Source organism: Oryctolagus cuniculus, chromosome 1, assembly GCF_964237555.1.
Source record: "Oryctolagus cuniculus chromosome 1, mOryCun1.1, whole genome shotgun sequence".
NCBI lineage: Eukaryota > Metazoa > Chordata > Mammalia > Lagomorpha > Leporidae > Oryctolagus > Oryctolagus cuniculus.
The window spans coordinates 7,921,974-8,050,872 of NC_091432.1; the positions used below are offsets into that span (position 1 = coordinate 7,921,974).

General features: G+C 40.4%; 1 protein-coding gene across 3 annotated transcripts; it reads left to right on the plus strand.

The window, feature by feature from the left end:
- Positions 1–15,455: 15,455 nt before the first annotated feature.
- On the plus strand, positions 15,456–77,294 carry LOC100344770 (steroid transmembrane transporter SLC22A24-like). 3 transcript variants are annotated; one of them, XM_008274346.4, is made up of 11 exons: positions 15,457–16,576; positions 17,350–18,194; positions 20,673–20,776; positions 25,671–25,825; positions 25,921–26,089; positions 43,456–43,579; positions 48,493–48,608; positions 70,090–70,304; positions 72,402–72,510; positions 72,967–73,170; positions 74,757–77,294. In XM_008274346.4, exons 2-11 carry the CDS (start codon positions 17,793–17,795, stop codon positions 74,815–74,817), a joined length of 1,659 nt encoding a protein of 552 aa, XP_008272568.2. In that variant the 5' UTR covers positions 15,457–16,576; positions 17,350–17,792; the 3' UTR covers positions 74,818–77,294. The 3 variants fall into 3 exon arrangements, with proteins under 3 accessions (XP_008272569.2, XP_008272568.2, XP_002721035.2); XM_002720989.5 differs by having other exon boundaries at positions 17,654–18,194; XM_008274347.4 differs by lacking the exons at positions 25,671–25,825; positions 25,921–26,089 and having other exon boundaries at positions 15,456–16,576.
- Positions 77,295–128,899: the final 51,605 nt, after the last annotated feature.

A 128,899-nucleotide genomic window follows, 5' to 3' on the forward strand; every position in this document is an offset into this window, starting at 1 on the left:
TTGAGTACTAGTTATAGCATTAAATCTCAATGTACAGCACAGTAAGGACAGAGATGCTACATGAGGAGTAAGTGCACAGTGACTCCTGTTGTTGACTTAACAAATTGACACTCTTGTTTATGGCATCAGTAATCACCCTAGGCTCTTGTGATGAGCTGCCATTTTGGGACATGCTCAAGCTGACTTACCTCAAACAGTAGAGTTAGAAACATACCAGGGGATTCCAATTCAACCCCATCAAGGTGGCATGTACCAATGCCATCTCACTAGCCCCAGTGATCAATTTCAGTTCATAATTGATCATAATGATAGGACTAAGAACCAAATGGAGCACATAAACAAGACTAGTGTCTGCAAATACTAGCTGATAGAATCAAAAAGGGACAGAACAATTCAACATGGGAAGCGAGATACACAGCAGACGCATAGAATGGCAGATGTCCTAAACAGCACTCTGGCCTCAGAATCAGCCCTTAAGGCACGCGGATCTGGCTGAAAAGCCCATGAGAGTATTTTAGGCATGGAAAGCCAAGACACTCTGGCAAAAAAAAAAGACCTAAATGAAAGATTTCCGTGGTTGAGATCCCAGTGGAAAGAACAGGTCATCAAAGAAAGAGGTACTTTTCTCTGAAGGGAGGAGAGAACTTCCACTTTGACTATGACTTTGTCTAAATATGATCAGAGTTGGTGAATCATGTTTTAAGATGCACATTCATACTTCACAGTCAGCTGAGAGAACATAACATTATGATTCTATATGGTAAGTGGTGCCTTGGGAGACCCACATGTGTTGTGGTGATGCTCGTCTGCCTGCCCACTTCAAGATGAGCACTTCCAGACATGGAATACCCAAAACTGCTTGCTTGGCAAATTCATGACAGGTTAATTACTTTTAAGGTTGCAAAAATCACCGTTAGCCTTTTATTAATAATACAAGCACCCAGTAATACAGCACCAGTATCCCCTCACTGTGCACCCAACATGTTTTAAGGAAATGCCTATTCATTTCAGTGGGGCAACTGCGACATCATAACCAATTTGTGAACCTAGAATTATTAAGCTTGCTGTCTAGGAGTGACTTAACACACAACCCCCCTGACTAAGGCCTTCATGCTAATCTTCATTTCTGTGTCTTCGAACAGGCTGAATCCCTATATTGGAACATCTTTCCCCTTTCCCCTGTGGTTAAGTTCTCACCTTTCTCAATCAACGTGTCACCTCTAATTCCTACTTTGAAATGTCCCCACTCTGATGGAGCTGTCATTTCAAAATCCAGCACAAAGATACTATACAGAGAGTTCTATGACAACAAAGTAGCACTGACCACATGGACTTGAATTCATATCTGTATCTAGATCTCTGAGGTTCAAGGCAGCCCCAGTGGTGTAAATTGAATGCTGGAACATAATAACATCAAAACATCACAGACTGCGGGTAGTCCTGAACTAGAGACACTCAGCTGTCTGAGTGATCACACATATGAGGCTTCCCACCAGCATTCCAGTCATGCAGAGGAATAGAACCACTGATTTCAGTGACAGATGATCACATACCTGGTCCACTGGAAGAGACAGAAATCAGGCAATAGAGCCCAACAGCAGCTTATGACCTGCCCATGTTCACCAGCAGGAACACTGTCCAGCCTTTCTCAGTTACATTTAATGACCTGTGTCATTGAACTCCCAGTTTGAATACAGCTTTCTCCAAAAATTCTCATTCTAAACTGTTTAGTTTATATTTGTCTGTTTTTATATTCACTTAAGACTCTGTACCTTGGTGGTTCTCAATCTTTGCCACACATTGTAAACATGGAGGAGGAAGTTTTTTATATTGCAACCCTGCTTTGTTTCCCTGACATATAGCCAAAACATGGAGATGTTTTAGGATTAACACAGATATGTCTGATTTGCAGCCTGAGCTAAGAACAAGTGACCCAGAAGATGTTTTCACACTTTGAGGATATGTAAAAGGGTTCATGGAAAAAAATGAATCAAAAACTACACTTATTTTTGTGTAAAAATGTTTTGACAACCGTGCATGTTTTATTCAAAAACACATTTTCCATGAACTTGCTGAAGACTGCTTGTATATCAACTGTTTGTCTAATCATCCACCTCCACAATAATTTTATCTCTGTGATATAGGGTTCATGTTTAGTTGTTCAAATTCATCACCTTGGGTTCTATGCAATTTCCTAGCAATTAAAGTATAAACAATCACCATTTGCTGAAAGAATGAAGGAGAGCAGTCTACAGAATCTACACTGGGACTGGAGAATTGAATCATGTTTGTTGCCTTCAACACATCCACGTCATGTACTCAGGAGGACCAAGCGAGGTCTCTTACCTCAATCACAATAGCTGAGGCGAAGTAGCTTCCTGCCACTGTGGATGAGTGAAGTGATGGCACTTCTCTGGCCTCAGGTTTGAGTCTAGTGGGATGCAGAATGTCAGGAGGGCATTGTGGCTGAGGACCCCAGTGGCATTGACAGACACCATGTGATTATCCAGGATGTGGGTCCCGCAGTGATGACTAGGGATGGCTGCAGTGAAGTTATTCAGTAGGATATTGGAGATTATTACCAGGGAAGAATGAAAGCCATCAGAAGGGAATGCAGCCTCCTAGGCATCCTACTTGATTTAAGAGCTCCTCAAAAGCCATTGAATGTGAAAGGTGATGCTTTCTCCCAAGGGAGGCACAATCATTTTACAGAGATAAGCTCCAAAGGAGAAAACTTCCCCTTTCATGAAATCACTGTAAGTCTGAGTTGACCCTAACGTCAGTGTCTCATCTATGGGCCCACCACAGCACTGCAGCAGAGCAATGGCAGCATTTTTTTAGTCCTTTTGGGATCAGGAGATAGAATAGCTTTTAGTAAAGGCAGAGAGAGAATTATTTAGCAGAGTTGCTTTCAGCTGTTGAAATTTAATCCATTTAAAGATTTACCCTCCTGTGTGCTTGCCCTCAGCACACTGTGGAAATTAGCATTGGACTTTGGCATGTACAGTGTCCTTCAATGAACTGAAATAAATCTAGTGAACAGTTCAATTATTTCCTAGAAGTAGAATTGGAGAGACACCGACATGAACTGCTTTCTGATTTTTCTGTGGAAGAACAGAAACTCAGGGCTTTTCTTACTTAGTATGAAATTTAGATTAAATAATTAATACGTGCAAAATTAATACAATCATTTGCTTTCAATTAAGTAAAGTGGAATGTGATGACATCACTAATTTTGGTAACTGATCATATGCTTTAATTTAAACCACAGTAAGGATTCCTAGTAATTTTAAACTACATGAAGTGTGGTTAGATAAGGAAGGCAGAGGTAAATTCTTATGAGGACTTATTTCCTTGTTTTTACTTATTCATTAATTTGATGCCTTTAAGGTTCTTTTCTAGTTTTCAATTTAACATATTGTCATGATGAACTCTATCTGCTTACTTCTGGTAATGCTCCTCAATTTGAAGTAAATGTTTTATTTCTAATTGAAACATCATAATTATACATATTTGTAAGATATAAAGTTAAGTTTCTAAACATGTATCGTGTCATGATCGAATTGGGTAATTAGACTATCTATCACTTTGAACACCTATCATTTCCTTATGATGAAAACTTTCAAAATTCTCTCCTCTACCTTTTTTTAAATATGCAGTTTACATTATTGGTAACTGTAGTCACCCCATTGTGCCACAGAATACCCAAGCTTTCTCCTCTAAACTGGAGCACTGCATTGTATCTCTCTCTCAGACTCTCCTCTCCCAGACTCTTCCCCAGCCTCTGAAACCACTGTTCTACATTTGACTTCTATGAGATAATTTTTTTTAGATTTCACAAAGAGTGAGATCATGTGGTGTGGTGCAATGAGAAGGCCATGCCAAGATGGCTGCTGAGAAGCTAGCATCAATTACTCAAAAATGTCTTCAGACACTACCTGGCAACGGAGCCTGCCTGGCAACAGGCAGTGTTTGGTTAGGGCATAAACTACCCCATGACTGGATTGGCTGCCTCGGCTATATAAGCTGCAGTACCAACTGAAATAAGTGAGTCGGTGGGCTGCTTGCCTCTGGCCCACTTTCACCTGACTCTCAGGGTCTGTGTGGTGACACTGTACCTCTTGCCCCCACCATGCTCCTCCTCTCAGAATGAATCCACAGCAACATCTGGCACCTAATGTGACACAGAGAGACAGGGTGTTGGACTTGGTGAGATCTCCCTTTGATTTCGGCAAGTGGGCCCCTCGGTGTTTTGTGTGCTGTTCGGTTCTGTGAGGGTGAGCACAGAACCCCCTCCTATGCCCTTTCCTTGTCCTTGTCCTCGGTTGAAGTGACCCCAGCTTAGGCACACACAGCCCAGAAGCATAATGCCGCTTCTTGGCTCCTGCTTTTACATTCGGTTCTCCCAGCAAATTCACATAAAGGACTGAGCATCCCAGAATTCGGAACCAAGTCATCTTCCCTCACTTGAGAGAAGTGACACTCCGGAGACACCGTGTGGCCATATGGCCTTGACCTAATGAATCAAGGAAGTCCCCCACTAAGCACAGGACATTGCCAAGGCCAAGGCAACTTCAGCTGGCTGACAAGGTCACAGCAGAAGGTCTGTCTCAGCAAGGTGTGAGAAGGACGGCTGTGGTCCTCTTGGTGGTATTAGGTTTGTTGGGAACTATACTCTGCATAAGAAAGCCAAAGCTTCCTGGTGGTCCCACTAATGATTGCTGTATTCCTAATTTTAGGGAAAATGCTTAGTCTCATTACCCACAAAATGTCCATTGCTTTGTAATATTTTAATCAAGCAGAATATTAGTGTAGGAGAAAGTGTTAATGATTTACACAAGGTTGAGCTGTTTGTGGAAAAGAATTAAAAGGCAACAGGCTCCCTGGTATATACTTCCCACTAAAACACAGATAAATGTTATTAAAGCTTTAATTCAATATATGCTACAAATACAATAATGGTTAGGATATCAAATCTGTAGAATAAATCTAAATGAACTTTAAATAAGTACAATAAAGAAATTAGAGTTATAGAAAGAACTGAAAAGAGGGGTTACTTTTTTTTAAAGGCCTGCTTTGAACTTGGGGCTTCTAGTAGAGATTAGATTAGGAAGGTACTGTTCTATCTTGTGTAGCCAATTTCTGCATAGCTGGACAGTGCTCCAGGCCTTGGCTTGTGTGGGCAGCCTGTTATCTTGCACCTGTCTGTGATTGTAACCTATGCTCTGAATATGTCCTTGAAAATCAAAGAAATTTGCAGGCACTAGTCTTGTTTATGTGCTCCCTTTGGCTCTTAGTCCTATCATTATGATCACTTGTGAACAGAAATTGATCACCGGGACTAGTGAGATGGCATTGGTACATGCCACCTTGATGGGGTTGAATTGGAATCCCTGGCATGTTTCTAACTCTACCATTTGAGGGAGCACATAAACAAGACTAGTTTCTGCAAATACTAACTGATAGAATCGAAAAGGGAGAGAAAGATCCAACATGGGAAGCGAGATAAACAGCAGACACATAGAATGGCAGATGTCCTAAACAGCACTCTGGCCTCAGAATCAGCCCTTAAGGCATGCGGATCTGGCTGAAAAGCCCATGAGAGTATTACAGGCATGGAAAGCCAAAACACTCTGGCAAAACAAAGAAACAAAAAAACAAAAACAAAACCTAAATGAAAGATCTCCGCGAGTGAGATCCCAGTGAAAAGAGCAGGTCATCAAAGAAGGAGGTACCTTTCTCTGAAGGGAGGAGAGAACTTCCACTTTGACTACGACCTTGTCTAAATATGATCAGAGTTGGTGAACTCAAAAGACTTCCATAGCCTTGGCAGCTCATGACAAGAGCCTAGGGTGATTACTGAGGCCATAAACAAGAGTGTCAATTTGTTAAGTCAACAACAGGAGTCACTGTGCACTTACTCCTCATGTAGGATCTCTGTCCTTAATGTGCTGTGCATTGAGATTTAATGCTATAACTAGTACTCAAACAGTATTGTCCACTTTGTGTTTCTATGTGGGTGCAAACCGTTGAAATCATTACTTAATATATGCTAAACTGATCTTCTGTATATAAAGAGAATTGAAAATGAATCTTGATGTGAATGGAAGGGGGGAGGGAGAGGGAAAGGAGAGGGTTGCGGGTGGGAGGTAAGTTATGGGGGGAAGCCATTGTAATCCATAAGCTGTACTTTGGAAATTTATATTCATTAAATAAAAGTTAAAAAAAACAAAACAAAACAAAACAACAAAAAAAGAAAATCAAAGAAATTGTAATTAGAAAAAAATGAACAGACTTGTTATTGTGAGAAAAAAATCATTATGTGACTTATGATATAAAAATAAAGTCTGATGCTCGCGATCCAGAGCCATGCCATCAGCCTTGCTGTGAGTTTGTCTCTCATTTCTTCAAGCGCTGACACCTCTCACACCTTTGGGCCCTTGGACTTGCAGGAGCTGGTCTCTGGAAGGACATACTTAAGATCTGATACACCACTGTTCATCTAATGTAGGGAACTGCCTGCATAATGCCATCAGCCGCTGAGGTGCTAGGAATTTGTTTTGTTATGGCAGCAGTACTGTGGGTATCTTTCCTTTGGCTAGAGTTGGCATGGCATACTGCTCTTAAGCGCTCCAACTTGGGAAAGATAACCCCTCTCAGAAACCCACACAGATTACCAACCATAATGAATCTGTGAGTGATAAGAGCCTGTCACTCCAGGCCGCTGCCTTTCAATTCCTAGGTTATGAAATCTCTTCCCATATATCTCCAATGGGCCCAAACCTAAAAGTCCAGCATAAATACTCACTTAATGAACTTCAGCAACTATGTGGCCAAATCAATTGGCTGAAGCCCTTCCTTCCCCAAACACCTGCAGAGCTTACACTGCTATTTGATTTACTAAGGGGAACACCCCTTCCTCAAAAATCACATTGACATCAGCAGCCAAATCTACTATAGAAAAGATCAACACCCAGTTGTCAAATTTAAAAACATTTAGATATGACCCTTGAGTGCCTCTATTTTCCATAACCCTATCTACCCTCAAGGTCCCCTTAGGTAGGAATTATTTAGCAACAACACAGACCACTTTTTTGGGCGCACATAGTCTGGAGCGAGTGTCATAAATAATTAACAAAGTAGATGCCCTCCTTATGATGGGACTTAAATTAAGATATTATGCCAATAAGATATTTAACACAGAGGCAGACATAGTGGTCCTACCCCTATCACAATTAGAACTGACCACACTGATGCAGAATAGCACATTCTTTCAAACTTTAATGATAAATTTCCCAGGACAGGTTGAGAATCATCTGCCTGTGGACAGCTTACTCCAGATGTTACAAACCTTAGAAATAGACTATACAAAACATGCTTTCCCTGCTAATCAACCTATACCCATGGCACCGTGTGTGTTTATGGATGCCAACAAGTCACTGTTTGGAATAGTGATCAAGTCAAATAGTCAACAGAAAAAGATAAGATCCCTGTAGATCCCCACAGGGGATCAGTACAGTTGGGAGAAATAAGGGCAATAGTCAAGGTACTACTCATTAGCCAGGATAGGCTTATAAATATATTTCCGGACAGCAAATACTCAGTACAGGTAGCAAAGATGGTCCCTTTTGCAGTCTTGAACCTGACTTATAAGCCAATTGAGCAGATGTTCACAACAATTAAAGAGCTAACTGAGAATAGAAAACATCCATGGTATATCTCACATGTAAGATCACATACTGGGTTACCTGGCTTTATTTTCCAAGCCAATGAACAGGTTGATCGTCTTATTTCCTGCAACACAACTTCCATTGGACACCTAGAACAAGCCTGTATTCTACACCAGGAATTTCATATGCCAGCAAGCAACATAAAATTGCTTTTCCCAAAGTTAACAATGAGCCAATGAGCCAATGTAAACATCTAGTGTGCTCTTGCAAGAATTGTGCCCCCCTCGTCCACTGTAACAAGGAGGAGTGAACCTGCAAGGCCTTGCTCATAATAAACTCTAGCAAGTGGATGTCACCCACATTAACTCCTTTGGTAAACTTAAGTTTGTCCATGTGTTGGTAGATACTTATTCAAAGGCTGTATTCACAACAGCCCAATCTGGCAAAAAGGCTAGTAATGTGATAAAGGCAGTCAAGTCAGCTGTGCTGGTCTTCAGTGTCCCCTGGACCATAAAGACTGATAATGGGCCAGCATATACATCACAGGAATTTGATTCCTTCCTGAGATCCTGGGACATACAATCTGCCACAGGTACCCCATATAACCCATAGGGACAGGCAATCATTGAAAGAACTCATAGGATGATTATAGATCTCTTAGACAGAAAAACAATCATATGCCCCCAGAACCACAGCTTGCTTTTAAAGAGGTCTTTTTCTTTATCAATTTTCTTACTTTTGATTCTCAAGGGGTCAGCCCAGCTTATAAACACTGGCGATCCTTTCCATCACAGACCCCAGCCCCTATGGTTGGGTGGAAAGACCCCCTGACAGGAGAATGGAAGGGACCACACCCTCTGCTAACCAAGGGCCAAGGATATGCTTGTGTCTTTCTAGAAAATGCAGGACAGCCCATTTGAGTACCAGCCAGATACGTCAAGCCTGCAACTGACAGCCAACCAGAGCCAGCAAATAAGACAGAATCTGCCTTGTTAGCAGTTGCACTTGCTACCGATTGTCAAGCTGCTGCCTTATCATTCTGCCCCGAGGAACTGCCCATAGCCACATCTGTTACTGCTTTATACCCAAGTTAGCTCTGGTAACACACTCAAATGACCCACAGCCTGTGTGTGGTCACACCATTCCTGATTACCATTGTTTCTCATTCCTACCCACATCAGAGCAAGCACTCCTGTGGTCTCAAGCTTTGAGGGCTGGTTAGTCAACAACAGGTAAGATCCCCTGGGAGACAACCTAAGACAGGCACAGCTGTATACAGAGACCACATGGAAATGGGGTCAACAATGGTATGGCCAAGAATCATGCCTCACATTGCTCAAAAATAAACGAAAGGGGGGAAATGTGGTGGAATGAGAAGTCCATGCCAAGATGGCCACTGGCAAGCAATCATCACTTACTCAGGAATGACTTCAGAACCCAACTGGCAATGGAGCCTGCCTGGCAACAGGCAGTGACTGGTTAGGGCATAAACTGCCCCTTGACTGGATTGGCTGCCTCGGCTATAGAAGCTGCTGTACCAACTGAAATAAATGAGTCTGCGGGCCTCTCACCTCTGGCCTGCTTTCACCTGACTCCTGGTGTCTGTGTGGTGAATCCACACCTCTTGCCCCTACCATGCTCCTCCTCTCAGAACGAATCCACAGCAACAATGTGGAACTTGTTTTTCTGTGCCTGGCTTATGAAATTGAACAAAATGTCTTTCAAATTAATTCATGTTGTAACAAATGACATGATTTGATTTTTTACAGCTTAATAGTATTCCATTGTTTATGTATAACACATTTTTTTTTTTTTTATCAGTCCACCCACTGACGGACACATAGGTTGATTCCATGTCTGGGGTATGGTGAATAGTGTTGCAATATACATAAGAGTGCAGATGTTTCTTTAACATACTGAATTCATTTCCTTTAGATATATTAGTAGTGGGATTGCTGGATCATATTATAGTTCTAATTTTAGTTTTTTCAGGAAACTTCATATTGTTTTCCATAATGACTGTACTAATTTACATTCTTACCAACAGTGTGCAAGGGATCCCTTTTTTTTCAACTTTTATTTAATACATATAAATTTCCAAAGTACAACTTCTGGAGTATAGTGGCTTTTCCCCTATAGCCTTCCTCCCACCAACAACCATCCCATCTCCCACTCCCTCTCCCCATCCCATTCTTCATCTAGATTCATTTAAAATTATCTTTATATACAAAAGATCAACTTAGGATATACTAAATAAAGATTTCAACAGTTTGCACCCACACAGATACACAAAGTATAAAGTACTGTTTGAGTATTAGTTTTACCATTGATTTGCATGGTACAACACATTAGGGACAGAGACCCTACATGGGGAGTTGGTGTACAGTGACTCCCATTGTTGATTTAACAGTTGAAAGTCTTATTTATGATGTCAGTAATCACCCAAGGCTCTTGTCATGAGCTGCCAAGGCTACGGGAGGCTCTTAAGTTCACAAACTCTGATCTTATTTAGACAAGGACATAGTCAAAGTGGAACTTCTTCTGGGTCTCCTATATTGGTGTAGGAGCCCAAGGACTTGGACCATCCTCCACTGTTTTCCCAGAAGTGGAGCAGCTGAGACTCGAACTGGTGCCCATATTGGATGTTAGCACTGTAGGCTGGGGCTTTAACCTGTTGCTCCACAGTGCTGCCCTCATCTCTGTGTATTTTCAAAAAGCCTGTCTTTAGTTCCATAGATTCTTCTTGATCAGTTCTGCTGTTGATAGTCTCTATTGTATTTTGTTATTTTTTTCAACTCCAGAATATCTGTGTTGCTATTATTATTATTTCAGTTTGTCTGATGAATTTCTGAATCATTTCCCTGTGTTTTCTTTAAGTTTATTGTTTCCTTAAAACAGCTACTTTGAATTCTTTGTATGACATTCACACATCTGCATTCTCTTAGGCATAGTCACTGGCAATTTGTCCCTTTACTGACTTTATATTTCTCTTTTCTTGATGTTTGCAGGTATGTATTTGTGTCTGCTCATTGAAGAATTCGTTAGGGACTTGTTCCTGATTCTCAGACTGGCACTTTCTGGGTACTCATCCTTCTTTAAAACTTTTCAGAAACTCTTGGCAACTTGACTTATGTTCCATAAACTTGTGACTGCTACAGCTGTTTCTGTATTAGATGGTACCCTAAGTCATGTTATCTACAAACATTACAGGATTTAAAAAGTTTGTGTGGATCCCAACATAGGTGAACCTGTGGGATACCAAAGGAAGGTATCTGGACTTGTGGGAAAACTGGCTAGGGACCCAATCCTAGAAGCCGATCCTGGTGGCATAGACAGGTGCAACCTCCAGAACCTCCTCTTACAAGTGCAAGTTTCCCAATTGCAGTGAGAGAAGCTGGAGCTGGGACCAGGCCCCCTCAGGGTCTGCTGTGAGATGGAGGCTGGTAGCCCATCACAGGGTCTCATGCAAATAGGTAACTTCTAGCCTGTAAGGTATAACCAAGTCTCCTTCCAAGATACAAACAAGTCCTTGTGTGGACAGTGCCAAGCAGGGCCCATGACTAGACAGGACTGGAGCTGAGTCACAGAGCAACTTCAAGGTCCACGGCCAAGACCGATGTTGGCAGGCAGACAGGTCAAGCATTTGTATGCTTGATTTGCCCTGGACCCTTTCACAACTGGCTTTAACTTCAGGCACAGGACCAGATGGAGACATATGTCCATGCTCTGGTGGAGAACCCAGGAGCGTGATCTGCAGGTCAGCCACCTGCATGCAGGTCTGTACTCTCAAATAATCCTCCTAGGTCTTGGTCTCTGCCAAGGTTCCACAGCCTCCTACCCAAATATCTAGGCTCCTACAAAGTGACAGACTATGGATGGGTGCATATTTCTTGTTGTGATGGGATATAAGCTACTTACCTCCTATTCCACCACCTTACTTTGTCACTCTCCCTTGCTTCTTTGTGACAGGCCTCTAATATTTAAACACCAGTCCTTTTGTACTTTCAGGAATTCTTGTGAGGAATTGTGAACAGTTACACATCTAATAGTGTCTACATAATCATCAACATGATGGCTAGTACCAGGAAACTGGTTTAAGGGACAAAAGAGTGGAATGCAAATGCAGGTTTCCTCTCCTCTTTCTTTGTGTTTGTAATTGAGATGCTTATTGGGATTATTATAGATTCACATACAGTTGTAAGAAGTCACACAGGGGCTGGCACCGAGGCTCACTAGGCTAATATAGACAAGACCAGCCAATTCGGTTAAGGGGCAGTCTATGCCCCAACCAATCACAGCCTGTTGACAGGCAGTTTCCAAAGCCATCCAATCACAGCCTGTTGCCAGTCAGGCTCTTTTTGCCAGGCAGTTTCTGAAACCATCCAATCACGGCCTACTGTCAGTCAGTCTCTGTTGTCATGTGGTTTCCTCTGTCGTCATGTGGTTTCCAAAGCCATCCAATCATGGCCTGTTGCCAGGCAATTTCTATTGTCAGCGGCCATCTTGGCATGACCTTTCACCTCTGTGGCCATCTTGGCATGAACTTTTCACCTCTGTGGCCATCTTGGCATGAACTTTTCACCTCAGCAGCCATCTTGATATGACCTTTTCACCTCATTCCACCACATTTAATGCCTTAAAAATTATGATTAACTTAATACATTATTCCTCTTAGTAGTTTTTTTGTCTGTTCTACTTAATATGACTGGTTTAATTCTGTAATTAATACACAGTTATTCTTAAGTGTTAAAAATTAACTGAAATGTGATCCCTGTTAAACATAAGAGTGGGAATAAGAGAGGGAAGAGATGTATAATTTGGGACATTCTCAAGCTGACTTGCCCCAAATGGTAGAGTTAAAAACATAACAGGGGATTCCAATTCAATCCCATCAGGGTGGCATGTACCAATGCCATCTCACTATTCCAAGTGATCAATTTCAGTTCGCAATTGATCATAATGAAAGGACTAAGAGTCAAAGGGAGCACATAAACAAGTCTAGTACCTGCTAACACTAACCGATGGAATAAATAAAGGGGGGAGTGATCCAACATGGGAAGTGAGATACTCAGCAGACTCATAGAATGGCAAATGTCCTAAATAGCACTCTGGCCTCAGAATCAGCCCTAAAGGCATTCCAATCTGGCTGAAAAGCCCATGAGAGTATTTCAGGCATGGAAAGCCAAGACACTCTGGCAAAAGATCTCTGTGAGTGAGATCCCAGTGGAAAGAACAGGTCTTCAAAGAAGGAGGTACCTTTCTCTGAAGGGAGGAGAGAACCTCCACTTTGACTATGACCTTGTCTAAACAAGATAAGAATCAGAGAACTCAGAGGGCTTCCATAGCCTTGGAAACTCATGACTGGAGCATAGGGAGACTACTGATGCCATAGACAGGAGTGTCAATTGGTAAAGTCAACAACAGGAGTCACTGTGCACTTACTCCTCATGTAGGATCTCTGTCCTTAATGTGCTGTGTATTGAGATTTAATGCTATAACGAGTACTCAAACAATATATTTCACTTTGTGTTTCTATGGGGGTGCAAACTGTTGAAATCTTTACTTAATGTATACTAAACTGATCCTCTGTAAAAAAAAAAAAAAGAAATTATCAACTCCCAACTTGACTCTCACTGGGATTAAACATGACAATAGGTCTGCTCTGATTTCATCATCATTTAAAAAAAATCATCTATTATTTTTCACTTTATGTTTCTGTGTGGGAGCAAACTGTTGAAATCTTTACTTAATGTATACTATGCTGATCTTCTGTATATTAAGATAATCGAAAATGAATCTTGATGTGAATGGAAGGGGAGAGGGAGTGGGAAAGGGGAGGGTAGTGGGTGGGAGGGACGGTATGTGGGGGAAGCCATTGTAATCCATAAATCGTACTTTGGAAATTTATATTCATTAAATAAAAGTTAAAAAAAAGAAGTACAAAGAAAATAAAATTATGACTTTTGGGGGCTGGCATTGTGGCACAGCAGGTTAAGCTGCCACTTAAGATGCTCACATGCTGTGCAGGTGCTAGTTTGAGTCCCAGCTACTCTACTTCCTATTCAGTTCCCTTCTAATGTGCCTAGGAACCCAGCAGAAGATGGCCCAAGTGCTTGGTTTGCTGCCACCCACAAGGGGCCCAGATGGAGTTTCAGGCTTCTGGCTTTGGCCTGACCTAGCCCCAGCTCTTGCAGCTACTTGTTGGAGTGAACTCCACTTGCTCTCTCTCTCTCTCTCTCTCTCTCTGTCTTTCTCTCTGTAACTCTGCCTTTCAAATATATAAAAAATAAATCTAAAAAATGGTGACTTCCATTTGGAATATTGAGTCCATTAAATTACATCTGATATAATTTTCCATATTCTTTTTTTGATATACATTTGCTGCTTGCTCTTATTTTATAGTTGTCTAATTTTATATTTTTCCTTTTTTGCCTTCTTTTAAAAATATATTTGTTCTCCTTCAATAGTACTGTTGACAATTTAACAATATCTACTAGAATTGCTTTTAGATACTCGTCTAGAGTTGAAAATTTTTTTTAACTTAATTCACTTAGGTGTAATATTTACCACCTCAGATAAATTATTAGTGTCTTTCCGCCAATCCTTAGTTACAATGTTTATTTCTGTGTCACCTTGCCTGGGCTGTGGAATGCCCAATCAGCTGCCTAAATGTTATTTCTGGTTGTGTCTGAGGGCGTTTTCAGATGAGATTTGCATCTGAATTGGTGGGCCAAGTAAAGCAGGTGACCCTCCCCAGTGTGGGTGGGCATCATCCAGTCTACTGAAGGCCTGCCTGGAACAACAAGGCAAAGAGAAGTGAAGTCACTTCCTGCCTGGCTGCTTGAGCTGGGACACCCGTCTTCCCTGGCCTGCATTGCTCCTGCTCCCCAGGCCTCAGATCCACCCTGCAGTCGGCACCATGGACAGTGGCTCTCAGACTTTTCAACTTTGGCAGCAGCTTTCCTGGGTGGCAGCAGGCTGGAGTGCTTCTCAGCCTTCATAATCATGTGATCTGTGGGATGTTTATTCTTATTCTTCTTTATATGTTCACCTGAATACTGTGGTACTTTCTAATTTCCTCAGTTAATTTTTCTTTCTTTCCTGGGAGACGTTGAAGATGGGACACTATGATTTCTGTTTATTTGCTGTCAGACACCTTGACTCTAGATATACAATCATTATTTATCAGCATCAACATAAAATTATTAAGAATAAAGTTCATTAATTGAAGTGAACAAAAAATTTGTCCATGGAGTTCAACTACTTTGGTCTATATTTTGTCTCCACCACTTACATTTGGTATATCCATTCTTTGGCAAATTACTTAATGTTCCTGGACATCTGCCTACTTGGTGATAAAGTGGAGTAGATAAGGGTAAGAACTAAAGGAAAGAAAACAGGGGCAGCGCCTTGGCCTAGTAGGCTAAGCTTCCGCCTATGACACCAGAACCCCATATGGGCGCTGGTTCCTGTCCCAGCTGCTCCTCTTCTGATCCAGCTCTTTGCTATGGCCTGGCAAAGCAATCAAAAATGGCCCAAGTACTTGGGACCCTGCAGCTGGGTGGGAGACTGGGAGGAAGCCTCTGGCTCCTGGCTTTGGATTGGCTCAGCTCAGGCTGTTGCAGCCATTTGAGAAGTAAACCAGAGGATTGGAGACATTTCTCTCTGTCTCTCCCTCTCACTGTTTGTAACTACTTCTCAAATAAATAAAATAAAAATTTTATTTTAAAATAAAATTTAAAAAAAGAAAGGAAGAAAACATTAAAGTGCTTATAACAAAACTGACGCATGTGAATATTCAGTGAATTGTCAACTTTAATTGTCATGATTTATATCAGTTTATTCACAGAGTTGTAAATGATTTGCCTTGTTTGATTCACATCTCACTATTTTTACATACTATTAGTGACTGTGGGGAGCAACTCGGACTAGACTAAGCTACTGGAATTAAGACTTATTCTATGCATCTGCTCTCCCACAATATGGCGCTGAGAAGGGAGAAACAGCCTCTACACAGCTGCCTCCAGTTCAACCAATAAACTGTAGGACCTACTCCTGATTGGAGGAGAGCAGCGTACTCGGCGTGTGGGTAGCAGAGTTGGGATTGGTGGAAGAGGACTATAAAGGAGGAGAGAGACAACATGCACCAGGAACATCTAAGGGGAACATCCAAGAGGAACATCTGAGCAGCCCCCGAGAGAGCCGGCCGGCGGTGTGCTGCTCCCCTGCGGAAGTGGGGAAAGTGGCCAGGGGGAACCGCCCTTCCACGGAGGTGGAAGGGACGGCAGCCAACCCGGGAAGAACCAGCAGCAAACCCGGGAAGGGCCGAGCAGACAGAAGAACAGCGCAGGGTCCTGTGTCATTCCTCCACGAAGACGGGGAGCGACAGTGACTTTAGTAAAATGTTCCATTTGAATAACCCCATTAGCAGCTGAATTGTGTCACCCCAAAATTCACATGTTGAAATCACAACCTCCAGCAACTCAAGATATACCTGTATTTGGAGAAAAGTGAAGATGAGGTGGATAGGAAGGCATCCTGATCCAATGGTGTCCTTGTAAGAAAAGGAAGAGCCATCAGGAATGTGCCTGCAAAATAAGAAAGACCCGATGAGAACACAGCAGGAGCCAGCTATCTATAAGCCAAGGAGAGAGACCTCAAAAGTAACCTACCGTGTTGACACCCTGATCTTGGACTTCGAACCTGCAGAACTGTGAGGAAATACATTTCAGCCATCACAGAGTGTGCTATTTTGTGATTGCAATCCTGGCAAACAAATCTGCTTTCTAGCATTTTGTAACACTTCCCAGTGATTTCTGAGGTTTTCAGCTTTGGAGTTGCTCCATCAAAGTCGAGGTGGACAGGAGTCTGCGTTTTAAACTGCTCCAAGGATAATGAATTAAAAGGTAGAGGACAAGAGCCACCAGCCTGCAGAGTCAGTTCTAGAGGCTTTGTTGGTTTGCTTGGTTTGGTTTTTATAATCAGCCTATTTTATTATGCCCTGCATGTTTCTTAGCTCTGGCTTTGGAATATCTTGTAGGTGAGCAGTTATTTTCTGCCCTGTTACCTTAATTATGTACTTGTTATTTTCATCTGTAAACAGGCTTTTTTCCATTCTGTCACCTACTACTTCATTGTCTCATTAATATCTCTTCCATTGTCAGTACAAGTTCATTTAAATAGGGATAACTCCCCAGCTCTGTGGCATCTACCTGGGAATCATTAAATGGTTTCTATTTATTTCTTTCAGAGGAGATTGTCTAACTTCCTTGTGGTTCTCTTATCACCTTGCAATGAAATTATTTATGTATCTATCTCTTATGAATTGAAAGATGAGACCTTGTAACAGGTTTATAATTCATAATTTATTTATAAATTTATACATATATGTAAGTATATATTAGCAAAATAACTCTATAGCAATAATAGCAGAAAGTTAGTATAAGTGCTATTAGTATCACTCAGTAAATCTGTTAAAATAAATGGCATAAAAGTACAATTTCCAACTTCCTTGCCCCATGTCCTTATTTCAGCATTGCAAAATTCTTAAAATCAGTGTCACTGGTATCATTTAACTCAAGCAGGAGTTTGCCTACCAAAGGTTAGGCTTACCAGTGAACATTCCACTTTGCTTTATTTTAACTAAGGATCCTTTCATTAACTTTTATTTGAACTTCAGTTCCTAGAAAAATCCCTGGTCTGTTCTTGGCAGAGGAACATCATCAGGCACCCCCTTGTGGGTCTCCAACTCCCCTTTCTGAAAACAAAGACAAACCACTGAGCGTGATTATTTTAGGTCATATGGAGATTACATCCCTGTGAAGCCCACCCAACTCTCCTGAAGCTCAGGGGTCAGCGTCATGCAGAGAAGTGTCTTGTGCAGAAAGTCGTATTGCCAAATAATTGCATCTGTGACATTTTTTAACCTGTTGGCTGCCAACATCAAAGAATTTGTGGAAACTCCTGTCTCTGCTCCTCTGCAGTGCTGAGACTGGGCCTATTGAGAAAGTGGGACCAAGACAACACAGCATTAGAGGACGTGGTGAAAGGAAGAATTCTCTTCCTCTGAACCTATCTCCATAGTCACTGTGCTTCACCTTGGAGACAACCTGCTCAGCCTCAATGGGCTTCGATGTGCTCCTGGATCAAGCTGGAAGTCTGGGGAGATTTCAGATCCTTCAGATTGCCTTCTTATTTGTCACCAGTATGATAACATACCCTCAAGCTCTGTTGGAGAACTTCACTGCAGCCATCCCTGGGCATCGCTGCTGGGTCCCCCTCCTGGACAACCACACCACCTCTGGCAATGACTCTGACATCCTCAGCCAAGACGCCCTCCTGAGAGTCTCCATCCCGCTGGATGCAAACCTGAGGCCAGAGAAGTGCCGTCGCTTCACCCATCCCCAGTGGCAGCTCCTTCATCTGAACAGGACCTTCCCCAATGTAAGTGAGTCAGACACAGAGCCCTGTGTGGATGGCTGGGTGTACGACCAGAGCTCCTTCTCCTCCACCATTGTGACTAAGGTAAGAGTCCTCATTAAACCTCTTTATAGAGAAGTGATGTGAACTGAAGGTGTTTGGAGTTAACACAAAGAATGGACTGAGAATTCTCTACCAACTTATTTTATCAAATGAAGAAAGTCTTCATTCCTTCAGCAATTAGCAATTGCTTATCTGTACCACAATATCAAGGGTGCTAGTATGGAGGTTAATGAATTGAACAAACTATACCTCAACCTACTACTATATCATTTTATCTGGAGATGATAATCAATTGAAGTGCTACTAGGCTTATGATATGCAAAGTCAGTGCTACTCAGTACTTACTGCAAAACTGATGCACAAAGCAAGTAAAGTAGAACCTGTATACATAGGATCCAGGCATCAGTCCTGTTGAAGCTCTCTAGCTGATTTGATGAGTGGCCAACACAAAAACAGATACATGGAGACAAACGGTCAATAGTACTAGTTAGCACAAAAATAAAAATGAAAATCAAAACCACAGGGAGAAATCATCTACCCCGGTTAGAATGGCTATCATCAAAAAGACAAAAAATAACTCATGCTGGCCTGTATGTGGAGGGCGGGGAACTCTTATACACTGCTGATGGAAATGTAAATTAGTACAGCCATTATGGAGAACAGTATAAGACTTCTTGAAAAACTAGAAAGAGAACTGCCATATGACCTAGCAAACTCACCACTGGGTATATATTCAAAAAACATGAAATCATTATTTGTTCCACCACGGTTATTGCTCTTCACTGTAGCCTGGATTTGGAATTGACCAGGTTTCCATCATCACATGAATTAATAAAGAATATATGGGAGACCACATTGTGGTAGAGTGGGTTAAGATGCTACCTGCAATGCTGGCATCCCATGTAAGCACTGATTTCACTCCCATCTGCTCCATTTCTCTGCTAATGCCACTGGGAAAGCAGCAGAAGATGTCCCAAGGGCTTTGGCCCCTGCCACTCATGTGGGAGCCTCTGATGGGGTTCCAGATCCTGGCTTTGACCTGTCCTGTCCTTGAGTATTATATCCATGTGTGGAGTGAACCAGTAGATGAAAGATCTTTCTCCGTGTGTGTCCCTCCCCAAATCTCTGTAACTCTGATTTTCAAGTGTGTAATTAATTTTTTTCAAATGAAATATATATTCACAATGGAATCCCATTCAGTTATTTAAAAAGAATGAAATCTTGTTATTGGCATCAAACTGGATGGAACTTAAAGACATATATTAAATGAAATAAGTCAGTCACAGGGAGACAAATATTACATGTTCTTTCACATATGTGGGAGTTAAAATAAGCCTCAATATGAACATAGAATGTTGATCACTAGAAGCTGAGAGGAATGTGAGGGACAGATTGGACTTTGGATTTTAAAACACAGTGTCGCTCCCCCATTTGCGGAGGAACGACACAGGACCCTGCGCTGTTCTTTTGTCTGATCAGCCCTTCCTGGGTTTGCTGCTGGTCCTTCCCGGGTTGGCTGCCAACCCCTCCACCTCCGTGGAGGGGCGGTACCCCCTGCCACTTTCCCCGCTTCCGCGGAGAAGCGGCACACTGCCGGCCGGCTCTCTCGGGGGCTGCTCAGATGTTCCTCAGGTGTTCCCTCAGATGTTCCTGGTGCATGTTGTCTCTCTCCTCCTTTATAGTCCTCTTCCACCAATCCCAACTCTGCTACCCACACGCCTAGTACGCTGCTCTCCTCCAATCAGGAGCAGGATCAGCTCCTGCAGGTTATTGGTCAAACTGGAGGCAGCTGTGTAGAAGTTGTTTGGTCTCTCTCAGCGCCATATTGTGGGAGAGCAGATGCATAGAATAAGTCTTAATTCCAGTAACTTAGTCTAGTCTCAGTTGCTCCCCACACAGAGGAAAATAAAGAGTGGCTAATGGAGAGTGGCAAATATGTATGATGTTAAAAATATTGGAAGCTGGGAGAGTGCTACATAGAAACTCACATAGCTCTAAAATTTTAGTTTTTTAATTTTAAAACTTCTAAAATGAAAAGTTTTAAAAGAAAAAACTAAACCATTTTGTAATAATTAGTATAAACACTTGAGTGACATGCTAATGATATGATGAAGGAAAAAAACCTTGTATTTGCCTAAGTATTTAAATTTTGGTAACTTAAGTTACTTAAAATAACATTTTATGTGAATTTAATTTTGGTACCTCACAAATGTGTTGACAGTGATACAGTAAAGGGATTTGGTGCTCTAGGGGAAAAATGACTGAAGTCGTGTACACACATGGTAACAGATTATCAGAAGAGTATGAGGAAAAAGAGGCAGTGGCATTTGAAAGGTTGCTATGAGTTTCAGTATTTCTAGAGTGTGGGCAACCAGAGGGAAGTGACTGTAGATTAAATTGGAGAAGAAGGCAGAACCCCATAGCAGGAGCCCGTGTGTATCACATGGAGGAGTTTGTGGTCAGGCTCCACCAAAGGGCTGAAGCTCTCCTAACACTCTGCTGTGCTGCTTCCTCTTCCAGTGGGACCTCGTCTGTGAATCTCAGTCACAAAAATCAGTGGTTCAAACCGTGTTCCTGAGTGGGTCGCTGCTGGGAAGTCTGATATTTGGCTATCTCTCAGACAGGTAAGTGTCACCTCACTTTATTTGGGGTTGTTGACCACATGATCCACACATTCATTTATTTTAGAAGACTTTGATAAGCTCACACTGTGCCCTTTATGCTGGGTTACATACTCACCTAATTGTCTGATTTCAGGGAGCTACAATAAGCATATTTGCTACCTGACCTGAATATTATAATTGTTATGACGAATCTTTTCATTGTGTGCATAATAGAGGACATAAAAAGGCATTTAAATAAAATTCAAGCAAGTTTTATGAGTGAATCTCAGAGCATATTGAAGGGTGTGAGAATTATGGGTTGGAGTTAATTCAATAAAAGGAGAGATAGAGAATTTGAGGCATGTTCAAAACCACAAAATTGTGAAATAATGTTGTTGGCCTTGGCGATGATATGAAACACCTGGAACCTGCGAGGTCACTGGTGGTGGACACTTGTAGACTGGCATCATTTTGTGTCTGCAGCATAGATGCACAGGTACAGTGGGTCGTCATTGTTGTAAAATCTCTTGTTGTGAAATAACATCGGGTAGATATGGTGGTAAACCTTACAGCAATAACCTGAGAGCTGAACCTTGTGAAATAGGTACAATAGGTAATATTTGCCACCATAAAATGTAAATCATCTTAAGAAATTATGATGGTTTTAGTATAAAAATTGGAGATTTCTGGTGTCTCGGATCAGCTTCTGAAGGAGGCAACCATGCCTGTCACTCAGGATGCCTCTTACTAGAACATTCAGAGAACTACAGACGCTCATTGCCATCCAGTTGTCAAAGTTAAAAGCTATGCCCTTTGAGTTTACACAGTTACATATTACATACATAGAACTAACTTGTCCTAGCTTTCTTTTATATATATATATATATATATATATATATATATATAAAGGGAAAATGTTCATATATTTTATATACACAGTTTTAAAAACATAATGACACCTTCCACATCTTTCTCTCCCTCATGCCCACCCTTCATCCTCCTTAGTTTCTTATTTTTCTTTGAAAATTTTCAATGATATATTTCAATTTCCATGATAATTATAGGATTAATTCTCCACTACATTAAAAAAACTCAATAAGTAGTAAGTAGAAAAACCACTGATTCTCAAATACATAAATAAATCTTTTTAAAAAAGGTCAATTTTGCTCACATACATTGTATTTCTGTACTCTATATAATAGTTACCACAAATCAGAGAAAACATGACACATGTCTTTTTAAGACTGGCTTATTTCACTAAGCATAATGGTCTCCAATTGCATCGATTTTGTTGTGAAAGACAGGATTTCATTCTATTTTATGGCTGGGTAGTATTCCATGGTGTACATTTATCACAATTTCTTTATCCAGTAATCAATTGATGTACATTTGAATTGATTCCATATCTTAGCTACATAAATTGTGCTGTTATAAATGTGGAACATGCAGATTTCATTTCCTTTGGGTAAATTCCAAGGAGTGGGGTGGCTGGGTCATATGGTAGATCTATTTTCAGATTTCTGAAGAATCTCCTACTGTCTTCCATAATGGTTGCATAAGTTTACATTGCCAGCAACAGTGTATTAGGGTACATTTTCCCCCACATCCTCACCAGCACATGTGACTTTTTAATTTTTGGATGATAGATATTCAAACTGGGGTGAGGGGAACCTCATTATAGTTTTTATTTGCCTTTCTCTAATGGCTCATGATGTTGAGCAACTTTTCATGTGTCTGTTGGCCATTTGTATTTTATCCTTTATCATATACCTGGTAATACATTAGACCATTTCTTCAATGGAATATTTGTTTTGTTGCTGAGTTTCTTGAGCCCCTTATATATTCAAGATATTAATCACTTATCAGATGTATAGTTTTCCAATGTTTTCTCCCATACTGTCATTTGAGTATTTCCTTTGTTGGGTGTTTCTTTGTTGATTTTTTTCTACAGAGAAGCTTCTTAGCTTGATGTAATCCCATCTGTCTATTTTTGCTTTTATTGCCTGTGCTTCTGGGATTTTATCCAAAAAGCCCTTGTCTATGCCAAAATCTTGCAGTGTTTCCAATGTTTTCTTCTATTAATTTGACTGTTTCATATCTTAGATCTAGATCCTTGATCCAATGTGTTTTTTTATACGGTGTAAGGTAGAGGTGTTTCATATTTCTGCATAAGGTGGACCAATTCTCCCAACACCATTTGTTGATGAGACTGACTTTTCTGCAGGAATTGAATTTTAGTTTGTCAAAGATTAGTTGATTGTATATGCATGGATTAATTTCTGGTGTCTCTGTTATATTCCATTGTTCCACATATCTATTTTTGCACAAGCACCCAGCTTTTTTGATTGTAACTGTCATGTAATATGTCTTGAAATATGGTACCGTAATGCCTCTGGCTTTGTTTGCTGTTTAAGATTGCTTAGGTATTCAGGATCTCATGTGTTTCTATGTGAATTTTAGGGCCTATTTCCCTAGATCTGAGAAGAAAATCCCTGGTATTTTTATTGGGATCACTTTGAATCTGTAAAATTGCTTTGGGCAGTGAGGACATTTTAACAATATTAATTCTTCCAATCCATGAACATGGAAGGTTTTTCATTTTGTGTGTGTGTGTTTATATTCCTTTCCTTAATGTTTTTAAATTTTCTTTGTAGAACTCTTTCATATCCTTGGCTAAATTTATCACAAGGTCTTTACATTTTTGTAGAAATGATAAATGCGACTAATCTTACAAGTTTCTTCTCAGCCATGGCATTTTTGTGATACAAATGCTGTTGACTGTTGTGTGTTTTTATTTACGCTGAAGCTTTTCCAAACTCTAACAAGTTCCAGTAATCTGTTGGTGGAGCTTTTGATTCCCCTAAGTATAGAATCCTGTCATCAGGAAGCAGGGGTAATTTGTTCCTCCTTTCCCCTATATATCCCTTTGATTTCTTTTTTTTTCCCTAATTACTGTGGCTTTAAATTCCAGAACTGTATGAAATAGTAATGGAGGGAGTGGACATTCTTGTCTGGTTCCACATCCAGTGAAAATGCTTCCAGCTTTTCCTCATTCAACATTCTGGCTGTGGTTTGTCATAGATTGTCTTGATTGTGTTGAGGTTCATCCCTTCTATACCCAATTTCTTAAGATTTTCTAAATTATGAAGACATTGTATTTTATGAAATGATTTTTCTGCATATATTGAGATAATCATATGGTTTATTCTTCAGTTTGTTAATGTGAGGTATCGTGTTTATTGATTTGCATATGTTGAACCATGCCTGCATCCAGGCGTAAATCCCACTTGGTCCACATGGATGATCTTTTTGATGTGTGCTTGGATTCAGATAGCTAGTGTTTTGTTGAAGATTTTTGCATCTATGTTCACGAGGGATATTGGTGTCTAATTTTTCTTTGTTGTATCTTTTTCTGTTTTTGGAATTAAGGTAATGCTGACCTCATAGAAGGAGTTTGGGAGGATTCACTCCTTTCAATTGTTTTGAATGGTTTAAGAAAAATCGGATTAGTTTTTCTTTAAAAATTTGGTAGGATTCAGCAGTGAAGCCATCCAGTCATGGACTTCCCTTTGTTGGTAGGGTCTTTATTACTACTCCTTTTCATCTACTAAAAAAGCTGCGTGATGCAGTGAGAGATCTTCCATTGCTGCTTCATACCCTAAGTACCCTAACATAGCTAGGGATGCACCAGGCTGCAGTCAGGAGCCTAGAACATTGTCTGGGTCTCCCATATGAGGGGCATTCAATTGAATGCCTCCCAAGATGCATTAGGAAAAAGCTGCATCAGGGGCAGAATGGCTGGGACTGAAACTGCCACTCCCGCTTGGAATGCAGGCATCCAAAGCAGCACCACTACATCATAATGCCTACTCCTCATGTAAATTTGTATTCAACAATAAAAAAATGCTATCATCACATGCATCAGTGCAGAAGAAACATTATATAACACACAATCAAATGATATGATTCCAATTTTTTAAAAAAGAAACAAAAATTAATTTTAAAATACAAGCCAAATTAATGCATTGTATTTTAACTTGTGAAATTATATACCTTTGTGGAAGTAGGAGCTAAAAGAATGCACAATTGGGGATTCTTGTGTAAGAACAATGATGCATTTCATCAGGGTCTGGTAGAGTACCTTGATTTTTTTCTGTTTCATTTTTTTAAGATTTACTTATTTATTTGAAAGTCAGAGTTACAGAGAGGCAGAGAGAGGCAGGGAGAGAGAGAGAGAGAGAGAGAGAGAGAAAGTCTTCCATCCACTGTTTCACTCCCCAGTTGGCTTTAATGGCTGAAGCTACTCTGATCTGAAGCCAGAAGCCAGGAGCTTCTGAGTCAACTACGTGGATGCAGGGGCCCAAGGACTTGAGCCAACTTAAACTGCTTTCACAGACCATGGAAGAGAGCTGGATCAGAAGTGGAGCAGCCAGGACTCAAACCTGTGACCATATGGGATGCCGGCACTGCAGATGGTGGCTTTACCTGCTATGCCACAGTGCTGGCTCTGAGTACCTTGTTTTATGAAAAGCTTATTGATAGTTCAGAGGCAAAGTATAGATTGATTTCACTCCTAACTGCTCTAAAGACAAGGCACAAACTCACTATATTCAATGCATACATTTGTATAGCAAACTTTTTTTTTTGGGGTAAATTTTTATATTTCATTTTCTTCTATATGACTTCATATGAAAAGAGACTTCCTGGTGATTGTTGACTAACAGAGAGTTGATAATGGTCTTGTATGTACTAGGAGGATTACATCTGTGATTTCTATTGTTGACAAATATAATTATTCCATTAGCCTCCAATGCAGTGCTACAAATGAGAAACATTTATCCTGACTTCTAAATGTGCCATCTTCTGTTAGGTTTCCTACACATTATGTTTCTCCCTAAATAACCTTATTTCTTAGATATGGTCGGAAGGGGTTTTACACATGGTGTCTCCTGCTGACGGCTATCGTGGACACCTGTGCAACCTTTGCTCCCACCTTCCTCATCTTCTGCATTCTACGCTTCTTGGCTGGATTTTCTGCTATAACTGTTGTAGCAAACGCTTTCCTTCTTGGTAAGTTAACAATTTAAAACTTTTATTGTACCACTGCCTTGAATTGATCTTGAAATTGCCCTTTGTCTGAAATAATTGTGTATATATTTTTTCAGTAACAGAGTGGTCAGTGTCCAAGTCACAACATATAGGAGCAACACTGATGTTATGTTCCTACAGTGTTGGGCAGATACTCTTAGGAGGATTAGCTTTTGCCATTCGAGACTGGCAAACACTGCATCTGATTATGTCTATACCCTTCTTTGTCTTCTTCCTGATTTCCAGGTATGTACAACCACAGGGGAGGCACTGTGGGAATATACAGGAAAATGTTGACATTTAACATGTTTGGTACTGGTCTGACACTGAGCCATGTTCCCTACTGAAATCCATTGAACTACTTGGAATGCAAAGAAGGGGAAAAAAATGATACATGACCACAGATGCTAAGACTTTACAGTCATCATTGTAGTACAGTAAAGAAAGAATTATTTGTTAAAACATTATTAATAAAAAACAGTATACACTTAGTAATGAAGCAAAGATACTATTTATTTAGCTTTGGAAGTCAAAAAGTGATGGAAATTCTTTGGTGGCTCTTGTCCTTCTAAGTGATATTGCATCAAAGACAATGAGCTTATCTCCACAAGTATTTGACATAAGAAGAGTATGCCTTCTCCAGCATTAAAAATTGGCAAGTATTTTAGGCATGGAAAGCCAAGTCATTCTGGGAAAAAAAAGAAGACCTAAATGAAGATCTCTGCGAGTGAGATCCCAGTGGAAAGAACAGGGCCATCAAAGAAGGAGGTACCTTTCTCTGAAGGGAGGAGAGAACTTCCACTTTGACTATGACCCTGTCAGAATAAGATTGAAGTCAGCGAACCCAAAAGGCTTCCATAGCCTTGGCAACTCATGACTAGAGCCTAGGGAGATTACTGACGCCATAAACAAGGGTGTCAAATTGTTAAGTCAACAACAGGAGTCACTGTGTACTTACTTCTCATGTGGGATCTGTCCTTAATGTGTTGTCCACTGTGAAGTAATGCTATAACTAGTACTGAAACAGTATTTTTACACTTTGTGTTTCTGTATGGGTGCAAACTGATGAAATCTTTACTTAATATATACTGAATCGATCTTCTGTATATAAAGATAATTGAAAATGAATCTTGATGTGAATGGAATGGGAGAGGGAACGGGAGATGGGAGGGGTGCAAGTGGGAGGGAAATTCTGGGGGGGGAAAGCCAATGTAATCCATAAACTGTACTTTCGAAATTTATAGTTCCTAAATAAAAAGAAAAAAAAAGAATTGGCATGGAGAAATCAAGGACAATTGAAGAATAAAGCATCCAAACATTGGGTCCTCAATAAAGGCAACAAAAACTGGGAAAAAAATCAGAATTACCTTTTTCAGAAATCTAAACTGATGCCTGCAGTGATTCATTGAATCTTTAATTCAAGAAAAATAGCTGATTTCAGTATGAATAATGAATTTTGCGGTATTTCAAATATATACTAATTTTATTCCTACTCTCCATATATGGTATAGCCTTGAACAAAAAATATAATGGTGTTTATTCTTGGTATTAGCAGAGCAGGGTTTGATTTATTTCTTTTTTTATTTAGTAAATATAAATTTCCAAAGTACAGTTTATGGATTACAATGGCTTCCCCCCCCCTATAATTTCCCTCCCACTCACACCCCTCCCATCTCCCATTCCCTCTCCCATTCCATTCACATCAAGATTCATTATCAATTATCTTTATATACAGAAGATCGATTTAGTATATATTAAGTAAAGATTTCATCAGTTTGCACCCCCATAGAAACACAAAATGTAAAATACTGTTTCAGTACTAGTTATAGCATTACTTCACAGTGGACAACACATTAAGGACAGATCCCATATGAGAAGGAAGGAAGTACACAGTGACTCCTGTTGTTGACTTAACAATTTGACACCCTTGTTTATGGCGTCAGTAATCTCCCTAGGCTCTAGTCATGAGTTGCCAAGGCTATGGAAGCCTTTTGGTTTCTCCGACTTTCATCTTATTCCGACATGGTCATAGTCAAAGTGGAAGTTCTCTCCTCCCTTCAGAGAAAGGTACCTCCTTCTTTGATGGCCCCATTCTTTCCACTGGGATCTCACTCACAGAGATCTTTCATTTAGGTCTTCTTTTTTTTTCCCAGAATGACTTGGCTTTCCATGCCTAAAATACTCTCCTGGGCTCTTCATTCATATCCAAATGCCTTAAGGGCTGATTCTGAGGCCAGAGTGCTATTTAGGACATCTGCCATTCTATGAGTCTGCTGTGAATCCCACTTCCCATGTTGGATTGTTCTCTCTCTTTTTTATTCTATTAGTTAGTATTAGCAGACATTAATCTTGTTTGTGTGATCCCTTTGACTCTTAGACCTATCAGTGTGATCAATTGTGAACTGAAACTGATCACTTGGACTAGTGAGATGGCATTGGTACATGCCACCTTGATGGGATTGTATTGGAATCCCCTGGCACATTTCTAACTCCACCATTTGGAGTATGTCTCAAATTGTACATCTCCTCCCTCTCTTATTCCCACTCTTATATTTAACAGGGATCACTTTTCAGTTAAAATTTAAACACCCAAGAATAATTGTGTGTTAATTACATAGTTCAACCAATAGTACTAGAACATATAACCCTACCATACAACTCAGCCATACCACTCCTTGGAATTTACCCAACAGAAATTAAATTGGCAATCAAAAATATGTCTGCACATTAATGTTTATTGCAGCTCAATTCACAATAACTAAGACCTGTAACCAACCCAAATGCCCATCAAAGTAGACTGGATAAAGAAATTATGGGACATGTACTCTATGGAATACTATACAGCAGTCAAAAACAAACAAACCCCATCATTTGCAATAAGATGGAGGAATCTGGAAAACATTATGCTGAGTGAATTAAGCCAGTCCCAAAGGGGCAAATATCAAATGTTCTCCCTGATCGGTGACAACTAACTGAGCACCAAAGGGGAAAGCTGTTGAAGTGAAATGGACAGTATGAGAAACAGTGACTTGATCAGCCCTTGTCCTGACTGTTGATGTACAATGTAATACTGTATCCCAGGGTTTGAGTTATTTCATAGCCTCACTCACAGTAAGTTGTCATTATTTGATCTGTTTGGTGATTTGCCTAAAATCATTTCAAAGACTATTTGACTTGACTTATGACTTGCCCATGATAGAAAAAAACAACAGGTGTTTCACTGGAGTGTCTGAGCCAGAGTTCTGGAGGGGAGACGGAAGTTAAAGGGATGTTGTAAGCATGGAGATGCACGGGGACCTTCTAAAAGGGAAACAAAGAACACAGAATTCAGAATCCCACAATCAAGATTCACTCTAAAGCGGAAGGGACTCTGTTTGACAGGAAAATGATCATTAGGACTCCTACTCACACCACAGAAAACTGAAGCATGTGCTGCTGGAGATATCTACAGTCCTCACAAACTGAGCCTTTTAGGGGAGCTTCTGTGTTACATTTCCCCCAGAGAAATAGCCCAGCCCATGTTATGCCTTCCTCCACTCTGGCCTTTCATGCACAGTGCCTTCTTGTGTACCTATCCACTCAGGGTCCTTAAAACAGCCAACAACTGCCCCCAGAAGTTCATCACACCAAGTCCCCAAACCAGCTGAGTTAGCACACCTACATTCCTAGAGGCTCAGCAGTATCCAATCAGGTTGCCTGAAGGCAAAGCCCACTGAGCTCCTGCAGAGCCATCAGGCAGCCCTGTCTACCTTCTTTCAGACCCAAGAAGCTGTCAAACCACCAGTTCTCCATCCTTGGCTCATTAATGCCCCGGCCAGCTGCCATGTCTCACAGAATGCATGAGCATAGCTCTGGGGCTAACTCCCACAGTTCCAGGGTGCAGGGGATCTGACCTTAGCCCCACACATTGCACTGACTCTGACCACAATGCTGGTAGGAGCAGAATAGATGTGTGCTGCATAGCTTTTCACTGCTGAAATGACACTCAGTGTGGGTTTGGGAGGGGCAGAAAGGAAAGCAAAGCAGCTTCCCTGCTCCAAGCCAGGCAGTGGCTCACACCACAGTCAGCTCCCCACCCTGAAGTAAAAGTCAGTGGTTGACTGTGAAATTCCCACTCAATGAAAACTGTGAGTCGACACAAACAGACAAGAATACACCTTCTATGATTAAAAAAGAGATTTACCCTGCTAAACCTGGGTGTGTCACCTCAGACACGACCTTCACGCTGGCACACTGAACACAGCACCTTGGACACACCCACCACATGCTTCTAGGTATTTCCAGAAAGCAGACACTCTACTAGTCACTCAGACATAATCCAAAGAATAAAACAGCCACAGTGAAAAAAAAACAAATGAGTATCTCCTTAAATGCCAAATAAGAAACACACAAATTAAAGAAACAAGAGTAAGGAAGAAAACATGATATCCCCAAAGGAACATAACACTTCAGTACTAGCTTGTAAATATGATGAGATTAAAGAAATGCCAGATGGAATTCAAAAAATTGATCATAGGAAAACTTAGAAGTTATCAAAAGCAAGTGCATGAACTAATGAAATCCATACATGACGTGAAAGAAATCTTCTACCACAAAATTTAAATCTTACAGAGAAATCAAAATGAAATCTAGGAAATAAAGAATTCAAGAGAACAAATTAAAAATGCTGTGGAAAGCTTTAAGAAAAGAACATCTGACTTAGAAGATGAGGCAAAGGAATTTATAAAGTCAGACCTAACACAAAAAGAAGAAATTAGGAAACTAAAAACACTGTTAGTAATCTAAAGGACATTATCAAACAACCCAACATATGCAGTCTATGGGTTCTTGAAGGCATGGAAAGAGATAAAAGGTTAGAAGGCCATTTTAGTGAAATAATAACAGAATTTTTTCCCCCAATTTGGAGACAGAAAGGGCATTCAAATACAGGAAGTGTATAGAACTCCTAATGGACATGACCAGAAAGAACTTCACCATAATGCATTGTAATGAAACTCTGCACAGTAAAATAAAGAAAAGATTCTAAAATGTGCATGAGAGAAATGCCAGATAAATTTCAGGGGATCCCTAATTAATCTCACCACAGACTTATCATTAGAAACCTTACAGGCTAGGAGAGAATGGCGAGATATATTCTAAGTCTTAAGAGAAAAGAACTGTCAATCCAGAATACTGTACCCTGCAAAGTTCTCATTTAACAATGAAGGTGAAATAAAGATCTTGCATGACAAACAGAAATTGAAAGAATTTGTCACCACCCATCAGGCCCTAAAAAAAAAATGCTTAAGGATGTGCTGCACACAGAAACACAGAAACATGGTCTTCATTATGGCAGAAGGTAAAGGAAGTAAGTAAATCCCTCAGTAAAAGTAAATCGAAAGTAAAAAAAATAGAAATGTTTATGGAAAAATGGCAGGGCAAAGTCATTACTTATCAATAGTCATCTTGAATGTAAATGGCCTCAACTCCCCACTTAAAAGGCATAGACTGGCTGAAGGGATTAAAAAACAAAACCAATCTATTTGCTGCCTACAAGAAACACATCTAACCAACAAAAACACACACAGACTAAAAGTGAAAGATTCGAAAAAAATATTCCATGTCAACAAAAAGGAAAGAGCTGGTGTAGCCATCTTAATAGCAGAGAAAATAAACTTTAACACAAAATCTGTTAAAAGATACAAGAAGGAAACTATATAATGATAAAAGGATTAATTCAACAGGAAGTTTTAAGTATTATAAAGGTATATGCACCTACAAACAGGGCCACGGGCTATTTAAACAGGATCTAAATGGATTTAAGGAAACTTAGACCCAAATACAGTAGTATTGGGGACTTCAGTACTCCACTTTTATCAGTGGACAGATCAACAAGATAGAAAGTCAACGAGGAAACATCAAATTTAATCGACACTATAGACAAAATGGACCTTACAGATATTGACAGAATTTTTCATCCTACACTTGAAGAATACACATTCTTCTCTGCAGTGCATGGAACTTTCTCTAGGAAGGACCACATATTAGACCATAAAGCCAGTCTCAGAAAATTCAAAAGAATAGAAATCATACCATGCATCTTCTCAGAACACAGTGGAATAAAGCTGGAAATCAGCAACTCAGGAAGCTCTAGAGCATATGCAAACTCATGGAGACTGAACAACATGCTCCAGAATGAGCAGTGGGTCACAGAAGAAATCAAAAGACGAATCAAGTGTTCTAGTGGGAACGAGTCTTGAAGCCCCAAGGGGGAAAGTACACCAGTCTAACTAGAGGAGGGAAAAAATAAAAGGCACAGTTAGGACACAATTCTTTCTCTCAAATCACCTTAAAAAGACATCCAAGCTCATAGAGCAGATGCCATTTTTGACATACATAATAGCTGTGCAAGTTCCCGTCTGTGCCCGATCAGCTGAGCAGATACCTGACTCTGTCAGGGAGTCATAACAGGAGGCTAAGATCCAGTGAATGTGTGGAGCTTCTGAACTGAGAATGAAAAAAATGAGGGTGTGTGAGAGAACTTACATTGTGGCTCAGACTTTGAGTGGTCTTGGTGGGAGACGCTACAAGCTCGGGCAGCCCTGGCTTCCTGGTGAGAAACATTGCAGGAGAATCTGAACTTACACTGAGGACTGCACAGATCCTTTGTGTGGTCCTTGGGACAGAGCAGATGAATATTATAATCACTGGGGCTAGTGCTCAGGCACTTATCACCATCGAGGAGAAGAACTAAGCTGAGTGGAATTACTTCCCTTCTGATAAAAAAAGAGAAGAATTACCATGCCAAAATGGGTGTGTCACCTTAGGAACACCCTTATCACTAAAGAACTGAGCAGAACTCTCTGGCCACACCCACCACTAGCCTCTAGAAAGTCACTGAGTGCACACAGTCCACTTATTTACAGAGTCATAGCACAACATTAAAAGCCATGACAGCAGGAAAAAAAACAACAAGAAACAACCAAGGAGTATCACCACAAATTCCGAACAAGAAATGCAATAATCCAAGAAACAAGAATAAGGATGACAAAATGATGCTCCCATAAGAACATGACACTTCAATATAAAATTATAAAGATGATGAGACAGAATGAATGCAAGAAAGGGAACTAAAAATGGATGATAAGAATACTTAGAAATAATCAAAGGCAAGCTCATGAACCACTGAAATCTATGCAGGACATGAAAGAAAATCTTTCTCATGAAAATAAAATCTTAAGGAGGAATCAAAATGAAATGAAGAATTTAATAGAATATGCAGTTGAGAGTCTACAGAACAGAATCAGTGAGACACAAGAGAGAAAAAAGAGAATATATCAGACTTAGAAGACAGAGCACAGGAAAATATACAGTCAAACCAAAGACAAGCAGAGGAAATAAGAAATCTAAAAAATAGTGTTGGGAATCTACAGGATACTAATAAAAAACCCAACATTTGGGTTCTAGGAGTTCCTGAAGGCATGGATAGAGATAAAGAATTAGAAGGCCTTTTAAGTGAGATACTAGCAGAAAACTTCCTGGGTTTGGAGAACGAAAGAGAGGTCCAAGTACAGGCAGGACACAGAACTCCCAATAGACATGACCAGAAAAGATCCTCACCATGTCCCATTGCAATCAAACTCACCACAGTGAAACATAAAGAGAAGATTCTAAAATTTGCAAGAGAGAAATGCAAGATTACTCTCATAGGATCTCCAATTAGACTCATCAGAAATCCTACAGACTAGGAAGGAATGGCGAGATATAGCCCAAGTACTAAGAGGAAAAAAATTGCCATCCCAGAATATTATATCCTGCACGGCTCTCATTTGTGAATGAAGGTGAAATAAAGACCTTTCATGGCAAACAGAAATTGAAAGAATTTGTCACCACTCGCCCAGCCCTTAAAAGATGTTTAAGATGTGTTACAAGGAGAAACACAGAAACACAGTCATCAATACAATAGAAGGTAAAGGAAGACAATCTCTCAGTAAAAATTCACAGCATGTTCAAAGTTTATTAGAAATATCTTTGGAGAAATGGCAGGTCAAAGTCACTGCTTATCAATAGTGACATTGAATGTAAATGGCCTCAACTCTCCAGTTAAAAACACAGACTGGCTTAATGGATTAAAAGGCAAAACCCCATTTGTTTGCTGCTTACATGAAACATCTTTCCAACAAAGGTGCATGCAGACTGAAAATGAAAGGTTAGAAAAAGATATTTCATGCCAACAAAACCAGAAAAAAGCTGGAAATTCAAAAGACTAGAAATCATACCATTCATCTTATCAGACCACAATGGAATGAAGCTGGAATTTAGCAACTCAGGAATCCCTACAGCTTATGCAAACACATGGAGACTAAACAACATGCCTAGGATGATCAGTGGGTCATAGTAGAAATCAAAAGAGAAATCAAAAACTTTCTGGAAGTAAATGAAGAAAACAACACAACATATCAAAACTTCCTGGATACAGCAAAAGCAGTGTTAAGAGGAAAGTTTGTAGCAAGAGGTGTCTCCATCAAGAAATTGGAAAGGCTGTCAATGCATCTCATGGATCTAGCAAAACTGCAGCAAACCAAACCTAAAACTAATGAGAAAAGAAATAATTAAAATTAGAGAAGAAATAAACAACATTGAATCCAAAAAATTATAAAAGATCAATAAAACAAAGAGCTGGTTTTTTGAAAAAATAAACAAAATTGACACACCATAGGACCAACTAACAAAAAAAGAGAAGACCTAAATCAATAAAATTAGAGATGAAAAAGGGAATGTAACGACAGAAACCATAGACTTAAAGAGTCTTCAGAACTTACTACAAAGAGTTGTATGCCAACAAACTAGGAAATCTATCAGAAATGGATAGATTCCTGGACACATACAACCTACCTAAATTGAACCATTTAGACAGAGAAAAACTAAACAGATCCATAACCAAGATGGAAATTGAATCAGTAGTAAAAGCCCTCCCAACAAAGAAAAACCTAGGACCAGATGGATTCACGCTGAATTCTACCAGACATTGAAGGAAGAACTAACCCCAATTATTCTCAAGTTATTAAATACAATTGAAGAAAGGGAATCCTCCAAATTCTTTCTACTAAGCCAGCAACACCTTAATTCCTAAATGTAAAAAAAAGATGCGGCCAGAGAAAGAGAACTACAGACCAATTTCTCTGATGAACATAGATGCAAAAATCCTCAATAAAATTGTGGCCAATAAAATTCAACAACACATCAGAAAGATCATCCACCTAGACAAGTGGGATTCATCTCAGTTATGCAGGGATGGTTCAACATTTGCAAATTAATCAATGTGAGGCACCACATTAGCAAACTGCAGAAGAAAAACCATAGGATTATCTCAATAGACGCAGGGAAAGCATTTGACAAGATACAATACCCTTTCGTGATAAAAACCCTAAGCAAATTTGGTATAGAAGGAACATTCCTCAACAGTATCAAGGCAATTTATGAAAAACTGATGGCCAGCATCCTACTGAATGGGGGAAAGGTTGGAAGCATTTCCACTGAGATCTGGTACCAGACAGGGATGCCCACTGTCACCACTGCTATTCAATATAGAACTGGAAGTTTTAGCCAAGTTTTAGGCAAGAAAAAGAAATGAAAGGGATACAAATTGGGAAGGAAGAAGTCAAACCATCCCTCTTTGCAGATGATCTGATTCTTTATTTAGGGGATCCAAACAACTCCACTAAGAGACTATTGGGACTCAGAAGAGTTGTTCAAAGTAGCAGGATATAAAGTCATTTCGCAAAAATCAACAGGGATACAAATTGGGAAGCAACGAATCAAACCATCCCTCTTTGAAGATGGAATGATTCTTTATTTAGGGGATCCAAAGAACTCTACTAAGAGACTATTGTAACCCATAGAAGAGTTTGGCAAAGCAGCAGGATATAAAATCAATGCACATGAATCAACAGCCTTTGTATACACAGACAATGCCATGGCTGAGAAAGAACTTCTAAGATCAATCCCATTCACAATAGCCACAAAAACAATCAAATACCTTGGGAATAAACTTAACTAAGGATGTCAAAGAACTCTACAATGAGAATTACACAACTTTTTTAAAAAATAGAAGAGGATATACAAAAAATGGAATAATCTTCCATGTTCATGGATTGAAAGAATCAATACCATCAAAATGTCCATTCTCCCAAAAGCAATTTATAGATTCAATACGATACCAATCAAAATATCCAAGACATTCTTCTCTGATCTGGAAAAAATGATGCTGGAATTCATATGAAGTCACAGGATATTTTGAATAGCTATAGCCATCTAGTACAACAAAAACAGGGCTGAAGGCATTACAATACCAGAATTCAAGACATACTACAGGGTAGTTATATTCTAAAGAGCATGGTACTGGCACAGAAACAGATGGATAGGCCATTTGAATAGAATAGAAACAGCAGAAATCAATCCAAAATGTACAACCAACTTATATTTTATCAAGGAGCTAAATCCAATTCCTGGAGCAAGGATATTCTATTAAACAAATGGTGCTGGGAAAACTGGATTTCCACATGCAGAATCATGAAGTAAGACTCCTACCTTATATTTTACACAAAAATCCCCTCAACATGGATTAAAGATTTAAATCTATGACCCAACACAATCAAATTATTAGAGAACATCGGAGAAACCATGTAAGATATAGGCACAGGCAAAGACTTTTGGAAAAGACCCCAGATAAAAACAGGCCGTCAAAGCCAAAATTAACAATTGGGATTGCATCAAATTGAGAAGTTTCTGTACTGCAAAATAAACAGGAAAGTGTAGAGGCAACCAATGAAATGGGAGAAAATATTTGCAAATTATGCCACTGATAAAGAATTTTTTAAACTTTTATTTAATAAACATAAATTTCCAAAGTACAGCTTTGGGATTACAGTGGCTCCCCTCCATAAGTTCCTTCCCACCCACAACCCTCCCATCTCCCGCTCCCTCTCCCATCCTATTCACATCAAGATTCATTTTCAAGTATCTTTATATATATAGAAGATCGATTTAGTATATATTAAGTAAAGATTTCAACAGTTTGCACTCACAAAGAAACACAAAGTGTGAAGTACTGTTTGAGTGCTAGTAACACCATTGATTCGCATAGTACAACACATTAAGGACAGATCCTACATGGAGAGAAAATGCACAGTGACTCCTGTTGTTGATTTCACAATTGCCACTCTTGTTTATGGTGTCAGTAATCACCCTAGGCTCTTGTCATGAGCTGCCAAAGCTATGGAAACCTCTTGAGTTCGCCAACTCCAATCTTATTTAGACAAGGCCAAGTCAAAGTGGGAGTTCTCTCCTCCCTTCAGAGAAAGGTACCTCCTTCTTTGATGGCCCATTCTTTCCACTGGGATCTCACTTACACAGATCTTTCCTTGAGGTCATTTTTTTTTTCCAGAGTGTCTTGGCTTTCCATGCCTAAAATACTCTCATGAGCTTTTTAGCTGAATTGGAATGCCTTAGGTGCTGATTCTGAGGCCAGAGTGCTCTTTAAGACATCTGCCGTTCTTTGATTCTGTTGTGTATCCCACTTCCCATGTTGGATCATTCTCTTCTTTTTAATTCTATCAGTTAGTATTAGCAGACACTAGTCTTGTTTATGTGATCCCTTTGACTCTTAATCCTAACATTATGATCAATTATGAAGTGAAACTGATCACTCTGACTAGTGAAATGGCATTGGTACATGCCACCTTGATGGGATTGAATTGGCGTCCCCAGGCATGTATCTAACTCTACCATTTGGGGAAAGTCTGATTGAGCATGTGCTACACTGTACATATCCTCCCTCTCTTATTCCCACTCTTATATTTAACAGGAATCACTTTTCAGTTAAATTTAAACACCTAAGAATAATTGTGTGTTAATTAAAGAGTTCAATCAATAGTATTAAGTAGAACAAAAGAATACTAAAAGGGATAATGTAGTAAGTTGTTCATTGATAGTCAGGAAAGGGCTGATCAAGTCATTGTTTCTCATGGTGTCCATTTCACTTCAACAGGTTTCCTTTTTGGTGCTTGGTTAGTTGTCACCGATCATGGAGAACATGATATTTGTCCCTTTGGATTAGCTTATTTCACTCAGCATTATGTTTTCCAGATTCCTCCATTTTGTTGCAAATGACCGGATTTCATTGTTTTTTACTGCTGTATCGTATTCTATAGAGTACATTTCCCATAATTTCTTTATTCAGTCTACTGTTGATGGGCACTCTGACACTATGATAAACAATTATTTGATCAGCCCTTGTCCTGATTGTCGAGGAAGAGCTTACTATTTTATTCTTTTTAGTATTTTCTTTTTCCACTTAAAACCATTGGTTGAAGTCTTTAATTAACACACGATTATTCTTAGGTGTTTAAAGTTAACTGAAAATTGATCCCTGTTAAAAATAAGAGTGGCAATAATAGCCAAATGTGTTCTACAGTTTGGCACATGCTTACTCAGAATTACCCCTAATGGTAGAACTAGAAACGTGCATGGGACTCCAAATCCCATTAAGTTGACAGTTACCAATGCCATTCTATTTGTTAAAATGATCAGTTTAGGTTCACAATTGAACATAAAGATAGGATTAACTGTCAAAGCGATCACATAAATAAGACTGGTGTCCACTAAAACAACCTATAGAATTAAAAAGGAGAGAACAACCCAACCTGGAAAGCAGGATACACTGCAGACTCACAGAATGGCAGATACCTTTAATAGCACTCTGGCCTCAGATTCAGCCCTTAAGGCATTCGGATCTCGCTAAAAAGTCCATGAGAGTTTTGCAGGCATGGAAAGCCAAGACTCACAAAAAATGGCCTAAATGAAAGATCTTTGTGAATGAGATCCCAGTGGAAAGAATGGTCCATCAAAGAAGGAGGTACCTTTCTCTGAAGGGAGGAGAGAACTTCAATTTTGACTAAATAAGATTGGAGTTGGAGAACTCAAGTGGCTTCCATAGCTTTGGCAGCTCATGACAAAGCCTCGGGTGATTAGTGACACCATAAATAAAACTTTCACTTGTTATATCAACAATGGGAGTCACTGTGCACCTGGTCCCCATGTAGGACCTCTGTCCTTAATATGTTGTACTATGCAAATTAACGGTAAAACTACTACTCAAACAGTACTCTATACTTTTTGTGTCTGGGTGCAGTCTGTTGAAATCTTAGTACATACTAAGTTGATCTGTATATAGATAATTAAAAATGAATCTTTATGAATTTGGAATGGGAAAGGGACAAAGAGATGGGATGGTTTGTGGGTGGGAGGGTGATTATGGGGGCAAAAGCTGCTAGAATACCTAAGTTGTAATTTTGAAATTTATATTTATTAAATAAAAGTTTTCTTTAAAAAATTGAAAAAGACCTAAATGCCCAACAGCTGAAAACTGGTTTATAGAGATTTTGGGATATGTACTCCAGGATACTACACATTGTTAAAAAAAGTGAAATCTGGTCATTTGCAACAAAGTGGAGGAATCTGGGAAACTTCATACTGAGTGAAATTTGCCAGTTCCAAAAGGATAAATATCATATGTTCTCCCTTATTTGTTACAACTAACTGATCACCTAAAAAGGAACCTGTAGAAGTGAAATTGACACTATGAGAAGCAGTGACTTGATGAGCCCTTGTACTGACTGTTGAGGAACAGATACCCTTTTATCTTTTTACTTTTTTCTTTTTCTATGTAATACCACTGGTTAAACTCTTTACTTAACATAGAGTTATTCTTAGGTATTTAAATCCATTTTAAAAGTGATCCCTGTTAAAAAATAAGAATGGGAACCAAAGAGAGAGGAGAGGCACCATTTGACACACCTTCCCTCAGACTTACCCCTCAGGGTAAAGATAAAATATTGCCATGGGACTCCAAATCCCATTAAGTTGACAGTTACCAATGCCATATTACTAGTTAAAGTGATAATTTTAAGTGCATAACTGATCATAAAGATAGGATTAAGTGTCAAAGGGATCACATAAATAAGACCAAGTGTCTGCTAATAATAATTTCATAGAACTGAAAAGGAGAGAATGATCCAACATGGGAAGCAGGACACACAGCAGACTCATAGAATGACAAAAGCCCTAAACAGCACTCTGGCCTCAGAATCAGCCCTTAAGGCATTTGTATCTGGCTAAAAGCCAATGAGAGCATTTCAGGCATGGAAAGCCAAGATGCTGTTGAAAAGAATGGCTTCGAGACCTGTTCCTTGAAAATCAAGACAAAGGTTATTTAAGTCATGGCTGCTCAAAGCATCAACTTCATTTCTACGGATTTCCTTTCAGGTGCTCTATTAGTTGTCATAGATCAGGTAGAACATATGGTATTGTCCCTTTAGGACTGGCTTATTTCAGAGTTACAGAGAGAGATAGAGACAGAGAGAGAAGTCTTCCATCAGCTGGTTTACTCCCCATGTGACTGCAATGGCCAGAGCTGCGCCAATCTGAAGCCAGGAGCCAGGAGTTTCCTCCGGGTCTCCCATGCATGTAAGGGGCCCAAGGACTTGGGCACCTTCTACTGCTATCCCAGGCCATAGCATACAGCTGGATCAGAAGAGGAGCAGCCAGGTCTCGAACCGGAGCCCATATGGGATGCCGGTGCTTCAGTACAGGATGTTAACCCACTGTTTCACAGTGCTGGCCCCTGAAATCTATTTTCTTCATATTAATAATTTTTTAAGAAAGAGAGAACTCTAAAATGAACTTCCATTAGGTTGCTTATTATTCATCAGAAATATTGGAGAGACACAGTACAAGACCGGAAGAGAAACTTCCCAATCTATAATACTTTATTCAACAAAGTAATCTTTAATAAATAAAGGATAGTTAAAATATTTCTAAGACAAATCAACACTGAAGAAATTCATTACTAACTGTCCAGCCTTAAAAATAATAATTAAGGATAAATTACATACAGAATAAAGAAAGGTTACATCTGTCCTGACAGTGTTGGATACTATAAAACCTACCAGAAAAAGATCTAAGAATATTTGAAGCAAACAAAAGAAACTTTAAAGGAATAGGGCCAGAAAAAAATCCTTACTTATCAATAATATCCTTAAATGTAAAAGAACTAAATCTTCGATTAAAATATACAGGTTCTCTGAATGAATTTTTGAATGACTTAACAACAAACCTCCCCCAAGAAAGTCTCTTTACAAGTAAATGCACACATACACTGAAAGTAAAGAAAAAGATGTTCCATGCAAACACAAACCAAAAGAAGTAGGAGTAGCTATGCTTGTATGAGGCAAAATAAACTTTAAGACAGAAACTGTAAATGAGAAAAAGAAGGTCACTATATGATGATCAAGGGAACAAGCCAACAAGATGTTGTTGTTGTAAATGTAAATGCAACTATGCCAGAGCACTTAGTTTAATGGAACAAATGTTATTGTTACTAAAGGGAGATGTAAGCTCTAATACATTGATATTGTTGGACTTTAATCCATACTTTGATCAATGGACAGATCATCCAGACAAAAAATCAACACAGAAACCACAGAACTTATACAAACTATTGACCAAATTGACCTAATAATATTTAAAGAATATTCTATTCTACAACTGCAGAACCCACATTCTTTTCATCAGCTTGTGCAACACTCCTTGAATAGACTATGGACTACAAAATGACTCTCAAGAATTTTTAACAAATCAAAATCATATCATGTATATTTTCTGACTGATAACCACTAGAATTGTAAATCAACACAAAAGAAGCTGAAGACACTAGGGCCTCAGAATGAGACCCTAAGGCATTTGGCTCTGACTAAAAAGCCCATGAGAGTTTTGCAGGCATGGAAAGCAAAGACACTGTGGCAAAAGGAAAATGGCCTAAATGAAAGATCTCTGTGAGTGAGATACCAGCAGAAAGAACGGGCCATCAAAGAAGGAGGTACCTTTCTCTGAAGGGAGGAGAGAACTTCAATTTTGACTATGGCTCTGTCTAAATAAGATCGGAGCTGGTGAACTCAAGAGGCTTCCATAGCCTTGGTAGCTCATGACAAGGGCCTCGGGTGATTACTGAAGCCATAAATAAGAGTGTCAATCGTTTTTTTTTCTTTTTTTTAACTTTTATTTAATGAATATAAATTTCCAAAGTACAACTTATGGATTACAATGGCATCCCCCCCATACCGTCCCTCCCACCCACAACCCTCCCCTTTCCCACTCCCTCTCCCCTTCCATTCACATCAAGATTCATTTTCGATTATCTTAATATACAGAAGATCAGCTTAGTATACATTAAATAAGGATTTCAACAGTTTGCTCCCACACAGAAACATAAAGTGAAAAATAATAGATGATTTTTTTAAATGATGATGAAATCAGATCAGACCTATTGTCATGTTTAATCCCAGTGAGAGTCAAGTTGGGAATTGATAATTTCTTTCTTTTTTTTTTTTTTTTTACAGAAGATCAGTTTAGTGTGCATTAAGTAAAGATTTCAACAGTTTGCACCCCCATAGAAACACAAAGTGAAATATACTGTTTGAGTACTCGTTATAGCATTAAATTCTCAATGCACAGCACATTAAGGACAGAGATCCTACATGAGGAGTAAGTGCACAGTGACTCCTGTTGTTGACTTTACCAATTGACACTCCTGTCTATGGCATCAGTAATCTCCCTATGCTCCAGTCATGAGTTTCCAAGGCTATGGAAGCCCTCTGAGTTCTCCAACTCTTATCTTGTTTAGACAAGGTCATAGTCAAAGTGGAGGTTCTCTCCTCCCTTCAGAGAAAGGTACCTCCTTCTTTGAAGACTTGTTCTTTAAGAGTGTCAATTGTTAAATTGACAACGAAGTCACTGTGCACCTCCTCCCCGTGTAGGACCTCTGTCCTTAAGGTGTTGTACTATGCAAATTAATGGTAAAACTATTCCTCAAACAGTACTGTATACTTTGTTTGCCTGTGTGGGTAAAGTCTGTTGAAATCTTTTTAGTATATACTAAATTGTTCTTCTGTATATAAAGATAATTGAAAATAAATCTTGATGAAGAATGGGATGGGAGAGGGAGTGGGAGATGGGATGGTTGCTGGTGGGAGGGAGGTTATGGGAGGAAAAGCCACTATAATTCAAAAGTTTTACTTTGGAAATTTGTATTTATTAAATAAAAGTTTAAAAAAAGAAGCTGAAGAAATTATACAACTAAATGGAATAGAAATGGCATGAATTAACCACGAACAGTTTACTGGAGAAAGGAATAGGAAACTTAAACATTTCCTTGAAATTAATGAAAATAAAGCATATCATATGTTGAAAAGTTGATTCTGTTGCCAGCACTGTTGTGCAGTGGGATGAGCCACTGCCTGCAAAACCAGAAATTCACATGATTATCAGTTCAAGTCCAGGTACTCCACTTCCAATCCAACTCCCTGCTAATGCACTGGGCAAGTAGCAGAACATGTCCCAGTGCTTGGGCCCCTATCCTTAGGAAGACCAGTACAGTGGGGGAGGTACATCAATTAAGGTACACTGCTAGAATTTATGTTAGTACTTTATGGAAAGGAAAAGGAACCTCAAGTTAATGTTAAGTGACAATTAAGCAATTGAGTGCTAACTGATTCTTTGCTGTGTTCTTTCAACAGGAGGCTGGTGGAGTCTGCTCGGTGGCTAATTACCACCAATCATCTAGTTGAGGGCACCAAGGCACTTAGAAGGGTTGCACACATCAGTGGAAAAAAGAGTGCTGGAGAGATCCTGACCCTTGAGGTGACTGGAAAGGGGAGCTAGTCACTGGGATAAAATGCCCTGAACTCACAATCACCCTCATCTGGGTTGTATTTTTTGGAGGACACAAAAGCACTCACTATAGCTTAATGGGCTAGGAAAGGATTATGAGTTAGCTGTTAAAAATGATAAAGAAAGGCATTGCAAACATCACAGGAACTGATTGGTAGCTGTGCAACTGATAAAACCCCATTCAACCACAAAGGAAAACAATGTCTCATAGAATAAAATATTGATCAAAGAAAACACAATGTTTCTGGCCTCTGAGTCTATGACTCCATTTCCCTTATATGATAAATAAATTGCCACTTGCCAAATGTCCAAGAAAAACTAATATCCTTATAGCTTATTTTCTTTTTTTTTTTTCTTTTTTTTTTTTATTTATTTATTTATTTATTTTTTTTATTTTTGACAGGCAGAGTGGACAGTGAGAGAGAGAGAGACAGAGAGAAAGGTCTTCCTTTGCCGTTGGTTCACCCTCCAATGGCCGCCGCTGCAGCCGGCGCACCGCGCTGATCCTGGCAGGAGCCAGGAGCCAGGTGCTTTTCCTGGTCTCCCATGGGGTGCAGGGCCCAAGCACCTGGGCCATCCTCCACTGCACTCCCTGGCCATAGCAGAGAGCTGGCCTGGAAGAGGGGCAACCGGGACAGAATCCGGCGCCCCGACCGGGACTAGAACCCGGTGTGCCGGCGCCGCAAGGTGGAGGATTAGCCTATTGAGCCACGGCGCCGGCTCATAGCTTATTTTCAAAGTCTATAATTATAACATTTAAATAATGCCCAAATGTGGATGAGACTACCTAAGTGTGTAGTTGTGTAACTACAGAATTTTTGTATTTTTATTTGTGTTTTCTCTTACATGTTTATCACTTACTCTATACCTTCAGAAGGAGCTTGCTCAATACACAAATTTCTGCTAGAATCATTCAAGGCAATAGAATGGTTTTCAAAAATTTCATAGATATGCCTACCATAAAAAAACTAAGCATAGATTTCAAACTTCTTGCACCGACACAAATTTATTAATTGCATTTTTTTGACAGGCAGAGTGGACAGTGAGAGAGAGAGAGAGACAGAGAGAAAGGTCTTCCTTTGCCATTGGTTCACCCTCCAATGGCCGCTGCGGCTGGCGCACCACACTGATCTGAAGGCAGGAGCCAGGTGCTTCTGGTCTCCCATGCGGGTGCAGGGCCCAAGGACTTGGGCCATCCTCCACTGTACTCCCTGGCCACAGCAGAGAGCTGTCCTGGAAGAGGGGCAACCGGGACAGAATCCGGAGCCCCGACCAGGACTAGAACCCGGTGTGCCAGGGCCGCAAGGCGGAGGATTAGCCTATTGAGCCACGGTGCCGGCCAATTGCATTTTCCACTTACGTTTTGAAGTTACTTCCTAAATGAATTCTCTATCATAATCCAGAAGAATCCTCCTAGCCTTCATGTATTTTCTAATTCCAAATCCATTTGCAAATTTTTAGCTATTTCTAGTAGCTCTACTCCACTCCCTGTGCCAACACTAGATAGAGTACTCTATTGCATGAATCAAATGACCTCAAAATATAGGGTCTTTAAAGAATCTAGGAAGGGTTTACCTTCGTCCGTTATTAACAGTCTCTCACAGTTTGCAATCAAGACAGCTGTTGCAGCTATGATATTATCCAAGTCTTCACTGGGGAAGGATCTACTTGCTAGTTTACTCACATGGTTGTTGGAAGGGTGAAGTTCCTCTCAGATGGTTGAACTGAGGACTCCTTTATGGTCATATGGATCTCTCCAATATGGCAGTGCTTAGATAAAGTATGTAGCTGGAGAGGGAACCCAGTATGGCAGAAGTCACAGTCTTTTATAATCTACCCATAGATGTAGCAGACCATGATTCTTGCTCTATTCTGTTTATTAGAAGCAAACGTCTCTTGAGAAGAGAGGATTACACAGAAGTATAAATACCAGAAAGTAGTATAGAAGTGGTGATTCAAAGCTGCCCACCCCATTTTCACGTGATAGAAAATCTCCTTGTCTGATTTTACAATATGTAAACCTTGTGATATTTTTCGAGAGAGAGAGAGCGAGTGAGTGAGCGAGAGTGAGCGAGCCAGAAATAGCCCACGGAGAGCTTTTATCTGTTTTTACGTTCTCCAAATGCCTGCAAGAGCCTGGGCTGGGATGACCATGAAACTAGGAGTCCACAAAGCAATCCAGGTCTACTAAGTGTGCTTCAGGAACCCAATTACGTTATCAATCAACACTGACCCTCTGGGATCTGCATTAACAGAAAGCTGAATACAGGAGAATGATCCAGTGCTAGGAATCATACCCAGGTACACTGATGTGGGACACAGGCATCTTAACCATTACTGTAAACATCTATTCCAACCTTGTTATCAGAGTCTACTCTTTTGCATTGATGGTCCCTTGCTATAGCCATCCAGTGCTAACGTCCTATTAGTTATTATTTTTCTTGAAATTTTCAAAAAATCCTAGGTCATACATATGCCAGTATATCTACTGCACCACTAATCCATCCTGTTCATCATAGTGAAATTTTTAATAGTTGAATCACAATAGCATACTCCAGTGAGCACCAGATTTGGAATATTCATTGAACAATCTAGTTCTAAATTCTCATTGTGGTACCTATAATCTAGTATCATTTTACAAGACAATAATTGCATTCTTCTGATTTTATATACCTTTCATGATGGCATATGATTCTTTGGTTAAATTTTAGAAACCCCCATGGAATAGAAGTGCTAATTTCATTTTTTAACCTTATGCATAACCGCGCATATCATTGGGGTACCATAAGAAGTTTACATACATTATACATTATATATTGCTGAAATCACCATAAGCTTATCTATTTCCTCAAATTTTTATCATTAATTTGTAATATGGACATAAAAATTCTTCACCTTTGCCTTTATCTTTTTGGGGGGAATACATGAGGGAACTTCCAAAATTTGATGGAAAATGGAATTTAAGTAAGGTTATTTGAGTACAAAATATTTCAAATTCATTCATATCAAAGGTCTTCAAAAAGCTCATAGAAAAATGTGTATTGTGAAAAAAAACTATGCATGGATTTCCAAATGTTTTTTGCATCAAATAATTTATCTTTACTTTTTCCACAAGGTGTTTGAAGCACCTTTATGTAATGTATTATCGTTATCGATAATCCCAACTGTACAACAGAACAACAAAACTTATTTCTCCTATGTAAGTTTAATTTAGTGCCAGTGGACCCACTTTTTCTGACATAGTAGGTCACATTTTAAGTTCAGGGACAAATTCTAAGCCGATTTTTGAAGCCTTTTGGCATTCATAAAGTTTGCCATGCTTAAGCCCAGTTCACAGTGTATCAACATTTCCCTTGCTTTTTTTTTTTACTGCCTTTAACTCTGCCTTCCATTCATGATGGGAGGCTTCCTGTCTATCATTCTTAGACAAGTATTTCTTGGAACCAAATGATGAAGAGGATATAGTTTTCAGAAAAAGGCCACTCATTGCGTTGCTTTTTGTGTATTTTGCAGAATCAACTTGCTATTAATGCATGCATTCATAATCGTGATCTTGATTCTATTTCATGGCCTATAAGTCCATCTTATGCCATTTTACTTTAGCTTTGTATTATCTCATGAAATCAGAAATTGTGATGCCTTAAGCTTTGTTCTTTGTTTCTCGAAATTGCTTGGCTATTCCAGAACTTTTCTGCTTCCATATGAACTCTAGCATTGTTGTTGTTGTTCTCCAGAGAACACCATGGAATTTTGGTGGGAATTGTTTTAAAGCTGTAATCACATTAGGTATTATGGATTTATTTTTGACAGGCAGAGTTAGGCAGTGAGAGAGAGAGACAGAGAGAAAGGTTTTCCTTCCGGTAGTTCACTCCACAAATGGCCACTATGGCCGGCGCACTGCACCATTCTGAAGCCAGGAGCTGTGTGCTTCCTCCTGGTCTCCCATGCAGGTGCAGGGCCCAAGCACCTGGGCCATCCTCCACAGCAGAGAGCTGGACTGGAAGAGGAGCAACTGGGACAGAACCGGCATCCCAACTGGGACTAGAACCCGGAGTACCGGCACTGCAGGCAGAGGATTAGCCTAGTGAGTTGCGGTGCCGGCCATTATGGATATTTTGATAACAGGAGTATTAATTCTTCACGTCCATGAATATGAGACGTCCCACTTAATTTGTCTTCTTCAATTTCTTTTATCAATGTTTCATCATATTCAATGTGAAAAATCTTTCAAATCCTTGGTTAAATTTCTTTCAGGATACTTTTCATAGTATTACTGAATTGGACTTCTTTTATGATTTTTTTACATCAGCTTTGTAAAATTGCTGTTGATTTATGTTAATTTTATGTCCTATAACTTTATTGTATTTGTGTATCAGTTCTAATAGGATTTTGGTGGACTCTTTAGATTTTAATATACAGAATCATGTCATCAACAAACAGGGAAAACTTAACTCCATTTTTCCTGTTTGTATAGTTTTGTATTTCTTTCAGTTAGCTAGTTGCTCTGGCTAAAGTTCTCTTAATTTGAACAAGGGAAGGACAGGTCCCCATGCTTAATGAAAAGAATAGAAACCTTGAACAATGAAACTATTACTTTTTATGGTATTCCTTTGGTAATATAAATAATTTTTCAATGTTTTTGCACCTCAGGAGTTCAATATTTCACTGGCTTTATTCCTATGAAATTCATCTGAGTTCCATTTCTCACTATACCTTTTGGAACTCTCCACACAAGAGATTGGACACTGAATGCTCTCTCACACACACCCCCTAGATAGAAGAGTCGTGAGTACAGTGAATTCTGGGTTTATCTCATCTTCCAGGACTCACCACTACACTCATTGACATCTCATAAACACTTGTTGTTGTTTTTGTTGTCAAAGTTTGTGAGGTCCACCATGCAGGAGGAGATGGACAAAGCCTCAACCAAACCATCCGTGGTCGAGGTGTTCCAGGCACCCAAACTGCGTATGAGGGTTTTCTACTTGAACTTCCTGAGGTGAGTTACACTGGGTGATGGTCATGAAGAATTCCTTATGTTGTTCTGTGTCCATTTTCATTAGGTTGTCAATTTTTTTGGTTCTTTATTAAAAATATATTCCAAACATAATACTTAGAAATATATTCTAAATGTGTTATATCAGACAGGAAATTCAGGAATGTGTTTTCATTAAATTTTATCTTTTTATCTAATTTTTTTAACTTTTATTTAATAAATATAAATTTCCAAATTACAGCTTTTGGATTACAGTGGCTCCCCCACCATAACTTACCTCCCACCCGCAACCCTCCCATCTCCTTCTCCCTCTCCCCTTCCATTCACATCAAGATTCATTTTAAATTATCTTTATATACAGAAGATCAATTCAGTATATATTAAGTAAAGATTTCAACAGTTTTCACTCACACAGAAACAGAAAGTGTTAAGTACTGTTAGAGTACTAGTTATAGCATTAATTCACATTCTATAACGTATTAAGGACAGAGATCCTAGAGGGGGAGTAAGTGCACAGTGATTCCTGTTGTTAACAATTGACACTCTAAATCTCCCTTTAAGTCCCTTAACATATCTTTTAAATAAACCAGTGCCCTGTAATTAGGTGCATATAGGTTTACAACATTTACATCTTCCTGTTGAATTGACCCCTTAATCTTTATATAGTGCCCCTCTTTGTCTCATTAAAAGTTTTTGTGTTAAAGTTTATTTAGTCTGATATTAATATGGATACACTAGCTTTTTTTTGGTTTCTATTGGAAGGGAATATATTTTTCCAACCTTTCTCTTTCATTCTGCATACATCTGTGTTGGAAAGATGTGTTTCTTGTAAGCAGCAAATAGATGGGTTTTGTTCCTTAATCCATTCAGCCAGTCTGTGTCTTTTAACTGGAGAGTTGAGGCCATTAATGTTCAATGTGACTATGAATTTGTTTTTGATAACTTCTAGATGTTCTTATCATAATTTTTTGAAATCCATATCTTGCATTTCTTCTATCTCATCATCTTCCTAATCTTAAATTGGGGTGTCATGTTCATTTGGGGGTGTCTTAATGTCTTCCTTGTTCTTGTTTCCTCAGTTTCTGCATTTGTTGCTTGGCATTGTGGAGATATTCTTTGGTTTCTTCTTTTATTTTTCCTCGCTGTGGTGGTTTTTCTCAGTAAACTATGACCCTAGATTAAGTGAACTGCCTGCTTTTGATGGATTCTTAGAGGCTTGTGATGGGTGTGGCCAGAGAGCTCTGTTCGGTTTTTCAGGTTTAAGGGTGTGCCAGGCCAGTGCTGTGGCTCAACAGGCTAATCCTCCGCCTGCTGTGCCGGCACCCCGGTTCTAGTCCTGGTCGGGGCTCCAGTTCTGTCCCGGTCGCTCCTTTTCCAGTCCAGCTCTCTTTTGTGGCCTGGGAATGCAGTGGAGGATGGCCCAAGTCCTTAGGCCCTACACACATGTGGGAGACCAGGAGGAAGCACCTGGCTCTTGGCTTCGGATCAGTGCAGTGCACCGGCCACAGCGGCCTATGGGGGGTGAACCAATGGTTAAGGAAGACCTTTTTCTCTGTCTCTCCCCCTTCTCTCTCACTGTCCACTCTTTCTGTCCAAAAAAAAAGAAGAAGAAAAAGGTGTGCTAAAGGTGACATACCCAGGTTAGGCATGGTAAATCTCTCTCTCTCTCTCTCTTTCTCTCTCTCCCCCCTCTCTTTTTTTCAGAAGGGAAGTAATTCTGCACAGCTGAGCAGAATTGAAGGTAGTCAGCGTCTGAGCTCTGGTTCCTGTCGGTATAATATTCGTCTGCTCTGTCCCAAGGACCACACAAAGCATCTGTTCAGTCCTCAGTGTGAGCTCAAATTCCCCTGCAATCTCCCACCAGGTTGCCAAGGATACTGAGATTGTGGCGTCTCTGGAGAGTACTCACATCTCGGGTACTCCGTGAGTCCTCTCACACACTCTATTTTTTTTTTTTCTCACAGTCTTAGTTTATCATCTCCACACATTCACTAGTTCCTAACCTCCTGTTATTTCTCCCCACCAGAGTCAGGTTTTTCTGCTTGGCTGATGGCAGGGGCAGCTTTTATGTATGTCCAAAAAGGTGCTTGCTCTTTGTCCTGCTCACCTTTGTAAGGTGAGTGGAGAGAGAGAATTATGTCTGTACTGGTCCTATTTATTCATTTTTTTTATTTATTTTTGTTTTGACAGGCAGAGTGGACAGTGAGAGAGAGAGACAGAGAGAAAGGTCTTCCTTTGCCGTTGGTTCACCCTCCAATGGCCGCCGCGGCCGGCACACTGCGGCCAGCGCACCGCACTGATCCGATGGCAGGAGCCAGGAGCCTGGTGCTTTTCCTGGTCTCCCAAGGGGTGCAGGGCCCAAGCACCTGGGCCATCCTCCACTGCACTCCCTGGCCACAGCAGAGAGCTGGCCTGGAAGAGGGGAAACTGGGACAGAATCCGGCGCCCCAACTGGGACTAGAACCCGGTGTGCCGGCGCCGCTAGGTGGAGGATTAGCCTAGTGAGCCGCGGCGCCGGCCCTGTACTGGTCCTATTTATTTATTTATTTATTTATTCTCTCCTCTAGTTAGCCTGGTGAATTTTCCCCCACGGGGCTTCAAGCTTCGTTCCCTCTAAGCTCTCCCTTCCGCTTTCTCACCCGTGTCTCAGGCTACTGAGGTTTTGCCTCACGTCCCTTTCCAGCACTGGTGTGTTGATTCAGTGGCTGGGGTCCTGAGCTGTGGGTGCCCGTGCCCTCCACGTAGGTCCACCATGTCCCACTAGTTCTGGAAGTGTTTCCTCTGCTGTTTTTTCCCTAACTCTTCCCTGAACCTACAGTATCTCCCCTTTTATTAAGCTGTCTTTTCCCGGACTATCAGTGTGCTCCCTCCCTATTTCACCATCTTGGACCAAGAACATGAGACCAGCACTGGAAAGGGAGAAGAGGCAAAACTACAGTAGCCTGAGACACTGGCAGAAAAGTGGCAGGAAGAGTATAGAGGGAACGAGGCTTGAAGCTCCATGGGGGAAAGTACACCAGCCTAACCAGAGGAGAGAAAACAAAACGAAAGGGACCAGCATGGACATGATTCTCTCTCTCCACCCACCTTACAAAGGCAGGGAAGACAATAGAGCAGGTGCCGATTTGGACAAACCTAACAGCTGTGCCAGTTCAGGACTGCACCTGCCCTCAGCCAAGCAGAAAAACCTGACTCTGGTGGGGAGAAATAACAGATTAAGACCTAGTGAATCTGTGGAGGTTATGAACTGGGAATGTGGGGAAAAAAACTGAGAGTGTGTGGAAGAACTCACGGTGTGGTTGAGACATGAGTAGTCTTGATGGGAGACCCCACAAATTCGGGCAGCCTTGGCTACCCGATGAGAATATTGCAGGGGAATCTGAGCTTACACTGAGGGCTGCACAGAACCTTTGTGTGGTCCTTGAGACAGAGCAGATGAATATTATACCCACTGGGGCTAGTGATCAGGCACTGCATGCCATCAAGAAGAGCTCAGCTGAGCAGAATTACTTCCCTTGTAAATAAAAAAAAAGAGAGAGAAAAAGAGAGATTTACCACGCCAAACCTGGGGGTGTCACCGTGGGCACACCCTTAACTCTGAGGAACTGAACAGAGCTCTCTGGCCACACCCACCAAAAGCCTCTAGAGATTCACTAAAAACAGACAGTCTACTTAATCTAGAGTCATAGTATAATGAGAAAAGCAACTACAGCAAGAAAAAAGAAGAAACTAAAGAATATCTCCACAATGCCAAACAACAAACGCAGAAACAGAGGAAACAAGAAAAAAGAAGACATTATAATGCCCCCAGATGAATATGACACTCCAATACAAGATTATGAAGATGATGAGATAGAAGAAATGCAAGATATGGATTTCAAAAAATTTATGATCGGAACATTTAGAAGTTCTCTAAAACAAATTCATGAATTACAGAAATCAATACAGGGCAAGACAGAAAATCTCTCTCATGAAAATGAAATCTTAAGGAGGAATGAAAATGAAATGAAGAATTTAGTAGAAGATGAAATTGTGATATTGAAGAGCAATCAAAATGAAATGAAGAATTCAATGGAACAAATGAAAAACACATTTGAGGGCCTTAAAAACAGAATCAGTGAGACAGAAGAGAGAATATCAGACTTAGAAGACAGAGCACAGGAAAGCATACAATCAAACCAAAGACAAGCAGAGGAAATTAGAAATCTAAAAAATATTGTTGGGAATCTACAGGATACTATTAAAAAACCCAACATCCAGGTTCTAAAAGTTCCTGAAGCCATGGAGAGAGAGAAAGGATTAAAAGGCCTTCTTAGTGAAATACTAGCAGAGAACTTCCAGGGTTTGGAAAGGAAAGAGACATCCAAGTACAGGAAGCACATAGAACCCCCAATAAACATGACCAAAAGAGATCCTCACCACGACACATGGTAATCAAACTCACCACAGTGAAACATAAAGAAAATATCCCCAAATGTGTAAGAGAGAAACATCCAGATTCCTCCATTTTGTTGCAAATGACCAGATTTCATTGTTTTTCACTGCTGTATAGTATTCTATAGAGAGCATATCCCATAATTTCTTTATCCAGTCTACTGTTGATGGGCATTTAGATTGATTCCAGGCCTTAGCTATTGTGAATTGAGCTGCAATAAACATTAAGTTGCACACTGCTTTTTTGTTTGCCAATTTAATTTCCTTTGGGTAAATTCCAAGGAGTGGGATGGCTGGTTGTATGGCAGGGTTATGGTAAGGTTTCTGAGGAATCTCCAGACTGACTTCCATAGTGTCTTTACCAGTTTGCATTCCCACCAACCGTGGGTATCGTTCTAAGAAGATAACCATATTCCCTCTCTCCTGAACTCCCTCCATCAATTCCCTTTCTCCTTCCTATTTTTCTTACTTACTGCAAAAACATAATTCAGTCCACTCAATAGTCACAGGCTTAATCCATCACTAATAATATTCAACAAGTAAAGAGTAGGAAGACCACAGTTCCACAGGAGGATAAACAAGGGCTAAAAACAACAAACATACCACAAGATGTCCATTTCATGCCTATACATTTTTGGCATTCAATATTAACTGCCACATATCATAGCAGCATGTGATATTTGCCTTTCTTGACTGGATTATTTCTCTAGGCGTAATGTCTTCTAGTCGAGTGCATTTTGTAGGAAAAGACAGGATGTCATTCAGTTTTTGTGGTTGAGTAATATTCCACAGGGAAGATATATCACATTTTTTTTGTACAGTCATTGCTTGATGGACACCTACATTGATTCCATATTTTAACAATTGTGAATTGAGTTGCAACACAGTTAGGGGTACAGATAAGTCTTATAATGACAGATTTATTTTCAGATTTCTTCCATAATATTTGTAGCAGATTGCATTATTAGAGTACCTAGAGTACTTTTTCCACACAGCCTCACCAACATTTGTAATTTGTTCATTTGGGTTAAGATACCATTCTAATTGGAGTGGGGTGAAACCTCATTGTAGTTTTGATTTGCATTTCCTTGATGCTTAGAGATCCTGAGTATCTTCCACCCATTTGAATGTCATCATTTGAAAAATACCTTTTCATGTTCTTTGTTATTTCTTAACTAGATTGTTAATTTTTAGTTGTTGAATTTCTTGAGCTCTTATAGATTCTCAATATTAATCCTTTATTAATTGCATAGTTTGCAAATATTTTCTCCTGAGTTGCCTCTTCACTCTACTGAGTGTTTCCTTTGCAGGGCAGAACTTCTTAGCTTAATGCAATCAAATTTGTCTACTTCTGTTTTTATTTCCTGTGATTCTGGGTTCCTTTCCAAGAAGTCTTGGCCTATGCCAATGTCTGTAAGAGTTTCCCTGAAAGGGAATTTGATGGTTTGAGGTCATAGATTTAGATCCTTGATTCATTTTGAGTTGATGTTTGTATAAGGTGTAAGGGAGGGGTCTTGTTTCATATGTTTGCATGCAAAGATCCAATTTTAAGAGCACCATTTGTTGAAGAGACTGTCCTTTCTCTAGGGATTGATTTTTAGCTTCTTTGTTAAAGAATACTTGGTTATAGATATAGATATATGTATTAACTTATCGGGTTTATTTTCTGTTCCACTGATTTAATGTCAACTTTTGTGCCAGTACCCAGATGTTTTGATTATAATTGTCCTTGTAGAATGTCTTGAAATCTGGTAGTGAAAGCCTTATGGCTTTTTTAAGTATTTTTCTTTATTATTTGTGGTCTCATGACTCAAGTATTTAGTGTTTTTTTTTTCTATATGAGGAGAATGTCCTTGTTTAAAAGATTTTTTATTTATTTGGGATGCAGAGTCACAGAAATAGGAAGAGACAGAGGTCTTCCATCCTCTGGTTCACTACCCAAATTATTGCAATGTCCAGAGCTGGGCCAATCTGAAGCCAGGAGCCAGGAGCTTCCTCTGGCTCAACCATGTGAGTGCATGGTCCAAACACTATGGCCATCCTCCACTGCCCTTCCACACCATTAGCAGGTAGCTGGACCAGAAGGGCAGCCAAAACACGAACTAGTGCCAATATGGAGTACTGGCACCATGGGTGGAGGCTTATTCTACTTTACCATGGTGCTGGCCCCTATCCTTTTTCATTTTTATTGAGATCACAACAAATATGTAAATTACCTTGGATTGTATGGACATTTCATTTATATTATTATTTCCAAACCATGAACCTGGAAGATGTTTTGGTTTCTTTTTTTTTTTTTTTCATTTTCGATTCTCTTTATATACAGAAGATCAGTTTAGCATACATTAAGTAAAGATTTCAACAGTTTGCTACCACACAGAAACAAAGTGAAAAATAATAGATGATTTTTTAAATGATGATGAAATCAGATCAGACCTATTGTCATGTTTAATCCCAGTGAGAGTCAAGTTGGGAATTGATAATTTCTTCTTCTTTTTTTTTTTTTTACAGAAGATAAGTTTAGTATACATTAAGTAAAGATTTCAACAGTTTGCACCCCCATAGAAACACAAAGTGAAATATACTGTTTGAGTACTCGTTATAGCATTAAGTCTCAATGTGCAGCACATTAAGGACAGAGATCCTACATGAGGAGTAAGTGCACAGTGACTCCTGTTGTTGATTTTACAAATTGAAACTCCTGTTTATGGCATCAGTAATCTCCCTATGCACCAGTCATGAGTTTCCAAGGCTATGGAAGCCCTCTGAGTTCTCCAACTCTTGTTCAGACAAGGTCCTAGTCAAAGTGGAGGTTCTCTCCTCCCTTCAGAGAAAGGTATCTCCTTCCTTGAAGACCTGTTCTTTCCACTGGGATCTCACTCACAGAGATCTTTCATTTAGGTCATTTTTTTTTTTTTGCCAGAGTGTCTTGGCTTTCCATGCCTGAAATACTCTCATGGGCTTTTCAACCAGATCCGAATGGCTTTAGGGCTGATTCTGAGGCCAGAGTGCTGTTTAGGACATCTGCCATTCTATGAGTCTGCTGAGTATCTCGCTTCCCATGTTGGATCACTCTCCCCTTTATTTATTCTATCGGTTAGTATTAGCAGGTACTAGACTTGTTTATGTGCTCCCTTTGACTCTTAGAACTTTCATTATGATCAATTGTGAACTGAAATTGATCACTTGGACTAGTGAGATGGCATTGGTACATGCCACCTTGATAGGATTAAATTGGAGTCCCCTGGTATGTTTCTAACTCTACCATTTGGGGCAAGTCAGCTTGAGCATGTCCCAAATTGTACATCTCTTCCCTTTCTTATTCCCATTCTTATGTTTAACAGGGATCACATTTCAGTTAAATTTCAACACTTAAGAATAACTGTGTATTAATTACAGAATTAAAACAGTCACATTAAGTAGAACAGACAAAAAAACTACTAAGAGGGATTAATGTATTAAGTTGTTCATTAACAGTCAGATCTATGCTGATCAAGTCACCATTTCTCATAGTGTCCATTTCACTTCAACAGGTTTCCTTCTTTGTGTTCAGTCAGTTGTCACCAATCAGGGAGAACGTATGGTATTTGTCCCTTTGGGACTGGCTTATTTCACTCAGCATGATGTGTTCCAGATTCCTCCATTTTGTTGCAAATGACTGGATTTCGTTGTTTCTTACTGCGGTATAGTATTCTAAAGAGTACATATCCCATAATTTCTTTATCCAGTCTACCGTTGATGGGCATTTAGGTTGGTTCCAGATCTTGGCTATTGTGAATTGTGCTGCAATAAACATTAGGATGCACACCGCTTTTTTGTTTGCCAATTTAAATTCCTTTGGGTAAATTCCAAGGAGTGGGATGGCTGGGTCGAACGGTAGTGCTATATTCAGGTTTCTGAGAAATCTCCAGACTGACTTCCATAGTGGCTTGACCAGTTTGCATTCCCACCAACAGTGGGTTAGTGTCCCTTTTTCCCCACATCCTCGCCAGCATCTTTTGTTGGTAGATTTCTGTATGTGAGCCATTCTAACCAGGGTGAGGTGAAACCTCATTGTGGTTTTGATTTGCATTTTCCTGATTGCTAGTGACCTTGAACATTTTTTCATGTGCCTGTTGGCCATTTGGATTTCCTCTTTTGAAAAATGTCTATTGAGGTCCTTGGCCCATCTCTTAAGTGGGTTGTTGGTTTTGTTTTTGTGGAGTTTCTTGATCTCTTTGTAGATTCTGGTTATTAACCCTTTATCTGTTGCATAGTTTGCAAATATTTTTTCCCATTCTGTCAGTTGTCTCTTCACTCTCCTGACTGTTTCTTTTGCAGTGCAGAAACTTCTCAATTTTATGCAATCCCAATAGTTGATTTTGGCTTTGACTGCCTGTGCCTCCCGGGTCTTTTCCAGAAATTCTTTGCCTGTGCCAATATCTTGAAGGGTTTCTCCAATGTTCTCTAATAACTTGATGGTGTCAGGTCGTAGATTTAGGTCTTTAATCTATGTTGAGTGTATTTTTGTGTAAGGTGTAATGTAGGGGTCTTGCTTCATGATTCTGCACGTGGAAATCCAGTTTTCCCAGCACCATTTATTGAATAGACTGTCCTTGCTCCAGGAATTAGTTTTACATTATTGATCAAATATAAGTTGGCTGTAGATGTTTGGGTTGATTTCTTGTGTTTCAATTCTGTTCCATTGGTCTATCCATCCGTTTCTGTACCAGTACCATGCTGTTTTGATTACAACTGCCCTGTAGTATGTCCTGAAATCTGGTATTGTGATGCCTCCGGCTTTGTTTTTGTTGTACAAGATTGCTTTAGCTATTCGAGGTCTCCTGTGTCTCCATAGAAATTTCAGCACCATTTTTTCCAGATCTGAGAAGAATGTCTTTGGTATCTTGATTGGTATTGCATTGAATCTATAAATTGCTTTTGGGAGAATGGACATTTTGATCATATTGATTCTTCCAATCCATGAGCATGGAAGATTTTTCCATTTTTTGGTATCCTCTTCTATTTCTTTCTTTAAGGTTTTGTAATTCTCATCGTAGAGATCTTTAACGTCCTTGGTTAAGTTTATTCCAAGGTATTTGATTGGTTTTGTAGCTATTGTGAATGGGATTGATCTTAGAAGTTCTTCCTCAGCCATGGCATTGTCTGTGTATACAAAGGCTGTTGATTTTTGTGCATTGATTTTATACCCTGCTACATTGACAAAATCTTCTATGAGTTCCAATAATCTCTTAGTAGAGTTCTTTGGGTCCCCTAAATAAAGAATCATATCATCTGCAAAGAGGGATAGTTTGAGTTTTCCTTCCCAAATTTAACCCTTTAATTTCTTTTTCTTGCCTAATAGCTCTGGCTAGAACTTCCAGAACTATATTGAATAGCAGTGGTGACAGTGGGCATCCCTGTCTGGTACCAGATCTCAGTGGAAATGCTTCCAGCTTTTCCCCATTCAATAGGATGTTGGCTGTGGGTTTTTCATAGATTGCTTTGATTGTATTGAGGAATGTTCCTTCCAAACCTAGTTTGCTTAGAGTTTTCATCATGTTGTGCTGTTGTATTTTATCAAATGCTTTCTCGGCGTCTATTGAGATAATCATATGGTTTTTCTTCTGCAGTCTGTTAATGTGTTGTATCACATTGATGGTCTTGCGCACATTATACCATCCCTGCATACCAGGGTTAAATCCCACTTGGTCTGCGTGGATGATCTTTCTGATGTGTTGTTGCATTCTATTGGCGAGAATTTTATTGACGATTTTTGCATCTATGTTCATCAGCGATGTTGGTCTGTAATTCTCTTTCAATGCTGCATCTTTTTCTGGCTTAGGAATTAAGGTGATGCTGGCTTCATAGAAAGAATTTGGGAGGACGTCCTCTTTTTCGAATGTTCTGAATAGTTTCAGAAGAATTGGAGTCAGTTCTTCTTTAAATGTCTGGTAGAATTCAGCAGTGAATCCATCTGGTCCTGGGCTTTTCTTTGTTGGGAGGGCCTTTATTACTGTTTCAATTTCTGTCTCAGTTATGGGTCTGTTTAGGTTTTCGATGTCTTCCTGGTTCAATTTAGGTAGGTTGCATGTGTCCAGAAATCTATCCATTTCTGATAGATTTCCCTGTTTGCTGGCATACAAGTCCTTGTAGTAATTTCTGATGATTCATTTTATTTCTGTGGTGTCTGTTGTTATATTTCCTTTTTCATCTCTGATTTTATTGATTTGGGTCTTTTCTCTTCTTTTTTTAGTTAGTTGTGCCAATGGGGTGTCAATTTTGTTTATTTTTTCAAAAAACCAGCTCCTCGTTTGGCTGATTTTTTGTAATGTTTTTTTTGATTCAATCCTGTTGAATTCTTCTCTGATTTTAATTATTTCTCTTCTCCTACTAGATTTGGGTCTGGTTTGCTGTAGTTTTTCTAGATCCTTGAGGTGAATTGAAAGCTCATCTATTTGGTGCCTTTCCAATTTCTTTTTTTTTTAACTTTTATTTAATGAATATAAATTTCCAAAGTACGACTTATGGATTACAATGGCATCCCCCCCATACCGTCCCTCCCACCCACAACCCTCCCCTTTCCCACTCCCTCTCCCCTTCCATTCACATCAAGATTCATTTTCGATTATCTTAATATACAGAAGATCAGCTTAGTATACATTAAGTAAGGATTTCAACAGTTTGCTCTCACACAGAAACATAAAGTGAAAAATAATAGATGATTTTTTTTTAAATGATGATGAAATCAGATCAGACCTATTGTCATGTTTAATCCCAGTGAGAGTCAAGTTGGGAGTTGATAATTTCTTTTTTTTTTTTTTTTACAGAAGATAAGTTTAGTATGCATTAAGTAAAGATTTCAACAGTTTGCACCCCCATGAAAACACAAAGTGAAATATATTGTTTGAGTACTCATTATAGCATTAAGTCTCAATGTGCAGCACATTAAGGACAGAGATCCTACATGAGGAGTAAGTGCACAGTGACTCCTGTTGTTGATTTACCAATTGACACTCCTGTCTATGGCATCAGTAGTCTCCCTATGCTCCAGTCATGAGTTTCCAAGGCTATGGAAGCCCTCTGAGTTCTCCGACTCTTATCTTGTTTAGACAAGGTCCTAGTCAAAGTGGAGGTTCTCTCCTCCCTTCAGAGAAAGGTACCTCCTTCTTTGAAGACCTGTTCTTTCCACTGGGATCTCACTCACAGAGATCTTTTGCCAGAGTGTCTTGGCTTTCCATGCCTGAAATACTCTCATGGGCTTTTCAACCAGCTCCGAATGCCTTTAGGGCTGATTCTGAGGCCAGAGTGCTGTTTAGGACATCTGCCATTCTATGAGTCTGCTGAGTATCTCACTTCCCATGTTGGATCACTCTCCCCTTTATTTATTCCATCGGTTATTGTTAGCAGGTACTAGACTTGTTTATGTGCTCCCTTTGACTCTTAGAACTTTCATTATGATCAATTGTGAACTGAAATTGATCACTTGGACTAGTGAGATGGCATTGGTACATGCCACCTTGATGGGATTGAATTGGAATCCCCTGGTATGTTTTTAACTCTACCATTTGGGGCAAGTCAGCTTGAGCATGTCCCAAATTGTACATCTCTTCCCTCTCTTATTCCCACTCTTATGTTTAACAGGGATCACATTTCAGTTAATTTTTAACACTTAAGAATAACTGTGTATTAATTACAGTATTAAACCAGTCATATTAAGTAGAACAGACAAAAAAACTACTAAGAGGGATAATGTATTAAGTTGTTCATTAACAGTCAAGGCTATGCTTGGCCCATCTCTTAAGTGGGTTGTTGGTTTTGTTTTTGTGGAGTTTCTTGATCTCTTTGTAGATTCTGGTTATTAACCCTTTATCTGTTGCATAGTTTGCAAATATTTTTTCCCATTCTGTCAGTTGTCTCTTCACTCTCCTGACTGTTTCTTTTGCAGTACAGAAACTTCTCATTTGATGCAATCCCAATAGTTGATTTTGGCTTTGACTGTCTGTGCCTCCCGGGTCTTTTCCAGAAATTCTTTGCCTGTGCCAATATCTTGAAGGGTTTCTCCAATGTTCTCTAATTTTGTTTATTTTTTCAAATAAAACCAGCTCCTCGTTGGGCTGATTTTTTGTAATGTTTTTTGGATTCAATCCTGTTGATTTCTTCTCTGATTTTAATTATTTCTCTTCTCCTACTAGATTTGGGTCTGCTTTGCTGCAGATTTTCTAGATCCTTGAGATGCCGTGAAAGCTCATCTATTTGGTGCCTTTCCAATTTCTTGATGTAGGCACCTATTGATATAAACTTTCCTCTTGACACTGCTTTTGCTGTATCCCATAAGTTTTGGTATGTTGTGCTGTTATCCTCATTTACTTCCAGAAAGTTTTTGATTTCTCTTTTAATTTCTTCTATGGCCCATTGTTCATTCAGGAACATGTTGTTCAATCTCCATGTGTTTGCGTATGCTCTAGGGATTCCTGAGTTGCTAATTTCCAACTTCATTCCTTTATGGTCTGAGAAGCTGCATGGTATGATTCTAATTCTTTTGAATTTGCTGAGACTTGCTTTATGGCCTAGTATGTGGTCAATCCTAGAGAAGCTTCCATGTACTGCTGAGAAGAATGTAAAATCTTTAGCTGTAGGATTGAAAGTTCTGTAGATATCTGTGAGATCCATTTGGGCTATAATGTCATTTACATCTACAGTATCCTTGTTGATCTTCTGTCCTGTTGATCTGTCTATTTCTGAGAGTGGAGTATTGAAGTCCCCTAGTACTATTGTATTGGGGTCTAAGTCTCCCTTTAAGTCACTTAATAAATCTTTTAGATAAACCGGTGCCCTGTAGTTAGGTGCATATACATTGATAATTGTTATATCTTCTTGTTGTATTGATGCCTTAATCATGATATAGTGTCCCTCTTTGTCTCTTTTAACAGTTTTTGTGGTAAAGTTTATGTTGTCCGATATTAATATGGCTACGCCTGCTCTTTTTTCATTTCTGTTGGCATGGTATATCTTTTTCCAGCCTTTCATTTTCAGTCTGTATGGATCTTTGTTGGAAAGATGTGTTTCTTGTAAGCAGCAAATAGATGGGTTTCGTTCCTTAACCCAATCAGCCAATCGGTGTCTTAACTGGACAGTTCAGGCCATTAATGTTCAATGTGACTAATGATAAGTGGTAACTTTACCCTGCCATTTGCCAAAGATAAGTTCTAATATATGCTTTGAATTCCCTGTGATCTTTTGCTGTGAGGTTTCCTTCCTTTATCTTCTTTCATATTGATGACCGTGTTTCTGTGTTTCTGTGTGTAACACATCTTTAAGCATCTTTTGCAGGGCTGGACGAGTGGCGACAAATTCTTTCAATTTCTGTTTGCTATGAAAAGTCTTTATTTCACCTTCATTCACAAATGATAGCTTTGCAGGATATAATATTCTGGGCTGGCAGTTGTTCTCTCTTAGTACCTTGGCTATATCTCGCCATTCCCTCCTAGCTTGTAGGGTTTCTGATGAGAAGTCAGCTGTGAGTCTGATTGGAGATCCTCTGAGAGTAATCTGACGTTTCTCTCTTGCACATTTTAGCATCTTTTCTTTATGTTTCACTGTGGAGAGTTTAATTACAACGTGTCGTGGTGAGGATCTCTTTTGGTCATGTTTATTAGGGGTTCTGTGAGCTTCCTGTACTAGGATATCTCTGTCCTTCTCCAAACCTGGGAAATTTTCTGCTAATATCTCACTAAAAAGGCCTTCTAAACCTTTCCTCCTCTCCATGCCTTCAGGAACTCCTAGAACCCGGATGTTGGGTCTTGTAATAGTATCCCGAAGATTTGTGACAATATGTTTTAGATTTCTAATTTCCTCTTCTTTTCTTTGGTCTGACTGTATCCTTTCCTGTTCTCTATCTTCTAAGTCCGATATTCTCTCTTCTGCTTCACCCATTCTGTTTGTAAGGCTCTCTATTGTGTTTTTCATTTGATCTATTGAATTCTTCACTTCATTATGATTTCTCGTCACTATCACAGTTTCCTGTTGTACTAGTTGTTTCGTTTCATTTTTATTCCTCCTTAATATTTCATTTTCACGAGAGAGATTTTCTATCTTGTCCATTAAGGATTTCTGTAGTTCGAGAATTTGTTTTTGAGAACTTCTTAAGGTTCTTATCAATTTTTTGAGATCTGCTTCTTGCATTTCTTCTAGCTCAGCATTTTCGTAATCTTGAATTGGGGTGTCTTTTTCATTTGGGGGCGTCATGGTGACTTCCTTGTTTTTATTACCTCGGTTTTTGCGTTTGTTATTTGGCATATTGGAGATATTTGGTTTCTTCACTGTGGTGCTTTTTCTTGTTATACTATGACTCTAGATTAAGTGGACTGCCTGTTTTTGATGGAGCCTTAGAGGCTTGAGATGGGTGTGGCATGAGAGCTCTGTTTGGTGTGCCAAAGGTGACACTCCCAGGTTAGGCATGGTAGATCTCTCTCTCTTTCTTTCTTTTTTTCTATTTCTTTCTTTAATATTTTGTAGTTTTTTTAACTTTTATTTAATGAATATAAATTTCCAAAGTACGGCTTATGGATTACAATGGCTTCCCCCCATAACGTCCCTCCCACTCGCAACCCTACCCTTTCTCATTCCCTCTCCCCTTCAATTCACATGAGGATTTATTTTCAATCTCTTTATATACAGAATATCAGTTTAGTGTACATTAAGTAAAGATTTCAACAGTTTGCTCCCACACAGAAACATAAAGTGAAAAATAATAGATGATTTTTTAAATGATGATGAAATCAGATCAGACCTATTGTCATGTTTAATCCCAGTGAGAGTCAAGTTGGGAGTTGCTAATTTCTTCTTTTTTTTTAACAGAAGATCAGTTTAGTATACATTAAGTAATTATTTCAATAGTTTGCACTCCCATAGAAACACAAAGTGAAATATACTGTTTGAGTACTCGTTATAGCATTAAGCCTCAATGTGCAGCACATTAAGGACAGAGATCCTACATGAGGAGTAAGTGCACAGTGACTCCTGTTGTTGATTTTACAAATTGACACTCCTGTTTATGGCATCAGTAATCTCCCTATGCTCCAGTCATGAATTTCCAAGGCTATGGAAGCCTTTTGAGTTCTCTGACTCTTATCTTGTTTAGACAAGGTCCTAGTCAAAGTGGAGGTTCTCTCCTCCCTTCAGAGAAAGGTATCTCCTTCTTTGAAGACCTGTTCTTTCCACTGGGATCTCACTCACAGAGATCTTTCATTTAGGTCATTTTTTTTTTTTTGCCAGAGTGTCTTGGCTTTCCATGCCTGAAATACTCTCATGGGCTTTTCAACCAGATCCGAATGGCTTTAGGGCTGATTCTGAGGCCAGAGTGCTGTTTAGGACATCTGCCATTCTATGAGTCTGCTGAGTATCTCGCTTCCCATGTTGGATCACTCTCCCCTTTATTTATTCTATCGGTTATTATTAGCAGGTACTAGACTTGTTTATGTGCTCCCTTTGACTCTTAGAACTTTCATTATGATCAATTGTGAACTGAAATTGATCACTTGGACTAGTGAGATGGCATTGGTACATGCCACCTTTATAGGATTAAATTGGAGTCCCCTGGTATGTTTCTAACTCTACCATTTGGGGCAAGTCAGCTTTTTGTAGTTTTTATTGTAGAGATCTTTTACCTCCTTTGTTACATTTATTTAAATGTATTTAAATATTTTTGTAGCTATTGTGAATTATACTGATCTTACAAGTTCTTTCTCAACCAAGGCATTGCTTTTGTTTAAAAAAAACTATCGATTTATAGTTTGAGAAAAATTGCAATTAGTTCTTCTTCAAAGGTCTGGCAGAATTCAGCAGTGAAGCAATCCGGTCCTGCGCTTTTCTTTGTTTGGAATTTCTGTATTACTGAACCAATCTCCATCTTGATTATTGCTCTATTTCGGTTTTCTATGTCTTCATGACTCAGTTTTGGTAGATTGTATATATCTAGAAATCTGCTCATTTCTTCTGTATTTTCCAATTTGTTGGCATATAGCTGCTTGTAGTAATTCCTCAAGATTCTTTTTATTTCTGTGGTTTCCATTACAACATCACTTTTTCATCTCTGATTTTATTAGTTTGGGTATTTTCCCTTTTCTTTGGTTAGTTAAGCCTATGGTGTATCAATTTTATTTGTTTATTTTTTCAAAAACCAGCTCTTCATTTCTCTGATTTTTGAATAGTTTTGTTTCAATTTCATTTCTTCACTAATTTTAACTATTTATTTCCTAATACTGCTTTTGTGTCTGTTTTTTATTGTGTTTTCTTAGATCTCAATATGCATTCTTAAATCATCTATCTGATGCCTTTCCAATTGCTTGATGTTGGCACAAACTCCTATAAAGTTTCTCATAACACTGCTTTTGCTGTATCCCATAAGTTTGATTTGTTGTATTGTAATCTTCATTCATTTCTAGCAACTTTTTTTAAAGGTTTAGTTATTTATTTGAAAGTCAGAGTTACACAGAGAGAGGAGAGACAGAGGAGAGAGAGAGTGAGAGAGAGAGAGAGAGAGAGAGGTCTTCCATCTGATAGTTCACTTCCCAATTGGCCACCAATGGCTGGAGCTGCACTGATCCAAAACCAGGAGCCAGGTGCCTCCTCCGGGTCTCCCACATGAGTACAGGGGCCCAAGGACCTGGGCCGTCTTCTACTGCTATCCCAGGCCATAGCAGAGAGCTGCATTGGAAGTGGAGCAGCCGGGTCTCAAACCAGCGCCCATATGGGATACCGGTGCTTCAGGCCAGGACATTAACCCACTGCGCCACAGTGCCAGCCCCTTCTAGCAACTTTTTAAAATTATTTTTTAAGGAATACAAATTTCATACATACAACTTTAGGAATATAGTTACTCTTCCCACCATACCCACTCTCCCACGCACGTTTCCATACCTCTTCCTCCTCCCTCTCCTCTTCCCAGTCTCATTCTCCATTAAGATTCATTTTCAATTACTTTCTAGCAAGTTTTTGATTTTTCCTGTAATCCTCAGTTCAATGAGAAGCATGTTTTTAGTCTCTATGTGTTTGCATAAATTTTGGAGTTTCTTACTTTCTTACTCTTTAGCATCATAAAACTGTGGTCAGAAAAGATGCATGCGGATTTCAATTTTTTTGAATTTGCTGAGACTTGTTTTATGGCCTAACATTTATTCTACCCAAGAGAAAGATCCATGCACTGATGAAAAGGATGTGTATTCTGTTGTGGTTTGAAATGTGCCATAAATATCAATTAGGTCCATTTGGTCCATATTGAAGATTATTTGTGTTGTTTCTCTGTTGATTTTTGTCCAGTTTTCTGTCCATTGGCTAAACTGTAGTGTTGAAGTCTCTTATTATTATTATATTTGAGAATATGTCTCCCTGTAGAGATATTAATATTTGTTTTAAATAGCCAAGAACCCTGGTATTGGGTGCATATGTATTTATTATAGTGACAACACCCTGTTGAATCATTAATTGATACTTTCTTTGTCTCTTTTAACAGATTTTGTGTTAAAGTCTATGTTGTGTGATATTAAGATGGCTACTCCTGCTGTGTTTGCTTTCTGTTAGCCTGGAATATCTTTTTCTATCATTTTCTTTCAGTCTGTGTGTATTTTGTTTGGGAGGCATGTTTCTTTGAGGCAGCTAATACAGAGGTCTTGTTTTTTAAACCTTTCAGTAAGTCTATATATTTTATTGTAGAATTAAGCCATTTATATTAAAGTTTATTGTTTGTAAGTAACGACTTGGTCCTGCCATTTTTCCCAGCTATTCCTATTCTTCGCTTTAGATTTCCTTTGTATTTTTACTAGCACCTTTTTCTGCATTCACAATCTTTCATAATGATGCATATGTTCTCTATTTCTGTGTGTAGCACATCCTTAAGTATCATTTGTAAGTCTGCATGAATTGAGAAAAATCCTTTCAATTTCTGTTTGTTTTGGAAGGCCTTTATTTCTCCTTCATTTATAAATGAGAGCTTTGCTGTATACAGTATTCTGCATTGACAGATTTTTATTCTTTTATTATTTGGACTATGTCTCTCCAGTCCCTCTTAGTCGTAGGGTTGCTGATTAGAAATCAGCTGTCATTCTAATTGGTGATCATCTGAAGATAATCTGGACTCTCTTATGCACATTTTAGAATCTTTTCTTAAAGTTTTACTGTAGAAAGTGGTGGGGCAAGGGAACTCTGGTCATTGCAGCTGGTAGGTCAAGAGTCCAGTGTGACAGCCGAGTTGGGCATGGTAAGTCTGCTCTATTTTCAGCATTGGGAGAGTATGATGGCATCAGGTAGCATGATCACAGCTTGCTCTCCTCTCTGCCAAGGTGACCAATGCTCATGGTGAGCCCACAATGGCTACACATCCCATTAACACAAGCATAGGAACTGCACAGAGGATCTCTGTGGTCTTCAGTGTGAGCACAGAACTCTGCAATGCCCCCCTCCCTAGGCACTCAGAGAACTCTGAATCTCTGAAGTGACACATGGATTTACCAGAGACCCAGCTACACCCAGGCCTATCATTTAGTCACAGATTTCAGGTGAGCTGGGCTCCCACAGTCAAAGGGACAGGGAATCCACTCTCAGCTCTGCTAGCCTACACCATCCTCAGAGAGAGCCCAAGTATTCCCAAAGCCAACTGCCACTCAATTCTGTTGGGTTACTATTCCTGTCTCAAATGTTTATAAAACCCAAGAATGAATCCATAGTGGTCTGAAGTATTTCCTTGGATAGATAGTTAATTATGAATTGAATTTCCATAATACAAATGACTAGTGAGAATTTGATCTTGTGTTTCCATGTTGTTTTTTGAATTGTTTTCTCAAGAAAATTACCTGTTTCATCCAAGTTTTTTTAATTTGGAGGCATAAAATTATACACAATATTTTTTATATCACTTAAATGACTGTTAGTAACATACAAAGGAGTTTCCTTTTGTTCGTTGCTGATATTGATAACTAGTGTACTATTTTGGTGAGGGAAACTATCTTCATAGGAGTTTATGAAGTTTAAAGAATCTTTCAAAGATATAATTTCACATACATTATTGTTAGCTATTTCATGGTTTTCTGCATTTTATCTTAAGTATGATGTTGCTTCAAAGTGTGTGTGTTTGTGTGTTTGTGTGTGTGCGTGTGTATGTGTGTATGTCTTCTGTCAGGGAAATTTGGTTCATTTCTTTGCAAGCTTTCATCTTTTCTGATAAATGAATGTAATTCAGTAAGTTCCCTGTAAGAATTGCCAAAGCTGTAATCCAAGTGTTTTGAGGAGCTATATAATTTCATTCTAAATAAGTTCAAAATAATGCCTTATTGCAATTTGTATCCTCTTTGACTAATAAATTTTATATAAATGTGATTTGTTTCCAAACATCTATAGGCAATCTGGTTGTTGTTTATTTGTTTAGCTTTCTATTCTTTTATCCTTGGCTCTGGTTTTTTGAGTATTGATTTAATGACTCAAAATATATTCTATTCGGTAAATACAAATATTTTAAAATATATTTTCTACGGTTACTTTCATAAGTGTATCTCTCTCTCTCTCTATATATATATATATACACACACACACACACACACACACACACACCAATTCATTCAAGTGGGCAAAGATGTTGTATAAGGCACTGCTCTATTTCATCATGTTGGGATTTCTTTCCACATCTCTGGTCTGTGACCCATGTTTCTACATTCTACATACTCAATCAGGAAAAGGGGAAGATATAATGGGAAACGGAACTGACCAGTGTTAAATATAGGATCCAAGGCACGGTAGATGATCAAAGCAGATTTCTTCCTAGGACACTTTTGTACAGATTCTGTGGAGGCTTCCAAATGCCTTTTAGCTCTCTCTGCATTTCTTCTGATTTAGGAAATGCATTTTCCTCTGATGGCTGCAAATACATTTCTCTCTAGGCCATGCAAATTTGCCTGTGTATTGTGTAGATTACTTGGCCCACCACAACCCTTTTTTCCTCTTCCTTTCTCCCATTCAGGAGTTAAAATGACACCAGGCCAGGTCTCTTTCAGAGCCTTTACTAACCTATGAACAAAGCCAAACATCCTTGCCATATATTGCTGGACATGTACTTAGCAGCCACTCTCCTTATCTCAATTCTGATGCTTCAGTTTAACAGTTACGTGATTATAGCTCTTAGATTGCTTGAAACTGTCAAGTCACAATGCACTTCAATACAGGAAACACATGGAAAGCTTGCCTGTAAGAGTTCTTGCCGCCTCACACACAAAGAGTAAGGTTTAGAGGTTTTCGACATTGAGGAGCAGAGAAGAGAATCTCACAGGATGTTGAACCTTGGCAAAAATACATAAACAAACGCTTCCTCATTTACAGTATATATCTAACTGTATTTTGGCTGAATTCTTTCTTTTTTTTTTTTGACAGGCAGAGTTAGACAGTGAGAGAGAGAGAGAGAAAGGTCATCCTTCTGTTGGTTCATGCCCCAAATGGCCACTATGGCCAGTGTGCTGCACCAATCCGAAGCCAGGTGCCAGGTGCTTCCTCCTGGTCTCCCGTGTGGGTGCAGGGCCCAAGCACATGGGCCATCCTCGACTGCCTTCCCAGGCCACAGCAGAGAGCTGGACTGGAAGAGGAGCAACCGGGACAGAACCAGCGCCCTGACCAGGACTAGAACCCGGAGTGCCAGCGCCACAGGCAGAGGATTAGCCTAGTGAGCCGTGGTGCCGGCCAGGTTGAATTCTTTATAATGTCCTGTTGAGTGACGAACTTGGATTTCATATTACTTTTTCTGTATGAGTGCTTTAATATCTTTTACTGGAGTATGTGTACATTTGATATTCCCTTCCTGTGGCCTCAGCAGAATCGGGGACAAACAGCCGTTCTCCAACATGATTTTATATTAAAATCATTGCCTTAAGAAGAAATATGCTATGAAGCAGGACAAAATGTCATCTGTAACAAGGACTTCAGCTACCTGGACAATATTTTCATCAAGTATAGGACTTGCCTTCAAAATTGTAAATGATATTCCGTAGGCTCTAAGCCTTATTAAATTTCTTTTATTCCTTTATGCACTCAGGCTCGGAGCCACTGTACCCTTTTATGGCTTGATACTCAACCTACAGGAACTGGGAAGCAGTATCTTCATGTTCCAGATCCTCTTTGGAGCTGTCCCATTCATATCCAGATGTATTATCCTTTTTATAATGAAATACATGGATCGTCGGAAAAATCAGTCATTGTTTTTCTTCCTGGCAGGACTTTGCATTCTGGCCAACGCCTTTTTGTCCAAAGGTGAGAGAGGCAGGAGTTTGGGGGAAGGAATTGGTTTCCCTCAGTCCTCAGGAATTATGTGGGTTTATATGTGGCCAAAAAGAGAATGCTACTGGCTTTGAGAGTTGAAGGCTTGCTTGAAATTAACAAGACAGCTTGAAAGTGCTCCTGATAAAAAATCATTGGCATGTCTTAGGCTCCAACTGAGCCAGTGTCAGTAAGGGGTGGCTCAGATACACAGGTGTCTTCATGACATGCAGGATGAACCTGAACACCAGTACCGACTACACAGAGTCACTCTCTACCAGTTACAGCACAGACCGTTGGCTAATCATGCTATAATACACATGGAAGGGGTTGGCCTTGCTGTTGTGTCCCCAAACGCACACACAGTGCTCTCATCGTGTCTGTCTGGCACTCTTTCCAGTGTTAAGGGATTCCTGTTTTGGCATCTCACTCACCCTTTCATTTTCACTTTTTTTTTAAGTCTGTCATTTAAGTCACCATAAATACAAAAGAATTTTAGGAGAAACTCTTTGACTAAGTGAAATAAAAGCCCTGTCTTCAATCAGAGAACTCTATGGCAAGAACAAGAGTCTCATCTGATTTCATTGTTTAACTTGTTTTGTGTTCTGTGGCTCAAAATGATGAGCTTCACACCACCTCATGCAAATTGGCTGACTTAGAGAATACCCTTCTCCATTATTTAGTCCTATCGGGGGTAGTTGCTGTGGTGTATCAGGTAAAGCCGCAGCCTGAAGTGCCAGCATCCTATATGGGTGCCATTTCAAACCGTGGCTGCTCCACCTCTGATTTACCTCTCTTTTATGGTTGGAAAGCAGTAGAGGATGGCCCAAGTGCTTGTGCCCCTGCAACCATGTGGGAGGCTTGTAGGAAGGTCCTTGATCCTTGCTCCTGACTTCAGGTTGGCTCATCTATGGCCATTGTGGCTATTATGGTAGTGAACCAGCAGATGGAAGACTCATTCTCTCTCTCTCTCTCTCTCTCTCTCTCTCTCTGCCTCTGTTTCTCTGTAACTTTGCCTTTCAAGCAAAAAATAAAGCTTTAAAAATAAATATATGGGCTGGCGCCATGGCTCAACAGGCTAATCCTCCGCCTAGCGGCGCCAGCACACCAGGTTCTAGTCCCGGTCGGGGCGCCGGATTCTGTCCCGGTTGCCCCTCTTCCAGGCCAGCTCTCTGCTGTGGCCCAGGAGTGCAGTGGAGGATGGCCCAAGTACTTGGACCCTGCACCCCATGGGAGACCAGGAGAAGCACCTGGCTCCTGCCTTTGGATCAGCGCGGTGCTCCGGCCTTAGCGCGCCAGCTGTGGCGGCCATTGGAGGATGAACCAATGGCAAAGGAAGACCTTTCTCTGTCTCTCTCTCTCACTATCCACTCTGCCTGTCAAAAAAAAATATATGAAGTCCTATTAGTTTTTTTCATTGAATTTTATAAGTTCCTTTTTGAATTTTTAGTATTAATGTTTCCCTGGATAACATTACTTATGTCCGAATACAAGTCTTAATTCTCTCATAAACTACTATTCTAGATCCTGTATCTCTTCACGCTATCCACTCTAAATAGATACAATCTACTTGTTACTATTTGGTAGAATACTTGTCGTATATCAAAAATGGTCCCCACACTCTTAATTATAAACTGTTCAATACTAAAGTATTTCCAGTTACTACCTGTAATGTAAGTACATACAGTAACCTATGAAATTACTGATGTTATATATAATATATATATTATATATTATATTATATATATTATATATAATATAATATATAATATAACCATATATATATTTATTATCTGTAAATACATCTATGTCTTACAGAAATTATACAGTAAAATTTACTCCAATGTGCAGAAAGACTTGAAGCAACTGATTTTCACTCATTGTTTAAGCCATGACATTATACAGTCAGTGCTCACTCATCCGTAACAGTGCACAATCATTCCATAACTTCTAGAATGTGCAGTTCTTATACATTAGATCGTACACTTGAACTCCCCGCTGACCTTCCGACAGTTGTTCCACAGTTATTTGGAGGTTGAAAGATTTCTCCATCCAAGGTTTCCTGACTCTTGCTGGTCTTCCTTTCTCCAGAGATGCAGACTCTACGTGTGATTTTAGCCACTTTGGGAGTTGGTGCTATTTCTGCTGCCCTTACTGCCTTTTCAGTCCATTCTGTAGAACTCATCCCTACTATATGCAGGTACAAGAATAAAAGACCTATGCTTGCTTTCCAAAATGTATTTTTCTATAATAATTCGTATTTATTTTGGGAATAAAATTGAGACTGTCTAGATGTCAGTGGAATAAATGGTGATGCAAATGAAGGAAACAATAACAAACTATGAATAAAGCTAACTTTATACCTGAGAATCTGCCAAGTCCAACAACGCATCATTTCATTTACCTTAAGAACCACTCTACAGAATTGGTGCTACATTGATCTCTACCTCAATAATGATGAAATTAAGGTTTTGAGCAATTACTAACATCATAAAATCAAGCAGGATATATATAATAGAAGCAAATCTCACTATTAAGGGCTTGCTGTGTGTGTAATAACTGATTCAGTATGCTCCATACTGAAAGCAAGATGATAAACAAGATGTTGCATGTAATATTTGTACAAAATTTTTTTTATTGTTATTTGCACACAAAGGTCAACAATTACGGGAATCAATAATGTGTTCTCAAGAATTGGGGCAGTATTTGCCCCCTTACTCATGACCTTAATAGTGTATTCTCCCCACCTGCCCTGGATCATGTATGGAGTCTTCTGCATCTTTTCTGGCCTGATTGTCTTCTGCCTTCCGGAAACCAGGAATCAGCCTCTTCCTAACACCATTCAGGATGTGGAAAAGGAGTGAGTAAATCCTGTAGCAGTCACCAGAGTGGGTTGTAATTGTGTTCATATCATTGTCATGAGGAAAGGAATGACCCTTTAGGCTTTTGTCCAAGTGGGCGCAACCAGGGGGGCTGTTTGTCTCCATGTCCTTGAGTTCAGTGGCAGTGTTGCCCCATGCACAGAAGTGTCAGATTCTTTGTGAGACTCCCTAGGTAACAGAGACAGTGCCACACTGTGGTGAAAGGCCAAAAGTTTTCTCATTATGATTGGTTCATACTCTCTACCCTTATGAGAAAGACACACTGCTAACATTTTCTCAGAAATCTACTGAAATGTAATGCTTCATTCTTATCATGCCAGTTTTATCATCCATCAACCCAATGAGTGCTTGATAAATATGGGAAAGAACTAAGTTTGCCTATTGGACATAAACCCATTTAGTGATTTAATTAGGTAGAATTATGGGACTAGAATATGGAACAAACTTCCTTTCAGGGTTGCCACTATATCTACAGATGGTTGGTCTGTTGGGATATTTATTTTTTTTAACTTTTATTTACTGAATATAAATTTCCAAAGTACAGCTTATGGATTACAATGGATTCCCCCCCATAACATCCCTCCCACCCGCAACCCTCCCCTTTACTACTCCCTCTCCCCTTCCATTCACATCAAGATTCATTTTCGATTCTCTTTATATACAGAAGATCAGTTTAGTGTACATTAAGTAAAGATTTCAACAGTTTGCTCCCACACAGAAACATAAAGTGAAAAATACTGTTTGAGTACTAGTTATAGCATTAAATCTCAATGTACAGCACACTAAGGACAAAGATCCTACATGAGGAGTAAGTGCACAGTGACTCCTGTTGTTGACTTAACAAATTGACACTCTTGTTTATGGCATTAGTAATCACCCTAGGCTCTTGTCATGAGCTGCCAAGGCTATGGAGGCCCCCTGAGTTCACTGACTCTGATAATTTTTAGACAAGGCCATGGTCAAAGTGGAAGTTCTTTCCTCCCTTCAGAGAAAGGTACCTCCTTCTTTGATGACCCGTTCTTTCCACTGGGATCTCCCTCGTGGAGAGCTTTCATTTAGTTTTTTTTTTTTCCCCAGAGTGTCTTGGTTTTCCATGCCTGAAATACTCTCATGGACATTTCAGGCGGATCCGCATGCCTTAAGGGCTGATTATGAGGGCAGAGTGCTGTTTAGGACATCTGCCATTCTATGGGTCTGCTGTGTATCTCACTTCCCGTGTTGGATCATTCTCTCCCTTTTTGATTCTATCAGCTAGTATTTGCAGACACTAGTCTTGTTTATGTGATCCCTTTGGTTCTTAGTCCTATCATTACGATCAATTGTGAACAGAAATTGATCACTGGGACTAGTGAGATGGCATTGGTACATGCCACCTTGATGGGATTGAATTGGAATCCCCTGGTATGTTTCTAACTCTACCGTTTGAGGTAAGTCAGCTTGAGCATGTCCCGAATTGCACATCTCTTCCCTCTCTTATTCTGTTGGGATATTTGTGAGACATGCACAGTTATTTTATATCTTCTTTGTTTCTTGACTTTGTTTTTGTTGGATTTGTTTTTCCCAGCACAAAAGATTCAAGGGGAATAAAGAATGAAGACACTTCCCTGAAAATAACACAATTTTAAGGCATTCCAAGAATTGATCCGAAGAAGAGCTAAAAAACAAAGCTTGTTCCTATGTATTTGTAAAACCAGTGAAAATACAATGTATAAATGGATGCCTTTTACATTCATAGAACTAAATATATCAATTTTCTCAGAATAATTTATGAGTTTAAGTAATTCAACCAACCAACTGTTTACATGGGGGAGGAGTAGTTGAAAACTAGCTCCAACTTGATCCACAACATATTAACAGTTATGATGATTTATAAAAAGCAGCATTATTCATGTGATCTAGCTATCCCAGGATTGGTATTTGCAAAGGAAATGTAATCACTATGTCAAAGAGATATCTGCACTCCCATGTTTATTGAAACACTATTCATTATAGCCAAAATGTGGAATCAATGTAAAATCCAATAGATGAATAGATACTGACCAAGTAATATAGATACTGAATATTATATGATTCAGCTATTAAAAAGAGAAAATCCTATCATTTTAAACAAAAGGATGGAACTGCAGGACATTATGAAAAAGAAAAATGTCAATGATGGAAAGACAAGTGCTGCATGATCTAACTCATATGTAGAATCTATGATAAGTAGATTTCACAGAAATAGAGCATAGATGTTGGTTACCAGAGAGTAAGGCAGTTGGATGAGGGATGCAGATAGGGAAATGCTGGTAAAGAATATAAAATTACAGTTATGTAGAAAGTGTAAGTTCAAGAGATCTGTTGTACAGCCTCCTGACAATAGTTAATAACAACTTAGTGTATCCTTTAAAAATGATGAAAGTGGATGGTATTATAACTGTAAAAAATTATAACAATGAAATAATGAAATGGGAAACAGCCAGATTTAAACACTCTGTTATGCAAATATACATCAAAAGTTGTATTCTATATAATAAATATAATTATCTATGAAGTCAAAAGTAAATTTGAAAGAAAGGGGCACATCATGGGGAAACCAATGGTCATATATGATAAAGTGTATCATGAACAGGAGTAGCCACATTAATATTAGACACAATAGACAACACAAAACTATTAAAAATACAAAGGACATTATGTAATGAACAAGAGAAAAGTTCAAAGGGAAGCTGGAACCATACTAAATGTATATGCATGCAACGCCAGGGTGGCTGGCTATTTAAAACAAATTTTAGTGGATTTAAAGAGTTTTAGGCCCCAACAGAATAATAAAAGGGTCTCTGACAGCCACTTTCATCAATGAATAGATCATCTAAACAGAAAATCAACAAACAGCAGAGGTAATCTGCCATATGATAGATATATTTGATACCTGCAGAACATTTCACCCGGGGCAGATAGAGGATAGAATATGGATAAACCTGCCATTGAGTAGTGGGTGAAGATGCCACCTACAGTGCCAGGATCTCCTTTAGATACTGGTTTGAGTCCTGGCTGTTCCATTTCTGATCCAGCTCTCTTATGATATGCCTGTTAAAGCAGTGGAAGACGGCCCAAATATATGAGCCCCTACACCCACGTGGGAGACTTGGAAGAGCCTGCTCCCTTCTGGCTTCGGATTGGAACAGCTATGGCTCTTGCAGCCATTAGGGGAGTAAACCAAAAAATGGAAGATTTCTCTATGTATCTCTCCCTTTCTCTCTAACTCTGCCTTTCAAAGAAATAAAATAAATCTTTCTTTTAAAAAAAGAACATTTAACAACACAGATACAGAATACACATTATTTTCAATAGTGCATGGAATCTTCCATAGTGTGGACCATTTTATAGGCCATAAAGCATGTCAATAACTTAAAAAAATTAAAATCATACCATGTATATTTGCTGGCCATATGGAATAAAGCTGGAAATTAACAACAATCTCTAGAAAATATGCAAACACATGGACACTGAACCACATACTACTTGAATGAACATTAAGTCATAGAAGAAATCTAAATCTAAAAATATTTTAAAATCCTAGAGAGATGACAACATAACAAATCACAAAAATGGGATGCAGAAAAAACAGAGTTCAGATCAAAGTCTGTGGCAATTAGTGCCAATTTTGAGAAATTGGAAAGCAATCAAGTAAAGTCTAACAATGCATCTCAAGGACCCAGAAAAACAGGGACAAATCAAACACAAAATCAGTAGAAGAAAAGAAATAATAAAAAGTAAAGAAGAAATAAACAAAATTTAAATTAAAAAAATGAGTATCTTGGGTAGTTGAATGTGCCAATTTCAATTGCTCTTGGATAGGAAAAGAACAAAGGAAGGGCATTTGTAGAGGTCAGGATGATGGAATGTTTGATGAAGAACTGAAGAAACAATGAAGACTCTGGGACAAGAGGAGAGAAGACAGAGACGCTGCTGCAGCCAGCCACATGGTACAGCCATTGGCCAGCTCTCAGCTGACATCTGACCACATCAAAGTAGGGAGAAATGCATCTGCAACTAACTGCTTTGTTTTAGCTGAGAGAGAATTCCACAGACCCCCATTGACTTGACTATTTCATCCTGGGGTGCCAGTGCCGGGGCTCACTAGGCTAATCCTCTGCCTTGCGGCGCCGGCACACAGGGTTCTAGTCCCAGTCCGAGCGCCGGATTCTGTCCTGGTTGCCCCTCTTCCAGGCCAGCTCTCTGCTGTGGCCAGGGAGTGCAGTGGAGGATGGCCCAAGTACTTGGACCCTGCACCCCATGGGAGACCAGGAGAAGTACCTGGCTCCTGGCTTCGGATCAGCGCGGTGCGCTGGCTGCAGCACGCCGGCTGCGGCGGCCATTGGAGGGCGAACCAATGGCAAAGGAAGACCTTTCTCTCTGTCTCTCTCTCTCACTGTCCACTCTGCCTATCAAAAAAAAAAAAAAAAGGGACTATTTCATCCTGGCGGGAAGGTGATTGGTTTCTGAGCAACTGCCAGACTTGGAAGAGGAATGCCACGTTACTTCCCTCCCCTCCCCCATCCCTAGATACATATGACCTACCAAGATTAATTCAAGAAAATATATATAATCTAAACAGGCCCACAAGAAACAATGAGTTTGAAGCAGAAATCAAGTTTCTGATCAAAGAAAATTCTGGGACCTGATGGCTTTACTATTAAATTCTACAAGACATTCAATGAAGAAATAATTCCAATACTCTTCAAACTGTTGCAAAATTCTGAACAAGATGGAATTCTTCCACTCTTTGGTGGAGGCATTATTTTGATACCAAAATTGAGCAAAGACATGACACAAAAAGAAAACTATTGACCTATTGTCGCTCCCCCTCTTTGTGGAGGCACGACACAGGACCCTGCGCTGTTCTTTTGTCTGCTCGGCCCTTCCCGGGTTTGCTGCTGGTTCTTCCCGGGTTGGCTGCCATCCTTCCACCTCTGTGGAGGGGCGGCTCCCCCTGCCACTTTCCCCACTTCCGTGGGGGAGTGGCACACCACCGGTCGGCTCTCTCGGGGGCTGCTCAGATGTTATCTGGATGCTCCCTTTAGATGTTCCTGGTGCATGTTGTCTCTCTCCTCTTTTATAGTCCTCTTCCATCAATCCCAACTCTGCTATCCACACGCCGAGTACGCTGCTCTCCTCCAATCAGGAGCAGGATCAGCTCCTGCAGGTTATTGGTCAAACTGGAGGCAGCTGTGTAGAAGCTGTTTCCTCCTCTCCCAGCGCCATATTGTGGGAGAGCAGATGCATAGAATAAGTCTTAATTCCAGTAACTTAGTCTAGTCCGAGTTGCTCCCCACAGTTCCCCCTTTCTTTTTATTTTTGGCGTTGATACGCACCTGTCTTCGGTGGCCCGCAGCACACACTCTTCTCTGCTTGCTGGAGTTGCCCACAGGTGCTTACAAGCCCTACCAGTCAGGTAAACCGAATCCGGGTCCTCTCTTAGCCATGTTGTGAGGAGGTTTTTAGGCGCTGATGCGTGCCTGTGTTCGGTGCCCTGCACTGCATGCTCTGCTCGAGCTTCCTGCAAGTGCTTATCGCCTTACTAATCAGGCAGACCGAATCCGAGCTCTCTCATTGCCGTATTGTGGGGAGACTTATTGGTGTTGATTCGTGCCTGTCTTCGGTGACCTGCAGTGGATAATCTGCCTGCAAGTGCTTATCGTCTTACTAATCAGGCAGACCGAATCCAAGCCCTCTCATTGCTGTGTTGTGGGGAGGCCTTATTTTTCTCTATTTCTCTATCTCCGGGCATTCCTATCTCTCCTATTTTACTTCTATCTGCCAGCATTCCCATTTCTCTCATTTTACTTCTAAACTTCTGTTTCTCTTATCCCTGCGGTTTCCCGGCACCCGCCCCGAGGCGGCTTCTCCTCGCCTCGCCCCACGGCGGCTTCCCGGCTCTGCGTGGCTTCAGCCTGCGCTTCTCTCATCTGCATGGCTTCCCGGCTTCGTGCACGCTCCGCAGTCTCCACGCCTTTCGTGCCCGCACCACGGCCTCCGCGCCTGCCCCGCACTCCCTATCTACTCGCGCCCCATGCGCTCTCTCCGCTTGTGCCCCACGCGCTCTCTCTGAGCACGGCGGCTTCCGCGAATCACAGCCTAGCTCATGTTTCCACCACCAGTCTTCAGTCTAAGTTCCCTGGGCTAACCTGACGAATTCCAACCTAGCTTGCGTCTCCGCTTTTCAGTTTGGCTTCGCGTCTTTTGCTCCCCGGGCTAATCTGACAGATCCCAACCTAGCTTACATCTCCGCTTCTGGTTTTAGTTTTTCGCCTTTTGCTCCCTGGGCTGACTTGACGAATCCCAACCTAGCTTACGTCTCTGCTTCGGCCTACCCCCGCGGCTTCATTTTCCCTAACATATTTTTCTCTACCCAGTATGTTTCCTAACTTTTCTTCCAACAATATTTCTCTCTCATTTCTCCTGGCTTCTCCCCACAGTCCGTATCTGAGTCTGTTTCTTCTTTCACTTTCGCTTTTAATCTTAGATTTCTCCCAGCTTCCCCCGGTAGTCGGTATCCGAGTCTATGTTTCTTCTTACTTTCACTTTCACTTTCAACACTAGATTTCTCCCTGCACTTTTTCCGTCCGGCTTTTCCCTAGGCTCTTTGCTAGTCTCTCTCTCCGGTATTTTCCTGCTTCTTCCCGCTTCTTCCCTCCTAGGTTTCCTATCCGAGTCACAGCACCATTATGTCTCCTAGGCTTCATATCTGAGTCACGGCACCATTATGTTGCTCCCCCTCTTCGTGGAGGAACGACACAGGACCCTGCACTGTTCTTTTGTCTGCTCGGCCCTTCCCGGGTTTGCTGCTGGTTCTTCCCGGGTTGGCTGCCATCCTTCCACCTCCGTGGAGGGGCGGCTCCCCCTGCCACTTTCCCCACTTCCGTGGGGGAGTGGCACACCACCGGTCGGCTCTCTCGGGGGCTGTTCAGATGTTATCTGGATGCTCCCTTTAGATGTTCCTGGTGCATGTTGTCTCTCTCCTCTTTTATAGTCCTCTTCCACCAATCCCAACTCTGCTACCCACACGCCGAGTATGCTGCTCTCCTCCTATCAGGAGCAGGATCAGCTCCTGCAGGTTATTGGTCGAACTGGAGGCAGCTGTGTAGAAGCTGTTTCCTCCTCTCCCAGCGCCATATTGTGGGAGAGCAGATGCATAGAATAAGTCTAAATTCCAGTAACTTAGTCTAGTCCGAGTTGCTCCCCACAACCTATCCTTTTTTTTTTTTGACAGGCAGAGTGGATAGTGAGAGAGAGAGACAGAGAGAAAGATCTTCCTTTTGCTGTTGGTTCACCCTCCAATGGCCGCTGTGGCCGGTGCACCGTGCTGATCTGATGGCATGAGCCAGGTGTTTCTCCTGGTCTCCCATGGGGTGCAGGGCTCAAGCACTTGGGCCATCCTCCACTGCACTCCTGGGCCACAGCAGAGACTGGCCTGGAAGAGGGGCAACCGGGACCGAATCCGGCGCCCTGACCGGGACTAGAACCCGGTGTGCCGGTGCCGCTAGGCGGAGGATTAGCCTGTTGAGCCACGGTGCCGGCCTGACCTATCCTTAATGAATATAAATGCAAAGATGCTCAGCAAAATATTCACAAATCAAATCCAAAACCACACCAAATAGATCACATATCTTGGGTTAATATCATGATCAAGTAGGATTTAACCCAGAAAGGCTAGGATGGTTCAACATTCATAAATCAATAAACATCATAAATCATATAAATAGAACAAAGAATAAAAATCATATGTCATCTGAAAAGATGCATGAAAGCATTTGATAAGATTCAATATCCCTTCATGAGAAAGACTATTTGCAAATTATGTATAGGAGAAATATTCCTCAAAATTATAAAGTCTGTATATCAGAAACCAATAGCAAAGATAATATTGAATGGGGAAAAACTGAAAGCATTTCCCTTCAGATCAGATATCAGATAATATTGATTGAATAAGGATGTCCATTTTCACTACTTAAATTCAATATAACCATAGAAGTTAAAGCAATTAGGGAAGAGAAAAATAAAGGAGTTCAAAATTGGAAAACATGAAGTCAAATTACCTGTCTTTGCATATGACCTGATGTTGTCCATGTAAAAATCTGCACACGCCAACAAAAAGCTGTTAGAATATTAAACCAGTTCAGTAAAGTTGCAGGTTACAAAATGAATGTATAAAAAAGTAGCAATTTATATACTAATCATGAACTCGCAGTAAGAGTAATCAAGGAAGAAATCCAACTCACAATTGCCACACCAAAATTCATATGTTTGGGAATAAATTTGACCACAGAAGTGAAAAATCTGTACAGTGAAAATTATCAAACATTGGTGAAAGTAATCATCAAAGACAAAAAAACGAGAGGATATTCCTGGCAAATGGATTGAAAGAATCCAAATCATCAAAATGCCTATACCCCCTCCAGCAGTCTACACATTCAATACAATCTCTATCAAAAAAAAATGACAATCTGTTTTTGAAAGAACATGGATGCAACTGGAAACCATTGTACATAATGTGATACATCAGTCCCAAAAAGACAAATATCATGTTTCCTTCATCTGTGGTAACTAAAAGAGTATTTAAAAAGTAAAGTACATGAGGGAATTGGCATTTTGAGGTTGTCTATATTCCCATTTAAAAATATTCCTTTCGCTTTTAACTTGCTAAACTTCTTATACCAGGAAGAATGGATCCGTTTTACTGCAATGTAAATTTAACAGATGTGCTCAAAAGCAAAAAGAAAGGTAGAGAGGGCGATACAGGGGGAGGGAGGGACAAAATGAATATCATTATATTCTTAAAATTGTACCTATATTCTAAACTGAATCTGTTAAAAACTAATTTTAAAATAAAACGAGGGGGCCAGAGCTGTGGTGTAGCAGGTAAAAGCCCTAACCTGCCGTGCCAGCATCCCATGGTGTGGGTCATGTTTCATACTTCTGCATGTAGAGATCCCTTTTACAGCACCATTTTTGGGAAAGGTTTTCCTGGCTCCATGGATTGATTTCAGCTCCTCTGTCACAGAAAAGTTTGTTGTAGATGAATTGAAATATTTCAGGGGTTCTGCTCTGTTCCAAGGGTCTACATGTCTATTCTTGTGCCAGTACACAGCTGTTGTGATTTTAACAAACTGTAATGTATAATAAAATCTGTAATTGTGATGCCTCTAGCTTTGTTTTGCTGTTCGGAGTCACTTATGTTTCCATATGAATTTCAGCATCATTGTTCTAGATCTGAGAGAAATGTCATTGGTATTTTGATTAAAATCACATTGAATCGGTAATTTGCTTTCTGCAGTATGGACATTTTGGTGATATTAGTTCTCCCAATCAACAAATACATAATATTTTTCATTTTTTTGTGATTTTTTATATTTTATAATGTTTTAAAATTTTTATCATAGAGATCTTTGACCTCCTTGGTTAAGTTTGTTCCAAGGAATTTAATTTTTTTTTAGTTATTGTGAATGTGATTGATCTTAAAGGTTATTTCTCAGCCATGGCATTGTCTGAGTGTACAAAGGCTATTGATTTTTGTGTGTTGTGTTTATGCACAGCAACTTTTTTTTTAACTTTTATTTAATGAATATAAATTTCCAAAGTACAGCTTATGGATTACAATGGCTCCCCCCCCCCCGATAATTTCCCTCCCACCTGCAACCCGCCCCTTTCCCGTTCCCTCTCCCCTTCCATTCACATCAAGATTCATTTTCAATTCTCTTTATATACAGAAGATCAGTTTAGTGTGCATTAAGTAAAGGTTTCAACAGTTTGCACCCACATAGAAACACAAAGTGAAAAAAACTGTTTGAGTACTAGTTATAGCATTAAGCCTGACCAAAAAAAAAAAATCACAATGTACAGCACATTAAGGACAGAGATCCTACATGAGGAGTAAGTGCAAAGTGACTCCTGTTGTTGACTTAACAAATTGACACTCTTGTTTATGGCATCAGTAATCACCCTATGCACCAGTCAAGAGTTTCCAAGGCTATGGAAGACTTTTGAGTTCACTGACTCTGATCATATTTAGACAAGGTCGTAGTCAAAGTGGAGGTTCTCTCCTCCCTTCAGAAAAAGGTACCTCCTTCTTTGATGACCTGTTCTTTCCACTGGGATCTCACTCACAGAGATCTTTCATTTAGGTCATTTTTTTTTTTTGCCAGAGTGTCTTGGCTTTCCATGCCTGAAATACTCTCATGGGCTTTTCAGCTGGATCCGCATGCCTTAAAGGCTAATTCTGAGGCCAGAGTTATGCACAACAACTTTATCAAGCTCTCCTGTGACTTCCAATAATCTCTTAGTGGAGCTTTTGGATCTCCTATATATAGAACCATGTCATCTGCAAACAGGGATAATTTGATTTCCTCCTTTACAATAGTATCTCCATTGATTTCTCTTTCTTGCCTAATGGCTCTGGCTAAAACTTTCGGGACTAAATTGAATAGTAATGGTGAAAGTGAGCATCCTTGTCTGGTTCTTGTTCTTGGTGGAAATGCTTCCAAACTTCCCCCATTCACTAAGATACGGGCTGTGCATTTGTCGAACAATACTTTGGTTATTGCAAAGAATGTTCCTTCCCTCCCTTTCAATTATTTTGCATAGCTTGAGAAGTATTGAATTAGTTCTGAATTAAAAGTCTGGTAGAATTCAGCAGCGAAGCATCTGGTCCTGGGCTTTTCTTTGCTTGGAGGGTCTTTCTTACTGACTCAGTCTCTATCTTGGTTATTGGTCTGTTTAGGCTTTCTGTGCCTTCATGACTCAATTTTGATATGTTGTATGTGTTCAGGAATCTACATATTTCTTCTACATCTTCCAACTTGTTGACATATAGCGGTTTGTAGTAGTTCCTGATGATTCTTTTTTTTCTGAGGTATTCATTGCTGCATCTCCTTTTCATCTCACTTTATTAATTGGAATTTTCTCCCTTGGGTTGTTTCTCTTTATTTAAGTATGCCAATTATGTATCAATTTTGTTTATTTTTCTAATAAACCAACTCTTCATTTCACTGACATTTTGTATTTTTTGTTTCATTCTTGTTTATTTCTTCTCTAATATAATTTTTCCTCCCATTAATTTGTGGTTTGGTTTGTTGTTTTTCTATGTCCTTGAGATGCAATGATAGCTCATTTGTTTTCTGTCTTTCCAGTTTCTTGATATAGGTGCTAATTGCTATAAGCTTCCCTTTCACACTGCTTTTGCTATATTCCCTAATTTTTGACATGTTGAATTTCCATATTTATTCACTTTCAAGATTTTTTTAAATTTCTCTTTGTATTTCCTCTATGACCCATGTTCATTCATAGCATGTTGTTCATTCTCCATGTGTTTGCATATTTTCTAGAGATTGTTAGGTTGTTCATTAACAGCTTCATTTCATTGTGATCAGAAAAGATGCATGGTATGATTTCAATATTTTTGAATTAGCTGTGACTAGCTTTATGGCCTAGCATATAGAATATCCTAGAGAAAGCTACAAGCACTGATTTAAAAAATGCATTCTACAAGTGAGTGACGAAATGTTATGTACAACGCTGTTTTCTCCTCCATGGATATTTTGGGCACCTGAATATTGAGGACTGATTCGCAGATAGAAGAAGGGGTGGGTGCAAGTGTGGGGAAAGATGATTTCTGGGAGAGAATAAGCATGTAATTATGGTTTTAAAAATATCGCACAATTGTGGGACAATAGAATAATCAATACCTAAATGCCAGAGGGCATACAGGATAGAAATAGGGAAGAAGAAAATTATAAATAAAACAGATAAAACTTATGACTTCATTCTGTAGACATGTTCTCACTTAGTTTCAGGATTATCTCCTGTGGAACAGCTTCTATTGAAGATTTCTGAGTCAAGCACACAGAGGTTGTCTTAAGCAAATTGAAGAGAGCCCAAGGATCAACCGTGGAAAAGCAATGATATAAACATTCATTTCTATTGGAGAGTGTTAGAAAGGATATTACAGCCGGTGCCGGCTCACTAGGCTAATCCCTCACCTGCGGCGCGGGCACACCGGGTTCTAGTCCCGGTCAGGGCACCAGATTCTGTCCTGGTTGCCCCTCTTCCAGGCCAGCTCTCTGCTGTGGCCCAGAAGTGCAGTGGAGGATGGCCCAGGTGCTTGGGCCCTGCACCCCATGGGAGACCAGGAGAAGTACCTGGCTCCTGGTTTCAGATCAGCGCGGTGCGCCAGCCTTAGCATGCCAGCTGGGGCGGCCATTGGAGGGTGAACCAACGGCAAAGGAAGACCTTTCTCTCTGTCTCTCTCTCTCACTGTCCACTCTGCCTGTCAAAAAAAAATATTACACAATCAATTCTGTACCTAAGGTCATTTTCTGTCTTTTAACATTTTATTAATTTTTAAATGCTTTATTTTTTTCATATGAATGTGATCTCAGTACAAAGAGAAGAAAATCAATGTAGTTCATAGGTTTGATTCTAAGAATATAACATTCTCTTCTTCCCTGCAACCCACCAGCCCTTCCTCCTACATCCCTCCCTCCCTTCTCCTTCCCTCCCCTCCCCTCCCCTCCCCTCCCCTCCCCTTCCCTCCCCTCCCCTCCCCTCCCCTCCCCTCCCCTCCCCTTCCCTTCCCTTCCCTTCCCTTCCCTTCCCTTCCCTTCCCTTCCCTTCCCTTCCCTTCCCTTCCCTTCCCTTCCCTTCTCTTTCCTTCCTTTGCTTTTTTAAATAACATTTTATTTTTAAAAACTTATGATTACCATGCCATAACTGAGCATTTGAGGAAGGCACAGTGTAATATTACAACACACATACACAGGATAAACAAATCGAGTCAGGCAAATACCCTTTTATTTCCTTTTCTTTCTGCTTGGAGCCTACTGGCTCCTCTCTTGCAGTTCTTTATATGGCATATAATACATTACTTTGAACCGCAGTCACCCCACTGTGCTATGGAACACTAGCACAGGTTACTTCCATCTGATTGTGTTTTAGATTCAATTATTTAACCTCCCTCAGTCCCCTCTCTGCCACCCCTGCAGCCTCTAGTTACCACTATTCTAAGTTCAGATCTTCCATTCTTTGAAGTTCAACGTAGGGGAAAGAACATGAGAAATTTGTCTTGGTCTGGTCTATTTCACTTTGTGTGATGATATCCAGTTCCATTCATTTTGCTGCAAATGTCGGGAGTTCATTCTTTTTTATGGCTGAAAATATCCCATTGTATCTATAGGCCACATTTTCTTTACTCATTCATCAATTAATGCATACTGTATTAGTCATCTTTTCATGACTTTGTCTAGAATACTTGAGAGCCAGCTGTTAAACAGATACTTCAGATTGTGGGACCAGCTTTGAAACTGGGTAGTGGGCAGAGATTGGAAGAGTTTTGAGGTGCATACTAGGAAAAGCCTACATTGCTGTGAATGTAGTTTCAAGGGTAATTCTGGCCAGGGCCCAGAAAGAGAAAGGAAGAGCTATAGAAAAAGCCTCAGTCTTCTTAGAGAATACCTACTAGTCTTGAATCTAATGTTGATAAGAATATGACTGGCAAAGACCCCTCTGATTAGACCTCATATATAAATGGGGAGTATGTCATTGGACCATGGAGGAGAGGTGATCCTTGTTATTAGAGTGGGAAAGAACTTGGCTAAATTGGGCTCACATTCCAGTTTTTGTGGAAGGTAGACCTTACAAGAGATGAAGTTGGATGTATGACTGAATGTCTCTAACCAGTGTATGAGTGGCTTGGCTCCTCTTAACTGTTTTAGCAAAAATGGAGACACGAGTAATTACTTAAAGACAGTCTTTTTAAGCAAAAAAGGAGCTGGTATCTAAAGTTTTAGAAAGTTATCATCAGTCTATTTTGAAAATAATGAGGAAGCCTGTACAATGAGAACGCTAAGAGTTGAGGCCACAGCCGTGTCGCAAGATTAGTCATCCATCTACACAGAAGCCAGATACTCTTCTTCAAGACAGTAGAAGAATAATGTAGAAGGCAGTTCTGATAATGGACCCATAATATGTCCTTCTGCTTGTTTTCTGAGGTCTGGGGTCACTTGAGCTCACAATGCCCCTTCAATTTCCAGGGCTATGTCATTCAAGAGACAGTCCCTCAGGTGGGTGTCGTGGATGCAATGATGCTCACTCCATCTTGAAGCTCCTTCAACAAGAAAATAGATATGTCTGGAATCATCTCTTGGACAAGCTGGGGGAAGTTACATGAGGTGCCGAGCACTGGCTCCAGCTACTGGAGTGCTCCTGGTAGTTGGTGGTCTAGTAGCTCTCTGATGCAAGTTCACTATAAACAGGGCCAAAAAAGTAGCCACTGGGAGTGTATGCTGTGGGCCCTTCCCAGAGAGAAAATGTGCTGGAGCCCAACTCCAGCCAGTCTAGGGGTTCCCAAAGGTGTGAGAGGTGTCGGCACAGGAAGAAATGAGAGACAAACTCACAGCAAGGCTGAAGGCATGGCTCTGTCTCTCGAGCACCAGAATTTAGTTTTGTATCATAAGTCACAAAATGATTCTTTCTTCTCACAGTAACAAGTCTGTTGTCCATTTTTGTAGAATCATTGACCTTGTATTTTATGTTGCCTCTAGATTCTATGTCTACATCTAGTTACAATTTCTTTGATTTTCAAGGGCATATACAGACCGTGGCTTACATTCACAGATAGGTACGAGATAATGTGCTGCCCACACAAGCCAAGGCCTGGAGTGCTGTTGAGCTATGCAAAAAATGGCTACACAGGCTAGAATAGTACCTTCCTAATCTAATCTTTACTAGAAGCCCCAAGTTCAAAGCAGACCCTTTTTAAATATATCTCCTCTTTTGCAGAAAGCTGCAACTCTTTAGTTTCTTTATTGTACTTATTTAATATGCCAAATTATATTACATGCACACAATTTTTAAACTTTCTATATTCTCTCTCTCACTCTCACTCTTTCTCTCTAGTTTTCCATAATAAGAGAAAACATTTGATAATTGTCTTTATGGGTCTGGCTTATTTAACTTAGCATCATGATATCCTGTTCCATTCATTCATTGCAAATGTCAGGAATTTATTCTTTTTTTTTTTAAAAAAAGGATTTATTTATTTATTTGAAAGTCAGAGTTATACACAGAGAGAAGGAGATGCAGAGCGAGTGAGAAGAGAGAAGTCTTCCATCTGCTGGTTCACTCCCCAATTCCCTCAACAGCTGGAGCTGCACCGACCGAAAGACAGGAGCCAGGAGCTTCTTCGGGGTCTCCCACATGGGTGCAGGGTCCCAAGGACTTGGGCCATCTTCTACTTCTTGCCAAGCCAAAGCAGAGAGCTGGATCAGAAGTGGAGCAGCTGGGACTCGAACCAGCACCCATATGGCATTTCTTCAGTTTATTCATCTTCATAGTCTCATACTGAAGTGTTTTGTTCTTTTGGCAACAGGCAGTGATTGGTTAGGGCATAAACCGCCCCATGACTGGACTGGCTGCCTCGGCTATAGATGGTGCTGTACCAACTGAAATAAGTGAGTCTGTGGGCTGCTTACTCCTGGCCCACTTTCACCTGAATTCCAGGGTCTGTATGGTGACTCCACACCTCTTGCCCCCACCATGCTCCTCCTCTCAGAATGAATCCACAGCAATATCTGGTACCCAACGTAACTGAGAGAGAGACAGGGTGTCGGACTCGGCAAGGTCCCCCCTGGATTTCATCAAGTGGGCCCCTCGGTGTTTTGTGTGCTGTTCGGTTCTGTGAGGGTGAGCACAGAACCCCCTCCTACGCCCTTTCCTTGTCCTTGTCCTCGGTTGAAGTGACCCCAGGTTAGGCACACACTGCCCAGAAGCATAATGCCGCTTCTTGGCTCCTCCTTTTACATTCGGTTCTCCCAGTGAATTCACATAAGGGACTCAGCATCCCAGAATTCGGAACCAAGTCATCTTCCCTCACTTGAGAGAAGTGACACTCCAGAGACACTGTGTGGCCATATGGCCTTGACCTAACGAATCAAGGAAGTCCCCCACTAAGCACAGGACATTGCCAAGGCCAAGGCAACTTCAGCTGGCTGACAAGGTCACAGCAGAAGGTCTGTCTCAGCAAGGTGTGAGAAGGACGGCTGTGGTCCTCTTGGTGGTATTAGGTTTGTTGGGAACTATAGTCTGCATAAGAAAGCCAGAGCTTCCTGGTGGTCCCACTAATGATTGCTGTATTCCTAATTTTAGGGAAAATGCTTAGTCTCATTACCCACAAAATGTCCACTGCTTTTTAATATTTTAATCAAGCAGAATATTAGTGTAGGAGAAAGTGTTAATGATTTACACAAGGTTGAGCTGTTTGTGGAAAAGAATTAAAAGGCAACAGGCTCCCTGGTATATACTTCCCACTAAAACAAAGATAAATGTTATTAAAGCTTTAACTCAATATATGCTACAAATACAACAATGGTTAGGATATCAAAACTGTAGAATAGTTCTAAGTGAACCTTTAAATAGTACAATAAAGAAATGAAAAGAGGGGTTACATTAAAAAAAAGGGCCTGCTTTGAACTTGGGGCTTCTAGTAAAGATTAGATTAGGAAGGTTCTGTTCTAGCTTGTGTAGCAAATTCTGCATAGCTGGACAGCACTCCAGGCCTTGGCTTGTGTGGGCAGCCCATTATCTTGCACCTGTCTGTGATTGTAACCCATGCTCTGAATATGCCCTTGAAAATCAAAGAAATTGTAATTAGAAAAAAAATGGACAACACACTTATTATTGTGAGAAAAAAGAATCATTATGTGATATAAAAATAAACTCTGGTGCTCGAGAGCCAGAGACATGCCATCAGCCTTGCTGTGAGTTTGTCTCTCATTCCTTCCAGCACCGATGCCTCTCATACCCTGGGGCCCCTGGACTGACTGGCTGGAGCTGGTCTCTGGCAGGACATACTTACGATCTGATACACCACTGTTTGTCTAACATAGGGAAACCCCTGCATAATGCCATCAGCCACTGAGGTGCTAGGAATTTGTTTTGTTATGGCAGAAGTGCTGTGGGTATCTTTCCTTTGGCTAGAGTTGGCATGGCTTGCCGCTCTTAAGTGCTCAAACATGGGACAGATAGCCCCCTCTCAGAAGCCCACACAGATTACCAAACATAATGAATCTGTGAGTGATAAGAGCCTGTCACTCCAGGCCTCTGCCTCACAGGCAACAGTTGATGACTTGGGGAGAGAGAGCTCTGACAGTGAAAATGACATGACAGTGGACAACGTAGCAATGCCTAGTCAGCCACCCCCGAAATACCTGTGGGATGAATTTAGATGACCTTGAGGCAATAGCCCATGCAAGGACATCTCATCTGCACCCAGTAAGGGACCCCCACATTTGTGGCAGTCCCCAGGCACCCCAGGCTCTCAGGGCAGCTGCTAGACCCCATTCCACCTGCTTGTTTGCTGTTAATGTAGGAGCAGATGCAGAATTCAGGCCCTGGATTCCAATGACCGTAAAAGGCCTTACTATGCCCAAAAAGGCTTCTCAAGAGTCAGGCTATGACTCTTCCTACTTTGAACAGGTGCTCACACCATGGGCATTGAACCTTCAAACTCATTTTGACTGGGTTACACTGCTCAAAGCGTGTTTGTTGAGACCACAGTTCTTACAGTGGAAAGCCTCCTGTGAGGAAGAGGCTGAAACTGTGGCGAGGACTAATGCTGCCTATGGAATTGTGGTAATCCTTGATATGCTTAGAGGTGATGGCACCTACATATATCCCCATGAACAGACCTGCATAGGAGTAGTTGCCTATTTTGATCAGGTCAGAGACTTGGCACTTAGAGCCTTAAAAATATAAATCCTCCTAATTATAGTCAGCTCTTTAGAAACCTAGTTCAAGGTCCAGGCAATTGGCTCCCTGATTTTCTTGCCTGAGTCTTCGAGGCAGTAGAGAAAAGATTACTTCTTGTCCCTGATCAAGACAATTTGGTCAAACAATTAGCTTGGGAAGGTGCTACCAAAGAGGAAAAGCTGCAATCACCCTGTCCATAATGAAGATATCTCTAAATGGATAGTAGCTACAAAGGAGGTAAACCCTGCTGATACACTCATACAGGCCCTAACTGCAGCCATGAACAAATCAAACACAAGGAAGTCTAATGATCCTCCGGTTTGTTGGAGATGTCAGGAAATGGGACACCTATGGCGAAATTGCCCAAATGCTGACAGAAAGGGCAAGCCCAAAATGTGTGTCCCAGATGTAAAAAGGGCTTTCATTGGGCAAAAGATTGCAAGACCTTTAAACTCCCAGAGAGGCAGCCCTCAGCCCAGCAAGTAAGAGGAAGTCCCAGCACCATTAACTGGTCGATGTCTATCTTCAATCTGAGGCCAAAATTGACTCTATACTTAGTGACATTGCCTTTGTGCATTTAATTGATACAGGGGCGGATGCCACTGTCATAAAAGCTAGGTGCACAAGGAAAATGCAACATTGGAAGACAGTGCCTGGGTCTGACCTCTAAGGTGTTGGAGGATTAAAATTGGCTGATCAGGTCATCACACTGTAACATGGTGAGATGACAGTGGAGAACCATATTTTCTCTAATTGCTGAGGTTTCCATGACCTTATGGGGGAGAGATATGCTCTCACAAATGCAAGTGGTCCTTACTGAAGATCACAAATCTCTATGAGTCAATGTGTTGGAATGAGAAGGGCATGCCAAGATGGCTGCTGACAATGGAGCATGTCTGGCCTCAGGCTGTGATTGGATTGCTTCAGAAACCATATGGCAATGGAGCCTGCCTGGCAACAGGCTATGATTGGATGACTTTGCAAACTGCCTGGAAACAGGCTGTGATTGGTTAGTGCATAGATTGCCTCTTGAATGGATTGGCTGCCTTGGCTATATAAGCTGCTGTACCAACTGAAATAAACGAGCCTACAGGCTGCTCTCCTCTGTCCTGCTTTCGCTGGACTCCCAGGGTCTGTGTGGTGACTCTGCGCCTCTTGCCCCCACCACACTCCTCCTCTCAGAATGAATCCACAGCCACATCCGGCGTGCCAACGTGACTGAGAGACAGATAGCATATCAGAGTTGGTGAGGTCCCCCCTTGATTTTGGCATGATAGGCCCCTTGATGTTTTGTGTGCTGTTCGGTTCTGTGAGGGTGAGCACAGAACCCCCTCCTAAGCCCTGTTCCTTGTCCATGTCCTCGGAGTAAGTGACCCAGGTTAGGCACATACCAGCCAGCAGTGTAACACCATTTTTTTAACGCCATTAATTGGTCGATGTCTATCTTCAATCTGAGGCCAAAATTGACTCTATACTTAGTGACATTGCCTTTGTGCATTTAATTGATACAGGGGTGGATGCCACTGTTGCAAAAGCTAGGGACACAAGGAAAATGCAACATTGGAAGACAGTGCCTGGGTCTGACCTCTAAGGAGTTGGAGTATTAAAATTGGCTGATCAGGTCATCACACCTGTAATGTGATGAGATGACTTTAACTTTTGGTTTGCTCAGCGAATTCATAAGGGACTGATCATCCCAGAATTCAGAACCAAGTCATCTTCCCTCACTTAAGAGAGGTGACACTCCAGAGACACCATGTTGGCATATGGCCTTGACCATTAGGCCATATGCCTAATGAATCAAGGAATTTCCCTACTAAGCACAGGACATACGTATGTTCTGATACACCACTGTCTGTTCGTCTAACATAGGGAACCCCCTGCATAATGACATCAGCCTCTGAGGTGCTAGGAATTTGTTTTGTTATGGCAGCAGTACTGTGGGTATCTTTCCTTTGGCTAGAGTTGGCATGGCATGCCGCTCTTAAGTGCTCAAACATAGGAATGATACCCCTCTCTCAGAAACCCACACAGGTTACCAAACATAATGAATCTGTGAGTGATAAGAGCCTGTCACTCCAGGCCTCTGCCTCACAGGCAACAGTCGATGACTTGGAGAGAGAGAGCTCTGACAGTGAAAATGACATGACAGTGGACAACGTAGCAATGCCTAGTCAGCCCCAAATACCCATGGGATGAAGTAAGACGACCTTGAGGCAATAACCAATGAAGGTCATCTCAACCACATCCGGTGAAGATCCCCCCATTTGTGGCAGTCCCCAGACACCCCAGGCTCTCAGGGCAGCTGCTAGACCCCATCCCATCTGCATGTTTGCCATAAATGTATGAACGGAGACAGAATTCAGGCCCTGGATTCTGACACCTGTAAAAAGGCTTCTGCTAACCAAGGGCCAAGGATATACTTGTGTCTTTCCAGAGAATGCAGGACAGCCCATTTGGGTACCAGCCAGAAAAATCAAGCCTGCAACTGACAGCCAACCAGAACCAGCTGAACAAGATTGAGAGTCTGCATTGCTTGCAGATGCACTTGCCCTATCATCCTACCCTGAGAAACTGCCCGTAGCCACATCTGCTACTGTTTCATACCCACTAGCTCTAGTCAGCCACTCAAACAGCACACAGCCTGTGTGCAGTCATGCCATTTCTGATTACCATTGTTCCTCATTCCTACCCCCATCAGAGCAAGCACTCCTGTGGTCTCTCATTTTGAGCACTGGTTAGTCAATGATGGGTAAGATCCCCTGGGGGACAACCTAAGAAAGGGACAGCCACCTATGAAGACCACATGGAAATGGGGTCAACAATGGTATGGTCAAGAATCATGCCTCTGGCTGCTCAAAAATGAATGAAAAGGGGGAAATGTGATGGAATGAGAATGCCATGCCAAGATGACTGCTGACAACAGAGCCTGCCTGGCAGCAGGCTGTGATTGGATGGCTTCGGAAACTTCCTGCAACAGGCAGTGATTGGTTACTGCATAGACTGCCCCTTGAATAGATTGGCTGCCTCGGCTATATAAGCTGCTGTACCAACTGAAATAAATGAGTCTGTGGGCTGCTCGTGTCTGGCCTGCTTTCACCTGACTCCCGGGGTCTGTATAGTGACTCCCCACCTCTTGCACCCACCACGCTCCTCCTCTTAGAATGAATCCACCTCAACAAACCAACAGCTTTAATGGAGAGCCTACAAGTAAGATTTAACCCCAATTCTGGGGCCTCTGCTCACCTCATACAAAAGCCAGGCCCAATTCCCATTGAGTGGGAAAAAACAGGAAACATCTGGGTAGAGCAGTGGCCAATATTACAACCCAAACTTGGCATCTTAGAGAATTGTTACAGGAACAATTGGTAAAGGAACACATATAGCCCTCTACTAGCCCTCACAACACACCCATTTTTGTGATGCCAAAGAAATAGGGAAAATAGGCTACTACAGGATTTGAGAGCCATCAACAAAATCATAAAAAGATAGGAACATTGCAGGCTGGCATTCCCCACTGAGGGGCCATTCCTAATGGATACCACATAGTTACCATTGATATAAAAGGTTGCTTCTTTTACATTCCCATTGTGGAGAAGGTAAGGCCTACTTTGCCTTTACAGTATGGGAGACCAATTTCCAGCTCCCCACAGAAAGATTCCAGTGGACAGTACTCCCACAAGGCATGAAAAATAGCCCTGCCATTTGCCAAAGATACGTTTCTCATGCTACCAACACAAAGATCAGTGCTTGGTCATACATTATGTGGATGATATCTTACTTGCTCACGAGAATGCGGTAACTATGAAGGCCTGTTTAAGTGAGACAGTAAGAAATTTACAATTCCTGGGTTTGTCTATTGCCACAGAAAAGGTACAACATTTTTCCTCCCTTTCAATTCCTAGGTTATGAAATCTCCTCCCATATATCTCCAATGGGCCCAAACCTAAAAATCAAGCATAAATACTCACTTAATGAACTTCAGCAACTATGTGGCCAAATCAATTGGCTGAAGCCCTTCCTTCCCCAAACACCTGCAGAGATTAGACCGCTATTCTATTTACTGACTAAGGGGAACAGCCCTTCCTCAAAAATCACATTGACATTAGCAGCTGAATACACTATGGAAAAGATAAACAACCAGTTGTCAAATTTAAAAACCTTTAGATATGACCCTTGAGTAACTCTATTTGCCATAACCATATCTACCCTCAAGGCCCCCTTAGGTAGGAGTTATTTGGCAACAACATGGACCACTTTTTTGGGTGCACATAGCCTGGAGCAAGTGTCATAAATAGTTAACAAAGTAGATGCCCTCCTTATGATGGGACTTAAATTAAGATATTATACCAATAAGATATTTAACACAGAGGCAGACATAGTGGTCCTACCCCTATCACAATTAGAACTGACCACACTGATGCAGAATAGCACACTCTTTCAAACTTTAATGATAAATTTCCCAGGACAGGTTGACAATCACCTGCCAGTGGACAGGCTACTCCAGACATTACAAACCTTAGAAATAGACTATCCAAAACATGCTTTCCCTGCTAATCAACCTATACCCATGACACCGTGTGTGTTTATGGAGGCCAACAATCACTGTTTGGAATAATGATCAAATCCTCAACAGAAAAAGATAAGATCCATGTAGAACTCCACAGGGGATCAGTACAGGTGGGAGAAATAAAGGCGACAGTCAAGGTACTACTCATTAGCCAGGATGGGCAGGTAAATATATTTTCGGACAGCAAATACTCAGTACAGGTAGCAAAGATGATCCTTTTTGCAGTCTTTAACCTGACCAGTAAGCCAATTGACCAGATGTTCACAACACTTAAAGAGATAACTGAGAAAAGAAAACACCCATGGTATATCTCACATGTAAGATCACATACTGGGTTACCTGGCTTTATTTTCCAAGGCAACAGAAAGGTTGATCATCTTATTTCCTACAACACAGCTTCCATCGGACACCTAGAACAAGCCCGTATTCTCCACCAAGTATTTCATATGTCAGCAAGCAACATAAAATTGCTTTTCCCAGAGTTAACAATGAGCCAATGCAAACACTTAATGTGCTCTTGCAAGAATTGTGCTCCCCTTGCCAATTGTAACAAGGAGGAGTGAGCCCACAAAGCCTTGCTCATAATAAGCTCTAGCAAGTGGATGTCACCCACATTAACTCCTTTGGTAAACTTAAGTTTGTCCATGTGGTGGTAGATACTTATTCAAAGGTTGTATTTGCAATAGCCCAATCAGTAGAGAAGGCTAGTATTGTGATAAAGGTGGTTAAATCAGCCATGCTGGTCCTTGGTGTCCCCTGGACCATAAAGATTGATAATGGGCCAGCACTTACATTACAGGAATTTAATTCTTTCTTGTGGTCCTGGAACATACAGTCTGCCGCAGGTATCCCATACAACCCACAGAGACATGCAGTCATAGGACATGCAATCATAGGGTGACTAAAGACCTCTTAGACAGAAAAACAGTCATGTGCCCCCAGACCCACAGCTTGCCTCAAAGTCCTTTTCACTGTCAATTTTCTTACTTTTGATTCTCAGGGAGTCATCCCAGCTTATAAACATTGGGGTTCCTTTCCATCACAGACCCTGGCCCCTATGGTTGGGTGGAAAGACCCCCTGACAGGAGAATGGAAGGGACCACACCCTCTGCTACCTAAGGTCCTAGGATATGCTTGTGTCTTTCTAGAAAATGCAGGACAGCCCATTTGGGTACCAGCCAGATAAATCAAGCCTGCAACTGACAGCCAACCAGAGCCAGCAAATAAGACTGAGAGTCTGCCTTGTTAGCAGATGCACCTGCTACCGATTGTCAAGCTGCTGCTTTATCATCCTGCCTTGAGGAACTGCCCATAGCCACATCCATTACTGCTTTATACCCAAGTTAGCTCTGGTCAGCCACTCAAGCAGTCCACAGCCTGTGTGCAGTCACACCATTTCTGATTACCATTGTTTCTCATTCCTACCCCCATCAGAACAAGCACTCCTGTGGTCTCCCACTTTGAGGTCTGCTTAGTCAATGATGGGTAAGATCTCCTGGGGGACAACCTAAGACAGGCACAGCCACAGACAGAACCTACATGGAAATGGAGTCAACAATGGTATGGCCAAGAATCATGTCTCCTGTTGCTCAAAAATGAATGAAAAGGGGGAAATGTGGTGGAATGAGAAGGCCATGCCAAGCCCAGTTGGCCGAGCTTCACGCTTTGCCTCCTAGCTCATCATCAGCACTCACTGTGCCTTGCCAGCCTCATCCAGCTAACAGATTACAGCATCCTCCTTGAAAGCAAGCATCAGTTACTCAGAAATGGTTTTGGAACCCACCTGGCAACAGAGTCTGCCTGGCAACAGGCAGTGATTGGTTAGGGCATAAGCTGCCCCTTTAATGGATTGGCTGCCTTGGCTGTATAAGCTGCTGTACCAACTGAAATAAATGAGTCTGTGGGCTGCTGGCCTCTGGCCCACTTTCACCTGAGTCCTGATGTCTGTGTGGTGAATCCGCACCTCTCGCCCCCACCATGCTCCTCCTCTCAGAAGGAATCCACAGCAACAATGTGGAATTTGTTTTTCTGTGCCTGGCTTATGAAACTGAACAAAATGTCTTTCAAATTTATTCTTGTTGTAACAAATGACATGATTTGATTTTTTTTACAGCTTAATAACATTCCATTATTTATATACAACACATTTCTTTATCAGTCCACCCACTTATGGACACATAGGTTGATTTCACATCTGGGGTATGGCGAATAGTGTTGCAATAGACATCAGAGTGCAGATGTTTCTTTAACATACTGAATTAATTTCCTTTAGGTATATTAGTAGTGGGATTGCTGTATCATATTATAGTTCTAATTTTAATTTTTTCAGGAAACTTCATATTGTTTTCCATAATGATTGTACTAATTTACATTCTTACCAACAGTGTGCAAGGGTTCCCTTTTTTTTCAACTTTTATTTAATACATATAAATTTCCAAAGTACAACTTCAGGATTATAGTGGCTTTTCCTCTATAGCTTCCCTCCCACCCACAACCATCCCTTCTCCCACTCCCTCTCCCCATCCCATTCTTCATCTAGATTCATTTAAAATTATCTTTATATACAAAAGATCAACTTAGTATGTACTAAGTAAAGACTTCAACAGTTTGCACCCACACAGATACACAAAGTATAAAGTACTGTTTGAGTATTAGTTTTACCATTGATTCACATAGTACAATACATTAGGGACAGAGACCTCCCATTGTTGATTTAACAGTTGAAAGTCTTATTTATGATGTCAATAATCACCCAAGGCTCTTGTCATGAGCTGCCAAGGCTATGGGAGGCTCTTAAGTTCACAAACTCTGATCTTATTTAGACAAGGTCATAGTCAAAGTGGAAGTTCTCTCCTCCCTTCAGAGAAAGGTACCTATTCTTTGATGGCCCGTTCTTTCTGCTGGTGTCTCACTCACGTAATCTTTCATTTAGGTCATTTTTTTTACATTTTTTTAACTTTTATTTAATGATATAAATTTCCAAAGTATGGCTTATGGATTACAATGGCTTCCCCCCCATAACGTCCCTCCCAGGCGCAACCCTCCCCTTTCCCACTCCCTCTCCCCTTCCATTCACATCAAGATTCATTTTTAATTCTCTTTATATACAGAAGATCAGTTTAGCATACATTAAGTAAAGATTTCAACAGTTTGCTCCCACACAGAAACATAAAGTGAAAAATAATAGATGATTTTTTAAATGATGATGAAATCAGATCAGACCTATGTCATATTTAATCCAAGTGAGAGTCAAGTTGGGACTTGATAATTTCTTTTTTTTTTTTTTACAGAAGATCAGTTTAGTATACACTAAGTAAAGCTTTCAACAGTTTGCACCCCCATAGAAACACAAAGTGAAATATATTGTTTGAGTACTCGTTATAGCATTAAATCTCAATGTGCAGCACATTAAGGACAGAGATCCTACATGAGGAGTAAGTGCACAGTGACTCCTGTTGTTGACTTAACCAAATGACACTCGTGTTTATGGCCTCAGTAATCTCCCTATGCACCAGTCAAGAGTTTCCAAGGCTATGGAAGCCCCTTGAGTTCTCCGACTCTTATCTTGTTTAGACAAGGTCCTAGTCAAAGTGGAGGTTCTCTCCTCCCTTCAGAGAAAGGTACCTCCTTCTTTGAAGACCTGTTCTTTCCACTGGGATCTCACTCATAGAGATCTTTCATTTAGTTGTGTTTTTTTTTTTTTTTTTTTTTTTTTTTTTTTTTTTTTTGCCAGAGTGTCTTGGCTTTCCATGCCTGAAATACTCTCATGGGCTTTTCAGCCAGATCCGAATGCCTTTAGGGCTGATTCTGAGGCCAGAGTGCTGTTTAGGACATCCACCATTCTATGAGTCGGCTGAGTATCTCACTTCCCATGTTGGATCACTCTCCCCTTTATTCTATCGGTTAGTATTAGCAGGTACTAGACTTGTTTATGTGCTCCCTTTGACTCTTAGTCCTTTCATTATGATCAATTGTGAACAGAAATGGATCACCGGGTCTAGTGAGATGGCATTGGTACATGCCACCTTGATGGGATTAAATTGGAGTCCCCTGGTATGTTTCTAACTCTACCATATGGGGCAAGTCAGCTTGAGCATGTCCCAAATTGTACATCTCTTCCCTCTCTTATTCCCATTCATTTAGGTCATTTTTTTTTTTGCCACAGTGTCTTGGCTTTCCATGCCCGCAAAACTCTCATGGACTTTTTAGTCAGGTCTGAATTCCATAAGTGCTGATCTAAGGCTAGAGTGCTGTTTAGGACATCTGCCATTCTATGAATCTGTTGTGTATCCCATTTCCCATGTTTTAGGGTTCCATTTATTCCATGCTCTTACCCATAATTTGTCTTTTTTTTTAACTTTTATTTAATGAATATAAATTTCCAAAGTACAGCTTATGGATTACGATGGCTTCCCCCCCATAACTTCCCTCCCACCTGCAAACTTCCCCTTTCCCTCTCCCCCCCTTCCTTTCACATCATTATTCATTTTCGTTTCTCTTTATATACAGAAGATCAGTTTAGCGTGCATTAAGTAAAGGTTTCAACAGTGGGCACCCACATAGAAACACAAAGTGAAAAATACTGTTTGAGTACTAGTTATAGCATAAAGCCTGTCCAAAAAAAAAAAAATCACAATGTACAGCACACTAAGGACAGAGATCCTACATGAGGAGTAAGTGCACAGTGACTCCTGTTGTTGACTTAACAAATTGACACTCTTGTTTATGGCATCAGTAATCACCCTAGGTTCTTGTCATAAGTCGCCAAGGCTATGGAAGTCTTTTGAGTTCAATGACTCAGATCATATTTAGACAAGGTCATGTTCAAAGTGGAAGTTCTCTCCTCCCTTCAGAGAAAGGTACCTCCTTCTTTGATGACCCGTTCTTTCCACTGGGATCTCACTCGCATAGATCTTTCATTTAGTTTTTTTTTTTTTTTTTTTTTTTGCTGGAGTGTCTTGGTTTTCCATGCCTGAAATACTCTCATTGGCTTTTCAGCCGGATCCGCATGCAATAAGGGCTGATTCTGAGTCCAGAGTGCTGTTTAGGACATCTGCCATTCTATGGGTCTGCTGTGTATCTCACTTCCCATGTTGGATCGTTCATTCCCTTTTTTATTCTATCAGCTAGTAATTGCAGACACTAGTCTTGTTTATGTGCTCCCTTTGGCTCTTAGTCCTATCATTATGATCAATTGTGAACAGAAATTGATCACCGGGACTAGTGAGATGGCATTGGTACATGCCACCTTGATGGGATTGAATTGGAATCCCCTGGTATGTTTCTAACTCTACCGTTTGAGGTAAGTCATCTTAAGCATGTCCCAAATTGCACATCTCTTCCCTCTCTTATTCCCACTCTTATATTTAACAGCGATCACTTTTCAGTTAAGTTTCAACACTTAAGAATAACTGTGTATTGATTATAGTATTCAACCAAAGTATTAAGTAGAACAAACAAAAAAAAATACTAAGAGGGATTCAGGCAGATGGCGGAATAGTGCAGGCGCGCACCGATAGTCCGGGAAAATTTAGTTTAATAAAAGGGGAGTTACGGTAGCTAGGAGGGAATGGCGAGATATAGCCCAGGTACTAAGAGAGAACAACTGCCAGCCCAGAATATTATATCCTGCCAAGCTCTCATTTGTGAATGAAGGTGAAATAAAGACCTTTCATAGGAAACAGAAATTGAAAGACTTTGTGGCCACTCGTCCGGCCCTGCAAAAGATACTTAAAGGTGTGCTACACTCAGAAACACAGAAACACGGCCATCAATATGAAAGAAAGGAAAGGAAGAACACCTACCAGTAAAAGAGCATGGGAAGCTCAAAGCATATACTAGAAAATATTTCCAGGAAAATGGCAGGGCAAAGTCACTACGTATCAATTGTCACATTGAACATTAATGGTCTGAATTCTTCAGTTAAAAGACACCGTTTGGCTGACTGGCTCACAGAACACAACCCAACTATTTGTTGCCTACAAGAAACACATCTCTCTAACAAAGAGGCATGCAGACTGAAAGTGAAAGGTTGGAAAAAGATATTCCATGCCAACAGAAACCAAAAAAAAAAAAGCAGGTGTAGCCATATTAATATCAGACAAAATAAACTTTAATACAAAAACTGTTAAGAGAGACAAAGAGGGACACTATATAATGATTAAGGGTTCAATTCAACAGGAAGATGTAACTATTATAAATGTATATGCACCTAATTACAGGGCACCGGTCTATTTAAAAGAGATGTTAAGGGACTTAAAGGGAGATTTAGATTCCAATACAATAGTACTGGGGGACTTCAATACTCCACTCTCAGAAATAGACAGATCATCCGGACAGAAGATCAACAAGGAAACAGCAGATTTAATTGACACTATTGCCCAAATGGATCTAACAGATATCTACAGAACTTTCAATCATACATCTACAGACTTCACATTCTTCTCAGCAGTGCATGGAACCTTCTCTAGGATTGATCACATACTAGGCCATAAAGCAAGTCTCAGCAAATTTAAAAGAATTAGAATCATACCATGCAGCTTCTCAGACCACAGCGGGATGAAGCTGGAAATTAGCAACTCAGGAAACCCCAGAAAGAATGCAAACACATGGAGACTGAACAACATGCTCCTGAATGAACACTGGGTCATTCAAGAAATCAAAAGCGAAATCAAAAACTTTCTGGAAGTAAATGAAGACAACAACACAACATATCAAAACTTATGGGATACAGCAAAAGCAGTATTGAGAGGCAAATTTATAGCAATAGGTGCCTATATCAAGAAATTGGAAAGGTACCAAATAAATGAGCTTTCAGCGCACCTCAAGGACCTAGAAAAACTGCAGCAAACCAAACCCAAATCTAGTAGAGAAGAGAAATAATTAAAACCAGAGAAGAAATTAACAGAATTGAATCCAAAAAAAAACATTACAAAAAATCAGCCAAGCGAGAAGCTGGTTTTTTGAAAAAATAAACAAAATTGACACCCCATTGGCCCAACTAACTAAAAAAAGAAGAGAAAAGACCCAAATCAATAAAATCAGAGATGAAAAAGGAAACGTAACAGACACCACAGAAATAAAAAGAATATTAAGAAATGACTACAAGGACTTGTATGCCAGCAAACAGGAAAACCTATCAGAAATGGATAGATTCCTGGACACATGCAATCTACCTAAATTGAACCATGAAGACATCGAAAACCTAAATAGACCCATAACTGAAACAGAAATTGAAACAGTAATAAAGGCCCTCCCAACAAAGAAAAGCCCAGGACCAGATGGATTCACTGCTGAATTCTACCAGACATTTAAAGAAGAACTAATCCCATTTCTTCTCAAACTATTCAGAACAATCGAAAAAGAGGGAATCCTCCCAAATTCTTTCTATGAAGCCAGCATCACCTTAATCCCTAAGCCAGAGAAAGATGCAGCACTGAAAGAAAATTACAGACCAATATCCCTGATGAACATAGATGCAAAAATCCTCAATAAAATTCTGGCCAATAGAATACAACAACACATCAGGAAAATCATCCACCCAGACCAAGTGGGATTCATCCCTGGTATGCAGGGATGGTTCAACATTCGCAAATCAATCAATGTGATTCACCACATTAACAGACTGCAGAAGAAAAACCATATGGTTATCTCAATTGATGCAGAGAAAGCATTTGATAAAATTCAACACCCTTTCATGATGAAAACTCTAAGCAAATTGGGTATAGAAGGAACATTCCTCAATATAATCAAAGCAATTTATAAAAAACCCACAGCCAGCATCCTATTGAATGGGGAAAAGTTGGAAGCATTTCCACTGAAATCTGGCACCAGGCAGGGATGCCCACTCTCACCACTGCTATTTAACATAGTTCTGGAAGTTTTAGCCAGAGCCATCAGACAAGAAAAAGAAATCAAAGGAATACAAATCAAGAAGGAAGAAGTCAAACTATCCCTCTTTGCACACGATATGATTCTGTACTTATAGGATCCAAAGAACTCTACTAAGAGACTATTGGAACTCATAGAGGAGTTTGGCAAAGTGGCAGGATATAAAATCAATGCACAAAAATCAACAGCCTTTGTGTACACAAGCAATGTAATGACTGAGAAAGAACTGCTAAGATCAATCCCGTTCACAATAGCTACAAAAACAATCAAATACCTTGGAATAAACTTAACCAAGGACGTTAAAGATCTCTACGATGAAAATTACAAAACCTTAAAGAAAGAAATAGAAGAGGATACCAAGAAATGGAAAAATCTTCCATGCTCATGGATTGGAAGAATCAACATCATCAAAATGTCCATTCTCCCAAAAGCAATTTATAGATTCAATGCAATACCAATCAAGATACCAAAGACATTCTTCACAGATCTAGAAAAAATGATGCTGAAATTCATATGGAGGCACAAGAGACCTCGAATAGCTAAAGCAATCTTGTACAACAAAAACAAAGCCGGAGGCATCACAATACCAGATTTCAGGACATACTAAAGGGCAGTTGTAATCAAAACAGCATGGTACTGGTCCAGAAACAGATGGATAGACCAATGGAACAGAATTGAAACACCAGAAATCAGTCCAAACATCTACAGCCAACTTATATTTGATCAAGGATCTAAAACTAATTCCTGGAGCAAGGACAGTCTATTCAATAAATGGTGCTGGGAAAACTGGATTTCCACGTGCAGAATCATGAAGCAAGACCCCTACCTATCACCTTACACAAAAATCCACTCAACATGGATTAAAGACCTAAATCTATGACCTGACACCATCAAGTTACTAGAGAACATTGGAGAAACCCTTCAAGATATTGTCACAGGCAAAGAATTTCTGGAAAAGACCCGGGAGGCACAGGCAGTCAAAGCCAAAATCAACTATTGGGATTGCATCAAATTGAGAAGTTTCTGTACTACGAAAGAAACAGTCAGGAGAGTGAAGAGACAACCGACAGAATGGGAAAAAATATTTGCAAACTATGCAACAGATAAAGGGTTAATAACCAGAATCTACAAAGAGATCAAGAAACTCCACAAAAACAAAACCAACAACCCACTTAAGAGATGGGCCAAGGACTTCAATAGACATTTTTCAAAAGATGAAATCCAAATGGCCAACAGGCACATGAAAAAATGTTCAAGGTTACTAGCAATCAGAGAAATGCAAATCAAAAGCACAATGAGGTTTCACCTCACCCTGGTTAGAATGGCTCACATACAGAAATCTACCAACAATAGATGCTGGCGAGGATGTGGGGAAAAAGGGACACTAACCCACTGTTGGTGGGAATGCAAACTGGTCAAGCCACTATGGAAATCAGTCTGGAGATTCCTCAGAAACCTGAAGATAACCCTACCATTCGATCCAGCCATCCCACTCCTTGGAATTTACCCAAAGGAGTTCAAATTGATAAACAAAAAAGCGGTCTGCACCCTAATGTTTATTGCAGCACAATTCACAATAGCCAAGACCTGGAACCAACCTAAATGCCCATCAATGGTAGACTGGATAAAGAAATTATGGGATATGTATTCTTTAGAATACTATACCGCAGTAAGAAACAATGAAATCCAGTTATTTGCAACAAAATGGAACACATCATGCTGAGTGAAGTAAGCCAGTCCCAAAGGGACAAATACCATATGTTCTCCCTGATCAGTGACAACTGACTGAACACCAAAAAGGAAACCTCCTGAAGTGAAATGGACACTATGAGAAATGGTGACTTGATCAGCATAGCCCTGACTGCTAATGGACAACTTAATACATTATCTCTCATAGTATTTTTTTTGTCTGTTCTACTGAATATGACTGGTTTAATTCTGTAATTATCACACAGTTATTCTTAAGTGTTGAAAATTAACTGAAATGTGATCCCTGTTAAACATAAGAGTGGGAATAAGAGAGGGAAGAGATGTATAATTTGGGGCATGCTCGGGCTGACTTGCCCCAATTGGTAGAGTTGGAAACATACCAGGGGATTCCAATTCAATCCCATCAAGGTGGCATGTGCCAATGCCATCTCACTATTCCAAGTGATCAATTTCAGTTCACAATTGATCATAATGAAAGGACTAAGAGTCAAAGGGAGCACATAAACAAGTCTAGTATCTGCTAACACTAACCGATAGAATAAATAAAGGGGAGAGTGATCCAACATGGGAAGTGAGATACTAAGCAGACTCATAGAATGGCAGATGTCCTAAATAGCACTCTGGCCTCAGAATCAGCCCTAAAGGCATTCGGAGTTGGCTGAAAAGCCCATGAGAGTATTTCAGGCATGGAAAGCCAAGACACTCTGGCAAAAAGATCTCTGTGAGTGAGATCCCAGTGGAAAGAACAGGTCTTCAAAGAGGGAGGTGCCTTTCTCTGAAGGGAGGAGAGAACCTCCACTTTGACTATGACCTTGTCTAAACAAGATAAGAGTCGGAGAACTCAAGGGGTTTCCATAGCCTTGGAAACTCATGACTGGAGCATAGGGAGATTACTGATGCCATAATCAGGAGTGTCAATTGGTAAAGTCAACAACAGGAGTCACTGTGCACTTACTCCTCATGTAGGATCTTTGTCCTTAATGTGCTGTACACTGAGGCTTAATGCTATAACGAGTACTCAAACAGTATATTTCACTTTGTGTTTCTATGGGGGTGCAAACGGAACCAACCTAAATGCCCATCAACGATAGACTGGATAAAGAAATTATGGGATGTGTACTGTTTAGAATACTATACCGCAGTAAGAAACAACGAAATCCAGTCATTTGCAACAAAATGGAGGAATCTGGAACACATCATGCTGAGTGAAATAAGCCAGTCCCAAAGGGACAAATACCATATGTTCTCCCTGATCGGTGATGACTGACTGAACACCAAGAGGGAAACCTGTTGGAGTGAGGTGGACACTATGGGAAATGGTGACTTGATCAGCATAGCCCTGACTGTTAATGAACAACTAAATACATTATCCCTCTTAGTAGTTTTTTTTATCTGTTCTACTTAATATGACTGGTTTAGATCTGTAATTGATGCACAGTTATTCTTAAGTGTTGAAAATTAACTGAAATGTGATCCCTGTTGAACATGGTGGTGGGAATGGGAGAGGGAAGAGATGTATAATTTGGGACATGCTCAGGCTGACTTGCCCCAAGTGGTGGAGTTGGAAGCATACCAGGGGATTCCAATTGAATCCCATCGAGGTGGCATGTACCAATGCCATCTCACTGTTCCAGGTGATCAGTTTCAGTTCACAGTTGGTCATGGTGAAGGGACTGGGAGTCAAAGGGAGCACATAGACAAGTCTAGTACCTGCTAACGCTAACTGATGGAGTAAATAAAGGGGAGAGTGATCCAACATGGGAAGTGAGATACTCAGCAGACTCATAGAATGGCAGATGTCCTAAATAGCACTCTGGCCTCAGAATCAGCCCTAAAGGCATTCGGAGCTGGCTGAAAAGCTCATGAGAGTATTTCAGGCATGGAAAGCCAAGACACTCTGGCAAAAGATCTCTGCGAGTGAGATCCCAGTGGAAAGAACAGGTCATCAAAGAAGGAGGTACCTTTCTCTGAAGGGAGGAGAGAACCTCCACTTTGACTATGACCTTGTCTAAACAAGATAAGAGTCGGAGAACTCAGAGGGCTTCCATAGCCTTGGAAACTCATGACTGGAGCATAGGGAGATTACTGATGCCATAGACAGGAGTGTCAATTGGTAAAGTCAACAACAGGAGTCACTGTGCACTTACTCCTCATGTAGGATCTCTATCCTTAATGTGCTGTACATTGAGATTTAATGCTATAACGAGTACTTAAACAATATATTTCACTTTGTGTTTCTATGGGGGTGCAAACTGTTGAAATCCTTACTTAATGCATACTAAACTGATCCTCTGTAAAAAAAAAAAAAAAAGAAATTATCAATTCCCAACTTGACTCTTGTCGCTCCCCCTCTTCGTGGAGGAGCAACACAGGACCCTGCGCTGTTCTTTCGTCTGCTCGGCCCTCCCCGGGTTTGCTGCTGGTTCTTCCCGGGTTGGCTACTGTCCCTTCCACCTCCGTGGAAGGGCGGTTCCCCTTGGCCACATTCCCCACTTCCGCAGGGGAGCGGCACACCGCCGGCCGGCTCTCTCGGGGGCTGCACAGGCGTTCCCCTTAGATGTTCCTGGTGCATGCCGTCTCTCTCCTCCTTTATAGTCCTCCTCTGCCAATCCCAACTCGGCTGCCCACACGCCAAGTACGCTGCTCTCCTCCAATCAGTAGCAAGTCCTATAGTTTATTGGTTGAACTGGAGGCAGCTGTGTAAAAGCTGTTTTCTTCTCTCCCAGCGCCATATTGTGGGAGAGCAGATGCACAGAATAAGTCTTAATTCCAGTAACTTAGTCTAGTCCGAATTGCTCCCCACAGACTCTCACTGGGATTAAACATGACAATAGGTCTGCTCTGATTTCATCATCATTTAAAAAAATCATCTATTATTTTTCACTTTATGTTTCTGTGTGGGAGCAAACTGTTGAAATCCATACTTAATGTATACTAAGCTGATCTTCTGTATATTAAGATAATCGAAAATGAATCTTGATGTGAATGGAAGGGGAGAGGGAGTGGGAAAGGGGAGGGTTGTGGGTGGGAGGGACGGTATGGGGGGGAAGCCATTGTAATCCATAAGTCGTACTTTGGAAATTTATATGCATTAAATAAAAGTTTAAAAAAAAAAGAAATCTTTACTTAATGTACACTAAACTGATCTTCTGTAAAAAAAAAAAAAAAGAAATTATCAATTCCCAACTTGACTCTCACTGGGATTAAACATGACAATAGGTCTGATCTGATTTCATCATCATTTTAAAAAAATCATCTATTATTTTTCACTTTATGTTTCTGTGTGGGAGCAAACTGTTGAAATCCTTACTTAAGGTATACTAAGCTGATCTTCTGTATATTAAGATAATCGAAAATGAATCTTGATGTGAATGGAAGGGGAGAGGGAGTGGGAAAGGGGAGGGTAGTGGGTGGGAGGGACGGTATGGCGGGGGAAGCCATTGTAACCCATGAGTCGTACTTTGGAAATTTATATTCATTAAATAAAAGATAAAAAAAATACTAAGAGGGATTACGTATTAAGTTGTTCATCAGCAGTCAGGGCAAGGTATGATCAAGTCACCATTTCTCAGTGTTCATTTCACTTTAACAGGTTTCCTTTTTGGTGCTCAGTTAGTTGTCACCGATCAGGGAGAACATATGATATTTGTCCCTTTGGGACTGGCTTATTTCACTCAGCATAATGTTTTCCAGATTCCTAACAGGGATCACTTTTCAGTTAAAATTTAAACACCTAAGAATAATTGTGTGTTAATTACTGAGTTCAACCAATATTACTAGAACAAAAAATACTAAAATGGATGAAGTATTACATCGTACATCAACAATCAGGACAAGAGCTTATCAAGTTACTGTTTCTCATAGTGTCCATTTCACTTCAACAAGTTTCCCCTTTGGTGCTCAGTTAATTGTCGCTGATCAGGGAGAACATATGATATTTGTCCCTTTGGGACTGGCTTATTTCACTCAGCATAATGTTTTCCAGATTCCTAACAGGGATCACTTTTCAGTTAAAATTTAAACACCTAAGAATAATTGTGTGTTAATTACTGAGTTCAACCAATATTACTAGAACAAAAAATACTAAAATGGATGAAGTATTACATCGTACATCAACAATCAGGACAAGAGCTTATCAAGTTACTGTTTCTCATAGTGTCCATTTCACTTCAACAAGTTTCCCCTTTGGTGCTCAGTTAATTGTCGCTGATCAGGGAGAACATATGATATTTGTCCCTTTGGGACTGGCTTAATTCACTCAGCATTGATGTTTTTCAAATTCCTCCATCTTGTTGCAAACGACTGGGTTTCATTTTTTTTGACTGCTGTATAGTATTCTATAGAGTACATGTCCCATAATTTCTTTATCCAGTCTACTGTTGATGGGCATTTGGGTTGGTTCCAGGTCTTGGCTATTGTGAATTGAGCTGCAATAAACATTAAGGTGCAGACAGCTTTTTTGTTTGCCAATTTAATTTCCTTTGTGTAAATTCCAAGGAGTGGGATGGCTGGGTCGAACGGTAGGGTTATCTTCAGGTTTCTGAGGAATCTCCAGACTGACTTCCATAGTGGCTTGACCAGTTTGCATTCCCAGCAACAGTGGGTGGGTTAGTGTCCATTTTCCACACATCCTCTCTGGCATCTATTGTTGGTAGATTTCTGAATGTGAGCCATTCTAACTGGGGTGAGATGAAACCTCATTGTGGTTTTGATTTGCATTTCCCTGATTGCTAGTGATCCTGAACATTTTTTCATGTGTCTGCTGGCTATTTGGATTTCCTCTTTTGAAAAATGTCTATTGAGGTCCTTGGCCCATCTCTTGAGTGGGTTGTTTGTTTTGTTGTTGTGGAATTTCTTGATTTCTTTGTAGATTCTGGTTATCAACTCTTTATCTGTTGCATAGTTTGCTAATATTTTTTCCATTCAGTCCGTTGCCTCTTCACTTTCCTGACTGTTGCTTTTGAAGTACAGAAACTTCTCAATTTGATGCAATCCCAAATGTTAATTTTGGTTTTGACTGCCTGTGCTTCTGGGGTATTTTCCAAGAAGTTTGTGCCGGTGATTATATCTTGCAGGGTTTTTCCAATGCTCTCTAGTAATTTTATGGTGTTGGGGGTCATAGATTTAAGTCTTTAATCCATGTTGAGTGGATTTTTGTGTAAGGTGAAAGGTAAGGGTCTTGCTTCATGATTCTGCATGTGGAAATCCAATTTTCCCAGCACCATTTATTGAATAGACTGTCCTTTCTCCAGGGATTGGTTTTGTACCTTTGATCAAATATGAGTTGGCTGTAGATGTTTGGATGATTTCTGGTGTTTCTGTTCTGTACATTGGTCTATCTATCTGTTTCTATACACATATCATGATGTTTTGATAACAGCTGCCCTGTAGTATGTCCTGAAATCTGGTATTGTGATGCCTCCGGCTTTGTTTTTGTTGTACAAGATTGCTTTAGCTATTCGAGGTCTCCTGTGTCTCCATATGAATTTCAGCATCATTTTTTCCAGATCTTGATTGGTATTGCATTGAATCTATAAATTGCTTTTGGGAGAATGGACATTTTGATGATGTTGATTCTTCCAATCCATGAGCATGGAAGATTTTTCCATTTCTTGGTATCCTCTTCTATTTCTTTCTTTAAGGTTTTGTAATTTTCATCATAGAGATCTTTAACGTCCTTGGTTAAATTTATTCCAAGGTATTTGATTGTTTTTGTAGCTAGTGTGAATGGGATTGATTTTAGAATTTCTTTCTCAGCTGTGGCCTGTGCATACAAAGGCTGTTGATTATTATGCATTGATTTTATATCCTGCTACTTTGCCAAATTCTTCTATGAGTTGCAATAGTACTTAGTAGAGTTCTTTGGGACCCCTAAGTAAAGAATCCTATCATCTGCAAAGAGGGATAGTTTGAGTTCTTCCTTCCCAATTTGTATCCCTTTAATTTCTTTTTCTTGCCTAATAGCTCTGGCTAGAACCTCCAGAAATATATTGAATAGCAGTGGTGAGAGTGGGCATCCCTGTCTGGTACCAGATCTTGGTGGAAGTGCTTCCAACTTTTCCCCATGCTTTGATTGTATTGAGGAATGTTCCTTCCATAACCAGTTTGCTTAGAATTTTCATCATGAAAGGGTGTTGTATTTTATCAAATGCTTTCTCTGTATCTATTGAGATAATCATATGGTTTTTCTTCTGCATTCTGTTAATGTGGTGTATCACATTGATTGATTTGCGAATGTTGAACCATCCCTGCATACCAGGGATAAATCCCACTTGGTCTGGGTGGATGATCTTTCTGATGTGTTGTTGCATTCTATTGGCCAGAATTTTATTGAGGATTTTTGCATCTATGTTCATCAGGGATATCGGTCTGTAATTCTCTTTCAGTGCTTCATTTTTTCAGGCTTAGGAATTAAGGTGATGCTTGCTTCATAGAAAGAATTTTGGAGGACTCCCTCTTCTTATATTGTTCTGAACAGTTTGAGAAGAATTGGTGTTAGTTCTTTAAATGTCTGGTAGAATTCAGCAGTGAATCCATCTGGTCCTGGGCTTTTCTTTGTTGGGAGGGCCTGTATTACTGTATCAATTTCTGTCTCAGTTATGGGTCTGTTTAGGTTTTCTATGTCTTCCTGGTTCAATTTAGGTAGGTTGCATGTGTCCAGGAATCTATCCATCTCTGATAGCTTTCCCTGTTTGCTGGCATAGAAGTCCTTGTAGTAATTTCTGATGATTCTTTTTATTTATGTGGTGTCTGTTGTTAAGTTTCCTTTTCCGTCTCTGATTTTATTGATTTGGGTCTTTTCTTTTTTTAGTTATTTGTGCCAATGGGGTGTCAATTTTGTTTATTTTTTCAAAAAAACAGCTCCTCGTTTGGCTGATTTTTAAAAATTTTTTTTGATTCAATCCTGTTGATTTCTTCTCTGATTTTAATGATTTCTCTTCTCCTACTAGATTTGGGTCTGGTTTGCTGTAGATTTTCTAGATCCTTGAGATGCAGTGAAAGCTCATTTATTTGGTGCCTTTCCAATTTCTTGATGTAGGCACCTATTGATATAAACTTTCCTCTTAACACTGCTTTTGCTGTATCCCATAAGTTTTGGTATGTTGTTCTGTTATCCTCATTTACTTCCAGAAAATTTTTGATTTCTCTGTTAATTTCTTCTATGGCCCATTGTTCATTCAGGAGCATATTGTTCAATCTCCATGCATTTGCATATGCTCTAGGGATTCCTGAGTTGCTAATTTCCAACTTCATTCCCCTACGGTCTGAGAAGCTGCATGGTATGATTCTAATTCTTTTGAATTTGCTGAGACTTGTTTTATGGCCTAGTGTGTGATCAATACTAGAAAAGGTTCCATGTACTGCTGAGAAGAATGTAAAATCTTTAGCTGTAGGATTGAAAGTTCTGTAGATATCTGTTAGATCCATTTGGGCTATAGTGTCGTTTAAATCTACTGTATGCTTGTTGATCTGTCTATTTCTGAGAGTGGAGTATTGAAGTCCCCCAGTACTATTGTATTGGGGTCTAAGTCTCCCTTTAAGTCCCTTAACAAATCTTTTAAATAAACCTGAGCCCTGTAATTAGGTGCATATACATTGATAATCGTTATATCTTCCTGTTGAATTGATCCCTTAATCATTATATAGTGCCCCTCTTTGTCTCTCCTAACAGTTTTTGTGGTAAAGTTTATGTTGTCCGATATTAAGATGGCTACACCCGCTCTTTTTTCATTTCTGTTGGCATGGTATATCTTTTTCCAGCCTTTCACTTTCAGTCTGTATGGATCTTTGTTGGAAAGATGTGTTTCTTGTAAGCAGCAAATAGATGGGTTTTGTTCCTTTACCCAATCAGCCAATCTGTGTCTTTTAACTGGACAGGTCAGGGCATTAATGTTCAATGTGAGTACTGATAAGTAGTAACTTCGCCCTGCCATTTGCCAAAGATATTTTCTAATATATGTTTTGAACTTTCTGTGATCTTTTGCTGTGAGGTTTCCTTCCTTTACCTTCTTTCATATTGATGACCGTGTTTCTGTGTTTCTGTGTGCAACACATATTTAAGCATCTTTTGCAGGGCTGGACGAGTGGCGACAAATTCTTTCAATTTCTGTTTGCTGTGAAAGGTCTTTATTTCACCTTCATTCACAAATGAGAGCTTTGCAGGATATAATATTCTGGGCTGGCAGTTGTTCTCTCTTAGTACCTGGGCTATATCTCGCCATTCCCTCCTAGCTTGTAGGGTTTCTGATGAGAAGTCAGCTGTGAGTCTGATTGGAGATCCTCTGAGAGTAATCTGACGTTTCTCTCTTGCACATATTAGGATCTTTTCTTTCTGTTTCACTGTGGTGAGTTTGATTACAACGTGTCGTGGTGAGGGTCTCTTTTGGTCATGTTTATTAGGGGTTCTATGAACTTCCTGTACTAGGATGTCTCTGTCCTTCTCTAAATTGGGAAATTTTCTGCTAGTATCTCACTAAAAAGGCCTTCTAATCCTTTCTCCCTCTCTATGCCTTCAGGAACTCCTAGAACCCGAATGTTGGGTTGTTTAATAGTATCCTGGATTCCCGACAATATTTTTTAGATTTCTAACTTCCTCTTGTTTTCTTTGGTTTGACTGTATATTTCCCTGTTCTCTGTCTTCTAAGTCTGATATCCTCTCTTCTGCTTCACCCATTCTATTTTTAAGGCTCTCTAATGTGTTTGTCATTTGATCTATTGAATTCTTCATTTCATTATGATTTCTCATCACTATCACAGTTTCCTGTTCTACTAGTTGTTTCATTTCATTTTGATTCCTCCTTAATATTTCATTTTCACAAGAGAGATGTTCTATCTTGTCCATTAAGAATTTCTGTAGTTCGAGAATTTGTTTTTGAGAACTTCTTAATGTTCTTATCAATTTTTTGAGATCTGCTTCTTGCATTTCTTCTATCTCATCATCTTCATAATGTTGAATTGGGGTGTCTTTTTCATTTGGTGGCATCATAGCGTCTTCCTTTTTCTTGTTACCTCAGCTTTTGCATTTGTTGTTTGTCATATTGGAGATATTCTTTAGTTTCTTCAGTGTGGTGCTTTTTCTTGTTATACTGTGACTCTAGATTAAGAGGACTGTCTGCTTCTGATGGATCCTTACAGGCTGTGATGGGTGTGGCCAGAGAGCTCTGTTTGGTTGTTCAGAGTTAAGGGTGTGCCAAAGGTGTTTCACCCTGATTGTTCTCTTGCTTGCTTGCTCTCTCTCTCTCTCTCTCTCTCTCTCTGACTCTGTTGGGAAGTAATTCCGCACAGCTGAGTGGAATTGAGAGTAGTTGATGTATGAAATCTGGCCCCTGTGGGTATTCCTTTGCTTACCACTGGGACCACACAAAGAGATTATGCAGCCCTAGGTGTGGTCTCAGATTTCACCACAGTCTCTCACCAGGTTGCCCAGGTTATGGAGTTTGTGTACTCGGTGAGTTCTCTCGCCCCCCCCCTCCCCCCAGTTTTTCACAGTCTCAGTTGGTTAGCTCCACACTTTCATTAGGTGTTAACCTCCTGTTATTTCTCCCCACCAGTGTTAGGCTTTTCTGCTTGGCTAATGAGGGGCACCTGCTTTACATATGCAAAATGGCACATGCCACTTTACTTATGTAAAATGGCGCCTGCCCTTTGTCTTGCTAGGCTTTGTAAGGTGAGTGGAGAGAGAGGCTAATGTCCTTGCTGGTTCCCCTTATTTATTTGATTTTTTCTCTCCTCCAGCCAATCTGGTGAACTTTCCTTAGTGGGTTTCAGGCCTCATAATCTGCAGGCTCTTTCTGCCTTTCCCCGCCAATGTCTCGTGTTACTAGGAAGTTTTTGTCTCACCTCCCCTTCCATCGCTGGTGCAAAAACTCTGCAGCTCGGCTCCCGCGGCTCCTGCAGCTCCTGTGGCTCGGCTTCCATGCAGTGGGCAACCTTGCTCTCCCCATAGGTCCTCCGAGTCACATCCACTAGATCTGGAAGAGTTTCCTCTGCAATTTTTTCCTGATCCTTTTCCTGAGGCTACCGTAACTCCACTTTTATTAAACTATCTTTTCCCAGACTATCGGTGCATGCCCTCACCATTCTGCCATCTTGGCTCCACCCCCATAATTTGTCTTTTTTATAATCTACAATTTAACTGAATTGAGACAGTATCTCATTGTGGTTTTGATTTGCATTTTCCTGATGAGTGATTTTGAGCAATTTTTTGTATATCTGTTGGCTGCCTGTAGTTCTTCTTTTAATAAATGTCTAATCATGACTTTTGCACAATTTCTAAATCAGGTTTTTGCTTGCCCTCATTGAGTAATCTGGTTTTCCAGTGTTTTGAATATCAACCCCTCACCAGATGTGTAGCTTGTGAATATTTTCTCCCATTTAATAGGCTATCTCTTCACTCTGTCAATTGTTTCCTTGGTTGCACAGGAGCTTTATAGTTTTATGTAATTCCATTCATCTACTTTTGCTTTTGCTGCTTGTGCCTTTGAGATTTTATCCAAAGTGTCCTTCCCCGACCAAGGTCACAAGATTTTTTTCCTATGACTTCTTCTAGTCGTCTTATCATTTCTCACCTTCTAAGTCTCTGATTTTTCAGCTTTTCATTACTTTGACTAAAATAGGAGATTCTTTGGAAAGAAAAGGTTTGTGTCTGTTTATAGTCCAGGTTCAGGAGGCTCCTTTAATCTGGCAGCTGGATGAGGCCAGCAAGGCACAGTGAGTGCTGATGGTGAGCCAGGAGGCCGAGCAAGAAGCTCGGCCGACTGGGCTTAAATAGCCAAGCCTTTCATGAGAACCATATGCTGAGGGCAAGCCCCCAGTAACTAAAGACCTTCTGCCAGAAGCACCTCTCAGATGCCATAATTAGACCAAGTCTCCACCCTTAATCCGGCAGTGGTTAACTTAAGACTTCCTTGTTTAGGGGTGGGCATTGTGGCACAGAGGTCTAAGCCACCACTTGGGACACCCACATGACATATCAGAATGTCTGGTTCAAGTCTTTTCTGCTGTTTCTGATTAAGCTTCCTGTTAATACACATGGGAAGGCAGAGGATGATTGCCAAGGATTTACGTTCCTACCACCCATTTAAGAGGCCGAGATGGAGCTCCTGGCTCCTGGCATAGGCCTGGCTTCCTCCTGACTGTTGTGGGCATTGGGGAAAGTGAACTAGTGGATGAAAGAGCACTTTCTGATTTTCTCTTTCTCTCTGTTACTCTGTCTTTCCAATAAATAAGCTTTTAGAGTTTAAACAGGAGCATGAGTTTAGAGAGCCAAGTTCTGCTTAATCCATAACAATTTCTAATTAATTTTGAATTTTTGTATATGGTAAGTAAATATTCTATCCCTTTGTCTTTCTCTACTCCCTTGTTAATTCAAATGATGTATATTTGCTCTTTTGGTTTTAGCCCATAAATCCTTATGCTTTATTCCTTCTTTTTCATTTCTTCTTCTTTGACTATTTTGTAAAGGTTTTATTGATTTGAAAGGCAGAGTTACAAAGAGAGGTAGAGACAGCGGTATTTTCCATCTGCTGGTTCACTCCCAAAGTGGCCACAATGACCAGTGCTGGGCCAGGCTAAAGCCAGGAGCCAGGAGCTTCTTCTGGGTCTCCTATATTGGTGTAGGAGCCCAAGGTCTTGGACCATCCTCCCCTGTTTTCCCAGAAGTGGAGCAGCTGAGACTCAAACTGGTGCCCATCTTGGATGCTAGTATTGCAGGCTGGGGCTTTAACCTGCTGTTTCACAGTGCTGCCCCCATCTCTGTGTATTTTCAAAACACCCATCTTTAGTTCCATAGATTCTTCTTGATCAGTTCTTCTGTTGATAGTCTCTATTGTATTTTATTGTTTTTTTTTTCAACTCCAGAATATCTGTGTTGCTATTATTATTATTTCAGTTTGTCTGATGAATTTCTGAATCATTTCCCTGTGTTTTCTTTAAGTTTATTGTTTCCTTAAAACAGCTACTTTGAATTCTTTGTATGACATTCACACATCTGCATTCTCTTAGGCATAGTCACTGGCAATTTGTCCCTTTACTGACCTTATATTTCTCTTTTCTTGATGTTTGCAGGTATGTATTTGTGTCTGCTCATTGAAGAATTCGTTAGGGACTTGTTCCTGATTCTCAGACCAGCACTTTCTGGGTACTCATCCTTCTTTAAAACTTTTCAGAAACTCTTGGCAACTTGACTTATGTTCCATAAACTTGTGACTGCTACAGCTGTTTCTGTATTAGATGGTACCCTAAGTCATTTTATCTACAAACATTACAGGATTTTAAAAGTTTGTGTGGATCCCAACATAGGTGAACCTGTGGGATACCAAAGGAAGGTATCTGGACTGTGTGGGAAAACTGGCGAGGGACCCAATCCTAGAAGCCGATCCTGGTGGCATAGACAGGTGCAACCTCCAGACCTTCCTCTTACAAGTGCAAGTTTCCCAATTGCAGTGAGAGAAGCTGGAGCTGGGACCAGGCCCCCTCAGGGTCTGCTGTGAGATGGAGGCTGGTAGCCCATCACAGGGTCTCATGCAGATAGGTAACTTCTAGCCTGTAAGGTATAACCAAGTCTCCTTCCAAGATACAAACAAGTCCTTGTGTGGACAGTGCCAAGCAGGGCCCATGACTAGACAGGACTGGAGCTGAGTCACAGAGCAACTTCAAGGTCCACGGCCAATGTTGGCAGGCAGACAGGTCAAGCATTTGTATGCTTGATTTGCCCTGGACGCTTTCACAACTGGCTTTAACTTCATGCACAGGACCAGACGGAGCCATATGTCCATGCTCTGGTGGAGAACCCAGGAGCGTGATCTGCAGGTCAGCCACCTGCATGCAGGTCTGTACTCTCAAATAATCCTCCTAGGTCTTGGTCTCTGCCAAGGTTCCACAGCCTCCTACCCAAATCTCTAGGCTCCTACAAAGCGACAGACTATGGATGGGTGCATATTTCTTGTTGTGTTGGGATATAAGCTACTTACCTCCTATTCCACCACCTTACTTTGTCACTCTTCCTTGCTTCTTTGTGACAGGCCTCTAATATTTAAACACCAGTCCCTTTGTACTTTCAGGAATTCTTGTGAGGAATTGTGAACAGTTACACATCTAATAGTGTCTACATTATCATCAACATGATGGCTAGGACCAGGAAACTGGTTTAAGGGACAAAAGAGTGGAATGCAAATGCAGGTTTCCTCTCCTCTTTCTTTGTGTTTGTAATTGAGATGCTTATGGGGATTATTATAGATTCACATACAGTTGTAAGAAGTCACACAGGGGCTGGCACCGAGGCTCAGTAGGCTAATCCTCCACCTGTGGCACCAGTACTCCAGGTTCTAGTCCTGGTTGGGGTGCTGGTTCTGTCCCGGTTGCTCCTCTTCCAGTCCAGCTCTTTGCTGTGGCCCTGGAAGGCAATGGAGGATGGCCCAGGTGCTTCAGATCTGCACCCATATGCGAGATCAGGAGGAAGCATCTGGCTCCTGGCTTCGGATCGGCACAATGTGCTGGCCATAGCGGCCATTTGGGGGTGAACCAATGGAAAGAAGACTTTTCTCTCTTTCTCTCTCTCACTGTCTAATTCTGTCTGTCAAAAAAAAAAAAAAAACAAGATTTAAGACAGGAAGAAACCATATATACATCACCCATGTTTCCTCTAAAAGCATTATTTTATAAAATTACAGTAAAATATTGTACCAATATTAAGAGCTTGGAATATTATAATACTGGGGTACTGATGTTGATACAATCCACTGATCTCACTCATATTTCCCTACTTGATTTTACCTTTAAGTATATTTGTTACTATACAATTTTAATATGTGTGTCACATAGTATACCTACTAATAACTCAAGGTGGTGAACCATTACATCTCCACAGATATCCCCCTTATTGTCCTATTAAGAGAATATGATGTGTATTATTTTAAGATTGCCTTTTTTTCATTAATCAAAATTCCACAGATATTTGTCCATGCTGCTGTGTGTACCAATACATCCTTTTTTTTTTGATGAACAATATTCCATAGAATATATATGCCATAGTTTGCTTAACCATTCACCAGGTGTAGAATAGTATCTCTGTACTTTACTTTTAGCTTGTATTTCTTTAAAGTCTAGTGATTTTGATAACATTTTCTGTGATGTATTTTATACATGTATCTATGTTTGGTTACATGTCTTTATTTTCTAATTGTGCATTTTAAATTTAAATATTCAAATTTCTTTATAAATTAAACATATTAATCCTTTGACATTTCTGTTCTTAACAAATAATTTCTCTTTGATCCTTTTTATCACTCTCTGGATTAAAAAGAAAATCCTTCTTTTTGTGGTGGAATGAGAAGGCCATGCCAAGATGGCCACTGGCAAGTGAGCGTCAGTTACTCAGGAATGGTTTGAATCCAACCTGGCAATGGAGTTTACCTGGTTACAGGCTGTAATTGGATGGCTTTGAAACCCACATGGCAAATGGAGCCTGCCTGGTAACAGGCTGTGATTGCATGGCTTTGGAAACTTCCTGGCAACAGGCTGTGATTGGTTGGGGCATAGACTGCCCCTTAACCAAACTGGCTGGTCTTGGCTATATAAGCTGCTGTACTAACTGAAATAAATGAGTCTGTGGGCTGCTTGCCTCAAGCCCGCTTTCACCCAACTCCCGGGGTCTCTGTGGTGACTCCGTGCCTCTTGCCGCCACCACGCTTCTCCTCTCAGAATGAATACACTGCAACATTGTTGAGAAATCAACTGCAACATCTTTTATATTTCTTTATGGATTTTTATCACATTTTTCATGAATCATGTTTTGTAGAATCTAAGAATTTTTTGCCTTAGCTCTGGATACCAAAGAGTTTCTTCTCTGTTTCCTAAAATTTTCTTGTACAATATTTTACATTTAAGAATATAATCCATTTTGAATTTTTTTATATAAAGTGTACACTGAGATTTGCTGTAGCAACATTTCTGGAAAAGTCAGTGACTTCTCCAGTTAATTTCTTTTGAATCTTTTTTTGAAGATTTTATTTATTTGAGGGGTAGAGTTACAGACAGAGGTAGAGACCTAGAGAGAGATCTTTCATGTACTGGTCAATCCTCAAATGGCTGCAACGGCCAGAGCTGAGCCAATCTTAAGCCAGGAGCTTCTTCCAGGACTCCTACACTGGTGGAGGAGTCCAAGCACTTGGGCCATCTTCTTTGGCTTTCCCAGGCCATAGCAGAGAGCTGGATCAGAAGAGGAGCAGCTGGGACACAAAGTGGTGCCCATATGGGATGCCGGCACTGCAGGTGGAGGCTTAGACTACTGTGCCAGAGCAGTGGCCACTTCTTTTGAATCCTTACACACATCAGTTGGGCATGTCTCTATGGGTCTCCACAGGAGCCCTCTGTTCTGCTCCATTGATCCACGTCTCCATGCCCCCATCTGTATCACACAATCTTGATCACTGTAGCCACATAATAAACTTTAACATCAGAGTAATTCCTCCCACATTTTTTCCAAAATCATTTTAAGCTAGTCCATGGCCTGTTTCTTTCTATATACACTTTAAAATAAAGTTGTCTACATCTAAAAAAAATCGCCTGCATTAAACTTATTTTAAAAAACTATATCCTATTTCATTAAACTTATCCGAGTCTTTATATTTATATCTTTATGTTGCAGACAATATATAGTCAGGGCACACTTCTTTAATGCCTTAAAAATTATGACTTTTGGGGGCTGGCATTGTGGCACAGCAGGTTAAGATGCCACCTGAGATGTTGACATCCCATGTACGTGCTGGTTTGAGTTCCAGCTGCTCCACTTCCTATCCAGTTCCCTCCTAATGTGCCAAGGAAAGCAGCAGGAGATGGTCTAAGTGCCTGGGCCTCTGCCAACCACAAGAGGCCCCGATGGAGTTTCAGGCTTCTGGCTTTGGCCTGACCCAGCCCCACCTCTTGAAGCTACTTGCTGAGTGAGCTCCACTTGCTGCAGTGAACCGGCAGATGGATGATCTCTTTCTCTGTGTGTATCCCTGTCTCTGTCTCTCTGTTTTTTCTCTTTCTCTCTGTTACTCTGCCTTTCAAATAAGTTAAAAAATAAATCTAAAAAAATGGTGAATTCCATTTGGAAATATTCAGTACATTAAATTACATCTGATGTAATTTTCCATATTCTTTTATGAACATTTGCTGCTTGCTCTTAAGTTTGTAGTTGTCTAATTTTATATTTTTTCCTTTTCTGCCTTATTTTTAAAATATATTTGTTTTGTTCTCCTTTAATAGTACTGTAGACAATTTAACAATATCTACAAAATTGCTTTTAGTGACTCGTCTAGGGTAGCAAGTTTTTTTTTTAACTTAGTCCACTTAGGTGTAATATTTACCACCTCAGATAAAATATAAGTGTCTTTCCACCAATCCTTAGTTACAATGTTTAATTCTGTGTCACCTTGCCTGGGCTGTGGAATGCCCAATCAGCTGCCTAAATGTTATTTCTGGTTGTGTCTGAGGGCATTTGCAGATGAGATTTGCATCTGAATTGGTGGGCCAAGTAAAGCAGGTGACCCTCCCCAGTGTGGGTGGGCATCATCCAGTCTACTGAAGGCCTGCCTGGAACAACAAGGCAAAGAGAAGTGAAGTCACTTCCTGCCTGGCTGCTTGAGCTGGGACACCAGTCTTCCCTGGCTTGCAATGCTCCTGCTCCCCAGGCCTCAGATCCACCCTGCAGTCAGCACCATGGACAGTGGCTCTCAGACTTTTCACCTTTGGCAGCAGCTTTCCTGGGTGGCAGCAGGCTGGGGTGCTTCTCAGCCTTCATAATCATGTGAATCAGTATCTTACAATAAACACACGCATATGTGCATACAAATACACTTCCTGGGGCTGGTGTTGTTCCATAGTGGATAAAGCATCCTGGCCTCCCATAGGGTGCCTGTTTGAGTCCTGGCTGCTTCACTTCTGATCCAGCTGCCTGCTGATGGCCTGGGCAAAGCAGCAGAAGTTGACTCAAGTACTTGTGCCTCTGCCACCCACATGGTAGACCTGGATGAAATTCCTGGCTCCCTGGCCATGTGGGGTGTGAACCAAAAGATGGGGGATCTCTCTCTGTCTGTCTCTCCTTCTCTCTCTGAACTCTTTCAAATAAACAAATATTTAAGTATATCTCTATATACATATACACATATTCATTGTTGATTCTGTTTCTCTGGAGGACCCCATTACATTTGTGTCATTGGTGCCATATAAGCTACTAGCACTTTTTTCAAAGAACCTGTAACATGATACAGAAAGCATAGAGTACAAACAGGATAGAAAGACATGTTTTAGAAAACTGTGATGGAAATATAGCTACTCTGAAGAAAAATCAAATACGTAGTTGTCATTGTGTTTGTTGGCGTGGAGCCCAGTGAAACTAAATTTAGTAACTAGGGAAATGTCCTTGTAAACTACAATTCAGAGTTACCTTGCCGGCTACATTTTGGGTCCCTTGAGGCGATAGGAGGCAGAACCGGATAGCTGGAGAGTGGTGGGGGAGGTGTTGGTGGTGGGGATGGTGGAGAAGCTCCTACTGCCTTAGATAGCACTTGCATCAGTGAGAATATCTCCTCTGTCATCCAGCATCCGCAATATAGCACACTTCTTCTAGGCTCCACTGGGGGACTCTCAAATTTGAACACAGATAGCACCAATTCTTCTCATTCAGTTCTGCAGTCTGCGGTAACATCTTCCTGTTATTCATGATGTCTAATGTTATCCTTTGTATAGGTTTAGGGTCCCCCCAAATCCATCTGTTAATGGTTTGATCTCCCAGATTATTATGTTGATGGATTATGGATGGAAACTAGTTCAAATCTGGTATCAGAAGGCAGGAATTGGAAGGTGACTGGATTGGATTAGGTAACTGTGGTGTGGCCCTGTGATGGAATCATGGTGGCTTTCCAAGCACAGTTCCATGGACATAGGGGCAGCCAGGCCTGATATCTCTCTCTGCTTCCTGTCTTGCGATGGGATCCTTTTTCTACATGTTTCCCCATTCACTGCACTCATTAGATGCCCAACCAACAGGGATGCCTGATGTGGACCATGAATCTCTAAAACTGAAAGAAAGAATCAACATTCTCCTTGTTAAGTTAGCCTATCTTGGGGGTTTTAGTTGCAGTCATGAAAAGCTGACCATCTTAATCACATTCCCATTTCTTGTTTGAACCTTTGCAACTCAGTTCCCCATATTAAATAAATTATATTATGTTGCTTTAATTATTAGCTATAAATAAGGCTTCTTGCCAGATTTTGTTAACATTTATACCCTGTTCACATCTAAAGCCCCATCAACTGAATGGGACATGTAATAAGACTTATCCATGTTATATTTTTCCTACAAAACAAGGAGAGTGCTATTCATCTCACAGGGTTTTTGGATGAATAAATAACAGATGCGCGAAAAGCATGTAGCTCAGTGTTGGTGCAAAGAAAATATTAATATATTATTAGTGCCGGCGCCATGGCTCAATAGGCTAATCTTCCACCTGTGGTGCTGGCATACCGGGTTCTAGTCCTGGTCAGGGCGCCGGATTATGTCCCGGTTGTCCCTCTTCCAGGCCAGCTCTCTGCTATGGCCGGGGAGTGCAGTGGAGGATGGCCCAAGTGCTTGGTCCCTGTACCCTCGTGGGAGACCAGGAGAAGCACCTGGCTCCTGCCATCGGATCAGCGTGGTGTGCTGGCCGCAGCGCTGGCCGCGGCGGCCATTGGAGGGTGAACCAATGGAAAAGGAGGACCTTTCTCTCTATCTCTTTCTCTCACTGTCATCTCTGCCTGTCTATATATATATATATATATATATATATAATTAGTAAAAATTATTTGTTATTCACACTTCTATTTCTGCATCCTGTTTTATTTCTCCACTATTTTAGGAATGCATTCTTGTTTGATCTGTGGGATGTTTATTCTTGTTCTTCTTTATGTGTTCACCTGATTACTGTGGTACTTTCTAATTTCCTCAGTTAATTTTTCTTTCTTTCCTGGGAGACTTGGAAGATGGGGCACTATGATTTCTGTTTATTTGCTGTCAGCCACCTTGACTCTAGATATACAATCATTATTTATCAGCATCAACATAAAATTATTAAGAATAAAGTTCATTAATTGAAGTGAGCAAAAAATTTGTCCATGGAGTTCAACTACTTTGGTCTATATTTTGTCTCCACCACTTACATTTGGTATATCCATTCTTTGGCAAATTACCTAATGTTCCTGGACATCTACCTACTTGGTGATAAAGTGGAGTAGATAAGGGTAAGAACTAAAGGAAAGAAAACAGGGGCGGCGCCTTGGCCTAGTATGCTAAGCTTCCACCTACGACACCAGAACCCCATATGGGCACTGGTTCCTGTCCCAGCCGCTCCTCTTCTGATCCAGCTCTTTGCTATGGCCTGGCAAAGCAATCAAAGATGGCCCAAGTGCTTGGGTCCCTGCAGCTGTGTGGGAGACTGGGAGGAAGCCTCTGGCTCCTGGCTTCGGATTGTCTCAGCTCAAGCTGCTGCAGCTACTTGAGAAGTAAACAGAGTATTGGAGATATTTCTCTCTGTCTCTCCCTCTCACTGTTTGTAACTACTTCTCAAATAAATAAAATAGGATTTTATTTTAAAATAAAATTTAAAAAAAAAACAGAAAGGAAGAATACATTAAAAGTGCTTATAACAAAATTGACCCATGTGGAGAGAGGAGGCAAGATGGTTGAATAGGAAGGGAGCACACTGATAGTCCGGGGAGAGACAGTTTAATAAAAGTGGAGATACTGCAGGTTCAAGGAAGAGTAGGGGAAGAAACAGCAGAAGAAACTCTTCTGGAATGCGTGATTCACAGTGGACCTGCGTGGAGAGTGTGGGAGCCCACAGTTCAGGACACCAGCGGCAGAATCAACACACCAGCGCTGGAATGCGAGGTGAGCCGAATCTCAATAGCCCGAGACACTGGCAGGCAAGTGGAAAGAGGAGACTAGAGGGAATGACCCCGGGGGAAAAGTTCACCAGGGTAGCTAGAAGAGAGAGAGAGAGAGAGAGAAAAAAAGTGACTGGTACGGACACGGGTTTCTCTCTCTCCGCTCACCTCTCAAAGGCGAGCAAGACAAAGAGCAGGCGCCATCTTGGACATACGTCATAAGCAGAGCGACTTCAGGTCTGCACCATCCCTGAGCCTAGCAGAAAAACCTGACTCTGGGCGGGGCAAATTAACAGGAGATTAGGACCTAGTAAATTTGTGATGCTACTGAACTGAGACTGTGAAAAAAGAGACGGTGGGGGAGAGAACTCACAGAATTCACGTGAGTACTCTCCAGAGACGCTACAATTCCATAACTTTGGCAACCCAGTGGGAGACTGAAGGAGAATTTGAGCCCACTCTGAGGGCAGAACAGATTCCCTGTGTGGTCCTTGGGAAAGAGCTTCCAATCTCTGGCTCCTGTGGGTATAACATTTGCCTGCTAACTACCTCCAACTTCGTTCAGATGTGCAGAATTACTTCCCTTTTGAATCAAAGAAAGAAAGAGAGAGAGAGAGATTTACCACGCCTAACCTGGGAGTGTCACCTTTGGCACACCAAACAGAGCTCTCAGGCCACACCCATCTCAAGCCCTAAGGCTCCATCAAAAACAGACAGTCTAGAGTCATAGTATAACAAGAAAAAGCACCACAGTGAAGAAACCAAATATCTCCAATATGCCAAATAACAAATGCAAAAACCGAGGTAATAAAAACAAGGAAGTCATCATGACGCCCCCAAATGAAAAAGACACCCCAATTCAAGATTATGAAGATGATGAGATAGAAGAAATGCAAGAAGCAGATCTCAAAAAATTGATAAGAACATTAAGAAGTTCTCAAAAACAAATTCTTGAACTACAGAAATCCTTAATGGACAAGATATAACATCTCTCTCGTGAAAATGAAATATTAAGGAGGAATCAAAATGAAATGAAATAACTAGTACAACAGGAAACTGTGATAGTGACTGAAGTGAAGAATTCAATAGATCAAATGAAAAACACAATAGAGAGCCTTACAAACAGAATGGGTGAAGCAGAAGAGAGAATATCGGACTTAGAAGACAGAAAACAGGAAAGGATACAGTCAGACCAAAGAAAAGAAGAGGAAATTAGAAATCTAAAACATATTGTCAGGAATCTTCAGGATACTATTAAAAGACCCAACATTCGGGTTCTAGGAGTTCCTGAAGGCATGGAGAGGGAGAAAGGATTAGAAGGCCTTTTTAGTGAGATATTAGCAGAAAATTTCCCAGGTTTGGAGAAGGACAGAGAAATCCAAGTACAGGAAGCTCACAGAACCCCTAATAAACACGACCAAAAGAGATCCTCACCAGGACACGTTGTAATTAAACTCTCCACAGTGAAACATAAAGAAAAGATCCTAAAATGTGCAAGAGAGAAACATCAGATTACTCTCAGAGGATCTCCAATCAGACTCACAGCTGACTTCTCATCAGAAACCCTACAAGCTAGGAGGGAATGGCGAGATATAGCCCAGGTACTAAGAGAGAACAACTGCCAGCCCAGAATATTATATCCTGCAAAGCTCTCATTTGTGAATGAAGGTGAAATAAAGACCTTTCACAGCAAACAGAAATTGAAAGAATTTGTTGCCACTCGTCCAGCCCTGCAAAAGATGCTTAAAGATGTGTTACACACAGAAACACAGAAACACGGTCATCAATATGAAAGAAGGTAAAGGAAGGAAACCTCACAGCATAAGATCACAGGGAATTCAAAGCATATATAAGAACTTATCTTTGGCAAATGGCAGGGCAAAGTTACCACTTATCATTAGTCACATTGAACGTTAATGGCCTGAACTGTCCAGTTAAAAGACACCGATTGGCTGACTGGGTTAAGGAACAAAACCCATCTATTTGCTGCTTACAAGAAACACATCTTTCCAACAAAGATCCATACAGACTGAAAGTGAAAGGCTGGAAAAAGATATACCATGCCAACAGAAATGAGAAAAGAGCGGGCGTAGCCATCTTAATATCGGACAACATAAACTTTACCACAAAAACTGTTAAGAGAGACAAAGAGGGGCACTATATAATGATTAAGGGATCAATACAACAAGAAGATATAACAATTATCAATGTATATGCACCTAACTACAGGGCACCAGTTTATCTAAAAGATTTGTTAAGGGACTTAAAGGGAGACTTAGACCCCAATACAATAGTACTGGGGGACTTCAATACTCCACTCTCAGAAATAGATCAACAGGACAGAAGATCAACAAGGATACAGTAGATTTAAATGACACTATAGCCCAAATGGATCTAACAGATATATATAGAACTTTCAATCTACAGCTAAAGATTTTACATTCTTCTCAGCAGTACATGGAACCTTCTCTAGGATTGATCACATACTAGGCCATAAAGCAAGTCTCAGCAAATTCAAAAGAATTAGAATCATACCATGCAGCTTCTCAGACCGTAGGGGAATGAAGTTGGAAATTAGCAACTCAGGAATCCCTAGAGCATATGCAAACACATGGAGATTGAACAACATGCTCTTGAATGAACAATGGGTCATAGAGGAAATTAAAAGAAAAATCAGAAATTTTCTGGAAGTAAATGAAGATAACAGCACAACATACCAAAACTTTTGGGACGCAGCAAAAGCAGTGTTAAGAGGAAAGTTTATATCAATAGGTGCCTACATCAAGAAATTGGAAAGGCACCAACTAGATGAGCTTTCAATTCACCTCAAGGATCTAGAAAACCTACAGCAAACCAGACCCAAATCTAGTAGGAGAAGAGAAATAATTAAAATCAGAGAAGAAATCAACAGGATTGAATCCAAAAAAACATTACAAAAAATCAGCCAAACAAGGAGCTGGTTTTTTGAAAAAATAAACAAAATTGATACCCCATTGACCCAACTAACTAAAAAAAGAAGAGAAAAGACCCAAATCAATAAAATCAGAGATGAAAAAGGAAACATAACAACAGACACCACAGAAATAAAAAGAATCATCAGAAATTACTACAAGGACTTGTATGCCAGCAAACAGGGAAATCTATCAGAAATGGATAGATTCCTGGGCACATGCGACCTACGTAAATTGAACCAGGAAGACATAGAAAACCTAAACAGACCCATAACTGAGACAGAAATTGAAACAGTAATAAATGGCCTCCCAAAAAAGAAAAGCCCAGGACCAGATGGATTCACTGCTGAATTCTACCAGACATTTAAAGAAGAACTGAATCCAATTCTTCTCAAACTATTCAGAAAAATCGAAAAAGAGGGAGTCCTCCAAAATTCTTTCTATGAAGCCAGCATCACCTTAATTCCTAAGCCAGAAAAAGATGCAGCATTGAAAGAGAATTACAGACCAATATCCCCGATGAACATAGATGCAAAAATCCTCAATAAAATTCTCGCCAATAGAATGCAACAACACATCAGAAAGATCATCCACCCAGACCAAGTGGGATTTATCCCTGGTATGCAGGGATGGTTTAATGTGCGCAAAACAATCTATGTGATACACCACATTAACAGAATGCAGAAGAAAAACCATATGATTATCTCAATAGATGCAGAGAAAGCATTTGATAAAATACAACACCCGTTCATGATGAAAGCTCTAAGCAAACTGGGTTTGGAAGGAACATTCCTCAATACAATCAAAGCAATCTATGAAAAACCCACAGCCAACATCCTATTGAATGGGGAAAAGTTGGAAGCATTTCCACTGAGATCTGGTACCAGACAGGGATGC

Excerpts from the sequence above, each read along its gene's own strand:
- LOC100344770 (XM_008274346.4), top strand. The coding sequence starts at position 17,793 with ATGGGCTTCGATGTGCTCCTGGATCAAGCTGGAAGTCTGGGGAGATTT. Across the intron at positions 43,580-48,492 it reads GAGAGATCCTGACCCTTGAG|TTTGTGAGGTCCACCATGCA; the intron begins GTGACTGGAAAG and ends TTGTTGTCAAAG. Across the intron at positions 70,305-72,401 it reads CAACGCCTTTTTGTCCAAAG|AGATGCAGACTCTACGTGTG; the intron begins GTGAGAGAGGCA and ends TCCTTTCTCCAG.